The sequence below is a fragment of the Podarcis gaigeae genome (genome assembly GCF_964106915.1).
Source record: "Podarcis gaigeae genome assembly, chromosome: 1".
In the NCBI taxonomy this organism is placed as follows: domain Eukaryota; kingdom Metazoa; phylum Chordata; class Lepidosauria; order Squamata; family Lacertidae; genus Podarcis; species Podarcis gaigeae.
This window is the reverse complement of record NC_139678.1, coordinates 56,296,505-56,411,214: the sequence shown is the minus strand read 5'-3', so window position 1 is coordinate 56,411,214 and position 114,710 is coordinate 56,296,505. Positions and strand designations below refer to the sequence as shown.

The following is a 114,710-nucleotide window of genomic DNA, read 5'->3' as shown; positions in this document are numbered from 1 at the left end:
GATACCTCTTCAGGTGTTCATGGCTTCCCCCAAAGAATTCTGGGATATGTAGTTTGTGAAGGGTGCTGAGAGTTGTTAGGAAACCCCTCTTAATCTCACTGAGCTACGATTCCCAGAGTTCCCTGTGAAAAGGGATTGATTGTTAAACAGCTCTGGGAAGGGAATTGGCATTTCCTAGCAACTCTCTACACCCTTAACAAACAATGGCTCCCATCATTATTGGGGGGGGGGGATTCATGACTGTTTAAAGTGGAAGATGGCATGGTGTGAAGGTGGCCACAGTCTTTTATCAGCCTGAGGGCTGCATTCCTTATGGATATCCTTTCAGGAGCTGCATGCCAGGGCTAGACAGGGCCAGAGGCAATGGATGAGGCTCTTGCTTTTGTGCAGTGGGTTACATTCCAGCCCCACAAAAGCCAGAGGTTCTTACATGCCCCCCCCCCTTTATCTCTCCATCCATCCAAGCAAGCAAGCAAGCAAGCAAGCAAGCAAGAGAAATTAGCACAGTTGAAGGACACATTCAAGCCAGGCAAAATCACTTGAGGGCACAGAGCAGGGGCAGAAAGGGGTGTGGCCTAGAGAGAGCCCCGAGGGCCAGACAAAGAAGCTTGGAGGGCCACAGGCAGGCCTGAAGTTCCCTCTGTGTTGTTAAGTGAACCTGCAGCTTTGCCAGCAAGCCATTTAAGCGCTATCCTTTTTGGTCTACCAATTGGATGATGTTCGTCGAGAAAAGCAGGAGGTTAATGGTGCACGGAGAGGAAGCGCTGTGTTGGAAAAACACGCCACCTTTTCATGGAGGAATATTTGCACACAAACACACTCACCTTTTTTGATGATGTGGGCATTTAAGGGAGCACAGGTCTTAACAGACCTGCATCCTATGTTGCTTAGTTTAGCTCAGGAAAGCACGACCCACAGTCATTTCCCCTCTCTTTCTTCCCGCTAGGAAATGTGAAAACAGTTATGGTGTTTCTCAACTTCCTACAAATGAAGGTGACCATATATAGCCGGTCCTCTTCCTTCCTCTCAGAACCCTCTGATTATATATTATTTCCACTACAAGATGCCAATGTTGCTGTGAAGGAAACAATGTAAACTCATTAGTGTAATGCAGAATAACTTTAAATGGGTATGTGTGCAAGTTAGGCCTATGTGACACATGGGGCTAGGGGGTGTCCTCCCACCCACACGGCACGCATGAAGCTAAACATGAAATTAGCTGCCCACACCACATACCTGCAGTAGTGCCAGATTTCACAAATGCCTGTAAACTCATCTATAAACTTACAGGAAATGGCTATACAAATGTGTCACACAAGCTTTAGCCACACCCCTCCCTGGCCCTCCTTTGATGTGGCTGGAATATGTCTATGGACTGTAGTATTGCCATTTGCCTGGGTTGGGAGATATAAGTGTTGAAACCTCCAGTGTTTCTGTGGCTGGGGACTGTGGCTTGCTATGCACAGGGATGAATCCCCAACCACCATTGGCATGTAACCACTGAAATGTCAATGGGTTGCCCATGTTGGAAAGCACTGGAAAGTGTTTCCTCGCGCTGGAGATACGGCACTATCAAATTAACCTTGGGAACTGTAGTTCTGCCATGATTCCAACACCTTTGTAAAGTCCCAGAAATTTACTCTTAATTCAATTTTATTTTAGTTTTGTGCACCACTCAGTTTTTATATCATGTTTATCTTATTATTAGGATTTTTTATTGAATGTTGTTGCATTTTTATTGTTTTTTTATTTTATTTTTTCTCTTCTACATTTTTATTGTTTTTAATGAAAACCACTTAGAGACTTCTATTATCTGAAGCAGATAAATAAATAAGTAACTGACCTAATCGATCTAGAATAATGGACCAAGTGTATAATGGTATTTCAAGCAAGGTGTTTCTAAATCAATGAATGCTTTAATAATAATGGGCATTTTCTACCTTTGTTTGCCTAGTAAAATCAATGCAAAATGTCACGTAATTCCTCATTTGCAGTCATGTCGCTTCTCCCATCACGGTACTACATTGTTAAAAGAAGTCTCAGTCCGTCAAATTCCTTTCCGCACACAAATTGTCAAAGGCATGGGAGCTCTGGTGATCCACATTAATTCTGGCAACTCTGTTCTCCACAAAAGGCTCTAGTCTGCTCCATTTTCCTGACGCATGAGACAAGTGAAGTAGGAAGCAAAAAGGAAAAAAAAAGAGCCACATACAGGGAAGGGATTTAGCTCAATGGGCAGAGGACGTGTTTTGCATCCTGAAGATACCAGCTTCAGTCCTCAGCATCTCGCAGGGAAGACTATCTGTTTGAGACCCTAGAGAGTTGTTGCCAGTTTAGACAGAAGAGGGCTAGTTTAATCAATGGTCTGATTCAGTTTAAGGCAGCTTCGCATGCTCATTCTGCTCTGCATCCCAAACGTTCATTTCTGAGTTCCCCTTCATTTTTCAGATTGTGCAGAGGAATCCCAGAGAAACATTTCCCATTGTAATTCAGCTTAGAATCTGCAGCGTCTCTATGCAGGAAAGCAGGGCTAGTATGATTAACTGGAACTGAATCTATGCCCTTAGACGGAGAACAGGATACAGGATGACTATAGTACGGCCTGCGCTTCCTGGATGGAAGTCTGGTCAAAGGGGGTGGCATGCTTTCTTCCGGGGCTATTGTTCCTTCTCAGCCTTAAGCCCTAGCCTTTCTTATTTACCTATCCGGACCGACCATCTGCTTGCATATTAGATTTTGTTTGTTCCATAAACAATGGCATCTCATTGTGATGATAATATATGCACTCTAGCTATGCACTTCCTTATCTTCCTAAGTTTATCTGGCACATTGGCTTTCTTGTGCCATTGCTAGCAGAATGTGAAATATTGCGGCATTTGATTTCTTTGTGCAACAATAAATAAAGAACATTCACCCACAAGGAAAGCATTTGGATTACGCATGGACCCAACATGTCCCAGTGTTGAATTTGTACCTAAGATATTCAGGCACACAGCTCAACCATAAACCTGCTCATGGAACTTGTGGCCCCCTGTGCCAGGGCCTGCCCCATTCAAGATGGTCTGCGAATCTCAGTTGCCCCAGGGGCTGGAGGACATTGCAGGCATTCTAGGAAAATCAAGATGGTGAGCAGCCTCAGCCAGCACTTCACTTTTTTCCACCCTAGTAAATGTTAAAACGGTCCAGGAGAGTTTGCTGTGGGAACAGCTGTCAGCCCCTGTGAGGCTCCTGGGCTCCTGACCATGCCAGGTGCTGATGCTGGGTCTGCATTAGGAATGTGTGAGAGATTCGGTTTGGTTTGCCTTAAAAGGGGAACTTACCTCATTCACACTTTCTGAAATAATACATGAACTGAAACATCGCCACCCATTGAATTTTGCACATCTCCAAATTTTGCAGTGTAGTTCTTCAGCAAAGCAATGTCTACAAAAATCAATTTTTTAGAAGTTTTACAAAATATACAACACAAATAAAGACCCAGATATCAGTAGTGCAGAAGGATCTACAGCATGGGTAGGCAAACTAAGGCCCGGGGGCCAGATGCGACCCAATTGTCTTCTAAATCTGGCCTGCAGACAGTCCAGGAATCAGTGTGTTTTTACATGAGTAGAATGTGTCCTTTTATTTAAAATGCATCTCTGGGTTATTTGTGGGGCATAGGAATTTGTTCATTATTTTTCCCCACCCAAAATATAGTCCGGCCCCCAACAAGGTCTGAGGGACAGCGGACTGGCCCCCTGCTGAAAAATTTGCTGACCCCTGATCTATAGAGTCAGCTTCTGATACTGCAGAGTAATTATATAAAACTATAATAACTTTAAGTCATGTGGGGGGGGGGTCCTGCGCCCTTAGTGGGGGCCAACTTCACTAACCCCTAGGGATGCCTTTGGACCTATAGTACTTGTCCTGCATTGCATTTTGATAGCCTATAATATTCTGTTATAAAGCAAACAAACCCAGAATTTCACACAGAGCTGGCATTGTGAGAGGCACTCCCTTAAACAAGGCAAGTTCATCTGGTGAATGCAAGACCATTATGCAAGGCCAAGCGACTTAGGTAGGCTTGGGACTGGCAGGCCAAGTCTCTTTATGGAGTGAATAAAACCTTGGAGTTCAAAGGAACTATTCACTTGTTATGTGCATAATTGCTGTAGGTGAGTGTTCTTTGTGTTGTAAAGGGTAGGATAGTCCTGTCATGAACAGTGAAAGGGCATCATTTTCTCATGGGAACTCAGAGTTGTGAAGTAACAGTGACTTAGTCGAGGAAGCTAAGTTCAGAGTGAAGCACTTCTGGGGAGCACCTTGTAAAAAAAGAAAACCAGAGAGCAGCCACCAAAATTATGTTATGCAAGAGTGGCAGAAAATTCAAAATTCAGGCTCCAATCTGCTAAATGAAGCTTGCAGAAGCAAATGTTATAGGCTGTTAAGGGAATGGGGACAATCAAGCCAGTGAAGCAAATAAATTTTGAAAGGGACACAGTCTCCAAACCTGCCTACCTTTCCTAGTTTATACATGCAGAATATCAGTTTAGTTAGGTACCAAGTCTCTGCTCAATTGCAATGCTTCAGTGTCTATGTTGTCTTCACAAGGGAGAGGAAACCAGAACAACTGGGCCACACCTTTGTGACCCCACCAGCCGTACTCTCTAGCAGCCCTGCCAAGTCCAGTAACCACCAACTACCATGTTACAGAGTGTTGGATCTGGGCCTTGCACTGATTGTGCTTTGAGCCTGTAAGATTGAAACTCCTGCAAATAGAGATTCAACAGATTCTTACAAAAGTGTTTTTGAAGACATTGGCGCTCTGTTCCCTTTGACCCTGCATAGGCTGCCCTGAACTTTTCACCACTCGGGGAAGAAGGAGAAAAACAAACAATATTATCGTAAGGAAGGTGTGGGTGTTTTGACAATTAACAGGAAAGGCAGCAGTTCAGATGTTCCTAGAATTCAGCATGGATGGCTGAAACCTAGACCAGCACTTGGACTCTTGGAAAGGAGAACAAACAAACAAAAACGGGGAAGCCAACATGCGAAAGAGCAGCTACAGTGTCAACATCAGGAAGAATGAGCCATCTTTCAGCAAAGTTAAAGCAAGTGGGGAAAGAAGACATCCTATAGGGGTTCCCTCCTTTAAATACTCTGGTTAACAATGTCCTGAAAAGCTACTGCAATGCTCTTAGGCTGCGTACACACCAACGGATCATGGGAACTGTCGTTTTTAAGAGTGCTTAGAATTGTGGCTCCATGGTGCATCAGAGCTCAAGCTTCTATGCACAAGAAAAGCAAATGCCATTGCCTTCCATTTAACCTTTCATGAAAGAAATAAAAAAGAGGCAGAGGAGTTGTAGGTTTTCAATGTAACCATTTTAATGGTTTCCAAATAATTCTGTATTATCAACGAGCTGAAACACTTTACACTCATAAATACCACAGCATCTGATGACAGTCAAACTATCCTGTTCAGACCTGTGTACAAATGAGAAGAATAAAGGATACAAGGTAAATCATAAAGAGGAGCAAGGGACGCTGGGTCAGGAACAAGACTTAATAAAGGAGTCTGTGATTCAAATTCTCCTGGTTGATATTTACATATTAATCAGAAGAGTTTCATTTCTGGTGATTCACTGGTGACACTCATCCACAAAGAAAAGTACTATTGTGTCCAAGATACACTTTCTTTCTTATAAAATGAGTCAAGGCTTGCTGGCCAGCTGCTTAGACTTGATGAATGCCAAGATGTGTACCAGTGGATAAAGAGCAGTTAAGGCTGCATGTGTTTCTCTTTGTGACTGTATGATCTTTACATAGTGAGTGTATGATTTCATCTTCATAAGTGTTAGAATTAAACAACCCACCCCTGAAGTTGCTTTCAAGCATTTCCCCCAGTAAATGTTGACGGGAAGTGTGAATGCTGGGATACAGGGCTGTGTTGGCGGGGCAGGCAAAGCCCTGGGGGGCTGGCAGTGGCACAATGGAGTGGGTGGGGTGGGGAAGTGGTAAGCTCTGCCACCTGAAGCAAATGGCTTCACCTTGCCCAATAGACAGGCCGTCTCTGGGTGTCCCATTCATCTCATCCTCTGGAAAATTCTAGAACTACAGTCATACCTCAGGTTACAGACGCTTCAGGTTGTGGGTTTTCGGGTTGCGCACTGTGCCAAGCCCAGAAGTACCAGAACGGGATACTTCCGGGTTTCGGTGCTCACGCATGCGCAGAAATACGAAATTGCGCTTTGCGCATGCGCAGAAGTGCCGGATCACAACCCGCACATGCGCAGACATGGCGCTGCAGGTTGCAAACGCTGCGGGTTTCGAGTGTACCTCCTGCAAAGATCACGTTCGCAACCCGAGCGTCCACTGTATTTTAAAAGTATTTCAAATGTTCAGCTTAAAATTTCTTTTGATGATGACTTCATGAGGGCATGTGGTTACATCAGCAGTTTTTGGCAAGCTATGTTGGGTGATGACCCACTTCTCAATTAGTTCATATGTAAGCAGCTGCTTTTGAACTAGTTCTGAGGAAGAGAGCAAGATTCCAGAGTCCAGACAGTTGTACCTAGTTCTTGAGCTCTTGGAAAGTTTTCAATAACTTGGCTGACTAGGGTGCAATCTACACACATATAAATCCCTTCTGAAAATGCTTTTTTTTAAAAAAAAAAAAAGAAAAGGCGTTTTTAAAAATACATTGAATTTTCCATAAGTCTCACCATCTCCATCTAGTGTCACATTGTATATTGGACTTAAAACATTTTATTTGCAGCTGTATAGCTGAGTCCTAGTACTCTGGTAAGAGAATTTTGGTTAGATGCCTATTGCAGTTTGTAACAAAGACCTGCAGGATTACATTATGCAAAAGAATATCTTCTCTTAATACTCAGAAATCCATATCCTTTTTTTATGTGTCTGTCTCAGTTGCTGATATTTCCATAGTGACATAATCATAGCTACCAGCATATTTTGCTAACTAAGGGCAACAAGAGATGTGATTGAGAGAGAGGGTGCAAACTGATAATCTGAGCAATCTTTATTTATAAACCCACAGCTCAGTCTTATGCAAGTAAATCCCACAGAGAGTTTGTACCCAAATAAATGTGGATAGGATTGCAACCTAAAGAAGTGCAAACACATATACAATAGTCTGTGCTGCTCCGGCTTCAGATATGTTTTGCCCTTTTAAACTCCTTTCCAATTCATCCTCTTTAGATCCATTTTCTTATGTTATGTCACCCTTGAATGGTAACATGAAGCCAGTGCAAGAAGCAGAATGAAAGAACTGGGCATCCCTGCACAGATCTGCTGAGAACCGGAGGGCCCTGCTCCTGCCTCTACCCCCCCCCCCGGCCCAGGGCGGGACCTGCCAGGTTTATAAGGTCTGCTGCTGCTGCTGTCCAGCAGAGAGGGCTTCTTCTTTTAAATTGCTTTTAATATCCTTAATTTTTTTAAAAAAATTGGTGTGTGTTTTAACTGACTTTAACTGAGTTGTAAGGGCATTTTGTGGGATGTACCAGGTGGCGCTGTGGGTTAAAGCCTCAGCGCCTAGGACTTGCTGATCAAAAGGTCGGCGGTTCGAATCCCTGTGGCAGGGGGCGCTCCCGCTGCTCGGTCCCAGCGCCTGCCAACCTAGCAGTTCAAAAGCACCTCCGGGTGCAAGTAGATAAATAGGGACCGCTTACCAGCGGGAAGGTAAACGGCGTTTCCGTGTGCGGCTCTGGCTCGCCAGATGCAGCTTTGTCACGCTGGCCACGTGACCCGGAAGTGTCTCCGGACAGCGCTGGCCCCTGGCCTCTTGAGTGAGATGGGCGCACAACCCCAGAGTCTGTCAAGACTGGCCCGTACGGGCAGGGGTACCTTTACCTTTACCTTTTTACCTAGGAGGAGAGGACCGGGGGAGACCCAGTTACAGTGGTTCTGGATAGGGGGATGTATGGCATGGAAGGAGGGGCAGGCCGGGTAAGCGGCACATGGCATAGACAGTTAGTGACTGTGCCTTGTGCCAGCCCCTCATCCAACCTGGGGATCTGTGGTTGTCATATCAGCCAGCCCTCAGGTCTGCGACTGCTGCTGTTGAATGCCAGGTTGGTCCAGAATAAAATCTCCCTCATCCATGATCTGGCTGATCTGGCACATCTTGATGAAACCTGGGTGGGTGAACAGTGGGGTGGAGTTGTGCCCACCTGGGTACTCAGTGCAGCATCAGGCCAGACTCAAGGGTCGGGGAGGGGGCGTTGCTGTGGTCTATCGAGATTCACTCTATCTCCAGGCTCTCTGTCCAGTTGTGGGAGAGAATCTAGAGTATGTGTTCCTGGCATTGGGCAATCAGGACAGATTAGGGTTTATAAAAGTTGGAAGGAAAGCTTCAGGATGGAAAGGCAGAACAGTGGTTGATTTCTGTTTGAATCAAAGGCTGTGGCCATGGGGGAACAAAGACCCTTTTGGGGTTGTTCTCCTGTGAACTCTTCCATTGCAGGCTCAGGTTGTGTGTGTGTGTGTGTGTGTGTGTGATATATGATACCATATATCATAAATAAACCACAGTCTCTGCTGTGCCTCATTTCCAAAAGGAAACACTAACCTTGATCAAGTGCCAGGAACCTCTGGAATCTCATATCACTCAGAGATCAGAGTGGCATACACCTGTATTAATCTCTTTCTCTTAATACCAGATACAGTGGTCCCTCTGGTTATGTACTTAATTCATTCCAGAGGTCCATTCTTAACCTGAAACTGTTCTTAACCTGAAGCACCACTTCAGGTTAAGGACACCACCGGAGCACGATTTCTGTTCTCACCCTGAAGCAAAGTTCTTAGCCCGAGGTACTGTTTCTGGGTTAGCGGAGTCTGTAACCTGAAGTGTATGTAACCTGAAGCGTATGTAACCCAAGGTACCACTGTACTGGGAACAAATCACTGGAGAGTACTATACTGTTGTTTTCTAAGAAACATTTGGCTGATCACTGTTCATAGCGGTCAACTTTTCCCTTTTCTTGCGAGGAATCCTATTCACAATAAGGGAATTTCCCTTTAAAAAGGGAAACGTTGACAGCTATGTCACTGTTAGAAATGGAATGCTGGACGGGATGGGAGGAACTTGCTTATTTAAGACCAAAAATACAGTTTTGGGCAGAGGTGCGTGATGAGCCTCAGAACACCAAACCAATTAGTCAACCCACGTATTTACTCTTGCAAATTACCCATTTCACCAAAAACCCTTTAAATCACAGAATTGGCCTTTAAAATGTATGCAGATCTTGACTCACCTGCCTCTCATTTAATATACTGTTCTACATCCATTACCCAGATCTCATCAAATGATGTTTCTTCAATTAACCCCACACAGTGCTGATTTTCACCTGCCCAGTCCAGCCCCAAAAGAAGGTAAATAGATCTCTGTCTTTGCCTTTGCTTTCCTGCCCAGCTACTGCAGGCCAACCCAAAGAAAGGGCACCCAAGGAAAGGAGGTGCCACCATTCAGTTTCTGACAGAGCAGGTGCCTTCCTGACACCCTGCAAAGGCAGTGCAGAATCCTGGAACCTTAAATGTGCTCAATTCCATTTCACTGGAGCCATCTCTGTTGGAGCCTTGTTGATGTGAAACAAAGTTTAAAAAACAACACACACACAGCTGGAAGCACATGTGTTTGTTGCTTTTAAGTTTGCTTTTGAGTTTTTGCCCTCTTCAAGAATGGCAAACATCAGCAGCAAGCATGTAATAGGATAAGCAGCTGCTGTAAAATTGAGGCAGACACTGCAAAAGAAAATGAGAAAATAACATCTTGGTCATTTAATCTGCTATTGATTTGCTTCTCTGTGAATGGACAACACAAAGGAGGCAGAAATTTTCATTTGCTAGGGCAGGAAAAAAAAAGCTTGGTTCATCTCTAAAGGTTGCAGTTTGACTTGGGAGTAACAGCCTGAATACGAGGATGCCACTAGGTAAAGGGACCCCTGACCATTAGGTCCAGTCTTGACCGACTCTGGGGTTGCGGCGCTCATCTCGCTTTATTGGCCGAGGGAGCCGGCGTACAGCTTCCGGGTCATGTGGCCAGCATGACTAAGCTGCTTCTGGTGAACCAGAGCAGCGCATGGATACGCTGTTTACCTTCCCGCCAGAGCGGTACCTATTTATCTACTTGCACTTTGACGTGCTTTCGAACTGCTAGGTTGGCAGGAACAGGGACTAAGCAACGGGAGCTCACTCTGTGGTAGTGATTCAAATCGCTGACCTTCTGATCAGCAAGTCCTAGGCTCTGTGGTTTAACCAACAGCACCACCCGCCACTAGAATATGCATTTTCTGTGGTGGCTCCCTGCTTGTGGAATGCTCTCCCCAGGGAGGTTTGCCTGGCACCTTCACTACATATATTTAAGTACCAGGCAAAATCATTCCTCTTCTCCTGGGCCTTTGGCTGATTGAACAATCCATGGCCTCTTAAACTGTGTGTGTGTGTGTGTTACTGTTATGTTGGTTATGCTATGTTTTTTGTGTTTTTATATTGCAAGCCGCCCTGTGATGAAGGGCGGTGTGGAAATTTAAGACATAATAAGCAATACTTGGAAGCGATCTATAGTTGCACCATCGGGATGTCCTAGAATACCTGACTCTTTACCTGAGACTGCATTCCTCTACACCTGTGGGAAGGAGCCTAAGCGTGGGCGGAATTCAAGGAACACATTCTTCCTTCCAGGTAAACACGCACATCTTTGCTCCAACAGTTTCACTGAAATCAGCAGCAGGAATAACGCTGCTGGTCCACTTGCATCCACTGACCTGGGAGTACAGTATAAGGCAGCCCCATCAAATTCACGGGGGCTTACTTCTGAGTAGACCGCTGCATAGGCTAGCACTGCTAACCTCTCACGAACACCAACCGCGTTATGGCTGCTTTAAAGCTTTGGAAACAAGGGGAATCGCTCCCGGCCGATGAGTTAAAGCAAACACAGCGAGCAAGAAAAAAACCACAACCCTTGCCCTGGCAAGAAAAATGAGTGGGGGAGAAGGAAGTTTTTTCCTTCCCCCATCCAGCTATTACAGCTCCATTAGTCATTTCTTATTTCCCAGTTCGCCAAAAGTGGCGCTCGAGTTCCATTTAAAGGGGGGCGAGTGGGAAGTTCCGCTCTCTCCCGCCGCGGGTTCCGAAATGTAAAGGGGATGGGACAGAAACGGGATGGCAGCAACTTCCCCTGAAGTTGAAAGGGAGTTGGGAGGAGGTTTTTTTTGGGGGGGTGGGGGCGTTGAGCGAGACCGGAGCCGCCGCGTCTCCACAGCAACGGCAGCAGATTGATTCTCCATCAAGTTGTCAGCGCGCGTCTTGTTGGCGAGGAGATAATTGCTTTCCACGCGCGCTCTTTCGGCTGGGGTACACTGATCGCGGGCAGCTGAGTTATTTGCCCCCAAAATAAAAGGAGAGGAGATCGATGTGTTCCGCAATGCCTGATCTGGTAGGAGAGAGCGAGCGACTCCCTTCCCCCACCCATCCCTTTGTAGGTAGAAGCTTCTTGTGGCGGGAGGCGGGAGCGACGCGCACGTTGGCTTCGCCGTCAAAACAAAACGCAGGGGCAGCTTCTCCTTTGTGCGCTCCGAGCCAAGGCAGGTTTCCTCGGAAGGAAGAGGGAATTACTCTGGAGTAAATGTGCGCCAGATCCCGATCCCACTGTCCCTTACACGGAAGTAATGCCCTCTTTGCTGGGAAGGAATCCCGCCTCCTCTCTTTCGAAGTGGGTTCAAGATTCCAGCCTTAAACGCGGCAACGCGGAATTTGTAGGTGGGTTTATTTATTCAAAGCGTCTTCGAGAAGTGTCCGCCTTCGCCTCCGACAAGCACGCCTCCAGTTCTCAGTCTCTATTTTTCTTCTTCCCTCGGGAGCTACTGAATCCCGAAACCCCAGAGTGGGTGGGGACCGCGGAGAGATGATTTTCTCCCCCCCTCCTTTTTTTTTTTTTTTTTTTTGCTAAATGACTTTAATTAGAGAGCATAACCGGCTGCGCCCAGACTGCAGACTTTTCAGTGAGTAAAGGCGCCTGGCGGGCTCCCTCCCTCCTTCACTTTTATTTATTAAAAAAGAAAGAAATTCTTTTCTCAATCGCCTGAGAATTCGCTGGGCTGGCTGGTGATTTGGTGAATGAAAAGTGGAACGTTTTATTGTTAACTAATGAATCGCCTAGAGGGGGATCTCACTGCTCGGGAGAGGATGATAATTGGAGGGTTTTATCCCCTAGCAGAACCATATACATCTATATTTGTTTATTAATAAACCCTCTTCTCCTTTTGCAGTAAGTACGATCAATGATGGATCTTCTCCTGGTCCTTTTCATTTCTTCCTTTGCTTGTTGAGAACTCCCCATCGTTTGCAAGAGTTGCATCTTTTTTTTTATGCAGATTCTGTGGCTGTTACAGTTTCAACAGGCTTAGAAGGGGAAGAGTATCACAACACAGAGTGGTTACCCACCGCGCCCCGGCGCAACTCTCTAAATGACTAAACTTGTGCTGAAGTTTCAGCTTCTCTCCCATGGCTTTTTGTTTGTTAGCAACAAGTGTGGGTCGTATTTATAGACAGCTCTGCTATTTTGTGGTGTGGAAGGTTTCAATTTTGTTCAGTCGGTAGCGAGTCACATTCCCCGGCACGGCACCTCTCTAGGGCTTACATTGTGTGTACATGAATAGCAACAGGTTATGTAATGGGAAAGGCAGTGGAGAGTTGAGCTGTAGCATTTTGGCATAAATCCAAGTAGAAACTCTTTGTGCTCTTTGCTATAGGTTTCTGTGCAAAACTGAGACACATCTTGGCCTTCTGGGAAGTGTCTGTGTGTGCTGTTTTTGGGGGTCACCTTCTGGGCACCTTGATTGAAGCCAACTGTGCGGCCTGCAAACCCAGATTTCTTTATCGGTTATCACTTACAGTCATGTCATTTGGGAGAAAGGGACACATGGGTTCAAAACTCCTGATATGCTTTTGCAAGTTGGAACAGGTGGAATGACTATCAAAGATAGGTACACCAAATTAGGTGCAAGTAAAGAACCCCGAGGGGACGCAGGTGGCGCTGCGGGTTAAACCACTGAGCCTAGGGCTTGCTGATCAGAAGGTCAGTGGTTTGAATCCCCATGACGGGGTGAGCTCCTGTTCTGCGGTCCCTGCTCCTGCCCACCTAGCAGTTCAAAAGCATGAAGTGCAAGTAGATAAATAGGTACCACTCTGGCGGGAAGGTAAACGGCGTTTCCGTGCGCTGCTCTGGTTTGCCAGAAGCGGCTTAGTCATGCTGGCCACATGACCCGGAAGCTGTACGCCGGCTCCCTTGGCCAATAAAGCGAGATGAGTGCCGCAACCCCAGAGTCGGTCACAACTGGACCTAATGGTCAGGGGTCCATTTACCCTTTACCTTTAAAGAACCCCGAAGTGTCAGATGGCATCATTAGACAATATGACTGCCAACCAAGTGGTGTGTATGTGTGTGTGGAAGTAGACAATAGGACTGCCAACCGAGCGGTGTGTATGTGTGTGTGGAAGTAGCCTGATCTGTCTTTTAACAGCAGCTTGATGTGTAGGAATGAGAAAACAAAGGTTTTTGCAGCATGGAGTTGTTGTTGTTGGTTGTTGCTGTTGTTACTGGTATTTATTGAATTTATATACCACCCTATACCTGGAGATCTCAGGGCAGTTCACAGAATAAAATCAAAATATAAAACCACAAAATACATAATCAAAATAAAAAGAACAACCTAATAACCCCCACACACCCCAAAAAACACATTTTAAAAGGGCATAGGATCCTCACAATATTTAAAGTAAGACAATTAACAAATGTGGACAGGAGCCACTCTTTGGAAAGACCATGATGTCAGAAATGTCTGTGGCAATATTTGTTGGCAACCAAATTAACTGGGTGCCTTTGTGATACAAAGACAAAAATAAGAGTGGGAGGGAGGAAAATTAGCTTTGGTTGCTGAGCAGAGTTGGGCGTAATTGCCTTCTAAGGTGTTGCATTTCAAAGGCACAACAACAGTTTCCAGCTGAAAACTTGACACACCTTTTGGTTCTCTGGTATAACTGTTGCACTGCATTGTGGGTGGAAGGTGTGTAAACCAGTGGCATAGCATGGGGGATGCAGGGGGGGCCCGGCCGCACCAGGCACAACATCTGGGGGTTAGGGTTAGGGGGCGCAAATCCATGGGTTAGGGCGCGCAAATTACTTGCCTTGCCCCGGGTGCTGACAACCCACGCTACACCACTGGTGTAAACCACCCACCTCCATGCCCAGTGGTTGTTTGTTTGTTGGTGGGTGTGTATTGTGAGAATCTGATGTACAGTGGTACCTCAGGTTAAGTACTTAATTCATTTCGGAGGTTCGTACTTAACCTGAAACTGTTCTTAACCTGAAGCACCACTTTAGCTAATGGGGCCTCCTGCTGCTGCACCGCAGAAGCACGATTTCTGTTCTCATCCTGAAGCAAAGTTCTTGACCCAAGGTACTATATCTGGGTTAGCAGATTCTGTAACCTGAAGTGTATGTAACATGAAGCGTATGTAACCTGAGGTCCCACTGTATTGGGAAAGTGCATAATCAGGCTGAGAAGGCCTGTTTTGACCCACAAAGCTATTTCCCCCAGGCCATTTTCCTGTGCCCTATACCTGATGTTGTATAAGATGTCAGATGTGAGGGCAGATAAAGATACCATCTCTGCTGTCAACTGATAATCAGCACCTGCAATGCTTTGCCTTTGTGGTTTGCTTTCATACCACACAGGCAAAGGGAAATGCTTCAACTGATGTCATGGTCAACATGTGGCCCACTGGCTGGATCCAGTTTCTTATCCTTGTTCCACATTCACCAGCAGTGTGGTGATGAAGGACCTTGGCAATATATTTTGGGATGTTCTTGGTAGATTGAGTCCTCTTACTAATGTGCCCTTGATGGGTGTCAGAATGAGGACTGAATAAGCAGAGGAGAGATCTGTAATTTGGACATCATGCTAGTTGCTTAATGTTTCAGGGGCAATGAAGCGAGATCTGTGTTGCCTACATTTTGGCAGCTTCTTCAAGATTCTGATGTCACAGGCTGACCTAGTCCTGCTTGGGAATGTAAAAATGTTGTCAATCAACAACTTAACAGACAATTTCTTAGTAATCAGAGTTTTAATCACGTTGTTTAAAGATTGCCATCTTAAAATTAATTCTGAGGAATGGCAGTGGGCATATCTACTTTCTACTAGGGCTGCCATAGTAGGGCGATTATTTTTAATGCTTTAAAAATCCCCCCCCCCCCAAAAGCTCAACAACTTTGTCTGGATTTTTACTTTTGGGAATACGGCAACCCTATTTCTACTTCCCCCAACTGTGTCACCAAAATTTGTTGAGGTTCCAGAACATGCATCTTTACTTGGAAATGTAGTATTTCATTATCAAATGTATTGTTGATTTGTGAACATTTGACTGCATTTTAAAGACTTGCAGTCACCTATAAAAACTAGTTTAAAGAGATGTGTAAACAATGTGATTGGATGGTTTCAAATACTGAAGTTAGGCTGACCTAGTCTTGCTTGAGAAGGTAAAAATGTAGGGATTGTGGCAAACTTTATAAAAAGCTGGTGCGGAAGTAAACTAACCCTAGCCTGGAAAAGCTGAGCCAATTATGAGCTGATCCAAATTTTGTATGTGACTGGGTCTGGCTGTTCCAGCACTGCCATTATTTGTTTCCATATTCCTTTCTATTCAGGTAAAATTAGGAAAAGGGGGGGAAGGCCTAAGTGAAGACAGGGGGTGGTAGAACTGTAGAGTGGGAAACTGTAGAGTACTCCAAGAGTTGCAGTATCTGGCCCAACTGCATGCATTGTAGGAATCACAGTAATTAATCTTTGACAGATTACCATTCAATCTCTGTTTAAAAACCTCCAAGGAAGGTGTGTCAGAAAGTTCTTCCTTATGTTTAGTCCGAATCTCCTTTCCTGTGATCTTATTCCATTGATACCATTCATCCTGGATCAGCAGGAAACACACTTTCTCCATCCGACAACCCTTCAGATATTTGAAGATGGTAGAGGTTGACAGAAAATGCCTTTTCTAGCTTCCGTTGAACTTGCCAGATCCTTTTGAGGATTCTCCAAAGAGTTTGGAAAGACTGAGCCTATTCTACATTGAGACCGGATGGGCATTGTGTTCAAGAAGAAGTTAAAAGTTACCTCAGAATGGTTCTGACAGTGAGAGAATTGTGACTAACAAGCTGGTCAGCTGAGCCTAGGATGCTGCTGTAGTGCAAGATGTTTTGTGCATAATTTTCTCATTAGCTCTGTGCAGTCTGCTGTACATAGCTTCTGCCATTTCAAGACAGAGGAAATGTGACCTAATTAAATTTAGTATTATGGGGCTGGGGAAAGTATTTATCCACTTTCCTATGCTGACTAATACGAAGGAGGGCTCTAGGGGACGGTTACTGGCATCAGTAGCCTGATCTCATGCAGACTTAGCCACTGAAAACAATGATCTTGGGCATGCCTAACAGTGTAGTCATATGCATGTATACTTGCGAGTAAACCACAGTGAGTTCAGTTGGGCTTATTCCCAGGTAGTTGTGCGTAATACTGCAGCCAGTTTACAAAACTTCCAACTGGCCAGTAAACCAGTCAAACAATCTTAGGTTTCGGGATACTGTACGCTGAATACAGTTCAGATGCAAGATATGTGCTCTTGCTACACTGTAGTGACGCTTTGATCTTGTGTAAACTTTTTCCTAGTACCAAAAGCTGCAGATAAAAGTTCTGCATTCCCCCTGCTGTCACCTGCTAGAAAAGTGTTGAATTTACTATCAAAGGGAAGATGTGCTCCCAACTATTTTGAGATTGGTCCTGAAGCAGGGATCATTGGATCAATCGTCTTTTAGTCTGACAGTTTCTTCATGTGTTCACAAGTCTGTCTAGTCTATGTATTAATCTACATTTTTAAACATCAGCATGAACATTTGTATTTTAATATGCATCTTTCATAAAATAGACATTTGGAAACGTTTCTGATTAAGACCTGTGTCACAACATTTTGGGAAGTACCAGCGACTCTCTCTCTCTCTCTCTCTCTCTCTCTCTCTCTCTCTCTCTCTCTCTCTCTCTGTAGGCCATGAGACTCTTAACTTTAGGGTTGTGGGTTGGAGTCCCACGTTGGGCAAAAAATTCCAGCATTGCAGGGTGTTGGGCCAATGTCCCTGGTGCTACAATTCCTTGATTCTAAGTGCATTCAGAGCTGTACATTAGATCAGGTGGTGAGGATAAGTCAGTTGGTATTGGCATTTGTAAAGAATGAGTTTTTCAACCACCCCTGTTCTGAAGAGGTTGGGAAGCTTGATCTATGCCTGTGATACACAGTCCTTGCGCCTCAGGAGGCAGGTATGTCTGTTTTCTATAGTTTAATTAGAAGTTCTTGCTGTTGTTCTTTCATCTTAACAGTGCTCCAGCATCTGAGAACACGTCTTCTAATCTGTTTCCTGTATTGCTTTGATGAATGCCACCATATCATTTCAGATCATAATGAAATCTTATTTACCAGGTTGTTGTTGTTGTTGTTTTAAAAAAAATCAAACCCAAAAATGGCTGTAACAGCAGGAGAAATATTGCTGCACCCAAGACCTATTTTCTCTGAAAATTTCTAGGTGGTAAGTATAGCACTTGGTGATGAGAACAGGGCTGTGACCTGTACAGCCCAGTGCTTTGCTTGTTTACTTGATGAACCCCAGTTAATGGAACAGGAACGGCAAGCTAGCAGCCTAATGAGCTCGTGTGCCGAGACTTCTGTATTCCTCAGCTCCATGCCAGGTTTTCAACCGATCCTTGTTCCCCTGCCTTTTAAATGAGGGTTTTGATCTGCAGACATTAGGGTGTGTTTGTGTGTGTGCCACTAGATTCCATGCAGTGAATAGCACTATCTGCTGATTTTGACAGATGGAAGTTCTGTTAAAGGCACAAGAACAGATTACACTGTCTCCACCCCTCACCTGTGTCCCATTCATCATTGGCAGATCCGATGACTGGCCTGCTTGAAAATTGAGAAGATATGCGTTTTGTGAGCCATTTGAAATTGGATGGTCAAACTTACTGCTCTGACCATGATGCCATGTGCAGCCCATAAAGATACCTTAACACTTAAAAGCTTATCATAGTATCCAACTCTCCCTCCAAATGGGGTATATTTGTTTGGAATGGCTTTGTGTGATAATGGTGCTGAGAGGAATAAATTCCTTATTGCTGTTGGTAGTGATATCATAGAAGTCATATTGTAGAGTTAGAAGGGACCACGAGGATCATTTAGTTCAACCCCCTGCAATGCAGGAATATGCAATTTGTCCCATACAGGGATCGAACCTGCAACCTTGACATTATCAGCATCACACTCTAACCAACTGAGCTGTTAATTTCACTGTTTGTTAAAAAAAACCCTCCTAAGTAGAAGTTGTGCTATTCACAATGTTATATGTTCTAATAGGAAAAACAGATGAACTGTTAAAAAACAACCACCTTCTACCAGAGGTGGTTGTTTTTGCAATAAATGGCATCTGTTACTAAACCTTTCCAGGTGGTGATGAGTTGAGCAGCCACCCTGTATCTTCTTAAAACTTTTTACTAGATTTCCCCTAAGTGGCCAGAAATTTATTTATCCATCACAATCCACTCTCAGTATCAAATCAGCTCATTTCATAATTCAGCTGCAATCCTAGGTAGACTTACTTGGGAGTAAGTCCAGTTGAATTTAGTGGGGCTTGCTTCTAAGTAGACATGGATCAGATATGTTAACATGTAAATTTATGAACATTTTGGTTTTTCTACATGCCTCCTGAAACTAGTTTCAGTTCTGAAAGAGTCAAAGTGAAACCAGGATGATAAAACAGAAATTCATGTTAGGTTTCTGTATTTTTAGCTGTGGGGACAATTTTGCTGCTGCTTTCTTAGACTATAATTTCTTTTGCTGACCCTATAGTGTGTGTCTCTCTCTCTCTCCCCAAATAGAAAATATGTTCTCTTATCTGCATTTCTTTTAGGCTAGGTTTAAACTCCATATCTAATATATAAGAATTTTGAGTGGAAATTTTAGTGTTAAGGCTATATCAGAGTTTCCGAGCTGTCAAGGTTTTGTTAAAACCATTCATTAATACAGGCTTCTAAGTGCTTGGAATATTGCATTTCCCCCTAAATTCACATGGCTATCCCTAATATCAACCATGCATATTGCAGGGACGTCTCCAGGGGGTAACATCCATCCTAAATATTTCTTGCTATCTTCTCTCTCTCTCTCTCTCTCTCTCTCTCTCTCTCTCTCTCTCTCGTTCCTACTCCATTTGACAAAGTCTCATGGCTCCAAGAATTGCAGCAAATGAGTGACCAGAGATTTGCAGCTTGTTAATCTCATAAGAGTCTGCAGGTGACTTTAAATAAAAATGTTTTGCTTTTCCTCCAGCTCAGTGAAGTTATGGTCGTTACATATCTTTAGGCACCAGTTAAAAACATCTCCTAGGTCTTTGGCTAATTAAACAACTCATGGCCTTTTCAACTGTGGGGGCAGTATTGTTGTTGTTTGTTACTATATTATGTATTTTTGTGTTTTATATTGTAAACTGCCCTGTGATTCTTGGATGAAGGGCAACATAGAAATTGAATAAATAACATAAAAACAAAAAGTAGATATCTGGCAGGAATTTCCAGATTGAGGTCAGATCAGCCACCTTCAGCAAAGAGGTGATAGCATCAAAGAAAAACTCAGCATCTTAGACTTCTAGTCTCCAAGATGAAGTATTCTAGAATCAGCATGGCTAAGCGTTAAGGGCTTGCTTCCCACAGAATCCCATAAAAGAGCATTTCTACACATCAAACTCACACTGATTCTGATGTAGTGCTCATGAAGATCTGCTTTCCATGAGTCCAAGTTGATACTGGAGGCTGCTGTGTATAGATAGGCTAACTAACAGATGCAGATCTGCAGGGATATAGATGCAGAGGAGTTCATATCTACATCCAACTGTGACAGCAGAATCCTTCTACCAGATGGCTCACTCCTCTTCCAGTGTGTTGTGCTCCTATGCTTCCGACGAGTGCTGTCGGCATGAGTGGTTTTATGGCATATAGTGCTACCCTCTCCCAGTGCCTTATGAAGTTACATTTACTAAGTGGGATGAGCCAGCTGAGAGCAAGAAGAAAAGATGAAGTCACAACAGCTTGTTTGGGCTGAATCGCCCTCCCTCCCCAACCCCGGCAGGGCCAGCTACCACCAAGGGTCTTGTGGAAAGGACCCTAGGACAGCAAGAAGGGCAGGTGAGTGAATAATATGACTTCTTCTTAGAGTAGTGTTTTTCAAACTTGGGTCTCTGGCTGATGTGACTACAACTCCCATTACCCCTGTGGTGAGCCAGTGTGGTGTAGTGGTTAAGAGCGGTAGTCTCATAATCTGGGGAACCGGGTTCGTGTCTCCGCTCCTCCACATGCACCTGCTGGGTGACCTTGGGCTAGTCACACTTCTTTGAAGTCTCTCAGCCCCACTCACCTCACAGAGTGTTTGTTGTGGGGGAGGAAGGGAAAGGAGAATGTTAGCCGCTTTGAGACTCCTGAAGGGGAGTGAAAGGCAGGATATCAAATCCAAACTCTTCTTCTTCTCACCCCTGGACCTACTAGCTATGGATTTGTAATCCAACAACAGCTGGAGACCCAAGTTTGAGGAACACTGTCTTAGAGGGTTATCTACTGCCATCTGCCCTGTGGGAAGGATCCTGAGGAGTTGTTGTGCTTGATACTGCTTATTGTGGTGGTGCATCTAGATGGGATCTAAATAACCATTAGAAAGGTGTTTCTGTTGTCGTTTTAGCATTTATCTTTTAAATGAACAATTTAAAACCACTTTTATTTTGGGGTTTAAAGGCTAAATTCTGTATTCAATAAGTCACTTCGAGACATTTATTAAAAAGTGTTGGATTAAAAGAATAATAAAAAAAAAAAAATTACAGCAACATCTGAAGGCTGAAGAACACAGAAACATAGGAAACTGCCTTAGACGGAGTCAGGCCCATTTAGCTCAGGATTGCCCATACTGGCTGGTAGTGGCTGCCCCAAAATTTTGGGCAAGGATTGAACCTGGGACTTGCTGCATGCAAAGCAGATTCTCTGCCACTGATCTGTGGCTCTTCCCCATTTTGGTTCTATGCTTTAATATTTTGTGAGATGTTTTGTAAAAAGCAATGGATAAATGCTAATGATCAAATGGCAAAACAGCTGAAGGTGTTACTATTACAAGTGTGGCTTGTGATCAAGAATCCTGAATTTCCTCTAATGAGGATGGGGAAGGAAAGGAAAGGTGGAAGGAAGCTGCTGCTGCCACAGGGCTCTAATCTTGCATCATGACTAACTCACATCATGGTCCATTTGATGCCTGCTACAGTGAGGCATTGGCCAAGAGTTCCTGCCTCCCCCAGGAATTTTCTGTGTGTCTCCCTATGGACACCTGCCTCTCACTTTGATGAATATTGTCTTGAGGGAATGTTTAAAATACACAGAAGAGTATGAACCCTAAGCATGTTTACTTGGAAGGGGATTCCAGAGCAATAAATGGGACTGACTTTCCAGTAAATGTGCTCAGGACTGAAATCAGACTATCTGAAGGTTGCAGAATCTTTCCCTCCGGTTTCATTTTGTACCAACTTCCTTTTTGTATCTTGGTTTAGTTTGAGCCGAGCTACTTAAAGGAAAACTTGGTGGATGCCAATGAAATGTGATGGGCACTTTGCATGCCCAATTATGTGTATGGCTGACAGTGTGTTTTGCTGAGTTTATCATTCCGTTGAGATCAGTGAGAATTAGTTCAGTCTGATGGAGAAGGCTTTAAGATGAATAAGGCAATAGATTTAGGTATTGCCACAGACTGATGTACGCTCACTTGATTCAGTGCTGTTGTTTCGTGTCATGCTAGTCCTCTTCCGTATCAAACCAAGCATTGTTGCATCATGTTTTAATCATTGCCTTTTGTATAACTGCTGATAACGCAGAGGTGTGGCTCCTATTGGTTTTACGAGGCTATTCATTTGCACTTTTGTGCTGTTTTTCTGATCTAAATGAGCAGCCAAGATGACATCCGTATAATTAAATAATGAAACAACAAATAAAACACTGTAGCCCGTACTGCTATTAATAAAACACGTTTGCCCATAGCACAATAAAACAAACATAGACCACATGCAGCAAAACAAACCACTATATTAGCAGTGGTAATAATGAATGAAGCTGTATCAGAAGCCCAAGATCTCAGATAATACTTGCTCCCCAGTATTGGTCTGAAAGAAAGAAAGAGTGTCAAGGATTTTCTACACAGTTCCTCCCAAGTAAGTACATGACAGAGCAGCAGTAGTGAGCTCTGCCTATGACTGGCATGTCTTGTTTTAGTAATAGAGCTCACACATCTTTTAACAGGTACCCAAGAGGACATTCAACAGGTGAAGCCATTTGTAGCATGGGAATGCTTCACCTGTTGAATTTTTCCAACTGTTAAGAAATCCTGTTGTTGTTTTTCCAACAATGACATTTTGGTCTGCAACCTTTCCTGGCCCTTGTCACTTCTAACCTGAGCCTTTTCACATTCTTATTGTTGGTTGTTTGACTGTGTCTTGTCCAGGTCACAGAATGCAGAGCTTATCTTGGCTGGCTGTGCCAGCATTCTTCTTGTCTTGAAGTCCAGCCAGTCTTAACCTTCTTCTCCTCTTGGCTGCCAGCTGGCACTTTGCCTATAGTGACAAGTGAGGGGAGGAGCTGTGGACAGGGGGTGTCCTACTTCTGTCCCGTCTTGCTTGCAGTTCTTGTGTGCTGCCACAGTTCTTGTTCTGATTCCTTGAGAGACAGAAGTTTTGCTCTTTGGTAGGACCTAAAGGTAAGGGACCAGCATTAGCAGGTTTTATCAGAGTGTGTTAGGAACAAAAGGTGTTTTGGTTTATAGGATTTTTGTGTGTGCTTTTAATTTGAATCTCTTTTGAATGGCTCAACCCTTTAGCTAATGTGCAGCATTATCAGCAATGATAAATTACCAAGAACTTTCTTGCACCTGACTTTCCTTTTCTTTTTAAGAATAAAATAAAAATAAAGCAGTACTTTAGGCTGCCGTCATAACCACATTCTCAGAAATAAGTCTCATTTAATTAAATGAGGCTTACTCCCAGGTAAGTGGGGTTAGCAATTCAGCTGTAACCATTGAAAATGGTTGTACATTTTAAGAAAAGTTGTACATTGTACATTTTAAGAAAAGAATTCAGTTTTTGCATATGACTTTTGGTACTAAATCAGTCTTTTGAAGTTTATGGAAGAGTACACACTTTTCAAAGAGAACCAGTGCAGCTTTAGAGAAGACAGTGATAGTGTTTTAATAATATCCCAGTGTTTTTAATTATCATCTCATAATAATCGTAATTTTAATATCCAATAACTATTTTGGCTGTCTTAAGTGTGCTTTCTAGAGAGCAAACTCCACTGAAAAATGGGGATTTACTTAAGGGTGTGTATGCTTTAACTCTGGACTGTTAATTCTTGTAGTTTGTACTAATGCTGCTCCACTCAGCTCACTTGGGCTAACAAGTTTTGGAAGAGATTGGAAAAATAAAATGTAAAATTATAAAAGCAAATTCAGAACAAGCAGATCAGGACATCTTGGCAGAAAATTAGAAGAATGATTTCTGTAGACTTGCATGTGCAGTTGCTTCTCCAAATGTATTTTCCAGTCATGATTTTAATAAGGCTCATGTTTACATACCATGCACCTTATGAGATTCCATCATATTTTCATTAGGAAATACGTTAATCTGTTCAGATAGAAGCAATGTTTAAATTCACTGGCTGATGCATTCTTACTAATCAAATGGCAAATGTTTATTTGAATATCGTAGCTGTGGTAATACAACAACACTAGAAAATAGGATTCAATCAGATTGCGTGTGAGAATAGAACAGTATTTCTTTTTCTCCCTACAACCAGATTTTAAACACATCTAAAACTGCTTTTCAGCCTTACCAAGACATGTCTGGAATATAAACAAAACAAAGGATGTAACAAGCCAGCTTAAAATTTAAAATAACTTTTAGATTTCCAGTGTCCCTGCTACATATAGATCACCCTTCCTATTTATAGCTTGCATATATGAAGTAGAAAGAGCTGTGTATAGTCCTTCAAAAGTTGCAATTTGTGGACACATTTGTGGACTGCCTAGGGTTGCTACGTGTTTCTTATTTTACATGCCATTTCAAAATATTGTGCAGCAACAGACTTTGACTTATTTTGGGCTATGGCAACATGCTAGCACATCTAGTGAAACTTAGTGACAGGTCTGGGACAAAACAAAATAAATTTCTTCATGTAGCAATTTCCTTAGGAGATTCGGTGCCACAGTTTCTGGTGCTGGTTACTAGTTCAGGGCTACTTTTCATCATGAACCTCCTTGTGGCAAGCTGTCCTTTGTGTCCCACTTTGCTACTCAGATTGACCCACGTAGCACCGTTTGTTTGAATCCCAGTGCAATCTCTAACCAGGAATGTTTTGTAACTCTGGTCTGGATGAGGATAAGCACAGTTAATTGAGAAAGTGGAGGTGATATTAGATGCTGATTCAGGTGGAAATGGGCAACGTACTTTGGTTTTATGCTGCTTAAAGAGCCAATTGTATATTTTGAAAACCATTGTCTGTCCAGGTGATGCCTTCGGTTGGGAGTACCCTTTTCCAGCTTAATCCAGTGCACCAGCAACTGCAAGCTTGTCTTGAAAAGTACAGTAGATCTGATCTTAGTGACTTGTGCACTGGTTATATCCAGGCTGGGTAGCCAAAATTCTCTGTGGGGTTGTACTTTTAAAGATTGTTTAGCAACAGTTTCAAAATGCTGTCACCAGAATACTACTACTAATAATATTATGCATTATGTATTATGTATTATGTATTATGTATTATTATGTATTATTATGTATTATGTATTTATTATTTATTATTTATACCACGCCCATCTGGCTGAGTTTCCCCAGCCACTCTGGGCGGCTCCCAATCAAGTGTTAAAAACAATACAGCATTGTTTATTAAAACTTCCCTAAACAGGGCTGCCTTCAGATGTCTTTTAAAAATAAGATAGCTGCTTATTTCCTTGACATCTAATAGGAGGGCGTTCCACAGGACGGGCGCCACTACCAAGAAGGCCCTCTGTCTGGTTCCCTGTAACCTCTCTTCTTGGAGGGAGGGAACCGCCAGAAGGCCCTCAGCGCTGGATCTGTGTCTGGGCTGAACGATGGGGGTAGAGACGCTCCTTCAGGTATACAGGACCGAGGCCATTTAGGGCTTTAAAGGTCAACACCAAGACTTTGAATTGTGCTCCGAAACGTACTGGGAGCCAATGTAGGTCTTTCAAGACCGGTGTTATGTGGTTTCAGTGGCCGCTCCCAGTCACCAGTCTAGCTGCCGCATTCTGGATTAGTTGTAGTTTCCAGGTCACCTTCAAAGGTAGCCCCACGTAGAGCGCATTGCAGTAGTCCAAGCGGGAGATAACTAGAGCATGCACCACTCTGGCGAGACAGTCCGCAGGCAGGTAGGGTCTCAGCCTGCATACCAGGTGGAGCTGGTAGACAACCGCCCTGCACACAGAATTACCCTGAGCCTCCATGGACAACTGTGAGTCCAAATGACTCCCAGGCTGTGCACCTGGTCCTTCATGGGTGCAGTTACCCCATTCAGAACCCGCCCCCTGTCCCCCCCAAAACAGTACTCTCTTGTCAGGATTCAACCTCAATCTGTTAGCTGCCATCCATCCCCAAACCGCCTCCACACACTCAAACAGGACATTCATCGCCTTCACTGGTTCTGATTTAAAAGAGAGATAGAGCTGGGTGTCATCTGTATACAGATGAACACCCAGCCCAAACTCCCTGATGATCTGTCCCAGCAGCTTAATATAGATATTAAAAAGCATGGGGGAGAGGACGGAACCCTGAGGCACCCCACAAGTGAGAGCCCAGGGGTCTGAACACTCACCCCCCCACCACTTTCTGAACACGGCCCAGGAGGAAGGAGCGGAACCACTGTATAACAGTGCCCCCAGCTCTCAGCCCCTCTAGACGGCCCAGAAGGATGTTATGGTTGATAGTGTCAAAGGCCGCTGAGAGATCCAGCAGAACGAGGAAACAGCTCTCACCTTTGTCCCTAGCCTGCCGCAGATCATCAACCAGCGCGACCAAGGCAGTTTCAGTCCCAATGTGAGGCCTGAATCCCAATTGGAAGGGATCCAAATGGTCCACATCCTCCAGGCGTGCTTGGAGTTGTTCAGCAACCACCCGCTCAATCACCTTGTCCAAGAATGGTAGATTTGAGACTGGGTGATAGTTGGCTGTATTGGCTGGGTCTAAAGATGTGAGGTGTCCAAATGCTTAGAGAACAGTCAACCAAACAGCTTCCAAAATGGGTAGTAGGTCTTCAGTGTCTGAAAATCAGTGAGCATATATGTGCTTTATAAATATACAAGTTCGAAGTATACTTGGGTGCACATAAATGCTTTTGTATAGAAGATGCTAATAATGAAAATATTAAAGTTGCTTCTTTCTTCTGGATACACATACAGTCAAAACACACACTCACATGTTTAGGAAATGAACATGTTGTCTTGAGTTGGGACCTTATCAGTGGAAACCATATCAAGGATTTCACTAATCACAAACCTAGTTAAAGATTTACTTGATTTGAAAGGGCAAGAAGGAGCAGCAGCATAGATTCCATGCCGATTCTTTCTCTGTTGCCTGTTATAAATGGGTGGGAAGGAACTGCATGATATTTTTAAAACCCAGAGAGTTTGATTGATCTTTCTTGGACTGATACTTTTGAAAACCTCCTCCAAAATATCTAAAATATTTCAGGCACTTGCCTTTTTTTGTGGAATGGCAATCTACAAATAGAAATCTAAACACTTTAATTTATACCAGGTTTGTAAATGGGCACTTGCCCAGGGCAAGTAAGAATCAGTTGCAGGTGGCTAGGAAGCAGAATCTGCTTCATGTTAAAAATAACTAAATTAATGAAGTTTCAATACATATCCAGCTGACAAAGTCCAGAAGCCACTAAAGCTAGGTGTGGAGGAAAAATGCTTCTGGAACTGTTCCTTGGCCAGCCATATTTGAACCATTATTTGTAAGGCTGTTATAGATTTACCATTCCTACAGCGTTATTCATCATCTATGTTTCAGGATGGTTTGCTTGCTTCAATGTCAGCAGTTTCAGGAAACCTGTGTGTGTTAGAGCTGAACGAGAATTGGATGCTTTGGAAGTTCAGGTATTTTATATCCTTGGGCAGCCATTAGAAGTATAACCCAGAGCCCATCTATGAGAATGCCCAAAGGGCTTCTGCATTCCTGATGGGACTTTTGACCTCTTCCTTGCTCCCTGCTTTTAATAGCATTGCCTGTTCCTACGTTTCAACAAGTTTTTTTGAAACTTTTCCAATTTCGGAAAATGGTTTGCCATTTGAGGCTACACTTCAAAACATACTGCATGGGTGAAGCCAGTGACTCTTTAGATGGTGGCTTTAGAGCTACATATGTTCTTGCAATTGGCTGCCTCTGGGCTTCCAAGCAAACACAAAAGATCAAACACAGTCAGTTTCTTTGCTATGAATGCAGGTGATATTGACTATTAGTTAGCACCGTCTGCCTGCATGCTGAAGCATAGGAACCAAAAAGAGTACAGTAAATTGTTAACGAGAGGAGGGAGAAAGGTTCAACATCAAGATTAAAAGTAATTGTTCATGTGATACAGAAAAATGTGTACCATTGGATACATTTGCAGAATACATTTGCAGCAGCCTCGGGGAAATTCCTAGTCTCTGTGGCAAAATTCGTGAGGCTCTGTGAAATTTGATTTGGTACCTCAACGGATCTTAAAGGTCTTTTTCATCTTATTAGCACCCCTGTGCATTCCTGCCTTCGAGCTAGCTGCATTAAACCAGATAGGATTTTCTTCTAAGTTAACATATATAGGAATGGGCAATGTTTATGTTCATTTATTTGGACCTTACCAAGGACGGCAAGAAGTCTTCTATCTTTATAGTAAGCCTCAGTCCCTGCCTATACTGCTTTCTGAATAAACTGTTGTTACTTGTCCTAACATGGCAAAGGGAACAAGAAAGGACAGCTAAAATATGAAATACTTATCATCTCTGTTTTTTGCTGGGAGGGGACGCTCCCATTTGTCATGTTATCCCAAGCACCGTAATCCCCCTTCACCTCACCAGGAAGCTAGCTTGGCTATATCAGGAATTAGAAAGCTTGGGTAGCTTTTAACACTTGCTGGATCCAGGGATTAGAGGGGTCTGGCATACAGCTTAACATCCCAAACTCATAATAGTATTATAGTTTGTCAGCTCCTTAGGGACAGAGACCTATCAACCCGTTCTTCTTTGGCAATCACTCGTAGCCAAGTAAGATTGTCTTACATGAACACAGTCTTAACAGTGATTCCATAAGTGACTGTGGAGGCCAGTTCTGGATCCACATGTCCTTCCACAGTAGGGACTTAGGTTTCTGGGTGTGGGTTGATCATGGTGAGGGTTTGCCAAACATGCCTTCCTCTTAGCACGTTTTTCCCTTTCGTCCTGAGTTCAAGTGTCTTCAAAGTCCATGATACCTTTGGTAAAAGCTGTTCTCCAATTGTTGGTGTTTATACTACATTTTAAAAGATTTGCCTTGAGAGACACTTTGAACCTCTTTTGTTGACCACCGGCATTACACTTTCCATTTTTAAGTTTGGAATAGAGTAGTTGCTTTGGAAGACGATAATCAGGCATTTGAACAACCAGACCAGTCCGATGAAGTTGATGTTGAAGAATCATTGCTTCGACACCGGTGATCTTTGCTTCTTCCAGTACACTGGCATTTGTTTGCCTGTCTTCTCATGTGATATGTAATTTTTTTCAGAGTCACCCTTGATGGAATCTTTTGAGGAGCTGGCATTTATAAGTAGTCCATGTTTCACAATTGTACAGTGAGGTTGGTAGTACAACAGCTTTGTAAACAAGCATTTTGGTTTCCCTGTGAATGTCCCAGTCCGCAAACAGTCTGCACTTCAATCGGGAGCAAGCTGCACTTGCTGAGCTCAGGCAATACTGGATTTCGGCATCAATATCTGCCCTTGTGGAAAGATAATCAGAAATAAACCAGCAACGTATAATATATGATGATGCTTTATGCATAATAATGAAAAAGGTAGTCAAACCACCAACAGGACCTGAAATTTTGTGCATGTTTTTCAAAACACCCAACCCAGGAAGTGGAGCTATTTATAGTTTGGGTGGTAGTGAGGAAGAACTTTCACTCTCTCACCTAGTTCCTCAGGACTTAGATGTATTCTCAAGAAATGGCTTCCCTTGCAGTCAGGATCATCCTTGCATTGTACGGTTGCAACATGTCTGGAGGCTTTCTTACAGGCTTCTGTACTGCAGCAGGATCCTAATTTGCTGGCCAGCCCCTTTTCTCAGACTGGAGTCAGCACAAAATCGGGTGCTGGTGAAAGGAGAAGAAGGAATTCAAACAAAGAAAGCTAGGCAACACATACCACAGACATTTATTCCTGCACAATACTGGTACCTTTTAAAGTTGCATAAGGCATAAGCAGTCCTGTGAGAAGCATCTTCTCTTTCTCCCCTTCTGCTCTGGGTACTCATGCAAAAGGGGTTGTGTGGGTTCACATCCCCTCCATGCACTGGCTGCACAACCCACTGAATCCTTGTGGGCAGTGCAAAAGCTTGTGCGGTTTGAATGTACTGAATTGTACAGAGAATACTGTGCAAACCCTCATCCCATGGTTTTTGTATAATCTCTGGTGTCTGGTTGGACAACATGAGCGAATGGATTGGAAAGCTGGTCTGTTACAATTTAATTATTTCTGGTTCTTTTGCTTTAGCTGTGTCCTCCTCCTTTTCCTCCTCTTGCTGTGATGGGCTAGCTAGCTGGTCAAGGTTGCTGCTGTGGCTGCCTCTGTGACTAACATTAGGCTCCACTGCTTTCATTAGTGCTGTTGTGGTTGCAGGAAGCCGAATGAGGGAACATTTGAAAAGAGCAGTGATGGTAATCCTAAAATGTGTGTGTATTTTAAAGAATCCTGATTTATTTTTCTTTTGCCCCCCCCCCCCTTTGCAGCTAACAGTTACATGCATACTGCTCTGTGTTTTGTTTATATACTGTAAATTTCTGATAGCTGGAATCCCCAGCAGATTCCTGAAAACCCTATTCAGGATTTCCAACCCCTAGTATAATAATATATTGCAGGGCATGTGGAAATCGCATGGCCAGCAAATGACTAAGAGCTGCCTTGGTAGACAGAGCAGCATTCAGAAGGAAACCTGGGAACTTGGGATGAGAGAAACCCCATACTGTGAAGGGTGTCATTTGCGTGTGGGAAACACAGCTTTGTGGGACTTGGCCTGTGTTAGGTGCTTCCGAGTGGATCTGAAGTATTCTGCAAATGTATCCAATCTAAACATAAGCTAAACCTAGTGGATTTCAGTAGCTGGTGTGTCATCTCTGTGGTCTGAAAAAAGGTTTTTCTTTTTCTTTTATTGCCATCATGATTGAACTTTGTGAGTGCCCATAAGCAAGCACCTGTCAGCTAGCTTCTATCTGGTGCAAACTTCAATCCTGTGGCATTTTTACACATGCACCCACAAATGGTACAAGGGTGTGCATCTTTATTAACAATGGCTGGAGTGCAGAAGGCTGCAGTTTTAAAATTAGGAACTTAGGAAATTGCTGTATACTGAGTCAGAGCAGTGGTCCATCTCTGACTGGCAGCATCTTCAGGGTTTCAGAGGGCATTCCAAGTCCTGCCTGGAAATGTCACTGGGAATGAAATCTGAGACCTGCATGCAAATAGAGTTGGAAGAGCCCACAAGAATCATCTAGTCCAGCCCCATGCAATGCAGGAATCTTTTGCCCGACATGGGTCTCGAACCCATGACCTTGAGATTAAGAGTCTTGTTGTAAACGTAACTTAAATGTGAAATGATGACCCATCTTCTTTCACATGTTCAGCCTAGAGAAGCTGATCAGAAACAGACAATTTTTAGAATTCCTGGGTTGGAGCCAAAGGTTGATTGTGCACGAGAGAGGCTGTTCATGCAGCCAATCTCTCCTAGTTCCTTCTTGACTTTTTTGCTCTTTCAAAGGTTCTTTAGGGGATCGTGTGACCCTCAAAACAGCCTTGGTTACATTTGGTTACATTGCAGGGACTGCAGCGTCAGGAGAAGAGATCTCTCTCCAAACTGGGCAGACATCTCTTGTGAAACTGCAATATACTGGGAGTCGAGAGTGGATTTCATGCTCTTTATTCAGCTCATAGTGGTGAGGAGGAATGGAAGTTCTCCCAGAATGTGTGCTTTATATACATTATTTACACAATAGGCCCCACGTGACTGGCTAATTCCGGGATTCACCTGTAGGCCAATCAGGTTGTGGATTCACTTCCACCTGGAGCTGGATTGGGTGGCTCCTGTGGACCAATCAGACTGCTGCATTCTGGATCCTATTGTTCTAGGGCCAATCAGACTGCTGCATTTTGGATCCTATTCAACTCAGTACATAACAGAAAGCAATATACGAGGAATCCTTTTTTCTTTTTTTAAAGATCAAAACTGCCTTATGCTGAATCAGACCATTGTCCATCTTGTTTAGTATTGTCTACATGGACTGGCAGCTGTTCTCCAGGGTTTCAAACAGGAGTCTCTCCTAGCCCTGTGTGGAGATGCCTGGGATTGAACCTGAGACCTTCTGAATGCAAAGTAGATGCTCTGCAGCTCAGCTACAGCCTTTCTCCAAAGATTATATAGTTCTGTGTCTGGAATTTCCCATCCTCCATCCTTTTTCTATTTGTTTTTTTTATATACTATTTTTTGATAGTACATTACAAACTTCAGTTTCTGAGGGGGTTTCTGTTTTTCAGAGTACTCTGAATCCTTCAGTATTAGTGTCTAAAACCAAAACCTCTCAATAAAAGTGAAATTTCCCTGTGGAAGGGGCTGTTACTATTTCTTTTAGCATGACCCTTCATGAACTGTGCAGCTAGCACAGCGGTGCTGATACAGATTTTCTGGGGGGGTTTTCTGTTGTGCTACCAAGAGATGCTTTGGGAGCGAGTATCATTCTGTAACATTGGATCATATATGGTATGCACTTTTGTGGAATATTCTTCTGTTTCCAACCATTCCTTTTTTTTTTCTTGCTACAGGTTGAATGTTGCTTTTGAAAGGTGGGAGGAAAGGCATTATCTCTGGTATTTTCTATTGCCCCCCACCACAAACCGCTTCCTGGATCCTTTCCACCTGAACTTATGACCAAGGATTCCACCATAGCTCCAGCTCTTGCTTTCCAGTTCCAGAAGATGGGCTCATTCCGGAGGCCCCGGCCACGTTTCATGAGCTCCCCAGTACTGACTGATTTGCCACGGTTCCTGGCAGCTCGGCAATCTCTGCAGCTTAGCTCCAACTCTGCCTGGAACAGGTGAGCAGCACTCTTTTCACTCAGAAAAGCTGCCTTTGCATAGCTTAATTGAATTTAATTGAGGAAATGTGTGTACAGTATGTGGGAGAGGCTCCATTATATTCCATCATGCATCTGCAACTTGCCTACACAGGCATTCCCCCCGCCCCCGAATGTAGCAAGTGCATTAAAACTAGATGAATGAATTTGTGTAATGCCTCTATTTTTGTGTGTTTGATGGCATCTAGTTCTGTTTCCCCAATCAACCTTTTAAGCAATGGTAAGCAGTAGAAGCTATCCATACTAGGGAGTCTTCACCGGTAGGTATGGTACATATTTTCAGAGTGTATATTTGGTTTTTTACAGAAATTGTAAAAAGCATTCAGAACCATATGTAACTATCCTGCCTCTTGGTGCACCTGTAATAATAATAATAATAATAATAATAATAATAATAATAATAATAATATAATTAATAATAATTTATTATTTATACCCCACCCATCTGGCTGGGTTTCCCCAGCCACTCTGGGCGGCTTCCAACAGAATATCAAATACAATAGTCTATTAAACATTAAAAGCTTCCCTAAACAGGGCTGCCTTCAGATGTCTTCTAAAAGTCTGGTAGTTGTTTTTCTCTTTGACATCTGGTGTGAGAGTGTTCCACAGGGCAGGTGCCACTACCGAGGAGGCCCTCTGCCTGGTTCCCTGTAACTTGGCTTCTCGCAGCAAAGGAACCGCCAGAAGGCCCACAGAGCTGGACCTCAGTGTCCGGGCAGAACGATGGAGGTGGAGATGCTCCTTTAGGTATACTGGATCGAGGCTGTTTAGGGCTTTAAAGGTCAGCACCAACACTTTGAATTGTGCTCGGAAACACAATCTCAAACCATGGCTTTCAATTCTGGTTTGCAGGGCGAGTGCAAACCATACCTTGCTGATTCAAATGTTAAGATAGTGGTTTGTTCTAAACTGGAAGTTAGGAAAAGAATCCGAGCACTAGCTTGGCAGGAATGCAAGAGCCCAAGGCTCAGTTGTATAATGTCAGACAAGGTTTGATGTTGCAGCTTCTGACATTAGATCAGGAGCCAAAAGCCCATCCCTAATCTGATGCTTGCTATTTTCTGTAGAAAACACCAAAAGCAGTGACTGACTCCAGTCACATTTTACTCTCAAAACTGCGCTGTGGAATTTCTTTGCTAACAGCATTGTTCCGCATGATAGAGGGGTAACTTTGTATAAGCAGATGCCCGCACAGCTGAATTGAGTCTATTTCCAAATTCAGTGAAGACTCTTGTTCCCTTGACTATGGTGGTCTGTTTTCCCCTACCTTTCCTGGGTAATACCCTTGATGGAATAGGGGTCTTTGGTTCCTTGCTGTGATGGACCATGTAGTAACACAGGTAGGAAATCTGCAGTCTGGATCATACGCAGTACTTGACCCCTTTCCCCCCTTGTTATAGCTATACAAGCCTGTGAAACACAGTCAATTTTCTTAAATGTCTAGCCATCCATTATATTTCTACTCCCATATTTCCAGGAGTAAATTGGAATACAAGATGGCAAATTTTTTCAGTGTGTTTTTTGTTGCTGAACAAGATGATGCAGCGGTCATGAAAAATGGCACTGAAAATGACCTGTGCCACTGGCTACTTGCCATGCTGGCTATGCTTATCTCTACTGTCAGAGGCAGGGAAACACAAGTGGAAAGAGTGTTTTTGCACTCTGGTCCTGCTTGTGGGCTCCCAAAAGGCATCTTTTTGGCCACCATGAGAACAGGATGTTGGACTAAAAGGTTCTTTGGCCAGCAGAGCTCTTGTTAGGTGGCAGTAGTTTAATAGCAGTAGCTTAGTGTGGGTCTAATAACTTCTGCTTGTTGGTGAGTGAGTGGGTATTAGTCCCTTGGTGTGTATAAACTGTGTTTTCTGCTCTGTTACTTATTGGCAGCCATTGGCAAACAACTCTGATGATTCCAGGGAGATGGGGGGGGGGGAAGCAGAAGCAATTTAAGGACAATTAATCTACTTCTTTGCTTACTGATATATTTACATGGCTCCTGACTGCTGTTTCATTGCTCCGTGTAAATCATACTGATGCAAGTTATTTATGGCTGCCCTAACTGTCTTGCTTCTATTTGGCAGTGTTCAAACAGCAGTGATCAATGTGTTCAAAGGGGGAGGCTTGCAAAACAATGAACTCTACATCCTCAATGAAAATGTAAGGTATGTTGCTCTGACTCTGTTGTATAGAATTGCCTGCCTGATGCAGAACAGGTGGCGCAACTGAGACCTGTGTGAATATGACCATGGCAGTTGGTTGGTTTACGAGATTCACAGCCTGCCTTTTTTATTTTTATTGGCAGTGATGCAGTAACTGTTGCTTGAAGCTTTTCTTATATATCAACACAAAAATGCACCAAGCAGTAGCTGGCGGAGTGGTGGTGCTCTCTCCTGACAGCTGAGTTACTGTTTACCAGGAACGAGAGGGGCAAGGCACTGGGGAGGTTGACATGGTGCAAACATAGTGTTGGGAGCACAGGATTGGCTGTCTCCCTCTCCTTACTGATGACCACCAGTGACTCAGCTGTTGGGGGTTAGGTGAGCACTGCCCACCCCAACACGCCATCTTCTACTGGCACTAAGCATAAGGCTCATCATGTACAAAATGATTCTACATGGGGAAAATGAGTGCTGGATCAGACCCATAGATGACATCAGGCTCTTAATAGGCTGCTTTGATTTCCACTGTACCCCAATCACACATTCACCAAATTATTGAACTCTTTGTGGAGCTAGGAAGCTGATAGTATTGCAGATGTTCTAGCTTACTAATAGCAACTACTCTGTACATGGTCAGAGATGCTGTTATGCATAGTTATATTTGCAGGATCCAGAGCAGAGATCCCCAAAATTAGGGAATTTCCACATACCTATTATTTTTTAAGGTATGGTTGTTATTGAGTTCTATTCTCCTCCTCTTGCTGCTTCAGGAATGAGTGAATGCATGTTCTTAGTGGTTTGATTAAATAAGCTTGAACCTCGGGTTGCTGCCCATTCTTCAGTCACACTGATTTGTGGAGGTATATTTCGAAAGGTGAAATCAGATTTCTGCTTTGATGGTTGGCTTCTAGTGGCACTGGATGCTTGGTGTTCTAACTTAGGTGAAATTAATGGTTTAGCGCTGAATTGTGTGTGTGTGTATGTTATAGGCATGGCACCTGGGCAACAGCTGGATGGGGGCTCCGACCTCTTAACATCTTGACATATATTTCAATGTTCATTAATTTCTGAGTATCTCAGTCCACTGGTGAAAGCTGGGATACTCACAGTGTGAAAGGCGGACTACTTACTTGCATGCTAAGTTCATTGAAACAAAAGCCCTCATCAGACAATTATGCTAAAAGATTAATTTCCTACAGTAAGACTCTACAAAGTGAGCACGGGGTAGAGTTCGTTTCATTTCCCAGACTTGGGTTTTTCTCTTTGCAGTGCCAGCGATCATGGCTTTTAAAATACTACTTTTAACCTTGAGTAACCATAAAGAATGACCTCCTTGTCTTTTCTCGTCCTTCAATGTCCTCTCCCCACTCGCCTCTATGAACTTAGTTTGAATGTCGTCAACACAGAGGAAGCCAAGCTGTTTTGACAAAAGGTTATTAGTGTTTTGAGTGCCACTGTTTTGGGGATGAAACTGCTGAGGTTACGCAAAGTTATGTATTAAGTTAGGAACAGTTTTAACATTCTCCATGGCAGTATAAAAGCCTTTTTGTACTCGTTTTCTTTTTTTCAGTATTCTACTTGAAAACAAATCTATAAGGCATGAAATTCCTCCCACAAGGTTTGATTTAAAAATGAAGGCTCCTTAAAATTCTGTTCACTGATTTTTATATCATCGGAGTAAGACGATTGCTTCTGCATGCTTTGACAAATTACTTTATAAGTTGCCTCTGGAATCTGATTCCTCACTCCCCTGCCTCCCATCAAACTGTTTTCTTAATGCATTCTCCAAATTTAACCTTAGAAAGATAGGTTGTCCTTTAAATTGTGGGAAAAAAGTAGTACAATTGATCTTGCTTTATGGATTGACAGTATTACTATTATCCACATCTCCATCATTTATTAGAATTATATAGCCACCCCTCCATAAATGTTCTCTAGGTGGCTTACAAAAAAATAAAATCACAGTAATATATAGAAATGACAATAACTGTAAGGCAAGAAATGGCATTAAATAATTTATAGCCAGGAATTAAAATGCACTTGAAAAACCTTGGTGAATAAAGATATATTTGCCTGGCACTGAAAAGGCCATCAGGATGATGCTGAGACACCCTTTCTGGGTAGGCTATTCAATAACAGAGACACTATTTTGAAAAGGCTCCCCAATGTCATGGACTGGTTGGACGCAGAGGAATAACAAAGTAAATTGGTAGATTCTGCAATTCCCCTTGGACAATGTGTGGTTGCTTTCTGCTTTCCCTCTTCTCATAACTTTCTGTGACCTTTTTATTTATTTGTGGTCTGCAAACTGTAAATTATATTCATATTTTGGAAGTTAGGAATGGTGGTCATGCATTTTATTGAGCAGATTGGCTTGTAGCAAGAACACAAATAGTAAGTTTATTGGAGTGGAGGGGTTGGAGAGAAGGGTGGAAGATGTCAGTCAGTAACATGATGGAGAGAATGGCCTTTTTTCATCTTCATCTCACCTGCCCAGATAAGAACTCTGTTGGCAAACTAGTTTGCCCACTGATTAGGATGATTTAAAAAAAGCAGGGACCAGTGACCAGTGAGAAAATTTGCTAAGCACTATTGTAAGAGAATTTAGCACCAAAACATGTCCCTTGCATCTCTTTTGTGGATCAACTACATCAAAAGAAAACACTGTGAACCATAAAGAGAAAAGTGATTTAGGACAGCAGGCCTTCCCTCCCTCCCTCTGTGTGTGGGTGTGCACACATGCATGTGTACACATGTGATGTCACAGTAGTTGACACAGAAATGGGTTCATTAACTGGGAAGTCTTAGATAAGGGTTATCTTTGTTGCGTATCTATTTTCAGGTTAAGTTTAGTTCAGGTGGTGTATGAATTTGGCATAGTTTGCGATCCTGTAGTGGTTTAGCACTCCTTATCACCATCCTGAGCTTCATTTGGTACTAAGCAAAAGTGAGGATTGAGATGTACTTAATTCTGTTCAGGGTATTCCTAAAAGCTCCTTAGGTAGGGTTGCTATATTTCAAGAGGTAAAAATCCGGACATAAAAAGTTGTTGAGCTTTGTTAGGGCAGTTGCCCAATAGCCCCTCTGCTGCTGCTGAGTCAGAGTCTAGGGCACCTGTCCCAGAACCAGAAGAAGAAGAGTTTGGATTTGATATCCCGCCTTTCACTCCCCTTCAGGAGTCTCAAAGCGGCTAACAACCTCCTTTCCCTTCCTCCCCCACAACAAACACTCTGTGAGGTGAGTGGGGCTGAGAGACTTCACAGAAGTGTGACTGGCCCAGGTCACCCAGCAGCTGCATGTGGAGGAGCGGAGACACGAACCCAGTTCCCCAGATTATGTGACTGCCGCTCTTAACCACTGCACCACACTGCAGAACCACAAGCACACTTAAAAAAACCCCAAAAACCCCCAAAATCCAGGACATTAGCTTTAAAATGTAAAATTTCCCCCCTGATGGGCATGTAAGAGCCCCCAAAGAGGATATGCCCAGGAATTCCTAGACGTATGGCAACCCTAGTCTAGGTATTACAGGGCCCTAAACAGAATGGCAGTCCATTTATGCTGGACCACTCCCAGAGGCTTCTCTGCCAAGCTCCTTGCTTTACAAGATGCAGACCAGAAGTTTGAAATTGCCCTCTTGGGTCTAGCACTAATAGACATTAAAAAGCAAGGCAGCTATAGCCATCTGTGTTACACTGCTCAGCATATGGAAAAAATGTCGGGTCGCATGCTGCCTCCCTGTGCAGTCAAACCAAACACAATGCATTGGAACATGCGATTGGCCTAGGTCTGAAAAGAAACCCGGTCTCCCATGGCAATTGCCCATGCTACCTTGGAAAGCAGCTTGGCAGAGAAGAAGGCCGCTGATCAAATTCTCTGCCTAAATTCAGCCTAGTCGCAAATAGATCTGTTTTTCTAATCCAGATCACCATATGCTCCAATGAAATGAACTTTGCAGCGGCTGATACAAGTTGAATCCACAACATCTGGAGGGCCACGGGTTCACCAGCCCTGGTGTAAAGCAAATGGTTCCATGCGACTTTCAAAAGTCAGTTGAGCCAAGTTAGGAAGATTGCTTTAGCTCTGAGGACAATGTGTTCCTGTAAAAACTGTTCTGGGTTTAGGCAACAAACCCCCAAACCCAGTGCTGTTTCTCTGGTCAGTGGCCATATCAGAAGCATCATGGAAAACAGGAAAGAATTTAAAACAAAAAGAATGCTGCAAAATGGTTTGCAGTCCTTATTGGTACACCTGTGTTTTATAGAGTTGATTTTTTATTGAATGGGCTCTGGGAAATCTGCCTGTAAAACATTTTTTATGACATGTGATCCATTCCTTTTCAGGCGATTGTTGAAGAGTGAACTTGGATCCTTCATCACAGATTATTTCCAGGTAACATCTGTTCCTTAAGTGGACAGTTAAAGCTTTCCAAAGTTGTTTTTGTCTTATCTTTTGGCTTGTTCTTATGATGCTTGCTTTGGCTTTTCCTGTCCTATAAAGAAAACGGGATGGATTCATTTCCATGAGTAGGTTTTGCATACTGTTGTCTCTTCCAAGCAAAATCTTGGATCTTGGACAAAGGGTTGCGCAGTTTGTATGAACAACATTGCTTACATGGTAATAATCACTGAAATAAGGGTGGACAACTCTATTTCAGTTTGCCAGGAGATACACAATGGCAGAGTCACAGTTTTTATTTAATTAGCTAACAAGGAGGCCTTACGAGGGGCTGGTTGTAGTATTTTAATATCCGCAAGCAATTTCCCCCCCTTTTCTTTATGTATTTCAGGGCGAAGTCCTGGCACTAAAAATCAGTGTCTGGAGTAAAACTTTGTTTAAATTGACTGATGACCCATCCCAGTTGCTGCTAATCCACACTGGGTGTAGTACACTTAGAAAGACCAGTTGCATCAAAGCAACAATGGTAGCTCACAGGAAATGCCCCATTCCCCAAAAGAAATTACTTTGGGGTGCTCCTAATTTCCCATTCCTGGTGCTTCTTGTCGTGGCTCTAGGTGCTGCTCTAAAATTAAAGGTGCTCATTGTGGGTCTGTGCTATGATGACAACACTTACCCCTATGCAAGAGCTATGCAGTGGTGAGATGAGATGCTATTCAAGTAGAAATTGGTAGCATTTATGTGTGGGATGGAAATGAGATAGTATTCCGTTGTGTGAGCACACATTCTGTGTCTTGCTTTGACATGGTGAATGGAAATGTTAACAAAGCTTTCCAGAAATTCTGAAACTTGCCAGGCAGCAATCATTCACATGCTGGAGGGGAAATGATGCATTAGTCAAAGTGAGATACTATAGCAGGTGGATCACCTTTAAGCACAAGTTGGGGGCTTTCACCTGCAGTTCACATTGGTTCAGTCCAGGGATTCAGGGATGAACAGCTCCTAACCATAGGCTTTTGGCCCTTCTTGTGTGTAGGAGAGGAGGAGATTAGAAGCTTCTGCTTCTGGTTACCAGCAAATCATAGTTAGCCGTTAATGTCTCGATGCAACAAATTTCCCAAACTATGGTTTGATCCTGGTGAGTCATCCTGGTTTGTGGATAAGGAAAGAAGCGAGTGCATAGACCTTAGTCTCCCTGGTGCCCATTCCTGATTCTCCAAACCATGGGTTTATCATGTGAGTAACAAACCTTACAATACAGTCTTAAACACACTAGGGAATAAGCCGCACTGAAAACAGTAAGCATGCAAAGAATTTCACTGAGTTCTGTTGCCCTTTATGCAAGTGTAAAGTAATTGAATCCAAAGAGATGCTTGTTGCTCCTGGTTTCACAGTCACACACTGTGCTGCACATTATTACAATTGTTGAAGGAAATGAGGTTTCACCAATGCCATCTTCAGTAAAAATGTGATGCATGGGAGCAATATATGCATTTTTTTAAACAGCCTTGTACATGCATTAGGAAGATCTGGGCCAAGTGGATTTCTCAGAAACCCAATATGGATGTCTAAAGATGCTTGAGTATGCCTATTTTATGTTGAAATGTTTGCTGCATAGTGGTAGCACACATGCTTCCTGCAGCCATCATAATGTCACCAGTAGCTCTGTTGAGACAAGGCTTCTCATAGCAACATGATTTCATTGTGCTGTATTTCTCTCCCGGTCAAAAAGAGAGGAAAGAAAAGCTATAAAAAAATCTGAACTTGCCAAAACGGCCTGTATGTGTGCCAGCACTATAAAAATAACTGGATGTGATCGTTTCCTGTAGATATTTTATTGCATGCCATTTTGTAGTACAAATTTGCAATGGCAATCCTCAAGGCAAGCGAGCTTCATCATGGTAGATTAATCAATGAAAGCTTTAGTGGATTAATTGAAAAGGATTTGAGTTAAAAGCACTTCTGTTGACTGTTTGGTTCTGGCATGCTTCTGTGTTAGAAATGAAAATGGGAATTAAGGGAAGATACGTAAGTTTTTCTTCCAACGGTGACTAGTAGCTTTTGTTAAGTGAATAGTGATCTCAATACTTCCCTCAGCATCTCAAAAAACACCTAAAAGCATGGATTTTCTCTTGGCCTCTTTTGAAAAGCTCACTACCTTGTCAGTTCAGGATTCGAGATGGGGCATTGATTCAATGTAAAATTATAATAATAATCTCTAACTGTATGGGATTTCAACCCATTTAGGTCTCGGAATAATCAAAGTTTAAAGTTGGGAACTATTTTCAACAGAAGGGCCTCATTTATATTTTTAGCAGCATTTGGGGGCTGCGTGGCCATGGCAGGTAGGACCAGAGTCAAAAAAGGATACAGTAATAGACATGACCCTTACCTTTGTACCGTAGGCTACATTCTAGCCATGTAAACTTCAATAGGTTTTCATGGGGCCACTCCTCTCCACTGTCCATTTATGGAAAGCCAGATGGACTGAAACATCCCTCTAGGCACACAAAAGGCATCACAGTTCAAGGTCTAGTTTCAGTCAGGCAAAAGCACCTGAGGCAGAGCAGGGTCAGTGGATGGGGTTGGTTAGGGCCATGTAGGTCTTAAGGGCCACATCTGGCACCTGGAACCTGACATTCCCTTTCCTGCCATAGTTTATCTCTGAACCCCAGACAATATCTGGTTTGTGGTTGCAAGTATAAACCAACACAAACCTTGGGGTTGTGCATTCGTTACTCTCTTCCTTCCATACTCCTGGGGATCAGAATGCAAGCTTTCTGTTTTATTAGTGTCAAACTGTAGTTGGCTCACAAGTCAGGATACTATAGCTGAAGAATCCTGGCTTGTGCTCATAACAGCAAGCCATGGACTGCTATTGTGTCTGAATTGAGTTGGTCTGAAAGTCTACAGGATGCAATGTTTGATGACATGAGAAAGCACTTGAGGGATGAGCTATGGAGAGCCAGACGGATTGAAACACTATTCCTATCTGCATTGTGTGAGTGCTCTATCATCCCTGCTCTGATCTTAGAAGGAGGGAGTGCTTAATAAAAAATGTCTATGCTTCTAGATGCATTCTTCTAGTGATGGATCAGTGTCTAGGAGAATAGATTATTGCATGCTGTAGGAGGCTGCATATATTCACTGAACTCTTATTCAGACCAGACTTCCAGAGGTAGTGGAGAAGCTGGAGAATGAATTTCTGCTCAAATAATACATGTATATACCTCAACAAACTGCCACTGATTTGGGGGAATCAAGTCAGCAGGAAGCTGAAATAGGACTACCATCAACCCTGGCTATTGACCATGCCTGCTAGGGCTGATGGGAGGGTTCCTCACACCTGACCAAGACTGACACAAAGCATAAACACTGTTATCCAGGAACACTTGATCTGCAACAGATGTAACTTTTAAAAATAACAACAGAAAGAGCTATGTAATATGGGAAAAGTATGTGTGTTTGTGTTTTAAATGTCTCAGCATTTAGGAATGAGGATTGAGGAACATCTACAGCAGAAGAGGGTAGAAAAAATGTATCGTCTCTAGTACTTTTGAAAGTTCGGTTAATTGCTCAAGAATAAAATTCCTTTGTAGAAAAGCTCCAGGAAGATACTCTTGAATTCTTTTGCAATGTTGTTTCTTGAGAATTAACTGAAACCAATTAACTGAGACCAATCAACAAATCTAAAAGTCGACATTGGCAAAAGCGAGTGAAGCAATGAATGTGAATTTTACCTTTTGTACAGCACACTGGTTTTTCCATATGCTCCTTTCTAACCTCCATCCACTCACATAAAAGCCATTATCAAGTTAAAGGCAGTGCTTACCCCCCCCCAGGGGTGCTCAAGGGTACGCAGTACCAGTACCTTTTGTTTTCTAGAATGAAATAACTGGTTAAAAATGTGGCACTTACTTTAAGAGCTTCATGGTGAGTACCAGCCCCATTTTTCTAGAAGAAAGGGCACATTCTAGTCAGCAGGAAAAGCACTCAGAAGGTGTGAGCTAGGCTGCTGAGGGGTGTGGCCTAGGAAGACTGGGGGTGGTTGGGGCAGAGTCCCAGGGATCAACTAGAGAGGTGTGGAGGGTTGCATTCTGCCTTGAGTCTGACATTCTGATCTAATAGAGCACAGCACAAGCATGCATATTATTTGCCATTCTTATCACCAGTTAGACTTTTAAAAATCTCTGTATACAGTTACAGTAGAACCTCTACCTGCAACCATAATCCATTCCGGACATCTGTCTGGAGGTAAAAACGGGTTGCTGGGAGAGGCACCGTTGTGTGCGGGCAGCGATTGCCTGTGTCTGCGCATGCACAAACAGCGATCGCTGCTCCTGTGCATGCGCAAACGGTGGCAAACCCGCTGGTTACTTCTGGGTTTGCTGCAGACATTGGGCGAAATGGACGCAAGCGGAGGCGGACGTAAGAAGAGGTTTGACTGTAATCTCAAGACAATGTAAAGATAGCATACACTGAATAGAAAATCATATAAATCCAGTTCGGTTATCACATCTACAGAGTCATACCAACAGTAAATTGTTCTCCTCCTAACAAGCAGGATGTGACTTGCCAAATAAATAAACATCTTTCTCCTGACCTTGTATTTAACTACAAGCATAAACTGTGTCCACATGTGCACAACACAGCCACAGCTGCTTCCTCATGCACTTCATTTTTTTAAAAACATTTTTTATTGCTTTTTAGAAATACGGAAAAAAGAATAAAGAGTGGTTATAAGAAGATAGGGTATAAGTAACAAGTTTCCATATTCTTTTTCCATCTATTCTATAGGACTTCCCCACATCCTCCGAACCCTGCGTTCTCTGTCTTATAAAGCATCAGCAATTTGTTAACTTATTTCAAAACTTATTGTAACTTCCATTTTATCATGTTCCCTATTTTCAATTTTACTGTAGCTCAATTCTTATATGTTTTATATTAAACACAATAAAGTTATTTCATTATTTTACCTCTGAATTCTTGTGTCTTAATTTTCATTTCATTAACTTACATTTGCTGAAGCTAGAATTTCCTGAAAGGTGCATTTTTTAACATTCATACAGCTTATAATGTTTTTTCAAATAGTCCTTAAACTTTTCCCAGTCCTCCTCAGTTGTTTCTTCTCCCACGTCTCGGATTCTGCCAGTCATTTCAGCCAGCTCCATATAGTCCATCAACTGCGACTGCCATTCCTCCAGCGTGGGCAAATCTTGTGTCTTCCAATATTTTGCAATCAGGATCCTTGCTGCTGTGGTAGCATACATAAAAAAGGTTCTGTCCTTCTTAAGCACTCTCTGATCCACCATGCCCAGAAGGAAGGCCTCTGGTTTTTTAGGTAAGGTAAATCTCAGTACCTTTTTTAGTTCATTATGGATCATTTCCCAGAAGGCCTTCACTTTCGGGCAGGTCCACCAGAGATGAAAGAATGTCCCTTCCGCCTCTCCACATTTCCAACATTTATTGTCAGACAGATGATATATCTTAGCTAACTTGACTGGGGTCATGTACCACCGGTATACCATTTTCATAATATTTTCCTTCAAGGCAGTGCAAGCCGTGAATTTCAAACCGGTGTTCCATAACCTTTCCCAGTCTGCAAACATAATGTTATGCCCCACATCCTGAGCCCATTTTATCATGGCGGATTTGACTGTCTCATCCTGTGTATTCCACTTAAGCAGCAAGTTATACATTCTCGAAAGTAGCTTACTTTTTGGCTCTAACAATTCAATCTCCAGTTTCGATTTTTCCACCTGGAATCCAACTTTTTTATCTATTTTAAATACCTCTTGAATTTGCGCATAGTGCAGCCAATCTCGTACCTTAGTTTTCAATTTCTCCAAACTTAGCAGCCTCCAATTGTCTCCAGTTTTTTCAATTATTTCCCAATATTTAGGCCAATGGGCCTCCATGTTGGGTCTCTTACGTGCCTTGGCCTCCACCGGTGAGAGCCACCTCGGAGTTTTACTCTCCAATAAGTCTTTGTATTTTATCCAGACCCTCCAAATTGCTCTTCTAACAATATGGTTTTTAAACAATTTATGCACTTTAGCCTTGTCATACCACAAATATGCATGCCACCCAAACGCATTGTCAAACCCTTCCAGATCCAGGACGTCAGTGTTCTCCAATAAAATCCAATCTTTCAACCAGCAGAAGGCTGCAGATTCATAATATAGCCTCAAGTCTGGCAGGGCAAATCCCCCTCTTTCTTTCGCATCGGTTAATATCTTAAACTTTATTCGGGGCTTTTTGCCCTGCCAAACGAACTTAGAGATATCCTTCTGCCACTTTCCAAAACATTCCACCTTGTCCACGATCTGTAGGGCCTGAAACAAAAATAACATTTTCGGCAATACATTCATCTTTACAGCAGCTATTCGGCCTAACAAGGAGAGTTTCAATCTTGACCAAATTTCCAAATCTCTTTTAATTTCGGACCAACATTTCTCATAGTTATCTTTAAACAAATTCAAATTTTTGGAGGTCAAGTACACCCCTAGGTATTTTACCTTTTTAACCACATTCAGCTCCATTTCTTTGGAGAACTCATCTGTTTCTGTAACTGTCAAATTTTTTGCTAAAACCTTAGTTTTTTGCTTATTTAACTTGAACCCCGCCACCCGACCAAAATCAGAGATTAATTCTAACACTCTTTTAGTGCTGGAGACTGGTTCCTGAAGTGTTAATACCAAATCATCTGCAAATGCTTTCAATTTATATTGTTTCACTCCGACCTCGATTCCCTGAACCAACCGGTCCTTTCTAATCATATTTAGCAACACCTCCAGAACTGAAATAAACAATAGGGGGGATAGAGGGCACCCCTGTCGTGTCCCTTTTTCAATATTAAACTCCTCTGTCACCACATTGTTTACTATCAATTTAGCTTTTTGTTCTGTATAGATTGCTTCTATACCATTTTCGAACCCCCGCCCCACTCCCATCCCTTCCAAATTTTTCTTCATAAACATCCAAGAAATATTATCAAAGGCCTTCTCTGCATCAACAAAGATCAAAACCGCTCTCGTGTTCAGATTTGTTTGTAGAAGTTCTAAAATGTCAATGATGTTTCTTGTGTTATCAAACAAATGCCTACCAGGGAGAAAGCCAGCCTGGTCCTTGTGAATCACTTCATTTAGTACTTTTTTAAGTCTATTTGCCAAGATATCAGCAAAAATTTTGTAATCCACATTTAGGAGTGAAATGGGGCGGTAGTTCTTAAGTTGGGTCTTTTCAGTCTCTGATTTAGGTATCAATGTGATGAAAGCTTCTTTCCACGTTTCCGGTGCCCTCCTTCCCTCCATTATCTGGTTACAAACCTCCATCAAAGGTTGTATCAAATCGTCCTTTAAAACTTTATAGTATTTGGAGGTTAGGCCATCCGGGCCTGGAGACTTGCCAAGTTGAAGATTTTGAATGGCACTTTCAATTTCTTGCTGTGTAATGTTACAGTTCAGGTTTGTTCTCATTTCCAGGGGTATTTTTTGTAATCCATTAGTTTTAAGAAATTGATCCACCTCTGGGGCTTTTTGCGGCCCTTGTGTATAAAGTTCTTTGAAGTACCTCTGGAAGCACTTTCTGATTTCCTCGGGTTTCTGAACCATTCTCCCTTCGATCTCTAGATTTGTAACCGTGTTAAGCTTTTGTCTCTTTTTCAACTGCCAGGCTAGCAGTTTCCCACACTTATTCGCCGATTCGAAGGATCTTTGTTTCATTTGTTTAATTTTCCATTCCACCTCTTGGTTTATCAATTTTGAATATTGCGCCTGGAAAAATTTCACTTCTCTTAACACATCCTTCGACTTAGGCCTAGATCTTAATTTTTTCTCTCCTTCTCTTATTTTCTCCAATATCTTCTCCTTCTTTTCATTCCAGAGCCTTTTCTTAATTGTGTTTTGTTGTATTAGAAACCCTCTCATAACTGCCTTACTTGCGTCCCAGATTGTTCTTTTTTCCACGGTGGTATTCAAATTTATCTCAAAATAGTCCTTTAAGGTTTTTTGGGCCTTCTTCACAATCTCCTGATCTCTTAATAAGGTGTCATTCATTTTCCATCTGAAGGTACCGGTTGTGTTAAGTCTCAATTCCACTTTCAAAGCACTATGGTCGGAGCAGGTTTTTGGGCAGATTTCCACTTTTCTAGTCTTAGGTGCCAGTCCTCTAGTTGTCCAGATTTGGTCGATTCGTGTCCATGTCAGATGAGCTTCAGAAAAGAAAGTCCCTTCTTTCCCTAGAGGGTTCTTAACCCTCCAAATGTCCACTAAGTCCATATTGTCTGTCATTTCAAAAAAAGTTTTGGGTAGTCTGCCGTCTTTCGATATGTTAACACTTTGTGACTTATCCATATGTACAGACACAACCCCATTCATATCACCCAGCATAATGATGTTGCTATAGTCCAAATAATCCAGCATGGTCTCATGCAGCTTCCTGAAGAATTCCGACTTTCCCTCATTTGGAGCATATATTCCTAATATCAAAATTTTTTCTCCTTGTGTCTGTATTTCAATCGCCAAAATTCGGCCATATTCATCTTTGAATAAAAATTTCGGTGACAGGCTCTCCTTTGCATAAATCACCACTCCTCTCTTCTTAACTTTGTCCGAAGAAATAAATTCTTGGCCTAGTCTTTTGTTAATTAACACTTTTCTATGGAGCCTTGTCACATGTGTTTCCTGTAGGCAGATAACGTCCAATTGTTCCTTTTTCAAAATGTGAAAGACTTTCCTTCTTTTTTCCGGGGAGTTTCCGCCATTTATATTCCAACTAAGAAGCTGCAGAGACATCCTGAATCAGTTGACGGGTTCTACAATGGGGTATCTAAGCTTCCTCCCGATCCCGGGGGAGGTAATGCTGGTCCTGGTCCTGGTGGTATAACTCTTGGAGATGGTCCCGGTGGTGGTGGAGGCCAAGAAGCTGCGGCTCCTTTTTGCAGGTCCTCCTCGTGGTCGTGTAGGAACTTCTGCTGGTCTTCAGGTGATTTAATCTTTATTTTCCTTCCTTTGTGAGTAAATGAAAGTCCTTGTGGAAACTCCCACCTGTAAGGAATTCCGTTGTGTCTCAACAATTTGGTCAAATCTATATAGGTAGTCCTAAGTTCCAAGAGATATTTGGGTATATCTCTGTAAATTTCGGCCCTTTTACCTTCTACCTCCAAAGATTTCTTAAAATGTAGGCCTAGTATCTTATCCCTTTCTTCTCTTGATCTCAGAGCAACCAAACAGTCTCTGGGCTTATCTTTCTTTACTGATTTTCCCAGTCTAAAGGCTGTCACAATTTTAAAGTCCTTTTCTTCCTCAATTCCCCAGAATTTGGTGAACAAAAGTGTCAAAAATCCCTCTAGATTATTTTGTTCCAATTCCGGGATAGCCCTTATCCTGAGATTACTATCTTTACTCTTCAATTCAACCAATGCCAGGTAGGCTTGTTGTTCCCCTACCTGCCTTCTCAAAGGTCTTACCTCTCCTTTAATTTCATCCACCTTTAAGTTCGCCTGTTCTGCTTTTTGGTTGGCTTCCACAGCTAATTTAAAGTTTTCAGCCGTAGCTCCTTGCAATTTCTCAATTGCCTGAGTGTGCTGCGAAACCTGTTCAGTTAATTTGCCAATAGAGGATGTAGCTTGGTCAATCTTTGATGTTTGATTGTCCACTTTTTGATTTAAGACTGCCAATTGTTCCAAAATTTGTTTTAAAACTGTTTCAGATCCTCCAGTTGCCATGTCTTCTGCAGCAGGCTGCACTAGTTCCACCTCCTGTGCTGTCAGCACAGTTGGGACAGAAGATCTGCGATGATGAGTTAAAGTTGTTTGCAAAAGTTGCCCAGATTTTTTCTCTTTTTCTTTATCTTTAGCTTTAGCTGCTCTTGTTCTCCCTGTGCCGCTCATTCCACACCTGCCTCTGTTCAAGGTCAAATGGTCTTTTGTCCCATGAGAAAAACAAGTCCCAAATATAAATAAAAAAACCACAAAAGGTTTCAATAAAGCTCAGTTCCCATGCAACTATGTTTCCACAGTCCTATAGGGGGAGTATTCCAAAGCTTCGAAAAAGAAAGGAACTATTTTCCGCCATTGAAGTTCCTCAATTCCCCATATTGAGTTTAGTAATTCCCAAACACAAAAGGAAGGTTTCCAGGACTTCTAGTCTTTTAAAATCCAGCCATAAAGTATCAATACAGGTCCATGTAACAATGTTTAATATTAGTATCTCAGTCTATGCAACAATTTCGATCTCTGCAACAATGTCGTCAGTTTGACAGCAGTTTGACAGTTCTTTTTCTATGCACTGGCAGCCCGGTGACGGGGTTATCTCTTTCAGCCCCGTTTAGCCCAGAAATTGGAGGATAGTTCTAAAGAATAAAAGTCTATACAACCCACAGTTCTTTCCTTTTTGGCTTCAAAATACAGAGTCTCTCAATGCACCCTTTCTTCCACTTTAACAATCCCTTTTTAAATACTTCAGCTCGTTTCCGAGCCCTTGCTTTGATCTAATTAGCAGAGTCGGGAGGCGGACTTCCTGTTACTCGCCTCCCGCTTTCGGCCGAATTTCTTCAATTTAGTTGGAAAATTTAGGACCCTTACTCACGGGTATGTTGCTCCAATTCCGATAATTTCAAGAAGAAAGGTCAGCGCTCATCAGCAGCAGCAGCGCGGCTTTGCTTCCACGAAAAGAGCGATGAACTCACAGCGCCGCTCCCCCTTTCACGTTCCGGAGCCTCTTACGAGGCTCCTTCCCCGCTTCTGGGGGGGCTCCAGGCGCCCGCCGAGTCCCACGGCCGCAGGCTCACTCTGCCTGCGGTTTTTCTTGATGGGTCTCCGCTTTGCCGCAGCGGACGACCCTTTTTCGCGGAGCCCCTCTTCACAGCGCAAAGAGGACCGCCATTGCTGTTTCGCGCCGCCTCCGGAAGTCCCTCATGCACTTCATATATGGGACAAATGCGAAACTTTGCCATTCACTTGAATGCCGGAGGTTTGTTCCATATGCACACCTCATTCCACCATCCAAGTTAGAATGCTTTTGAGTCCGGGTCTGTAAAATTTACAAATGTAGATTCAAAAACTGCTGCATTAGTGCATCAGATTGAATGGGAACCGTTTCATGTGGGAGATGTGTTTGAGGGCAGCCGCTTGCCACGTGGAGCCTCAGAAATTTTCTGTGCTTTCACAAACCTGCAGGAGGGAAGTTTGCAGAGCTGTGGGGAAGATCTGAAATTTCAAGCGGTGATTATGGCTATGTACACATTTGTCCATTTGTGGTGAGAAAAGGTAGTTTTTTTATCAAGACACAATTGTTCATGCTTTTCCTCAGTGTGCTGCTTTTGATCAAGGTTTGGTTCCAGATCCTGCTCTCCACAAGGATGGGTGTGGTTAGTTGATATGTTTGAAAACCCATCCCTTAATTAGATTAGCCAATTACACCTTTTCCTCCCCGTGCCTGCCCTGGGTGAAGGAAGAGGGAAGTCATAATCACAATCTTGGTATATGTCCATCTGCAATGTCATTGGTCAGATGTGGATATGCCACATTGCTGGAGCTGCCTTCATTAGTTTTCAAATGGGCACACTGTTAGGTGGGCTAGGGGGTAATATAGAATCAATCTGCATTAAGCTTTTATTTTTGGAATGAAAAAGCAATTTCCAGGAGCAATTAGAGCAGTTGGGCAATTAGAGCAATTAAGGGATGGGTGCAGTGTGTGGACTAGGTAGAAAAACAACACCGACAAGATTCAGTAGGTATTGACTGTAGCATATAATGTTGCTTGTAAGCAGCATTACAGGAGTAGACTATTTTAGAAGCAGGATAGCCCAATACTCATGTTCTATTGTAGCTGAGATGACAGAAGATCAACCCCCCCCCCTCATCATTTTCCTCCTAATGCAAGGCAAATGAGCTAGTTGACCCTTGTCATCTGTAGGAGGCATATCTGTTTTTCCTTCCATCCTTTCTTCTAGGTCAGCAGGCTGAAATGTGCCACTTCTACACATCTTTACTTAATTGTTGAGGACTCTTATTGGCTACAGGATTGACAGATTGTGCAATATGCCTTTCCTGTGCCTTAATTGGACCTGTGTTACTGACCTTCTATAACTGCATATACATGCAGGTTAGATGTTCCTATACTGAGTTAAATCTGTCCTGGATTTTCCTTGGAGATGTAGGTGGTAGAATGAAAGCATATTTTCCACCATTCTGAGTTCAGAGCAGGACGTGTTATTCAGCTAGACCACTGACTGTTGTGTATATATGGCCACTGTGTATGGGGAAAGAAGTCCTGAGGAAATGGAAAGCATAATAAATGAGCATTCCTGATGTGACCTGAGTGGTGGGCAAGGTTCCCTCAGAAACTTGATTTCTAAAGAAAAGATTTGGAGAGAGTTTTGCCTAATTTTGCCATCATCCACCTTGGCCTAGCTTAAAGTGTCAGTGGGTCTCTGCCAGCTGAGACTTTTCCTGTTGCTTCACCTCAACCTTGCATTTTCATTCAAGAAACTTTCCATTACATTGAGTACCTGAGACCTTTTGGGGGTGCCAAATCATTTTTCCACGGGACATGTGAAATGGCATGAATAATGGGTATTTGTCTTCCTATTCTGGAAAACACAACAATATCTTCTTTCTTGCTGCCCTGGGCTTCTTTGAGGGGAACGGCAGGTCAAAAAACTGATTTATTTTTTTAAAAAAACAAAACTATTACAGCATTGTTTGTTACTGGCAATTTCTTAACTAATTCTAAGCCCCTATTTCTAAGGAATGCCCTGCCATTAAAAGGAGACAGAGACCTCCATGTAGCAAGAAAAACAAACAGACCCTGATTTATTTTAAGTGTATAGTGTCTCTGAGAAAGTCTTACTTTAATCCTAAATCCTTTAATTAGGGTGGCATAATCTTTCTAGTTCCACAAAATAAATATAGCACTTTTGAAAATAAGGCATTGCAAACGAATTTATGATTTGTCAAAATGAGAATATCTGCTTCCCCACCAATGCTAAACATTCCGAATGTCTCTGTGGTTTTTTTCTCACTTTCTTGGCTCCATTCCTCTCCTTTGGCTTTTTGTAAAAATACAGGGAAGTGGTTGTTTACGTAGTCAGATGTGACTGTTCCTCCTTGATTTAAAAAAAGCACAACCCAACAACTTTGGAATATTAATTGACAAATCTGTTTTGTTCACTGCCCCTCCCCCAATATGTTGGCTTGCTTATAAAGGTAAAGGGACCCATGACCATTAGGTCCAATCGTGGATGACTCTGGGGTTGCGGCGCTCATCTCGCTTTATTGGCCGAGGGGGCCAGCGACCAGCTTCTGGGTCATGTGGCCAGCATGAGTAAGCCATTTCTGGCGAACCAGAGCAGCGCACGGAAACGTCGTTTACCTTTCCACCGGAGTGGTACCTATTTATCTACTTGCACTTTGACGTGCTTTTGAAACTGCTAGGTTGGCAGGAGCAGGGACCGAGCAACGGGAGCTCACCCCGTCACGGGGATTTGAACCGCTGACCTTCTGATTGGCAAGTCCTAGGCTCTGTGATTTAACCCATAGCGCATGTCCCTGCTTGCATATAGATTACCAATTAATAATTGGAATATATGAGTAGTCATGAAACCACAATGAATGGATGCATGTACACTCTGAGCAAAGGAGTGAAGCCATTCCTGTTTGAGGGATCATTGCACTATTGCAGAACCTACACGCCCAGGTGGTTTGAGTTTGACTTCATCCGTAAAGGTACAGTCCTCCATTGTCTTCTGAGACAGATGGATGTCAACAGACTATGTATGAACCTGAAAGTTAGAAAGAAAAACCTGCCAGTAAATTTAGAAGCAGGGTGTCACATCCATTACTCACTGTGTCCTTGTTTATATGCAGTGCTAAGCAAAGTAATTGCTTAGGGTGAATGAGGAAATGGACAGGCTTCTAGAGAAGAGTATATGTCTGTTTTGTTCCTCCCCAGTCATTCTGTGTTGTGCTGACCTAAGCCATGGTTTAGATTAGCGTTATGTGCAACCATGCCAGGTTTGCATGTGCTCTGCTCCTGTTTGAGTCTGTTTTATTTTTTTTCCAAACTTGAGGAAACCAGTCCTTTGAAGCTTTATTCTTCATTCCCAACTTTAACAAAGGGTTAAATATAGATAATTAAACAACTGGCTAACTTACTCTGTTAGAAAGTAGATAAAAGAAAGTTTTTATTATCAGCTCATAACAGTAGATGATGGGGGTCACCAAGGTAAGCTGATTGTCGGATGATCAGGAAAGGCAAAAGGACAGACAATGGTTGAAATTTCTGCCACATTCATGAGATAAAAACATTTGTTCTCCTTTAATTTTTGCTTTTCTTTCCTCTCTTCACTACCCAGCTTGAGGTTGCTGGTTTTATGCAGCAGCTTATTCCATAAAGTACTACATATACACTGAAGATGTCATATGCAGAGTAAAAATTGTATTGTACTCCTAATTCCTGACATAGTGGAAGACTAGCTGGGTAGTCATAACAATGTGCTTTATTTTTAATTTTAGACAAACAGTTAATTTCCTGAGACTGCCTCTAGCCGCTCCAAAGAGATTGGCCTATTGTATTAGTTTTCTAATTGCAGAATTTGGTGGAGGCTGTTGACTTTAGCAAGAGATGCGGTTATAGTATGGGACCTTCAAGGTGTGCAAGGTGTGCTATTGATGTAAGGGATATTCTCTACTCCATATTTCTGGTGGTGGTGTGTTGATTAAATTGCAAGTAAGCTCACATCGAAAGCAGAGCATGCCCTTTCATTCATTATTCCCAGGAACTTGATAAATGCACAGAATGGATTTCTCAGTTGCGGAGTTGTGGTTATTAGCATTGCATGCACATTCTAACTCAGTTTAACTGAATTTAACTATCATGGTACTACTTATGGGTTTGTTGGCAAGTTGAAAAATAAAGCATGACTGAATTGAACTGTAATGCAGACCCTGCTTCTGAATAATCATATGAAAGAATAGGCTAAGGGCAGATTTCCTGGCTGTGGTTTTTGAGTGATAATTACTACACCATTTGGCAGCTTAGTTATATGAAATAGGTATTACTGCAAGTGTGTGCTTTGCCATTAATACAGAACTGGATGACCGAGAGCGTACTGGGTTGAAAGCATATTGCCGCCTGGTTGGGTGAATCCACTATAATAGCATTCTTAAAAATGGAAATCATCACATGTATGTTCAATCTGTTTCTCTTCTCTTTTTGGTAGAACCAGCTCCTTTCGAAGGGCTTGCTGTTCATGGAGGAGAAAGTTAAACTTTGTGAAGGCAAGTATAGAGGGGCTGCTGCACTTCAGGAAAGGGCTCTGGGTTCCCTAAAAGCCCTGTGAGTTATCTTTTCAGGCTTGGGTCACTTAGGTGGTTTTGTGGAAAAACCAACACCTGTGAGTCACATGACTAAATATTATAAGGTCCTGTTCTGTACAAGCAAGAAACTGAGCCCTGATGATAGCACAGAGTAGAAATTGAATTGGAGCACAGAGGAAGTAACTTTCTCTTCCTAAAAGAAAAAAAGCTAATACAAAGAATCACTTATAAAGTGGGAATTACTACATATAGGACTTGTTCATGGACCCACTTCTCTTTGTCCTTATTGTCTTGCTAACATCTAGCAATGTAGTATACATGGGGTTGCCTCTGAAAGTGGCTTAGGAACTTTAGCTGCTACAGAATTCAGCGGCCAGGACCTTTTCAACTGTGTGTGTTATTGTTTTTGTTTGTTACTATGTTGAGTAATTTTCTGTTTTTATATGGTAAACCATCCTGTGATCCTTGGATGAAAGGCAGTACAGAAATTCTATAAAATAGATAAGTAGTTGTAAGGTGAATCTTGTGACTTCTGGATTTCTAGCTGGCAGTACCGTGGCAAGATATTTCCCACATCTTAGCAGAACAGTTAACAGAACAATCCCTTGTGCTAGGCTGTCAGGGAGCATTTGGGTTAAGCTGAGGCTTTCTGGCTGAGCTGACTTCCCTCTGTCACAGTAAAGCAAGCATCTCTCCATTGTCACCAGCCTCCTCCTTCCATCCACTGAATGTGCAGGCAGCTGAGCAAGCTGAGGAAGAGATCCTTAAAAAGGGCATCCAGAGGGTGGGGAGGGGCTGAGCCTGACCAACATCTGCTCACATGATGTTATTGGTTCCTGGTCATTGGGCCAGTGATCTTTCCAGATCATTCTGCTCTCTCCCCCTTTGCACTGTCACTACTGTGATTTGCTGGACTGTGGAAGCGATGGCGGTCCTGCTGCTCTGCAAAGGGCTGCTAGCAGGAGGCTGTGGATTCTGGATTTCTCTGTTCATATCCTATGATTCAGATGGGCAGTGTGTGACTGTCAAAACCAGGAGGATCTGGGAAGGCTTCCAGTGGTCATGGTATATGGCTTTTTCACAGACATGCAATAAGTTCATAATTTTTTACTAGCCCACAAAAAGGTTTATTAGCTTGCCTGTACACATGTATGCCATTCCCTGATGTCCCAAAAAGAGAAAAATAAGAAGCTATTCCCTTCTAGTTTTGGTTACCAGGAGGCAATTGTGACTTGTCATAGGTAAACAAGGGAGATTCAATTATGGGCCTGCTTTATCATGTATGGCTCTCTCGTCTAGTTTCTTATCACTTGGATCTGACTGTTCCCAAACCTGCAAAAGTAAAGGAAGAAAGGAGCTCCTCAAATAACCTTTTGTAGCTCTTATGCTGAGATTCCTTCTGTTGATTTTTATTTTTTAGTGGCCTGAACCTTCTCCTAGCAAGTAATCAGCAGGCAGATTGGGTGTGATATAGCAGCTCCAGAGTTTGATATGCTGTTTGCTGCTAAAATTCAGCTTGTAAATTTAATTCCAGCTGGTCTAGTCCTGGAGAATGCTGGCTTCCTCCATGGGAAAAATTTCACAACCTGAAGTTTAATTCTGAAAGTAGTAAAACTTTATGTTGAAAAACAGTGGGCCATAGGTTGCTCAGGCTGCAACTCTAAGCACACTTATTGGGAAGCAAGCCTGAGCTATATTAGGTGGGAATTTGGCTGTAACATTGCAATATTCAGATCTACAGTACTCAATTTGAGGTCTGCAGTGTAAGTCATACAGTCCCTTTGGAAACCATGTCCATATGTGGGTTAAGCCAGGACATACATCTATCTGCTTGTACTGCCCTCTGGCCTCTGAGAACATCCAGCAGCTTAAAACTAATAGTTCCAGATTGGAAAGAAAAGCTCATTTTGGCAGCTTCTGGGTGGTAAGCTTCTGAATCACTCACATTTATGTGGAATGCAAACAGTGCCAGTTTGTGGCTGCTGAAACTTATTTTTTGGCAGGGGGAAATGAGTGACGCTTATTTTCCATGGTTATACCAAAGATCACGTAGATGCTCCTTTGCTTTGGCTTGGGCATGTGAACTGAAAAATGTTTGAAAACCTGGTGACCACAGGAGTTATGACATTGGTGGTGAAGATGAGAGCTACTTGGTTAATCAGATAGTGGGGCATTTGATCTTGCTTGCTCTGTGTGACATGAAGATGCCTTCCCTGCCCCTTTGAAATACACCATGCTGATAGGATAATAGTGAGAAGGACACATTTCTGCAGGGGAATCTCCATACATATGCTGTGCGCCAACTTGAGTTGTGGCTGAAAGTAGTATTTTTGTGAAAGCTGCTGCGCCAACATCAGAAAATAGTTGGAGATGCACATTAATGTTTACATCCCATGGAAAACAAAATCAGGTCCAGATGGGTACCAGTATCAACATTCAGTATCAACGTTCAATGAAAATTTGGATTTACACCAATGATTTTGACCCTGAGTAGATACAACCCACTATAATGGTGATATAGCTTACTATATTCCATGGGTACTGAGTGGATCTGCAGTTACAGAACATAGGACTTGGTATGATTTAGGGGAGCACCCGAATATTCATGCCCTGAAATCAACAACAAGGAGGTCAGTTCCTCAAATTAAACATTTGCCCCCTCTTTCCCATAAAGTGTTCATGGTTTTAGTTGAAAGCTAACTAGATTTTGCATGACTTTGAGCATTAGGGTCCTGCTTCTAAAGAAATTTGCAAGGTTTTTCTTTCTTTCTTTGCTTTTTACAAAAAGGATAAACCTTGCTTTAAAAGCTTCATATCACCTTTGCCAAAGGCAGTGTGGTACACTGGTTATTTTTGGACCGAGGCTAGCATTTTTCCCCTTTTTGCTTGTGAAGACCCCCAGAACCACCCCAAAATAAAGACACAATAGACACAAAATTTAGTTTAAGGTTTTTGGCATTAATTTTGGCCATAACTTTATTGATTACAGCATGTGAGTGGTTGCTTAGGCATTGGTTCCAGACTACCTGAACCTGCACAGTAGCAGGAACAGGACTGACACTGGGCACCACCATATGTCAGTAAGGGAAAGCATCCTGGGGGAGTGAGAAGCTGGCTTTGATCTCTCAGCTCCCCCCAGATGCTCCCAGGGGCTCTGGTGTGGCCCTGGCCCCTTGCCAGGGTTTGGACAAAAGCAAGGTGAACCCCTGGATTCCTGCAACAGAATTCTCTAGCAGCAGCGATGGAGGGGCAGGCACAGCCAACCACCTCCCCTCCACAAAGCATTGAACCAATGCCTAACCACCAACCTAACAAAGTTGTGACAATTTGCTACACGGTAGGCAAAAACCAAATGGCAACAGCCAATCAGCCTGTAGCAAAATTCCTACCGGGCCCCTACTCCAAAACAGACAACTCCTAGACAGGCATAGCAAGGCCAAAGAACAGCCCTAAGTATAGGGAGGGTAGGAGGGTGATTCGATGCACATTGTAGGAAAGAGAAAGCTCCCAGCAACGTGCAGCAGCTTAAATAGCCCCCCAGTAGCCAATAGATGACCCAACAAGCCAAATTTCTACCCCAGCAACCAAGGGGCAATCAATGGGGCGTTGTGGCTATCCAAACGGTCCCGCCCCACAACAGGGAGGCAGTTTAGGTGATCTCACCACAACACGTGCCCTCCATGATGGAGGACACAATATCTTGGAAGAGGTGGAAACAAAAACTGAGCTACAATTACCAACACTTGTCTGCCTTTACAGAGAATTAGTCAATAGTTGGATGGCTTGCTTTGGGTAGAGTATAGCTGAATATCAGAGACCAAGTTCTAAAACAAGGTTCTTTTTCTTCACCCCCACCCTCTGTTTGCTTAGAAGAGAATCGCATTGACATACTATCTGAGCTCTGGGATCACTTCTTCACGGAGACTCTTCCCACACTCCAGGCTATATTTTACCCTGTTCAGGTAAGTCTAGTTAAAATATAAGCTTGGCAGGGAGGAGAATACAGTTCAAACTTACCACAAACTACCTCTCTGAAAGCTGTTGAGACACCCAACAAATAGACTGTAAAGAAATAGATTTCAGGTATAAACCACAGATTTCTTTAGATGTACTGCCAAACTTAAAGATATATAGAGGAGGTCTTAGTATTCTAATAGGATACAAATTCTGTGTGACTTCAAATGTACCTTAAAACAGATTTCCTCATCCCATGTTTTGAACTGGTTTCCACCAGTTCTAGTCAGTTCAGCTGTGCGTTGCTGAGTATTTTGACCACACTTACATGGGCATACTTGCTAAAACATAGGCAGAAGAAACTTCCAAAAAACAAAGGAGGGCAGATGAGTTGTAAAGATCCTTTGACATCTTTAAATACCTTGATATGCTAATGGAGTGGAGTTGTCATGTGGGGCAAATGGTCCATTGACATCTAAACACCCAAGAGGTCAAAAAGAATGAACCTCTCTGGAGCTTCCTTAAAGGCCAAGATTTCTGCCCTTTGTAAATTTCCTTTCTGGCTTCCCTTTCAATCCCTTTATAGCAGATGTGAAGAAAGTAGATTTGAATCTATTGGTAGATCTCTCAGTGAGTTTCATTCTATCCACAATTGACTCCTAATTGGTTAACAGATAGAAAGGCCTCTCACCTCCCCCCATAAAAAACCAGATTGCTGAAAAGGAAAAGAGGGTGTGTGTGTATAACCAGGAATGGATTTTTGTGGGAAAGTTCTGGTACTGAAAACAAATTCTGAGGGTAAGCATGTACTTAGACATGCTCTCTTCTTAAATTTTGAGGGTACCCCCCTGGTCACACTTTTCCACCTGGCTCCTGTTGGTGGATCAAGTGGCTCCATTACAAAAACAAAGTAGACACCCCCCAAAAAAAAATTATAGTATACATTGTATATCATTTCCTGTCATTGTAGTTCATATCAAGACATTACAAATTGCACACACAAAATATATTTTGTAAGAAGGATAGCTGTGGAGAGAAGGGAGTGCCCACTTCCAAGGCTGGCTCTTCATTTTCAAACCATGGGTTGATTTGCGAAAAGGCACATCCAGACAGTTAAAAGGGTGTGCATTTTGCAACAGTTAGCAGTTTAATTTTTCTGCTGTTTGTGGGCTGGATTCTCCTCCCCCTTGAGCAAGGGAACAACAAAATTTTTGCTGGCCTCTTACTCAGTTGGCTTCAGCGAAGGACCAACCATTCTATGTATTGTTTGCTTGACAGACCCTAACAATCCTAACTACTAAAAAAATTCCTTCCAGTAGCACCTTAAAGACCAACTAAGTCAGTTCTTGGTATGAGCTTTCGTGTGCATGCACACTTCTTCAGATACCAGTCCATGGTATCTGAAGAAGTGTGCATGCACACGAAAGCTCATACCAAGAACTGACTTAGTTGGTCTTTAAGGTGCTACTGGAAGGAATTTTTTTTGTTTTGACTATGGCAGACCAACACGGCTACCTATCTGTAACCAATCCTAACTACTGAGTAACTTTAAAATGGGTATTTTAAAATAGCTACTTTGAGATAGGAGGGCAGAGAATACCCAGTCATTCCCTGCTATATTCATTATTCTTGAACTTGAGGGACCTAAAAGATAATATCCACACACACACACCCTATGGTACCCCCAAGGAGTTGAGTCACCTAAATGAGAGACAGCTACCTTGTGAACCAAAGAAGAAATCTTGTCTGGGCATGAGAAGCTTCTGGCAGCATAAATTTCCCACAGAATGAAATTCTTATGAAGGTCATATGCTTCTATGTCTGCCCTTGGCAATCTGGTATTGGCTGGCTTATTCCCACCCCCCACCCCATTCCAGCTCCAAAATATCTACTAGAGGCATGATACAAGCCTCCTACTCAGCCCCCAACCTGGCAATTTCCAAAAGGTCTAGAAGACTGGAAATACTTGCTTTTTGCTATGTATATACTAACTTCTCATGATGTCTGTATTAATTCTCTCTCTTCCTCCTTTCCTATCCCTCTTTATTTCCCATACTTGCAGCAGATGATAGACGGTATGTGTGAGAATGCCTGTTGTAGAAGGCTTATGGTCTCCCTCTTGCTACTTTTAAAGTGATTTATGTCCCAATCCTTACAATATTAAATGGAAATAAGTCTTTTTTCTAAAAAAAGGGAAATGTCTTTCCTTGTAGTGTATTCAGAACTGGAGTGTAAATCAGCTGAGAAGTCAATTTCACCCAATGGTACACTGCTTTTAAGGTAGACGTCACAATGTGGTTTTAAACAATAAGCATCAATTTTAAAATTCTACGACAGTTTTTTTCCTAAGTTGGATCCCCAAATGTCATAGAATCATAGTATCAGAGAACTGTAGAGTTGGAAGGGACCCCAAGGGTCATTTACTCCAACCACCTGTAATGCAGGAATCTATGTCTCTCTCTCTTTTTTAAAAAAGATATTTATTGAAGTTTTACAGACAGAAAAAGTTACAGAATAAAAAAGTAAATAAACAAAGGTACAAAGATACAAGGGAAAAATACAAAATACACGAGAAATAAAAAACAATTAAAAACAGATCAATCTTTTCATGTCTTATATTTCATTTACTTGTTTCCTGACCTCCTCACACCTCCCTTTTTTTGTATTCCAGTTCACATGGTTAATTCAGCAAATCCTTTCCCTCTTTGTTTTTATCTTAATTCTAGTAATGCAGGAATCTCAACTAAAGCATCCATGGCATGGCCATCCAACCTCTGCTTAAAAACCTCCAAAGAGGGGGAGTCCATCACCTTCCAAGGGAGTCTGTTCCACTGTTGAACAGCTCTTATTGTCAGAAAGGTCTTCCTGATGTTTAGTTGGAATCCCCTTTCTTGTAATGTGAAGCCATTGGTTCAAGTCTCCAGAGCAGGAGGACGCAAGCTTGCTCCCTCTTCCATGCGATGGCCCTTTAGATATTTGAAGGTGGCTATCACATCTCCTCTCCATCTTCTCTTTACCAGGCTAAACATATCCAACTCCCTCAACCATTCCTCATAAGGCTTGGTTTCCAGACCCTTGATCAACTTCCACCATCCCTCAACATTGGCTACACTGGCTGGTGATGCTGGCAGGTGTAGTCCAGCACCATCTGGGGACCCCAAGGTTGAAGAATGATAAAAATGTTTTATTACAGAGTCTGCCAAGCCAAACTTTTTGAAAGTCTGAGAGCTGAATGGTGGCAGCTAACCAGACAGTTCTTACTTCCTATTCATGGCAATATGGTTCTTCAGAAACCCCAGTGTTGGGGGGGAGGTATCACCTTAGGTGGAAGCTAGATACTATCAGCCCCCTTGAAACATCCCTCCAGTCTGAAGAGGATTCATTTATGAGAACACGTCTGAAAATAGTTTTCCAACCAGCTCTGAATCCACCTGACAATATTACCACTTAGGTAAAGGGACGCAGGTGGCGCTGTGGTCTAAAACCACTGAGCCTCTTGGGCTTGCCAATCAGAAGGTCGGCGGTTTGAATCCCTTGACGGTGTGAGCTCCCATTGCTCTGTCCCAGCTCCTGCCAACCTAGCAGTTTGAAAGCACGCCAGTACAAGTAGATAAATAGGGACGGCTGTGGCGGGAAGGTAAATGGCGTTTCCGTGCTCTCTGGATTCCATCACGGTGTTCTGTTGTGTCAGAAGCAGTTTAGTCATGCTGGCCACATGACCCAGAAAGCTGTCTGTGGACAAATGCCGGCCCCCTCGGCCTGAAAGCAAGATGAGTGCTGCAACCCCAGAGTCGCCTTTGACTGGACATAACTGTCCAGGGGTCCTTTACCTTTTTTACCTTTTTATTACCACTTAGTAATACCATTTACCTATTTAGTTATGGGGCAACTTGTCAAGTACTTGACTTACATAAAGTTTAAATATGTGAAAGCTTCATAGTGATTTTTCTCAAGTTATGTCATACCACTTCCCCTCTCTCCCATCTTTCCTTTGTAAAGGAATGATAGTGTAGAATCCTGCAAAACCTTTGCACCAACACTTTGCTATAAATGAGATCTTTCATCAGGATCTCCTTTCCCACAAATCATTCAATAAAAGTTTTGATTTCCTTAAAACAACATGGCCAGCCAAATATTAAATTTGGTTCAAGATTATGTAATCTATAAAATAGAATTCATTATTAATTTTAAACTTGGTTTCTGTAAATTCATGTAAAGTCCAGAGTTAAGCTTTTTGAACTCTGAACTTTTTTTGGGGGGGTGTGTGTGTGGAAGGAATACAACTGAAGTCTCTGGACTCTTCCCCCATTATTGTGTATGTGTGTTAAAGGCCATTCTGAGTTATATGTGCTTTTAAAGCAAACATAGTTCATGGCACAACTTGAAAGCCTCTTCACAAGTCTAACTTCACAATGTTTACTTGGAAATAATTGTTTCGCCAAGTTGGTTCCTGAAAATGGACTAGAGAGAATGCCAAGTGTTTGTAACATTGAATGATATGAGGAAATAGACTCTATGAGGGAAAGAGGCTCTAGGGAGATGCTTAATCCTTTTCCAAACACTGATCCTTCCTAGAAAGTTCCCCTTTCTTCAGATACATTATCCCCCATGCCCCACTTCCAGCTAGACTTCCAACACAGAAGCAGTAGAAAGGGTCTTGGACAATTGGTGCATTGCAGGTAATAATTGATGTGTGTGCATGTTTGCGTGAACCACTTATGACTTCCCCATCCTGTTCTGCAAATGGTCACATATCCCTGCATTCCTGTTATCTCAGCAATGGATTGAAGACACCCATTTGCAGAGATAACACTTAAACTTCCATCCTTGGTAAGCCCTGTCATTGATTTAATATGTGAATAAGTACATTTTCACAGCAGGTTAAATTTGCAAGATAAACTATGTGCTTGATTTAGCTTGTTTACACTCACAAAGCTAATGCTGCGACCCTGCAGAAATCTCATACTTTCTACAGCTTTATCTTGTATGCCCATAAATACCTGCTCTGATACCCAAAGGGGGCAAAGCATTTCTTTGGAGCCATTGGCTTTTGTTCCTATTTTGCATTTTGATGAAGATGTTAGCTGCATCATTAACCACGTTATGAATTGATGATTAACAAACGTGAATTCCCTTCAGCCAGAGATTTGCTTCACTGGTTGCGGAGCAGTTACCTATATAACTATTCCCATGGAGAATATAGGGCACAGTTTAACTGGGTTGTGGCATGTGGGGGTGGGGGAAGATAGATTCATCGCTGCAATGAAGCATTGGGAGTTGCTTTGAATCTCCTTATTTTCTATTTTATTGTTTTTATACTGTTTTATTGCACTACTAAGCATTGTTTTAATGTTATTGTTTGTTTTTATACTGCACAAAATTTAGATATTTTAAAAATATTCAGCAGTTCATAAATGCCATTAAACAAACAAACACTAGGAAAGCTACCACTTGTAGAATAATTTACCTGCTTGTGTAGGAAGTCTTCTGTGATGGGATGATGAGCTGCTTGTGCGTAAAAGCGTAGTCCCTCAGAGTTTGCCCAGATTAGCAAAGCTCTGTCTATAGCGGAGCCCCTTAAGCATGGCTCCCTCAGTCGCTGGCAGAATCTGACAGTGGGCATTTGCGGAATCTACTCCAGCATAAAAGCTCCTTGACGGAAACGCGTCGTCTGGAATCTCGGCACGACAGTTTCCGGCGAGGAGTGGGTGTACCTATGGGAGGTCCTGAGACTTCTCCGCTGTTATCGCTAGAAGACTCCCTGAGCCATTCCTTCGCCTCCCTCTCTCTCTGATCTCCCACTCTCCCCCTGCTGGTGCCTTCCTCTGCTGCTGAGTCTCTCCTGGCTTCTGAGAGCCCCTCCACCTCCTGCCTTTCCGATGGCAGTTCCCTGACATCCACCTCCCCTCCAGGGCCCCCTTCACCCCCTCCCGCCCCCTCCCCTACTGGCGGTGAGGATGGAAAACCCCGGAAAGAACACTCCTCATCGTCAGAGGATTCAAACACTTCTCTCCACTGCCTCCCGTCTCTTCTCCCTGAGTCCTCCTCCTCGTCGGAGTCGATTCCCTCTTCCAGCCCTGATTCGGGGAACCCTTCAAACTCCTCTTCCTTATTGGTGGTGGCGAAGTTTTCCCTCCTGAACCGTGCCACGGGCTGAGGTTTCCTTGGGAACCGTTGATGAAACGTTTCTATTAAAACCTCGTCATTGACCTCCTCTGCCGGTACCCATGTGTTTTCTGACTCCGCTTCCCCTTCCCATTCTACCAAATACTCCACCTGATTCCCTTTCCACCTGGAATCAATGATTTCTGCCACATGCATGTTGCGTTCCCTTTCTTCTATGACTGGTGTTTGAGTAACCTCCCTCTCACGTCCCCCCCACTCTCGCCCCTCTCGGTACAGCGACAGTAAGGACCTGTGAAATACTGGGTGCAGTTTCATGTGGTTGGGCAACCTGAGTTTGAACGCTACCGGGTTGACCTGTTGTATGACCTCAAAGGGTCCCAGCCGTTTGGGTCTCAATTTCTTACACCCTCCCTTGAACGGCAGTCCTTGGGTGGATAGCCACACCCGGTCCCCCACCCTTACGGTTTCACCTTCCCTTCTGCTTCTGTCTGCTTGCTTCTTGTATTCTTCCTTGGCCCTCTCTAAGTTAAGTTGGAGTTGCCGGTGGATCGCTTCCATCTCTTCAACAAAGTGTTCCGCAGCCGGGACACTCCATCTCTCCCCTCCTTCTCCTGGAAATGCCCTGGGATGACACCCATAATTAGCCAGGAAGGGACTTATCCCTGTGGACACATTCTCCGCGTTGTTGTAGGCAAATTCTGCCAGGGCCAACTTATCTACCCAATCATTTTCTCTGTCATTTACATAACATCTCAGGTATTGTTGTAAAATCCCGTTTGCCCTTTCCGCCTGCCCATTTGTTTCTGGGTGCCGGGCAGTCGAAAAATTGACTTCTACGTGCAGTAAGCTCATGAGCTTCCTCCAGAACCTGGAAGTAAATTGTTTCCCTCTGTCTGAGACCACCCTCAAGGGGGCGCCATGCAACCTGAAAATATGCTTTACAAACAACTTGGCGGTTTCTTCCACTGTGACCGCGTGTGAACAGGCTATAAAAGGGCACATCTTAGTTAATAGGTCTACCACCACCATGACAGCTGTTTTCCCTTTGGATTTTGGCAGATCCGTCATAAAATCTATGGATACTGCCTCCCATGGCCTTTCTGGTGTGGGTAAGGGTTCCAATAGCCCCGCTGGTGCCAGCCTCTCCCCTTTTGCTCGCTGGCACCGGTCGCACCCCCTAACATATTCCCGTACGTCTTCCCTCACCTGCTTGAGCACCCTGCCCCTCAGTTCCCCATCGGGTATGTACAGTGCCCCTTTGTAATACAACGCCCTGTTCTTTTCCTCAAACCCCCCTGTGTTCTCTTCTGTCCCCCTGAGTTCTCTGAGTTTCTCTTGGGCGTATTCATCGTTCTCGGTACCCTCTACCAGTTCTCTTTGCCCCACCAATGCCGCCCCACACACCCAGTGGTCCTCGGGGATGATATGCCTTTCCTCAGGCGCTCCCTCCCCCTCTAAATACTCAGGTTTTCGGGAGAGAGCGTCCGCCCTGACGTTCTCTGGTCCTGGTACGTAACGAATTTCAAAATGGAATTTGGAGAACTCCTGGGCCCATCTCACTTGTCTCTGGTTCAGTACTCGGGCAGTTCTCCAGTATTCTAGATTTTTGTGGTCGGTCCGCACTTGGACCTTGTGCTGCGCCCCAATCAGCAAGTGTCGCCATCTCCGGAACGCTTCATGAATGGCGAGTAGTTCTCGGTTGTACACGGTGTAGTTCCTCTCGGATTTGTTCAACTTCCGCGAGAAGAAGGCACACGGTCTCCATTCTGACGTATCTTTTCCCGGCTGTAGAAGCACCGCCCCCACCGCTCGGTCTGATGCGTCAGTCTCCACTCTCATTGGTTGCTGTAGGTCCACATGCAAAAGTTGTTCTTCCGACACAAACGCCTTCTTTAATCTCTCGAACGCTCGCTGCACCTCTTCCGTCCAGACAAATTTCTTCTTGCTGCTGAGACAATCAGTGATGGGCGCCGTTAAGTGGGCAAAGTTCTTGATGAACTTCCGATAGAAGTTTCCGAAGCCCAGGAACCTTTGCACGTCCTTCTTAGTTTTCGGTGTCTTCCATTCCAGTACCGCTTGAACCTTGCTGGGATCCATGGCCAATCCCTTGTCTGACAACCGGTACCCCAGGAATTCCACCTCTCTGGTATGAAACTGACACTTCTCCAGTTTCACCCACAGCTGGTTTTCTTGCAGTCTGCTCAGTACCTCTCTTACATCTCGCACATGCTGCTCCTCATTCTCTGAGTACACCAGGACGTCATCTAAGAACGCTACACAGTTCTTGTAAAGCAATGGTCCCAGGACGTGATTCATGAACGATTGAAAACAGGCCGAGCCCGCCTGTAGACCGAAGGGCATAACGAGATACTCAAAGGCCCCCAAGGGGGTGAACATAGTGGTTTTCCACTCGTCACCCTTTCTCATACGTATCAGGTTATACGCCCCCCTTAGGTCCAGCTTGGTAAAAATTTTCCCTTTCCTCACCTGGGTCAAAATGTCATCGATTCTGGGCATAGGGAAAGTCACTGGTTCTGACACTGCATTTAGGGCCCGGAAGTCCACGACCAATCTGGGTTTATTAGTGTGTTTTTTTGTCCACAAAGAACACTGGGCTGCCCCCCACCGCTCGTGACTCTCTGATGAAACCTTGCTTGAGATTCTTGTCAATGAACTCCCTTAACTCCTGCATCTCCCTGTCTGACATTGCATACAGCTTGCCCACTGGCAATTGTGCTCCTGGGAGTAAGTTAATTTGACAGTCAAAAGGTCTGTGCGGGGGCAGTTTATCTGCTTCTCTTTCGCTGAAGACGTTAACCAGGTCGGCGTATTGTCGTGGTACCTTCCCTTTATCTGTAATTTCCATCCCTGCTAGAGTAGCCTGGGTTCCTACCTGGGCTTCCCCTTCCTTGCAGTGTGCCAGGCAATGCGCTGACCCAAATGAGACTACTCTCTGGTGCCATCCCACTAGCGGATCATGCAGCGCTAGCCAGCTCATCCCCAAAATAATGGGCGCTCCTCCCAAGGTGGCCACATTAAACGCTATCAGTTCTGTGTGTCTTGCCACCCTCATTATCATTGGGACAGTCTGTTGGTTAACTTCTCCTCCCAACAGCGCCCTCCCATCAATCGTGGTCACCTGCAAAGGGTTACTTAAAGGGATAGTCTGTATCTGGTGTTCGGCTGCAAACTCCTTACTCATAAAATTACAGGAGCTGCCTGAGTCCAATAGCGCCTTTATCTTTAGTGGGTGTCCGTTTGGCAGCTCTAGCGACACCTCTATTACAAGCGCTGGTCTTGGGGGTTCCGGCGTGGGCACATTCACTGCTCTTTGGCCTGGCTGCTGTGCCCCGATGGTGGCAGCCAGGCGTTGGCTTTTACTTGCTCCTTAACCCCCTCCTCCCCCCCAACAGCTCCCGCCATCCCTTGCCATTCCTTTCTTTGCGGGCAGACTCTGGCAAAGTGACCTGGCTGTTGGCAGAGAAAACATTTATTGGCGCTCTTTCCCTCCTTCTTCCGCCCTTCACAGCGCGCGCGCTGTTCCAATTTCCATCGGCTCTACTGGCGGGGAATGCTGCTCTGGAATCTCTGGAATGCGGAAATCCCTCCAACGTTCCCCCTTCCCTTCCCGCTTCTCCAAAGCTCTCGCCTCCTGGCGTGCTCCTATGGCCAGCGCGGATTTAGTCAGCTGGTCCACAGACTCCGCCCTGGGCGCCCGGGAAGGTTCATCCTTCACCGCCGAAGATAGCCCTTCTTCGAACAGCATTTGAATCAGTTCCGCCGACAAGTCCCATCCCAATTTATGGATCAACATGGTGAACTCAGTCCAGTACTCATGGACAGATCGGCTCCCCTGTTTACACGCCATTAACTGTCTGCGCGCCACTCCCTGCTCAATCTCGCTGGAAAACATCAGATCCATGGTGCGAAAAAACTTCCTCGAGTCCTTTAGGGCGTCATTATTAGCTGCCATCAGGGGCCTCACCCAGTCTTTCGCCCCCCCCCCTTAGAGATGGCCAATCACAAACGCTACCCTCGATTCCTCATCGGGAAAGTCATCAAACTGCAGATTGAGAGCATATTGCATCTCTGTCCTAAAGGCTTGATAGTTCCTGGGATCACCCCCAAACTTCTGCACCAATCCTTGCACCTTCCTTGTGAGTGGGGTGGTTTTTCCCTTTTCTGCATCCTGAGCCCTCCTCTCCTCGAGCCTCGCCGTTTGCAGCGCTAGCTGGACCTCCAACACCCTGTACCTTTCTTCCAGGCTTGGACCCGCTCCAGCTCCTCCTGCGTCTCCGGCTCCGGTTGGGTTGCTCATGATGCCTCTCCTTGCACAAGCGGCTTTCAGAGACTGTCAGATTGCTGTAATGGGATGATGAGCTGCTTGTGCATAAAAGCGTAGTCCCTCAGAGTTTGCCCAGATTAGCAAAGCTCTGTCTATAGCGGAGCCCCTTAAGCATGGCTCCCTCAGTCGCTGGCAGAATCTGACAGTGGGCATTTGCGGAATCTACTCCAGCATAAAAGCTCCTTGACGGAAACGCGTCGTCTGGAATCTCGGCACGACAGTTTCCGGCGAGGAGTGGGTGTACCTATGGGAGGTCCTGAGACTTCTCCGCTGTTATCGCTAGAAGACTCCCTGAGCCATTCCTTCGCCTCCCTCTCTCTCTGATCTCCCACTCTCCCCCTGCTGGTGCCTTCCTCCGCTGCTGAGTCTCTCCTGGCTTCTGAGAGCCCCTCCACCTCCTGCCTTTCCGATGGCAGTTCCCTGACATCTTCCTTTCCCCAGATTCTTTAACCAGCCACTGTAAATACCTCTCCATCCACATGCCTGTAGTGGCTAGGTTTATAACTTCATGTGACCAGTCATATGCTGCATTATGTTCTTTGTCCCTCTTCATTCCCCAGTTCTTACGTGAAAGCATAAAATTAACCCTTGGCATTATTTACAGCTGCTCTGAAATTGGTGTCGGATGGAGTTAAATGTACCCCAGCACCAACAGCCACTAATTCCCCCACTGTTTTCTGAATGTGTGTACAGGGCCAAGAATTGACTATTCGCCAGATTGCATTGCTCGGCTTCCGAGATTTGGTCTTACTAAGAGTGAATTTGGATGAGATACTTCCTCGGGTCCAAACCAAGCTTCCACCTTCCATTGTCCAGATGCTGCTGATTTTACAGGTGGGGAGCAATGTGTTTCTTCTTATCATATGTGCCTTGTTTAATGACTAGTGAGTAGGTGGAACCTGTGCAGAGCAGAAAAGTGCAATTGAGCAGTTGCTATGAATGGCATAGACTAAGGCTGCTGTCCTAACCCCACTTACCTGAGAGAAAGCCCCATTCAATTAAATAGGACCTACCTTTAAGCAGACACAACTAAGATTGTGCTGTAAGTTACTAACTACAAAACCGTTTAGTAAAGGGATACCAATAAGCAGATTTTGTCTTTCATCTGAACCAACTAAGACTATACCCTCTGTTTTATCAACTATCTTCCTCCTCATTTCCCTGTCTCATGGGGGGGGGGGAGGAATCACTCTCTGGTATTTTTATGCATCTGATGATGAAGGATTTTACTCTCAAACCTTACAGTTGTTTTCATTAAGTACCATAGGATTTTTGTTTGTTTGTTTTTTGCATTTTCTCACTTTCTTTACTCTGGATAGCTTAATCATGTTCCCTGTTCTAACTTCATAGGAGGATTGTTCAACATTTATTCACTCTCTTATTTCCCAGGCTTACACCATCCATTTTGTTGCCTCTGTAGCAAGCACTTAAATCCATTTTGGTGCAGCTGCTTGAAAAGCTTGCACCACTCTACTTGTTCAGCCTTAGAGGGCTTTTATATATTTACTTTAGCAGAACAGGTCTTCCCTTGGGGCAAGTCCTATTCAACCCCATTGACCCACTGGATCCTATCCATCTTCTAGGGTGTTCTGTTAAGTTACTTTTACATACCAGATTCGGTTGACCTGGGCATTCTCAGCAGGGGGTCCTTTTTACCTCGGATAGCTTACCATAGCCTGAATCTGCAGAGTTCTAGAAAGAGGTGTACATCTGTAAAGCATTAAGTATTTTTGAACTGCTTCGAATGGTTGTCTTAAGTTTTTCAAATCCTTAACAGTACTGCATTGTAACATATATTAGGTGGCCAGACATCACCAACAGTGAACTGAGCACTAACAGTATGGGAGCCAAAATGGGGTCACTGAGAAACAAGTGGGGTGTGACTGCAATGTTGGAGGAACCCTGAGGTTTGCAGAAGTACAAATATTTCTAACCCCAGCCCTCCTTCAAAAAGATACCCAAGCCCAATGATGACTGAGCATATTCAGGAGCTGCAGAAAGCTGACTGTCCATTGGAATAGAGAAACAGAAAACCAGGATATGAGGGGAATCGAATGACTTATTTGAGCCACTTATGGAAACTTTATAGTATCCCGAAGAGGGTTGGCTAGAATGCTGAAAGCAACCTTCATTTTGTTGCAAGCTCCATGTAGGATAAATAATTATGTAACAGGCTCTTTTTTCTTCATTTTCACAACTTTTTCCTGTGCGTACAATTATATTTCTGAAAGTATTGTGAAAGAAATATATATGTTCATATGCATATCTGTTGGATACTTTTTTGTCACAGGGAGTACATGAACCTACAGGTCCCAGTAAGGCCTTCATGCAGTTGGAGGAGCTTGTTAAACTCGTGGTCTCCCCATACCTCGGTTTGTGCGAAGAACACTGCTTCCCTGGTAGTACGTGTGCTCTGGGTAAGATGCATTGTATTGCAACGCCATTCAAGTTTCTTTCCCCCCAAGATCCCTTCTTAAACCAATGTAACTTGTGAGAGCCAGTGTGGTGTAGTGGTTAAGAGCGGTAGTCTCGTAATCCTGGGGAACCAGGTTCGCGTCTCCGCTCCTCCACATGCAGCTGCTGGGTGACCTTGGGCCAGTCACACTTCCTTGAAGTCTCTCAGCCCCACTCACCTCACAGAGTGTTTGTTGTGGGGGAAGAAGGGAAAGGAGAATGTTAGTCGCTTTGAGATTCCTTAAAGGGAGTGAAAGGCGGGATATCAAATCCAAACTCTTCTTCTTCTTCTTCTTCTTCTTCTTCTTCATCTGCGTTGGTCAATAGTTTGCTTGAGGGCTGTGCAAAAAGAAAATTGGTACCCAAAATGTGTGTTCTCGTGTTAGTACTGCCTCTGCATTGTTGCAGAACACGTTTGACCAGAGACAACACAGTGCGACAAAAGAACTGTACATCAAGAGTGCTGCCTCTCACATACCGCTTGCAACTCTCTTTAAGAAAACAACAACTATTGTCTGTCAGCAGCCAGCATGGTCTAATTAATATGCAGCTTTGTGCAAGACAGAGATGGGAGAATAAAAGCTTAAATCATCCCTGAGTAGATACCAATCAACGAAGCCTTAAACATAATTAGTTTGTATGGAAACAGCCTTCATTTTTTTCCTTCTTGAGTCTTACCAAGTGATAATGAGAGTTCAGTATTCACAACCTGGTTCTGCAGGTGCTTAAAATCTGATTTTTAAAAAAATGGTAGGTGAAAAGCTTCTCGCCACATATTACAGGTTTCTAGTTTAGTTTCTTTCCCTTCCTCTATCCTGCAAGGGAACTTGCCAAACATCCATTGTAGTAGTTCTTTGCAGATCCACTTGCCCCTTGTTTCCACAGCATCATCAGACACCTGTTGCCAATGTTCTGCCTGATCACCAGGTTGTTAGTTTGACAACGTCAGCTCTCTTGGAATTGTGTTATTCAATCACAACTACTTTGTGCTGCTCTTCCCAGCGCCCAGGGCTATGTTGTAGGCAAGGAAATGGCAATAAAGTCAGATCAGCACTCCCCCTAGCACAATACTGTCTAATACCACCGCTAGCCAGTGTGTCTCTCTCCCCCCCCCCCCAATAGCTGCCATCATCCGTGACCATTGGCTATGCTAGCTGGGGCTGAGTTGCAGTCCATAACATCTGGAGGGCTGCCCCTGATCTCCATGATTTCTGGCTTTCCCAGTTCTGGCCACCACTGGACAAGGAATGTTTGAAATTGGCATCTTGTCAGGAAACGTGTGTTCCCTTTGTGTTGTGATTCCTGCAGCTGTGGGGCCACATCCTCGTCTTTGGATGTAATCTAGTGTGTGTTGTGTAGTTCAGTGGACATGACCCTTTGCCTCTCAACTCCTCCAGTTCTAACCCATATTTCCCCTTCCTTCTGACAATCATCTTTGTTTCCTCGCCTGTCTTTCTAGCCTTACATTTAAATCAGGGATTGGTAACTTGCAACTCTCCATATCTGGGTAGTCCTTCAGATTTTTCTGGCCTACAAATCCTGTCACCCCTGGCCATTGACCATGCTGACTGGGACTGATGGGAGTTGTAGTCCAGCAACATCTTGGAAAGCCACAGGTTTCCCATCTCTGTTGCAAATCAGGATTGCTATGTAAAAGAATCATAGATTCAGAGGGTTCTTAGGCAACTTAGGCACACTGTATATAAATAGCTGGCATTTTATTTGTTTGTTTAAATATATGCTGCCCTTTTAAAAGTCTAAAGGTGGCTTCTATATATGCATAATGCAATGCAGTTGCCTATCCAAAAATAGTCACCGACTTCTATTGGTAGTGGTGGGCATGTAGTCAGGGCCTCTGTTGGTCTCAAAGTGTGAGCAGCTTGGAATGGGTGGTTGTATGTAACCCACATGGCAAAGTTTCTTTGACATCCTATACATGCCGAGAACAAGAGCTTGTAGATTGGACCAAATGCCTATCTAGTCGAGCATCTTGGCCAACCTGATGACACCAGGAAGACCACAAGGGCAACATAAACAGAACAGCACTCTCCTGCTGTTGTTTCCCAGCAACCTGGCATATGACCAGTAGGCATTGGTAGCCTTATCTTCTATGAATTCATCTAATCACCGTTTAAAGTTGTCCACTCTGGGGGTTCTCCTTCATGGATCACTGCCTTGTTGTGGCGAAGGGGCTTGAATAACTCAGAGAAGCTATGAGCTCTGCCATGCAGGGCCACCCAAGATGGACAGGTCATAGTGGAGAGTTTTGACTAAACTTTCTTGGGTTCCATGATCACTGCAGATGGTGACAGCAGTCACAAAATTAAAAGACGCTTGCTTCTTGGGAGAAAAGCAATGACAAACCTAGACAGCATCTTAAAAAGACTGCTGGATCAGGCACCTGTTTTCACAGTGGCTAACCAGAGGCCTGTGGGAATCTGCAAACAGGACTTGAGTTGTCTCCCCTCCTGTGTCATCACCTTCCTTAGATTAGGGAGACCAGCAGCCTCTTCTCCACACCATGTACATTTTTGTTTATCTCTATTCTGTCTCTTCATTACTAACATTTCTCCCATAAACCCAATAACCCCAAAGATTGCAACTTTTTCTCACAGGGGAGTTGTTTTGAGCACAGTTTCACTTTTGCACTCTCAAAAGTGAGTCCAACTTTCCTCAATAAAGCTTACTCGCTAGTAAGTTTGTTTAGGGCCAGTGCTTTTTTACGCACACCCCTAAACATTTTGTGAATCTAAGTTTGGCCTCATTGAGGGGCAGTATTTCAATATGAGTAGGAAAATGAGAGTACCCCTAAACATTATTATTATTATTATTTTAGGGAAAAAAGCACTGTTTAGGGCTATTCCCAATTTTATATGGGGCCCTACAGGGCCAAGAAGATGAAATGCATGTATGGTCTGTCAGTTCCTTCAGACTGAGAGATTCTATACAGCAGCACTTATGGAGAAGAGGAGAAGGAAATAAGTTGGATTGGGAAAGTGATTGATAAGCAGCATAGCAACTTTTTTGAACATAGCATTCCCCTGAGTATTCAGTCACTGGTTTAATGTGGGAGTCATAAAGCCATGGCAGAGGCTTGTGCATCCAACTTTTGTATAGGACTCATGAGTGTGATTCCTATGTTGATTCCTATTAGTTCAAATTAGAGCTATGTTGCATCCTCCTTTGCCCATGCCAGCTGATATTCCTTCCTTGAGCCACCCTCTCCCACTTCTGGGTTTTGCCGAAATCGGTTAGGGTGGAAGAGGCATCACGTTGACTGTCTTTGGTTTAAATTGACTTACTTCTGAATGAACACTCTTTGATTCATCATTGTTACCATTTGGTTCTTCCTTAATAAATATTTGTTAAGAACAACATGCCTGAGAGACATGGGCTAATCTCTCTAGAGCAGAGCTTTCCAAACTGTGTCATGACATGTTGGTGTGTCGGCTGCAATGTCTTGGTGTGTCGCGCAAATACTCTTATAAGGGGCTAGTTTAACCTCTGGTTTACTAGCAAAACTGAATTACTGTGTCACAAAATGATTGTGTCTAAAAAGTGTGTAACCAACATGAAAAGTTCAGAAAGCTGTGCTCTAGAGTGTCTGTTTGTAGGACATGCACACCTTCTGGAGTTTGCTGCCTGATTCTATAAAAATGAAAGAGGGCGGTAAGACCATATCTGATTACAGCTGCTTAGGTTTTACACAACAAATACATGCCTTGAGGAAACCAGATGTACTTCTCCCAGTGCAAACATAATCACAGCACAGTTTGCTATTCACAAGTAATAAAATCATGACCCTTCTCCAGAAAGAAAATGATACAAAGTGCATGCAGACTTGCACGGTGCTGAAATTGTTTTGCCTGAAAGTTAGCCATGTGACTCTTGGGAAACTTCTCTGCTATCTTTTTGTCTGCCAATAAAACAAGGGATTGGTGTCATAAAGCAGTTTTATGAACTCAGTGGCCTTGAAAGGACTGTAGATTCAAACCCATCACATTTGCTTTCTGTTTAGAAGTTACGTGTGTGCTATTCACTGTGCATGTAGGTAAATATGCAAAGCACCTGTTTCCCATGTCAGGTTTGTAGGATTGGGATCATGTTTCAACCAGGATTGAGGAATACTATAATAAACGGATACAAGACTTTTATTTTAATGGGCTGTAAAACAAACACTATTGGCTACTGTATTTATTTGTAAGAATATTTATAAACCACCAATTCATATAAACATCATGGTGGTGTACAATAAAACTTTTAAAACATCTTAAAATTTTAATGTATAAAATGCAGAGCAACTGACTAACATGGAATCAAATTAATTCAACAACACTTGGTGAAATGAACAATTTCAGCAGGCAATAGCATTTCAGAATCATAAGCACCTGTCAGATTTTAACAGGAACAGCCTTTCAAATCCATGATGCTAAAAGCCTTCGTTCACTAAGAAACTAATCAAACATTAGATCACAGTGAGTGCATTAGACTTCCTCACCCCCCCAACGATCAATCTGTATGTTGCTTTGAGACACTTTTTGCGAAAAACGTGACTAAAAATTAATAATAATGATAAGGCTAAATGAGCCAGCATGAGTTTTGTACTTTTCTATTGCAATTAAAGTATGTGGGTGGAAAAGATCTGATGGGCTGAGTGAGGACTGCTTTCCTTATGTTGCCATGCTGCAATAAAAGGGACCGCAAGAGCTTAATCTAGAGACAAAGTGACAACAGAGCTAGACAAAGGCCTCAACTCCCCAACTCCCAATTACACTGGCATTTTAAGAGACTAATTAGACACTTAAATGATTTCCGCTGACCAGCATCTTCCTTCCTCTCCCATCTCCCTGGTAACAGTTTCCTCAAAGCAATGTGTGATGTGACTTCATTGTTTCCAGTATTTCCTTAACTCCCTGCAAGCAGCCAACAATTGAGTATGAGGATGACACCTCCTCGTGTTTCTTTTCCCAGGGGATGCTGGAGACATCATTAGGCCCTCAAAGCCATTGACTTCAGCATGCCAGACAGCAGAGTTAAGCAATATCTCCACCTATTGGCAGTTATGAAGGGGGAAAAATTCCACTCCACTTTTTCATGAGCACAGAATAACTCATTGCATTTTGAATGAAAGGCTCAGAAAACTGGGGGTGTTGTATGAATTTTTGAACACCTCAATCCCTGACACTCAGGCTGTTCTGACTGAGACAGCGGCTGTCAAATAAACTGTATTTGCATGAGCCTAAATGCTTGGAGGAACAAAGGAAACTGGTGCTGAAGACCAAGGTTTATTCCACTAAACTTTCGCCAATCCCTCTTAAAGGGTCACGTTGTGGAAATCTTGGGGTAGTGTTCTATGTCTGGACTCTGGAAATCTCTTCTTGTTCCTCTTTGGTTGAGCATATTCAGAGCTGACTTTTTGTTAAGCTTTTGGCAAGAGAGGATGGTATTCAACTAAGTCCTATCCAGAGGAGACCCAGGGAAATTTATGAACCCATGTTAGCCAGGCCCATTAACTTCAGTGGGTCGACTCTGAGTAGGGGTAGCATTTCTTAGTCTGTTCTCCAGCTCCAACACCAAGTTCATTTTGCTCCCCACCCCCTTTCCTTTCCCTGCATGATTGCTGGCTTCCAAATTTTACGATGAGTGGATATTTTCTTAATTTCCCCTTCCTTCCACTCAAAAGCTTTTCTGTCTCCCATTCCCTTTTATGGTTTTTCAACTGTTTTATGACTGAGTTATTCATGATCTCTTCTTTGCACAAAGCATTTTCATTTTCTCACTTTTACAGCCTCTTTTTGCTTTTTTATCTTGGTTATATAATGTTTGATGCTTCCACTGCTCTTCCTGTGATCTTGCCTGGATTCGTGGGCTTGTGTGTGAGATGATTACTTCAGTGAGAAGTGATTTGTGGAAATTAGGTGGCAGCTGAGAGTGGAAACAAAAAAGCTGAATCAGCTTCCTCCCCTCATATTGTTTTCCACCTCTGCTTCATTCTTCTAGTTTGTAGGCCTTTTGCTTGCAGCACCATCTTACTAACCCCAGTTTTAACTTAATTCTCTCAGAAACTCATTTGCATCTTAGCCTACTGTGCAGAAGCACCACTGCATTGTACTACATACTGGTTGTCTGTTGTCTGTTTCTCATGGTGCCTGATGTGGACGTGTAGTTTCCTTCATACTTGTATCTAAGTGGCCTAAGAAGAAACCTGTGGCCCTCCAAATGTTGTTGGCCATTGGAGTTGGAGTCCCAGCATCATCTGAGGGACCAGGGGTCCCTCAGCCTGGCATTAGGCAAAGTGAGGCAACCACCTCAAGAGGCAGATGGCTAGGGTGCAGCAACAGTTCCTGCCTGTTCCTTCTGAGTTCCTCATCTAAGAAGGGCCTGTCCCGTCCCCCCTCTCAAATTTGACCTACTGCCTGAGGTACAGAGAAGAATGCTATTCCACCATTGGTGTTGGAAGGAAGGTGCAACTGGCATTCCAGCTGGTTTCTGGCTGTGAAAGCTGTGTGAAGACACCATCTTACCATTTGCCTCAGGCTGCAAAATATCCTGAGCTGGCCCTGGGAACTGGATGTTCCTCAGGTGACATTAGTCCTATGCAAAAGCATAAGCAACTAACTCGGATAAAGTTAGTGTAATAATTCTGGCACTAGACAAACAGGAAGTTATTTATCTTAGCATGATTCCATGCTAATTCTCCCATCTGCCAAAACTGTGTTTCCAAGTTCCACCCTGCTTTCTATTTTTAGTTGGATCCCTTATCTGCTTAGCTGAACCTGTTGATCTCTCTCTCCTTGTTGCTTTAGTCAGCCTGCAGCAATTTGCTGAGTTGTCTGGCCGTAGCAGAAGAAGATTATGGGTAGCTTGTCATAGTAGTACAGGGCTGTGGAACAAAGCCTGCAGTGTTTTGCTTTTGGCTCGCTCAGTTGCTTCCATTTTGCCATTATTGGATTTTGGAATGCATCACCTTCAAGATACACTTTCAGCTGCTTTTTATCGCTGTTGCTCTAAGTTGGAAGGGACTGTTGGAGGCAATGAGCTGAGACCACCAAAAAATGAGATACAGGAGGAAACCATTGCAAAATCTAATTTTGAAAAGTGGAATCATATGCTGGCTAGCAGAAAGCATCTATTTGGATGCCTCGTCATCTCATATGATTTGAAAAAAATGAATCCAGAAATTTAAATGAGCTTTGGCCTAGAAAACTTGAACAGCATGGAGAGACCTGAGTTTTGTAAGCTGGAAGCTTCTCTATCAAAGTCCATAGAGTTTCTCCAACCATGTTTTTCATAAGCTTCCTGTATTTTGGCTTTACCACAGTGGTCCATTCATGGATAACTTTAAGGATGTATTACTGCAACGCATTCTATGTGACACTAACCTTGAGGCTTGTCTGAAGGCTGCAACTTGTGCATAATGTGAAGGCTAGGATGTTTGTGAAGCCAAACTGCCACCAGCATATAGTACCTTGCTAGGCCAAGTTCAACGTTTTAGTATTAACATATAAGGCCTTATATAGATCCGGACCAGGGTACTAGAGAGATTAAGTGTGGATCTAGACACAGGAAGGGAAGAACGCTGTAAATAAGTCAGAAATTAGATCATTATAACAAAAGAAAAAAAATCTGTATGGAAAATTGTGTTTTAAAATTTCCTGCTCTGTCGTGCAGGAAATGTGTGTTTTTAGCATGTTCAAATCACTGTTTCTTAATGTAGCTGACTCCTAGGTCACTGTGGTCTGCAAGAAAGCTTCTCCTGCAAGTTTCCAAAGATATTGGAAGTCTGCCCCATAGTAACTGAGGTGGGCTATCAGTGTGGCCGCCTGTGTTCTGTGAAGCAGTCAAGAAACTATCTGCAATTTCTAGAAGCAACTGAATACATTTTTCTTCAGACAAGCTTCTCCAGCTGGATAAATAGGTTTCTGCCATGGGTGTACATACTGTTTTTTTTTTTGTTTCTTAAAATTCACAGTCATATAATTCCTGCAGTGCAGGAATCTCAGCTAAATCATCCACGACAAATTCTGTTGGTATTTTGTGTTTTTAACTGTTTTCAATTCATTTCATATTGTTTTCTTTTTTCTTTTTACATTACCTTGAGGTATCTATGTGGAAGGCAGTTAATAAATAGCAACTGCAACAAGTTCCACAGCAACAAATTGCTTGATTCCATGAGCTGGTCTGCAGAGTGTCCAAATGTTCTGTGGTGCTAAGAGTCAAACTGTGCATTAGATTATTCACCATTTTAGAAAAGTGTGCTCAGGCTGACTGCTTTTATTTTGAAGGAGAAACTGTTGTGCAGGGATGCGATCTGGGCCCAGGTCTGCGTCTGTTGAAAATCACTCCCCCTTCCCTTCATAGTTGCTATTTGTCGCTGAAGGTGATTATAGCAAACTGTACCTTTGAAGAGAAAGTGCAGTGGGGAGAGGATTTCTAAGAAAAATCAGCATGGGCTCCCAGTCTGGATCAGGAGTACATACCGAACTGAGGCCCCACATGGCTGCTTTGGAATAAAAAAATATCCTTTGCTTTCACCTGCTTTCATGATACATAACATGCTTCTACTGTCATTAACAGTTGTCAACAGGTTTACCACACCTATCAGCCAATCACCCATTCCCACTGTAGCACCCTGCTTGTGGTTAACGCTTAGCTGGAATGAAATATTCAACGCAGCAATAGAGAAATTAAAATAGTAATTTATTTGTCAGACAAATAAATGAGAGGCACAGTGGTATGGTTACCAAGCTCTGGCCTGGCCTCCTGCCATTCTGGCCAGCACTTATATTTCCTTAATCCAGCCCCCTTGCTCCTCCTGTGGCTGCCTCTGTCCAATCAGCCTGGTTGAAATTCCTATTGGCTGTTTGCTAGAACCAATCACAAAAGATACACCCATTTCCTTTCGCCCTTTTATGGGACACAAAAAGCTATATATTCTTATATCTATAAATGACAAATAAGTAGTAATATATCTTACACTTGTCTCAACAAGGAACCTTAATTACCAGCTCACCTCTTGCCCTCCTTGCCCTATTGCCTTCCAAAACAGATGGTTAATCTTAACTTTTTATCTTCAAGGATCTTGAGTTCACATCATCATTGAAAGATCTCCTTCATTTGGAGGTCTCTAAACAAAAGGCCTGACAACCATATATCTAATGATGTTTCCTGCTTGGCAGGGGGGCTGGGCTGGTGGCTGACTTAATTTCAGGATAGTTACAACTCTTACAACTATATGAAATAAGAATCTAGCATTTCTTAAATCCTTTGCATAATTACATTTAAGCCAATATATTTAATACATAAATAACCTTTTAAAAGGAAAAGCAATCTTCTCAAAGTAAAAAAGGAAGGAACAGTTTCCAGCCTCAAAATAAGATAGGAAGAAACCTATCTTCTCCAGCCAAGCCAGTTGCCTTTTTCACTGCTCTTGACCTTTTAACCTTAGGAAAATATGGCTCAAGTTTAATGGGAGGCACATGGTGTTATTTTACTATTTACCCACTCTTAATTTTGACCACTCTTACAGCTTAATTGTACTCTGTAACATGCAAGGTCAGTGTCCTGCTCTCAGCCTGTAATTCCCTTTTTACGACTTTGAGAATTGTTTTCTGCTATAAATCAGGGGGCCCCCTTGTCTAGGAGGAAAAACATTGCCAAGGTTCTTAGGCAGCTGGACTTCTGCCTGGCATGAAACATTTGAAAATCTTTAAGCTCTTTTTAAGATTCAGGCCCTGATCAAAAATATAAGCTTTGATAAAAATGCAGGCTTATGATTAGATGCCTCACCACCACCCTTCTAATACCCTTCCCCACCCTCTCACTATATATAAGGGCCTGGTGACTTTTGTTTCAGTGTATCTGAAGAAGGATGCATGCACATGAAAGCTCATTCCAATAACAAACTTAGTTGGTCTATAAGGTTCTACTGGAAGGAATTTTTTATTATGCTTCTCCTGTATTACAGAGGGGGGGTGGGGACCTGTCTTTCTCAGTTGTTCAACATTCCATAGCAGTGGTGGGAACCTCTGGTGCCCTCCAGATGTTGTTGCCCTCCAGTATCCAGCAGCTCCAGCCAGCTTGGCCAATGGTCAGGCATGATGGGAGTTGAAGCTCAGTGGTGGAGCACCTGCTGTTCCAGGTTCAATCACTGGTATCTCCAGCTAAAGCTGGGAGCGATACAGATCTGAAATCTTGGAGGGGCACTACCAGTCTGTGTAGACAGTATTGCGTTGGATGGTCCTAATGGTCTGATTCAGTACCAGGCAGCTTCCTTTGTTCCTGTACAGCAACATCTGGAAGGCTACAGGTTCCCCATCTGTGCCTCACTGACTTTTGAATTTTTTGACCATCAGTAGGGCATTCCCTGGACTAGTTATGTCCGTGTGTGTGTGTGTGTGTGTGTGTGTGTTGAATTCTGGCAGCTCTCTTGGCTCCAGTCCACTTGCTAGGAATACATTCATGCTTTGGCATCAGCAGGGCAGGTTGCTAGTTTAGCATGGCAGAGGCGTACTTTGCTCATATCTCCAGGCAGTTGCTTTTTGCCGTCATGTTTCCACCCCTGCCCTCTGCCCCATTATTTCAGCCAGTGATAAGTAATTGCTGAAATGTGGCCTTTGCCATGATGCAATGCAGAAATCTGCTGCTCCAGCGGCACCCTAGAACGATTTCTTAGCGCGGACAATGAAGCAGATATTCATTTCCAGCTGAAAGGCCGGGAGGGGAAAGAGATACACGACACAGTGACAACTGGAGGAATATCTTCCCTTTGCTGCTCAGAAAGATAGACTGCATTCCAGACAATGCTGCTATCAGCCTCGCCGTGCGCAGCTTTTACCGTACCAGCGGGAGAGCCTCTGCGTGGGAGTGAATGTTCTAACCTTTTTGTGTGTGTGTGCGAAGCCAAAGTGCCGTAGACTTCTTATGATTCCACAGCATCAGTTATTGATGCTGGAAAGCAAAGTATTGCTTGTGTCTTACTTCATAACCCTTCGTGGAGAAAAGGCCAAGTTCTCCCAGGTTCGGTTTGAATTGGGACCAGCAATTACAAATGACAGCAGGGAAAAACTCAAAGTACCGTATTTTTCAGTGTATAAGACTAGGTCTTTCCCCTTAAAAAGAATGTCAAAAATTAGGGGGTGTTTTATACATGGATACATCTCCCCCCATTTTCTTAAATCCAAGTCCCCCCAAATACATGGGGGTGTCTTATAGACAGAAAAGTACAGTAGTTGCTACCACCCCCATGCTCTGCCATGAGCTCCCGAATCCCCTTATCCAGTAGTCACAGCTCTGGCCAGTACTGCACACCTGCCTTTTCTCCTGCTGCCACCCCAGAATAGGGAGGGAGGCTGGAGTCTCTCTCCTTTCTGTCCTCCACCCAGTGGGAAATACAGTTGGAAGCACTGAGAAAATGAAGGCTGTGTACACAGTAGCAGCTTAAAACTCAGCAAGTTCACGTCCCCTTGCTGCATTTCAAGTCACACGGATGGGACATTCACCACAGTGGGATAATAATAATAATAATAATAATAATAATAATAATAATAATAATAATTTTTTATTTATACTCCGCCCTCCCCAGCCAAGGCTGGGCTCAGAGCGGCTTACAAGCAATAATAAAAACAAGATGAATGGTTACAACTTAACCATTCAAAATACAACATTAAAATAATGGAACATTAAAATATTAAAATGTAGCCTCATTGCAGGAGGAGAAGGAAAAGAAAGGAAAAAAAAAGAGAGAGAGAGAGAGGGAGGGAATCAAATTGGCTCCAAGCAAAAGGCCAGGCGGAACAACTCTGTCTTACAGGCCCTGCGGAAAGAAATCAGATCCTGCAGGGCCCTGGTCTCATGAGGCAGAGCGTTCCACCAGGCCGGAGCCAGAGTTGAAAAGGCCCTGGCTCTGGTTGAAGCCAATCTAACTTCTTTAGGGCCTGGGACCACTAGGGTGTTGTTATTTATGGACCTTGAGGCTCTCCGTGGGGCATACCAGGAGAGGCGGTCCCATAGGTACGAGGGTCCTAGGCCGTGAAGGGCTTTAAAGGTCAAAAGCAGCACCTTAAATCTGACCCTGTACTCCACCGGGAGCCAGTGCAGCTTGAAAAGCACTGGGTGAATATGCTCCCATGGCAGAGACCCCGTGAGGAGCCTCGCTGCAGCATTCTGTACCCGCTGGAGTTTCTGGGACAGCTTCAAGGGCAGCCCCGCATAGAGCGAATTACAGTAGTCAAGCCTGGAGATGACCGTCGCATGGATCACTGTGGCCAGGTCGGGGTGGGAAAGGTAAGGGACCAACTGCTTGATACGGCGAAGGTGGAAAAATGTCGCCTTGGCTGTTGCTGTAACTTGCACCTCCATGGAAAGGGAGGCATCAAGGATTACACCCAAACTCTTAATGGAAGGCAATGGCACTAATTGGGCCCCCACAAGAGAAGGGAGTTGGTCCCTCATCCCCATGCCATCCCGACCTAGCCATAGGACCTCTGTCTTCGAAGGATTTAGTTTCAATCGGCTCCCACGAAACCATCCAGCCACAGCTTCCAAGCATCTGGTCAGTGTGTTCGGGGCCGAGTCAGTGTGGCCATCCATCAGCAGATAGAGCTGAGTGTCATCAGCATATTGGTGACAGCCCAGCCCAAAGCTCCGGATAATCTGGGCAAGGGGGCGCATAAAGATGTTAAAAAGCATCGGGGAGAGAATTGTGCCCTGCGGTACTCCACACACCAAGGAGTGGCGCGACGACATTTCCCTCCCTAGTGCCACCCTCTGTCCCCGACCAGAGATAAAAGAGCACAACCAGTTACGGGCTATGCCCTGTATCCCCACGTCTGCAAGGCGGTGGTCCAGAAGATCATGATCGACCATGTCAAAGGCTGCTGACAAATCTAAAAGGATCAGCAGTCCTGACCCGCCTCGATCCAGTTGTCTATGGAGATCATCTGTTAGGGCAACCAGAGCCATCTCCGTCCCAAAACCAGGACGGAAACCAGACTGAAATGGATCTAATGCCGATGTTTCCTCCAGAAACCTACCAAGCTGTTCAGCAACCGCTCTCTCAATTACCTTACCCAGGTATGGAAGATTTGAAACTGGGCGGTAATTGGATAGGTCTAAGGGATCTAATGAAGTTTTTTTTAAGAGTGGACACACCACTGCTTCCTTCAATTCCCCTGGGAATGTCCCCATGTCAAGGGACAAATTGATAATTTCAACCAGGGGGGTCCGCACAACATCTGGACACTCCCTAATCAGCCAAGACGGGCACGGATCAAGGAGGCAGGTGGTGGGCCTACCAACTTGGAGGAATCTATCCACATCAGTAGGGAGTATCCGATCGAAATGGTCCAACACTGGACCTGAAGTCAGTCGAGGGGCCTCCAGTTCAGTCACTGTATCTAAATTGGCAGGGAGGTCACGGCGGAGCAACAGGACTTTCTCCGCAAAAAAATTCGCGAATGCCTCACAGCTGTGGGTCGAATTTGTGCTTAAATTTGGTTGTCCTCCTAAGGATGTTATTGACCTAATGTTGAATTCTGCACTAAGGCTGTGATCCTAGTCGCACTAGGGACTTCTGAATAGTTTTAGTTGTATGTAATAAAGGTAAGAGATGATAGGGGAACAACTTGTTCATGATTTCCCTGAATGACTTAGGCTTCAATCCAATGGTGTCCATGGATGAGTGGAAAGGACTTCTGCTTGCACAGCAGGACTTCCCCTGCCTCTCCTCCCATGTAACTCCAGTATTTACTCTTGGTGGTTGGGGGACCATCCTCAGCAGATATAGGGGTGCTGCAGTTGAGAAGAAGGAGAATGAGGCCTACGACATGGGTGAAAGTCTGAGCAAGGCATGCTGGATTTTGCCCTACCTAAACATGTGCGTAGTCATATTCAAAAGCTATGTATTCTTCTGCCACATTACTATTGGATACCGTGCCATGTAATCTGTGTTGATCTTCGTGCAGCTTATTACTTCATCAAACTGTGTATGTGAAACACATTACGTTAACAATGAAAAGAATCAATAAGGATTTTGCTGGAAAGAACTGTGGCTGGGAGTCTATTTTAGTGCAAAACCCAACTGATGTAATGTTTTGCACAGGTAGTCATTGGTTACAGGGAAAGAAAACATTGCACAACCATGAGAGCACTTACTTAAGATAATTTAGACAAATTCATGGGGAATAAAAGGTAATGACTGCATGAAGAATACACCCTTCATGGCTATATTACCTCCAATACGGGAGACAATATTTTATTTAAATATTTTTAATTCATCATCATCATTTTTAATTTGTATACTGTCTTTCTATCTTACAATACTCAAGGTGGTTTACAAGCTGAAGAAACAAAAAATGTACATCTTATAACAATCTAATGCAATACAAAAATGTGATAATAAAACAAAACTTTAAAATAAGCAACCTACATCAAAAAAGTAACATTCAACAATCATTAGACTAGTATAAAATAATAATATCAACATATAAAAGTTAAACAGAAATCCACTCAACAGTTACACTAAATACTTTCTAAACTATAATCAATAAAACAAGAGGCCACAGTACATAAAATAATACAATACAAATTGAGAAGCAGCGACTAGAGGGTGGAGAAAGGCAGGTGGAAGGAGGCCTTGCCTGACGAAGTCTCTGTCGCGTATTCCACGCGGCGCTTTCAGCAGAAACGCTAAGAGTTCCAGGTTTTTCCAGTGCAGTCTTTTTTAATGTGAGCTATATACAGGCATTTACAAAAGAAACAGTCCATACAGAGTACTTACAAACGAATACGCACCACCACACTACAGCACAACCACCACACCCACTGTTAAACAGGCTTTCCTTTTAAAACAGGTGATAGCCAATCACACTAATCACACTCCTGCTGAGTCACTCTGACCCAGCAGAGTATTGCATCATCCTGTTGAAGCCTGCAGACTTATCCAGTATCCTGCAAATCCCAACACTCCTCCTTAAGTCAAAGGCTTGAGACCTAATAATTTTCTTAAGTCTCGAAATTTAGGAGCATCCAAACATTTTGTATACAAATCCGCCACATTACATTTTGTGTTACAGTGCTGTACCTTTAACACATTTCTTTCCAAAGCATTTTTCACATTTCCGTATCTTACAGCAATATGTTTACTCTTGCTTTTAAAGTTCTGTTGGTTAGCAAGCTGTTGTGCAGCCATGTTGTCACTTAGCACAGTAATTGGCATTTCAGAAGGTATTCCAAGCTCTTTTGTTAGGCAAGCAAACCATTCTATTTGTGATACACATTCGCTTATGGCTGAGTACTCTGCTTCACAAGTACTTGTGGCAACAAATGTTTGTTTCTGGGATTTCCACTGAACCAGGGCATTTGCAATATATATGGCATAGCCAGTGGTAGACTTTCCATTTTCTCTGTCCCCCCAGCTGGCATCAGCGTATGCATACACTTGCTGATCATATCCTGTATCCAGCACCAGTTTGTAATCTTTTGTGCCTTTCACATACCTTAAGATTCTTTTAAGTGCTACCCAATCTCTCTGAGCCGGGTCTGCACTTCTTTGGCCAGGGTAATTTTATCATTTAAGGATACTATCTGAAGTCCCCAAACTCCAGGTCTGCCTGTCCTTAAAATCTGGTGTCTTGTACAAATCAAGTTCACTTTTGTTTTTCTCCAGGGAACAATTTCTGAAGTGTCTGTGGCACAGCATGAAGAATAGTTGGCTGTGATTTTCTCTCTGTGTGCTGATTGCCTCCCATTCATGCTTGCTGGGAGTGTGCCAGAAGACTTTAATATAAAGAGCTTTATATTCTTCAACTATTTATTGCAACTTATTTCAGTAATAAAATTTTGCAATAATTATTTTGGCTTGGAGCCAGAGTTCCTGTCAGTGTTACTCTGCTTACAGAACACTGAAGGAAGAAGGGAAGAGGTGACTTTTTTTTCTTTTTTTCTTTGCTGATTCCCCTCTTCTCCCTGTACCCCCTGAAGATCTGCTCTGGAACAGTTGTGGGGAGAGTTGTGGGGAAAATCAGCAAAAAGAAAAGGCTCCTCTCTTTGTAGTATGGCAGCTCTGGATTCAATCTCTTGCCATTATAATCAGTAATAATAATAATAATAATAATGCTGTTCTTTTATAAGCATTGCAAATTCCAGCATAAAAAATACTGGCAGCCAAAAAACCAGTGTTTTCCATCTTAACTTTATGGCAACTTTTACCATCTTCTGCAGATTGAATCTGGCAAGGTGCTTGACCTGGTCCTGAGAGGACTTAGTCCCTTGAGGCTTCATTAGATAACTTAGCCATACCCATGAAGTTGATGCAATGAAGATTACTGAATTGAGTAAATTTATACTAGCTTTATGTAAATCCCTTGGGCTACTAATGCTGGTTGTTTTAAGCTTAGAGGCTGTTTGCTTATTTTGCAGTGTTAACATTCAAAGCGAAGGTAGATTATGTGGCTTTAAAAACATTGTGCAATATATCACTCTAATACACCCAAGGGTTGGAGTAACATTTCAAGAGATATACAAACAAGCCTTAGCCAGAGACCTCTTCTCCTTTGGGTGTGTGTGTGTTGTAATGGACTTCCTCTCCTTGTGTGCCCCCTAATCTGTTATGAGGGTTTCCCTAACACTATGGAACAGTTTTGAGGAGTATTGGCTGCAGCCCTCAGTTTCTCCCTAGCTGACACCTTTTGGTTGTGATTGTTGGCAGAGCTCAACTGTGTAGTATGACCAGCCAACTATCGGTCATCCCCTAGTAGGCCAGTGGATAAACAAACAAGACATCCTGCACATAAGGTCTCAGACTGGATTCCTTCCAAGAGGACACTTTCATCCTTCTAGCCCATCTCACAAGCATCTTACCATGCTTTCATGAATCATTTGGCTGATCACCATTATCTGTACCTTGTTATTAATCTCCCTTCCCCTCCATTTCATGGCAGCATTTCATGGCAGGTGGGTAAAGAAGCAGTCCTTATAGGGTTTCAGTCAACTGATGTTAATCCATTGAAATTAGTGGTCACAGCTAACTTAGATCTATTAATTTTTTAAAATAAATATTTATTAAAGATTTTCTTAGAACAATAGAAAGAACAAACAAAATAACATATACTTTTTTCCAATATCCACATTTTCATCACTTCTTTGGACTTCCTCGCATCTCTCGTTCCTGCGTTCCAAATTTTCGAACTTTACCCAGCAATTTATCACCTTGTTTCAATTCTTATATTATAATTTTCTGATATTGTATCCCTAATTTTAGATAATTTAACCCAAACCTTAAAAGCTTAATTTTATCATAATATTTATCCAAAATTTATCTTTTCTTATATTTTCATTTATCTTCATATTCCTTTTAACTAACTTATTGGTGCCATATTGTTGATAATCTTACATCTTTCTTAACATTCATACAATTTACAATATTTTTGTAAATAGTCCTTGAATTTCTTCCAGTCCTCCTCCACAACTTCTTCTCCCAGGTCTCGGATTCTGCCAGTCATTTCTGCAAGCTCCATATAGTCTATCAGTTGCATCTGCCATTCTTCCAGTGTGGGCAAATCTTGGGTTTTCCAGTATTTAGCGACAAGTATCCTTGCTGCTGTTGTTGCATACATAAAAAATGTTCGGTCCTTCTTTAACACCCTCTGGCCGACGATGCCCAAAAGAAAGGCCTCTGGTTTCTTAGGGAAGGTATACTTAAATACCTTTTTCAACTCATTATATATCATTTCCCAGAAAACCTTAACTCTAGGGCAGGTCCACCAGAGGTGAAAGAACGTTCCTTCTAACTTAGATCTATTAATTTCAGTAGGTCTACTTTGACTAAAAGTTGAATACAACACTGGGGCTCTTGGAACAGCAGTTTTGTTGTTGACAGGGAAGGCAGGCCTACAACTAGAAGAGAATTAGAGTCCCAATGAAATAAGCTACTTTTACTGCCGTGCTCCTTATTCACAGATCATGGTCCTTATTCTCCACATGTAGGGGGAACTGGGACCATGCTTTCTATCTCCATTCCTGACATTTGCACATTTGGTATGAATGTCTGAAAACAGGGATGCTGCATATGGATGGGTGTGTAGATGTGATCCTGAACCCAAGGCACAAACAGCAGTGCAGATGAAGGCTGTCATTTTTCAGATTCTTGTAAACTCAAAGATAGGATTGCATGGTTAGAAAATACAGGAATAAAAAAAAACCTGCTTCCCTGTTGCGAAATTCAACCCAATCAATTTGGTGAAACTAATTAGAAACTAATGTTATGCAAATAAGTACAACCTCTGGAGTCACTTGATGCAAATGTTTGTAAACAAATTACCAATGCTGGAGAAATAATTATATATGTACATAGAAGAACAACAATCATAATCCCTTCCCCATTCCTCCGCTGGATAACAATATTGAAGGAAGGATTAAATAGGTTTTTTTTATTCTCTCTCTTGGTGTATATATACATGCACATGTACATACATGACTATTCCTGCCTAGGCAGAATGATGAACTTTCTTACATTCCTTTGTCAAAGATATGTCACAGCCCACATTGGAAGAAAACAGCTGGGTAGGGATGGTACCCAGCCTAGGGAAGTTTTCTGAAATGTTGCACTGTCGGTTGCTCTTGGATTTGTATGCAGTCCACAATTAATCTGCATGCCTTCCTTCTTATTTTCCAGAGAGAAGGTATCATAGACCTTGTGCCAAACCCAATGGGCTGAGCTTCTCTTCTCACACTGTGGCAGACCGACAAGTCAGCGAGACTGCCTTGACGCCTCTGACTGAGCAGGAGGGCGAGGCATATCTGGAGAAGTGTGGGAACATCCGCCGCCACACTGTTGCCAATGCTCACTCTGATATCCAGCTGTTGGCCATGGCTTCCATTATGCACTCTGGGATGGTGGTGGAAGAACCAGACAGTGGCGACACATGCCTCCTCCTGCAGCCCAGCTTAAACCACAGGCAATGTTCCAGTGAGCCCACGATAGTAGATGGACCGGAAGGGCTGGGGACAGCATCCATGCAGGAACCCACGGAACTGAACTGCACATCTGTCTGCTGAAATGCCGTGTGGAGGGACGAAGGACCAAGTGTATTAGGCAAACCATTGTTTTGTCATTTGCTGAGAACAGTGGAGGAGTCAAACTCCATAAATGAGATCAACATGCCATGTCCTAACTTAATATTGGAAGACTTTTTGGAAATAATAGTTTCCAGGCCAGGTTCTAATTTTATGTGGCTTATATAGATTATTTTCAAGGTACAAAGCTGCTACGTTCAAGCATTCCAACATCCCTTCCCTTTCTGTTTCTTTGGATTTTTCAGACCTTTTCTCCTCCTGAACTGGTCTTTCACTCTTTTGTCGCATCTTATGTGTGGTGTCCTATGAAATCAGGGGAGAATGATCAATACTATTAGGCACACACTTTCCCCTAGCGACACTTTATGGCATGCAGGAGGCCAGCTATGAAGCATGCTGGTTCAAGTCTGAACCATCAGGATGGGTGAAACTGCACCCAATTTCCAGAGTTAGAACTCTATAATATACTGAATGAACATTGCTTCATTCCGCAGCAAAAGCTGGTGACTAGGTTGCACAAGCCATTTCTGAATGTTGGGGATTTTGAGGTTTTCTTTTCAGCATTGCTCTTCTCAGGGATCCCTTATGTATATTCCAAAGACAAATCTAAGCTCAACTTCCACAGTCTAGTTCCTTCCAGTTGTTGGACTCCAATTCCCATCAACCCCAGCCAGAATAGTCAATGGTCTGGTGATGGGAGTTGGAGTCCAGTGACATCTGGAAGGAACTAGGCTGGGAAAGACTCTCTAAATTTTTAGATTCCAGGAGACACAATTGGAGAAGAGGCTGTTTTTAAGGATCTCATGCTAAGGAACTTGTGGGTGGTATTTAACTAAGTTTTACTCAGAGGAGACCCGCTGAAATTAATGAACCTAATTTAGTCATGTTGGTTACTTTAAGTGGGACCACTATGGAGTGGCAATGGTGCTATGCATGTATTAACATGTAGAACTGAGAACTGTCCACCCTACCCATTGTTTCCATGAACACCAAGAATGAAAGAAACCCAGCTTTCTTACTCAACAATGGGATTCCATTACATATGGGAAACTTTAGGCTGATGGGGATCTAACCTCGTTTGGGGGCAACACTCCTCCTCTTGTAAAACAGGGCCTTTTGTTGACTAGTATGGAGAATGTGTAATGCCTTCTATACTTATGTTCTTACCTCTGACACAAAGCTCAGCACCAGGACAGACTTGCTTTCTGGAAGCTGTGTAGTGGTGTCTTTCTGGAGTCCAGGGTTCCAGTTTCTAGAAACCTGATGCTTCAGTCACAACACAGTTCTGTTACCAAATACCTTTGGTAATCCAAGTTATCATGGGGGTGGGTAGGGGTGATGTTCCTCAGGTTCTCCTTCTCCCACTGAGGGTGATTCCAAGAACCTGTTAGCAATTGAAATAGCCAGATTTTTACTTTTTTATTTTAAATCAAGCATCATAATAGTGTGTGAAAGTTGTTCTGCAACAGTTACCTCTTTATGGAAGTAGACCGCAACCCAATGAATTAAATTGTCTTGATAAAATTAAGGAGCAGGGGTGGTCACATTAGACCAATAGGTGCACAGACAAGAGACAATGCCTCTTTGATAATTTAGCTTCAGAGGCCCACAATGATGAACAAACCTTTAAGCTGTAAAAGGGCCAGCTTAATAAAATGAATGGGGTTGTGGGTGGCCAGGCCCTAATAAGGGCTCCCAATGAGATATAAACAAAGGCTAGGTAAATCCTAGTATTAAAGCCTGATTCTCAACCGCAAGTGTATAGGCTTACAGCCTTCACTCTATAAAATGTTCCAAGTAACTAATTTGGAATGAAGGATAACATTTCCCCTTTATTCTTCCACTACGTGTCCATTTCTGGTTTTGATTTGAATGTATATGTTAAAAGGCATGTATAATTTCCCAAGTATGCTTGCCCCTGTGGAATTGTGCCAAGCCACAGTGATGGTTACCACTCAAGTCCATGGCAAAGATTAACTTGGTAAGAGAGCTTTACTTTGAATATCTAATGGAAGCTCACAAAGAAGGAAAAAGTTAATGTTTGGAAATGTGGTAGGAACCGGTGTTGAGTCCTCAATTAGAAATCCTTTTATTTAAATGGAACCTTTGTTGCCTGCCTTCATTTTACATATTCACAAGAATCAGCTTTGATGAAGCCTACTAGAGCCAAACTTCACACACCATCTTCTCAGCAGGTTTTGTGTTACCAAGAGCAGGCCTAATGTATAATTACAAACATATTAATGGATCTGTTGTGGGACCACACATAGCCACAGTTTTCTCCTCTGCTAAAACCTTGCATCTACCTTCTTCCAGAACGAAAATCTTTGCTGCCTTCCAGGAAAATGTGGCACAGATCAGTAGTAGGGCACATGTTTTGCATGCTGAAAGCACTGAGCTTCAATCCCTAGCATCTCTAGTTAAAAGATCAGGTAGGTAGTTGATTGTGGGAAAGACTCCCTCTGGAGAGCTGCAACCAGTAGACAATATTGGACAGACCAGACAAACAGACTGGCCTGCTATAGAGCATCACATCAGCGAGGCCAAGAGGGGCGTCTTGTCATCTGGGCAGCCCAGGACCTCCATATGCACTACCCAGGCTTGAACCCCAGGGAGGTCACTTTGGTGCTGCTAACACAGCAGTTTGACTTCACCCCTAGAGACATGCCCCATTGTCTCTTGAGACGGATGCCCAGCAACAACACAGCAAGCAGAAGGTACATTGGACTCACACCTGGAATACTGTCAACCATATTTGCAACTGTCCTTTAGACCCGTGTAGCAATAACCTGGACACCCACTTGCCTGTCCACTTGTGGCAGCCCCTCTGGCTTCAGCTTAATCCATGGCCAGTGCTTTCTCAAGACACTGCCATGGAGCTCCAAGAGATTTCTTTAAAAGGGGCCTCCCACTGCATGCCGTTCTTTTTAGTGAAAATTCCCCTCTCTCCCTCCTAAGCAGTATGAATTATTTTATTGAAAACAAATGCCGCCTCCCAAAATTGAATGAGGCCAGTTTCTATATTAATTTTTAATCTGGGCACAGCTCATAAATCCCTCCCTAATAATGCTCTGTCATTGCTAGCAGCAGGTGCCTCGCAGCAGGGGGAATCATGTGGAGTCATCATTTGAAAAGGAGCTGCTGCCTCCCTCCTTTGGGTTTTCATCTACCCTGGTCTGAATAAAGAAAGAAATCAGATTTGGACACCCCTAATAAACGAATCACCTTGATCTTACAGACAGAGGGCTTGTGAAAATTTTATGGAGTTTTCTTTGGGGACAAAAAAAGAAAAAGAAAAGAATCACATTGTTTTATACTCGTTGCTTGCATCCAAATTCTAAATTTATATAAGATTCTGTTAGTCTGTGTTTTTGTAACACAGAGACATCTGGTACATTGTTATAGAAGATTTCATTAGCTTGCTCATCTCAGTTCAGCATTAAAATATCTTACGCCTGTTCATGCCAGGCCCTCTCAGTGTCCCTATTTTCCAGGGACAGTCCTGGATTTATAGAAGCTATCCCAGTTTCTGATTTGATCCTAGAATGTCTCACTTTTCCTTAGGATGTCCCTATTTTCATTGGAGAAATGTTGGATGGTATGCCATGCCAATCACCCCCACCCTGCTTTTTTTTGCACTTTGGGATGGTGGTGTTGAAATTTCCAGAACAGCAAACCACTTGCATAATTGGCTCACAATAGAGAGACACTACCCGTGGGATATCTTCATTGTGTGCTGGGCCAGAACATCCCTAGATTTGCTTCAAGGCATCTCTAAAACTGGGCCAATGCAAGCTTCTTAGTAGATGATCACACTGTTTGATCCTCTGAACAGAGACTCAGAAGACCAAGCCCATTGCAAGGAACCAAAAGTTATACGTCAAATGAGCTGTGATCGTCCAAACAGTTGACATAGGTCCAGGCAAACTCCTGCTGAAGCTCCTGTGTGGAAACTTTCTCTGTGCATCCCTTTTCAATTCCCTCCTGGTTCTGGGAGACAGTAGTGGAGGAGAGGAACACAGTCCTCCTCTTGCCCAACCTACTTCTTTCTCCTCCTCTTCTTACCCATCCTGTGCTCCACCTTCCAACTCTGAAGTTTCCCCTGCCTCTCATTCTTGCCTCCTGGCTGGGACAGCTTCCCACAAACCACGGCTACCCTCTCCAGAGTCAGACTCCAGCCCCCTTGTTCCCCACGCACACTCTTCAGCTGCCTGGCAGTCCCCAATATGGCTTGATCTCCGTCTTCACAACTCTTCTCAAGGGGAAAGGATAGAATTCAGCAAAGGGGTCAAGGCCCTGGGCTGGACCTAGCGCCCAGGCTGTAAGTTTCCGACCCTTGCTTTAAAGCCAGCTGGGGGAGTGGTGGTGGTAAAAGGGAGCGAAATACTTGAGAACCAGAGACTTCGCCACACTAGATTTTCTCCAGTAGCAAAGTTCAGAACCCGCTTTGCATTATTTTTCCGTCTCAAATTGGGATACATACATTGGAAGATGAGAGGGGCTTGCTTACGCTGAAGGGGATTGAGGCTTGCTGCCAAGTCCTTGCCTCAGATGTGCCAGGAGCAGAATCTGGGTTGCATCAGGCAGCTGCTGCATTCACAACTTCTGTGGCATTTCTGTTCCCGTGCTGCTAGGTTTTAACCACTATATATATATATATATATATATATATATATATATATATATGTAGATGTACAAACAAACCACCATCTGCTCTAGTTTAAGTGCCCGTTAACAAGGTGAAGAGGTGGTGTTACTGAAGGGTTTCCTGCAGTGTTCACAGAGTGTGTTTAAAGATCTCGTGCTGTAATGCTTACGTATCTCCTCACTAGCTAGCTTTCTATTTACTATCTACCATTAAGTTAAAACATACAGTCTTAATGCAAAAGGAAAACATTAAAATTCTAACTACTTACCACCTCTTTGCCAAGTGCTGCAGGGGGGAATTTCATGGTTTTCAGCGAGAGCACATGTTTAGTTAAACAGGGTTGCAGTTAACTTACTGAACACACACACACACATATATATTAAAAAAAACCTTTCTTTCAAGCTGCCAGATCAGCATCACCCAAAACTGCAGCAAAGCTCTCTAATTTGCAGGAACAGCTGCTCCAGATTTAATAGAGTAACACTGCCCCCTAGCGTTACAGTAAGGACCCAGCTTCAAGTATATTGATAAACTCCGTTTAAACAAAGTGTCTAGTAATATGCTGACTACTACCAAAATATTGTTATGCCCAGGGCTTTTCCCCCCAGCTGGAACTCATTGGAACTCAGTTCCGGCACCTCTCAGATGGGTGCCATTGCCATTCTAAGAGAAAGACTGAGGCTTTACATGGTTAGTTCCGGCACCTCTTTTTCTAGAAAAATAGCACTCTTAAAACTGGTAATCGCCCTTTTTCAGAGCAAATAAGAGTGAAGTCTGAGCTGAGGCACTGATGAAGACTTGCTCTACTCTCACAACAACAAGGGATCAGATGTGTTCTTCAAGCTGTTTACCTTGGAATATTTAACTTAGGTGTGCAGAACATCTGGTCCTCCAGATGTTGCTGAACTACAACTTCCATCGTACCCAACAAGCATGAGCAATGGCCAAGGGTAATGTGAGTGGTGGCTCAGAAACATCTGGAGGACCAACAGTTCCCCACAGCTGATTTAACACAAGGTCTAATAATATGCTGTCTCCGTTGTTTCCCTAACATTTTAACTTTTAGCCCTGTTTATATGTTCATCCGTGAAGCTGAGGGGTGAAAGCTCTCTCTCTCTCTCTCTCTCTCTCTCTCTCTCTCTCACACACACACACACACAGAGAGAGAGAGAGAGAGAGCGCTTTCACCCCTCAGCTTCACGGATGAACATATAAACAGAGACCACTTCTATGTAGTATGCATATAGGTTCAATTTTTGGAGACTGGGGCGTGAGCAGTGGTTGCAATCTTAAGCCACATTCACACCATATGTTGAAAGCACTAGGATACCATTTTAAACAGCCATTATTCCCTCCAAAGAATTCTGGGAGATGTAGTTAAGGGCACTGAGAGTTGCGCGTCAAGACCCTGGTGCAACCTCAAGGATAAATAAATACACACTGACACAGAATTTTAGTTTAAGGTTAATGGGCAAAAGTTTAGGCCACAACTTTATTGATTACAGCAGTGTGAGTAGTATTGGCTTAGGCATTGGCAATAACTATATCTGACTCCTACCCACCTTGCAGGAATTCTGGAAGGGTAAACAACCAAACGAGGGAGCTCCGTCGATGGCAACCAACTGAAGCTCACCCTGGGGTTCCCGCTGGGTCCTGGCATGGCCCTAGCCCCTCAAGCGGACTTCGGACAAGATCCAGACCCACGGATTCCTCTAACGGAATACCCTTGTACCTGGAGGGGCAGGTGATGGCTGCACCTCCCCTCCCCCACATCACAATAAGCCAATGCCTAGCTGCCAAACCTTACAAACCCTGCTAAGGGGGTAGGCGAAAACCAAATGGCCAGTGCCAATTTGCCAAATGGAAAAAATTCCTACCCAGCCCTCAGCGTCACCGCCTTGTATATGCCCCCACGATCACACCACCGATCTCTGATTGGCCAATAGGCCATGCTGTGATCATGGGGCCATCGCGTGGGCCCGGCTCAAATCCCCCCCCCCCCCAGGATAGGGAGGGCATCTTGGGCCCGTGTGCAATGTGGACCCTCAATTAGGAGGATCCAATTTGTTAGGCAATCCCTGTTTCTCTCTGAGAGGTAAAATTCTCTATTTGTGGAGAGAGAGAGAGAGAGAGAGAGAGAGAGAGAGAGAGAGAGAGAGTTAAACCACTCTGGGAAAGACCTTATTCTGCAGGCGGTGGATCCAAGCCACTGAGGGCATGTCATTTGCAAACTGTTTCCCTTTGTATGTGGGAAACTCTGTGTTTGGCATATGAGTCAGGGGGGAGTACCAAATATTTTATGAACAAAGTTCCTCTTTAACATCAAATAACTTTTCTTCCTCCTCTTCTACAAATGAAGTGAAAGGAGTCAACCACATTTAAAGACAGCTTTGGCAAGAGAAACAGTAATTTGGGGCTGTATAGCAGGCTATGTTCCTTGATCTGATCTTATACCCACAGATTTGAGCTATTCGAATAATTCTTCTACACATGCTATCTTTTAGTGCAGTTGGATGGATGTATTGGAGTGGACAAAACCTCATGCACCACTCTATACTTGGTAAGGTAAAGGTAAACTTGGTACACAATATAGACAGTATATATTGCCAAACAATGACTTTGAATTGCACAGTAGCAGGTTATTACCAAATAACTGAAAAGAGCCTCTACTTTTAGGCTTTAGACTGCTAAATTCACAGCAGCAGTCAGGCAGGGTGAAATATTGGAGTGTTGCTTTTCAGTTAAGGGAAAATAGGAAGCTTACATTCGAGATTAAATTAGTCAGCGCAAGTCCACAGCCCTGCATCTAGAAGGAAGCAGACTTCATTTTGAACCTCAAGAGGAACTTGCTGAATGTGTTTACTTTTTTTTCAATGGAATAGGGACTATGACTCAGGAGCTTGCTATTGAAGAAGTGGAAAAACAAAGCAGTTGAGAACTATTTCTGACCTTACAAATATCTGGTTTATAATGCAGCTCAAGTAGCTGTTGGACCACATTTGCTCTAACAGAAACCCAAGTTCCAGTTGCAAAAGCCACACTGTAACTTATGCTTCATTCATAATGTATATGGAGACATTCAAGTGCCAAATTTAATTAGCAGAGATTGGTTTATTATTCTTTAACTCAGCCTTTCTCAACCTCCGATCTCAGTTGTTGTTGGACTACAACTCCCATCATTCCTAGCTAGCAGGGATGATGGGAATTGTAGTCCAATGAGATCTAGGGACCCAAGGTTGAGAAAGGCTGCTTTAACTGATATAGGCAAGCTTTATTTTATTTATTATTATTTTAAGAGTACTAGTAAACAAAACTGGTTTATAATGCTACAACCTATACAGTGGTACCTTGGGTTATGTACGCTTCAGGTTACACACGCTTCAGGTTACAGACTTCTCTAACACAGAAATAGTACCTCAGGTTAAGAACTTTGCTTCAGGATGAGAACAGAAATCGTGCTCCGGCAGCGCGGTGGCAGCAGGAGGCCCCATTAGCTAAAGTGGTGTTTCAGGTTAAGAACAGTTTCAGGTTAAGAACGGACCTCTGGAACGAATTAAGTACTTAACCCGAGGTACCACTGTACTAGAATGAAGGTTGCATATAGGAAGCACCTGATTCTCTGTACAGCCCTGACTTCCAGGGTTTAGGACTAGGGTATCTGTCCTCCTATTATGATTATTGTACGTCTGCATGCTCCAACATCCTTTAATATATGCTTAGATGGACCAAAGAGAGGGTCCTTTCAGTGGCAACAGGACAGGTACCATTTTGAGCAAAGCAAACATTTGAAGGAAGAAAACACTTGCCATGCCTCCAGGATCTCACATCCATTATTTAAAAACTGATCAATTAATCTTTTGCAAGGATAGTTTCTAATGGAAACCAGGAGCTAGCATACTGTCAGCATGTAACAATCAATTCTAAAAGAGAAAACAACAGCAGCCCACATGGAGAGAACGGTGTAGTGTTAGACACCCAAGGAAATTAACTGGAAGAAGCCAACTTTGACTTCTCTTACGATCTGTTGACTATAAATTCTTGCAAAGTAGCTAGGGAAACAAGGCTTTCCAGACAGGCAGCTTGGAGTTTTCCTGCCTAAGATTTACAGTTACCATTCCCCTGATACATGTAGCTTTATTTAAAAGACAGGAACTTCAGCTTTAACTTTTATATGTTTACGCAGGAAATATGTGGCAGAGACACCGGTGAAATGAATGTTCCCATCCTAACAGCTGCACAACCTTGATCTGTATGTGCCCAGACCTTACATTACATGGTAAATCCTCTAATCCTAGGGGTATTGGAAGCTTCAACTGAAGTCAATGTGCAAAGTTGTATCTGTAGTGGCTATGAGGAAAAAAAGAGAGATCAGATTACACTTTAGAGCTGGGATTCAAATACAGTTACTTTGCTCAGTGCCAGCATGCTGGTCTGTGTTTGTAGCTGCTGTTTGCCATTTACTCTGAGCTTCCTTTTTGGATCTGGATGCTTGGTTCATGAATAGTTTTGAATAGATGCAGGTTTTATAGGGTTTTATTTCCCCCCCAAAATAATTTAATTTTGATATTATCTTCTGCTTATTGGTTTGAGAGGCTCAAACTTCACCATTCCAATTTTTAGAAGGATGTGATTCAGGACTTAGTAATCCACTCTCTCATATTTTATTCATCTATTCTTTTGACTCTTATATTTCAGTTATTGCAGAGTTTGTATATTTTCATCATTTCTGTGTTTTGATTTAAATGTATTATATTCTTGGTCTGATTCTGATCCCTTTTGGATTACAACCAGTAGTTCACCAAAGCAAAATTTTATTTTCATCTCCCACTCTTGCTGTCCTGCCGTTTATTAATAAAACCCAATGGTTGGGAACTTTAGGTTAGATTACTGCAATGCGTTATACATAGGGCTGCCTCTGAAGACGGTTCAGAAACTTCAGCTGGTGCAGAATTCAGCGGCCAGGTTGCTCACCGGAGCAAGACGCTTTGAGCATATTGCACTGATCCTGGTCCAACTGCACTGGCTACCAATTACCATATTTTTCAGTGTATAAGACGCCCCCATGTATAAGACGCCCCCTATTTTTGGGGACTCCAAATTAAGAAAACACTCCTCAGTACTACCTGTGTATAAGACAAGCCCCAATTTTAAACCTATTTTTTTGTAAGAAAACCTAGTCTTATAAATGGAAAAATATGGTAGTTTCCAGGCCCAATTCAAAGGGCTGGTTTTGACCTATAAAGCCTTAGGACCGCAATACCCCAAGGACTGCCTCTTTCCATATGAACCCACCTGGACCCTGAGTTCATATTCTGAGGCCCTTCCTTATGTGCCGCCTCCTTGAAACGTGGCAACAAGAGAACGGGCCTTCTCTGTAGTGGCTCCTTATCTGTGGAATGCTCTCCCCAGGAAAGTTTGCCTGGCACCTTCATTATGCACCTTTAGGCACCAGGCAAAAACATTGCTTTTCAACCAGGCCTTTGGTTGAGCTGATTTACATACTATGCCCCTTTAAAATGTTTTTTTTTTGGGGGGGGGACTATTGGGTTGTTGGTGTTATTTTTATTAGGCATTTTGTGATTTTATATCTTGATTTTATTCTGTAAACCACCTTCCGATCACCGGGTATAGGGTAGTATATAAATTCAATTAATAATAATAATAACTTCTCCTTGCTGATGTAATGCATTATTCCACCATGACAGCTAATGTTGCTCTTTAGGAGGATCAACAAATGAGCATTTTAAAAGCTGAAGTTGGAGGAGTCATAAACCTGTTCAAGCCCCTCTAAAAGTATGTCACTATATCCATGTATGGTCCCAAAGCTGGACCATAAAGAAGGCTGATAGCCGAAGAATTGATGCTTTTGAATTATGGTGCTGGAGGAGACTCTTGAGAGTCCCATGGACTGCAAGGAGATCAAACCTATCCATTCTTAAGGAAATCAGCCCTGAGTGCTCACTGGAAGGACAGATCGTGAAGCTGAGGCTCTAATACTTTGGCCACCTCATGAGAAGAGAAGACTCCCTGGAAAAGACCCTGAAGTTGGGAAAGATTGAGGGCACAAGGAGAAGGGGACGACAAAGGATGAGATGGTTGGATAGTGTTCTTGAAGCTACCAGCATGAGTTTGACCAAACTGTGGGAGGCAGTGGAACACAGGAGTGCCTGGCGTGCTCTGGTCCATGGGGTCACGAAGAGTCGGACATGACAAAACAAATAAACAACAACATATCCATGTTAGTCATTATTCCTTTTATTAGTTGCGGTTGCTCTTTCCTTGTTAGTGTCACCTCAGTGGATAGCAATGTGACCCTCCCCACCTGTTCCAAGAACTCCCCCTTCATAACACCACTAATTAATCACCCCATCAGGTGCAATGTCTACCAGCCATCACTTGTGTTTTGGGACAGTCTAGGAAACCAGAGAATTTTTTCTGCATGCTCTGTGTAGTAATATTGTAGAATCAGCCCCCTATATTGCTTCATGCCCACAGCACTGTTCCTGTGTTGCTTTTACTGGAGATTGTCTGCAATAAAACCCGTGAGAATGAGAGAGTGCGATGTTCTCAACCAAAGGCAATAAATCAGGAACAAACATTAGGAGTGAACTGGAGGACATAAAGTACAGAAAAGATGGAAAACTCAGGTGTCTCTTGTTAAGAAAAAAGCAAAGAGGAAGAGTTATTCTTTCCAAGCACTTCCTTGAGACAACAGTATTGATATTTCTGAACCCAAGTAACACCAGCCAATAGCAGCAATTACTTGCTAGCATGAGATTCCGAAGGGGGAAGAGAAGGTTAATGTTCAAACAGAAAAATGTTCAGACAGCAATAATCACTTTGTAAAACCATAATTGTAGCTTCAGTTACGGTGCTACATAGGAGTTTCCTGAACAAGCAGTTCCTGTTTTATTTTAAATGGTGGCAATCTTGTCTCCATGATTAATTCTATTCAGTATTTTGAAGAAGTTGGAAAGTCCCATGGTTGCACAGACACAGTTTTCCCGTTGATAATGCCCTGATTATCTCAGAGCCGCACCTTTCATTTTATCAGATAAATCAAGTTCTGTGATCTGAAACTTAGCACAAGAACTGCAAAGACTTTCTACTGCTTTTGTATTTATTTTCATTTATTAAATTTGTATGTCGCCCTTCACCCACAGATCTCAGGATGGTTCACAACATAAAAATACAAGATAAAAAACACTAAATATATAATAAAAGCAAGAACAAAAACAAACCAATAACCACCCCTCCCACAAACAGATTTAAAAGGGTTATTTTTAAGATACGGTCTTCAGTTCAGAAAAATTATATGAGGCCCTCTATGTTTACTATATGTGGTAGTCAACTATGTTTTACTCAAGAGTAGGTGCATTGAAATTAATGGACCTAACTTGGTCATATGCACAATTAGTTGAATACAAGTAAGAGTGCATTTATCCTTTTCACAAACAATTGTCACCTATGCCTTCATAACCTTGAGGCTTAGCCTGAAATACATTATAGTGCTTCTGATAACCACTCTGATATTGACCTTGGAGTTTGCTTAGAAGCTGTAGCCTGTACTTTTGTGAGTAATGTAGTATACTATTACTTTCTGACATTTCAGGAACACGTTATACTGGGCTCCAGCATCCAAACTGCTTTCTTGAAAGCCCTAGGGGCAATCTGAGAATGCTGATGACAAACTAAATTCTAGACACAAATCAAAGGTACCATCTATGCCTTTTTCAGATCTGAAAGACTTAGCAGGTATGTTCTCCATTAAGTCATTTTTGAAAAGCAGTTGCAGTCTGCTCTGTACCTCCTTGGTCTCCCAGAAACAGATCCTTGACATCTTTCAGGAACAACAGTTTAGTCCTAATACTGTTGATTTTAATTATCATATATTATTTTAAATAATATTTTGTTTGTAAGCCATCCAGGGGATATTTATTGAAGACACCTCTCTCTCTCTCTCTCTCTCTCTCTCTCTCTCTCTCTCTCATTGTTATTTAAGGTGCCTCAAGAATGGAGTAGACAGAGAAACAGCAATTCTATAAGCCGATAATGCCATCTTCTGGCACTTCCCTTGAAAAACACTGTAAATACTTGGCAAAGTTTAACATAATAATAAATTGTAAAGGTAAGGGGGAAAGCATTACTAATCAATAGAAATTTCTCTCTGGTAGTACTTGGATATGGAAGATAAATAAGAGAGGAAGATAAGGGACATTGCACATTTGTAATATTATTAATAGGGCTGCACTCCTGCTTGCTTCTCATGCCAGCTCCCTACACATTAACCCCCTCGAGCTTCTCCTTCCTATCCCAAGCAACAACTAAGTTCACTTTTCACCTTCCCAGCCCCACTTCTGAAGCACCTTCCCTGTTGTATTTTGCACCACTGCCTTGCACTCATTTTCACTTTCACACCCATGCCTCCTCCTTTTGTAAAGCTACCATTGCGCACAAACTACCCCCATGGTAAACTTCTGCACCTTCCTCCTCCCATGCATTGCAACTACTAAGCACCTTTGCCACCTTCCATTCAATTATGAAGCCACATTCCCCTCCTATTCTGATTTTATCATCATCATCAATTAAATTTGTATACCACCCTATGCCTGCAGGTCTCAGGCACTTCACGACATAAAATCACAGTATAAAAAATAAAAACAAGAACAACCCAATAATCCCTCCATTCTCCCCAACACATTTTAAAAGGGCATCAGATGTCAATCAGCCATAGGCTTGGATCAAGAGGAATGTCTTTGTCTGGGGCCTAAAAGTGTATAATGAAGATGGCAGGTGAACCTTCCTGGGGAGAGCATTCCACAAATAGGGAGCCACTACAGAAAAATCCCATCCGCATGTTGCTACCCTCTAGACCTCTCGTGGAGGAGGCATACAAAGAAGGGCCTCATTTGATGACCTCAGGGTCCAGGTAGCTTCATATGGAGAGAGGTAGTCCTTGAGGTACTGAGGTACTGAGCCGTTTAAGGTTTTATATTTCAAAACCATCACTCTGAATTGGGCCCAGAAACTAATTGGTAGCCAGTGCAGTCAGACCACTATTGATGTCATATGCTCAAACCATTTTGCCCTGGTGAACAACCTGGCCACTGAATTCTGCACTAGTTGAAACTTCTGGTAGGTAACACATTGCTGTAATCTAACCCTGAGGTTAGCAGAGCATAGGCAACAGTAATTATTAATCTATCCCTGTTCAGATAAGGGTGCAGCTGGGCCACCAGCTGAAGCTAATAGAAGGCACTCTGTGCCACTGAGACCATCTGAGCCTCAAGTGACAGCAAAGGATCCAGGAGTAATCCCCAAGCTACGGACCTACTCCTTCAGAGAAAGTGTAACCCCATCAAGAGCAGCCTTCTGGTCTAGGGAACCAGCCACTCAGTCTTATCTGGATTGAGATTCAGTTTATTTGCTCTCATCCAGTCTATTATCGAGGCAAAACACCAGTTCAGCCCTTCCACTGCCTTACCTGCAGATGTAAATGAGAAGTTGAGCTGATTGTCACCAGCATATTGCTGACAACGTACTCCAAACCTCCAGATAACCTCTCTCAGTGGTTCCATGTAGATGTTGAACAGCACAGAGGATAGGATTGGGCCCTGTGGAACCCCACACTTGGGCTGAAAAGCATCCCCCAAGCAACACCTTCTGGAAACAACCATATAAGTAGGTCTGGAACCACCGCAAAATGGTGCCACCCATCCCTAACTTGGACAGTCACTCCTGAAGGATACCATGATCCATCAAAAGCCACTGAGTATTAGGAATAATAGGAAATGAAATTAATAAAAAAGAATGGAAGTTGTTTTTATACACAGTAACAGCAGCAAGAATTTTGTTGGTCCAAAAATGGAAACAAGAAGAATTACGTACGATTGAAGAATGGAGAATGGAATTAATGGATTATGCAGAACTTGATAAACTAACAGGGAGGATCTGGAACCGACGAGACCAGAAATTCACTGAAGACTGGAATAAATTTACAGATTACCGGTATATGAAAAGTTTATGTGATGATCAGATAACGTTTGTAAGTTTTCAGGAAGCTCTGTGAAAATGTATAGTAGAAATATTGTTTAAAAAACAAGGTAAAATAAGATATTAATGTAGTGCAATATTAAATTAAGAAATGTGGAAGAAGTGAGCAAAACGGAGAACTATCAGACATGCTGATGGAAGTCCAAAAAGAGGATGTTGGTGATAAATTGTATGTTTTGTTTTGTATAATTTTATATTGGAAAATTAATAAAAAAATATTTAAAACAAAAAACAAAAGCCACTGAGAGGTTGAGGAGAATTAACCAGGACACATTTCCCCCCTCTCCCAACAAAGGTCATCATACAGGGTAACCAAAGCAGTTTCTGTGCCAAAAGTGGGCTTAAACTTTTTAACATCTACATGAAGCCGCTGGGAGAGATCATCAGGGGGTTTAGACTGGGTGTCCATCAATATGCAGATGATACTCAGCTCTACCTCTCGTTTAAATCAGAATCAGTGAAGGCGGTGAAGGTGGGAGGATGGATGGTGGCTAATGGATTGAGGTTAAATCATGACAAGACAGAAGTACTGTTCTTGGGGGACAGGGGGCGGGCAGGTGTGGAGGACTCCTTGGTCTTGAATGGGGTAACTGTGCCCCTGAAGGACCAGGTGCGCAGCCTGGGAGTCATTTTGGACTCACAGCTGTCCATGGAGGCACAGGTCAATTCCGTCTACCAGCTCCATCTGGTACGCAGGCTGAGACCCTACCTGCCTGTGGACTGTCTCACCAGAGTGGTGCATGCTCTAGCTATCTCCCACTTGGACTACTGCAATGCGCTCTACGTGGGGCTACCTTTGAAGGTGACCCGGAAACTACAACTAATCCAGAATGCGGCAGCTAGACTGGTGACTGGGGGTGGTCACCAAGACCACATAACACCGGTCTTGAAAGACCTACATTGGCTCCCAGTACATTTCTGAGCACAATTCAAAGTGTTGGTGCTGACCTTTAAAGCCCTAAACGGCCTCGGTCCAGTATACCTGAAGGAGCGTCTCCACTCCCATCATTCTGTCCAGACGCTGAGGTCCAGCACCAAGGGTTTTCTGGCAGTATCCTCACTGTGAGAAGCAACGCTACAGGGAACCAGGCAGAGGGTCTTCTCGGTAGTGGCGCCCACCCTGTGGAATGCCTTCCCACCAGATGTAAAAGAGAAGAACAACTACCAGACTTTTAGAAGACATCTGAAGGCAGCCCTGTTTAGGAAAGTTTTAATGTGTGACATTTTAATGTATTTTTAATCTTTGTTGGAAGCTGCCCAGAGTGGCTGGGGAAACCCCACCAGATGGGCTGGGGACAAATAAATAATAATAATAATAATAATAATAATAATAATAATAATAATAATAATAATAACAACAACAACAATAATTAAACTCCAATTGAAATAGGTCTAGAAAATCACTTTCCTCCAAGAGCGCCTGGATCTGGTCTGCAAACACCTGTTCCAATATGCTTGGCAGTAGCTTGGCTGTGGGAGTTGTGGAAGGAAACATACAAGGTGCCTTCCAACCATCTTAAGGGCTCCACTGAGGATTTATATAGGGTTTATTCCTTAGCCTTTTTTGGTTTTGTCTGCTCAATTCACTGGAGCCTGCTTATGCATGCAGGGAAAGTTCCTATCTCACTAAGGGTTTGAGACCCACTGGCTACCCTCACCTGGTTTAGCTGGTCAGTCAAAGCTGTTGCTGGGGTGTGGCTCCTGTCGTATGCTGACAGCTTCTAGGAGCCACAGATGAGAGCTGAGTGCAGGGTGGGAACCAAAGGTGGACGAACTACCCCAGAAGGAGCACAACATGTCCCCTACCAAAGGTACTCCTCCTCCCCTAACACTTCACACATCCCAAATAAATAGGTAGCCCATATATTAAGAGAAGTGTTGATTGATTGATTGATTGATTGATTGATTGATTGATTGATAAATTTATTGTCATTGTCCGTATATACACAGTATACACAACAACGAAAATCAAACACCCAAGACCGGATTCACATACACATTCGCACGTATCTCCAACACTCTCATCCTATTCAGACATAATCTATTAGAACATAACATAATCCAGAATATAACATAACCTATTGAAAGCATAGCATAACCTAAAACCTATCTCATTCCTTACTACTCACTGCTTGCTATTTCTTACAACTGGCCCTGAGATCATTATTTAGTGCAATCAGAGCTCTTGGATAGAAACTATTCAGAAGGCGTGTGGTTCGTGTTTTCATTGTCCTGTATCTTCTGCCCGAAGGCAACAGTTCAAAGAGGTTGTGAGCAGGATGGGTGGGATCTCTCAGGATATTGTGTGACTTCTTCAAGCTGCGAGACGTGAAGATCTCATCCAGGGTTGGTAGTTGAAGCCCAATAACATTCTGGGCAATTTTAATTATTCTCTGTAAAGCTTTTTTATCCATTTCAGAGCTGCTCCCATACCACGATAATATACTATAGGTTAAGACACTCTCAATGGTACTGTGATAATAGGACAGAAGTAGGTGCTGAGATAGATTCAATCCCCTGAGCATTCTCAGGAAATACAACCTCCCCTGCACCTTCCTCACAACCATATTAATATTTGCAGTCCATGAGAGGTCCTCAGAGATGTAAATGCCCAGGTATTTAAAACTACCAACCCTCTCCACCTCCTCGCCATTTATGTGCAATGGTAAAAATACACTTTTCTTTCTCCTAAAATCAATTATGAGTTCTTTGGTTTTTTTGGTGTTAAGCATAAGATTATTTTCTTTACACCATTGAATTAACCCCTGTACTTCTTTCCTATAAGCAGCCTCATCATTCTCACTAATGAGCCCCACCACTGTTGTATCATCCGCAAATTTGATGATTGTGTTGGACTTATACAGTGGGGTGCAATCAAATGTGTACAGGGAATAGAGAAAGGGGCTTAACACACACCCCTGAGGGGCTCCTGTGCTTAATACTAGAGTAGAAGAATAGTAAGGTCCCATTCTCACTGTCTGCGGCCTATCGGTCAGGAAATTCCTTACCCAGTTGTATACCCCAGTTGATGAGCCCTAGATAGGTCTCTGGCAGCTTCATTTTGGATCAATACTTTGAAAGGCAGGCCCACATAGAATGCACTGCAGTAGACCAGCATACAGGTATGAGTGACTGGTGTCAGGTCCGACTCCTCTTAGAAAGGTTGCAACTAGCAGACCAGACACACCAGAACAAGCAAACGTTATTCTCTGACTTGAAAATGGAATGCAATTTCATTCAGCTATCTATATATCCAGACTACAATTTGGAGATTTTCACACTGAGCAGCAATTTACAAGCGCACTACTACATACTGAGAGCTCCACACTAAGCAGATGGTTGGCGTGATCACCTTTAGAAACACTGATTACCAACTGGTGTGAAGCTGGTGTGGGGTTGCTTGGAATCATTCCTACAAGAAGTGATTGGTGAGTTGTCAGAGCTGGCAGGACAAACCATCTGTTTGGTGCTGAACTCAGGCCTAGAGCTGGAACTCTTTCCCTCTATAACATGCCTTGCAGAAGATCTCATCAGGAAGTGGGATCTGTGTTTCCTGAATGAAGATCCTTTTTGGGTTTGGGTCACCGCTTATTAAGTCTAATCCACAGGGACAGGAAAGTGGATTTTTAAAAAAATTATCTTGCTGGAAAGCAACAGATCTTGTACAGTGGTACCTTGGGTTACATACGCTTCAGGTTACATATGCTTCAGGTTACAGACTCCATTAACCCAGAAATATTACCTCGGGTTAAGAACTTTGCTTCAGGATGAGAACAGAAATCGTGCAGCGGCGGTGCAGCGGCAGCAGGAGGCCCCATTAGCTAAAGTGGTGCTTCAGGTTAAGAACAGTTTCAGGTTAAGAATGGACCTCCGGAATGAATTAAGTACTTAACCCAAGGTACCACTGTAGTTCTTCAGGGTTTTCTTGGACTTTGTCAATGCCCTTGTTCTACAGTTATGGGGGTCAAGCCACCAAGAATGCCTTTGAGCATATTCAAGATATTTTTACTTGCTGTATGGAGAGATAAGCACAGAGATAACTTTTAGGTGTGCTTAAAGCTTGTCTAAACCACAGAGCCTAGAGCTTGCTGATCAGAAGGTCAGCAGTTTGAATCCCTTCAACGGGATGAGCTTCCGTTGTTCTGTCCCAGCTCCTGCCAAACTAGCAGTTTGAAAGCATGTCAAAGTGCAAGTAGATAAATAGGTACCACAATAGGTAAATGGCATTTCCGTGCGCTGCTCTGGTTTCGCCAGAAGCAGCTTAGTCATGCTGGCCACATGACCCGGAAAAACTGTCTGTGGACAAACGTTGGCTCCCTTGGCCAGTAAAGCAAGATGAGCGCCGCAACCCCAGAGTTGTTCACGACTGGACCTAACGGTCAGGGGTCCCTTTACCTTTACTTTTAAAGCATGTAAAGGAACATGATAAAAGGATAGAACTTTTCATTAAAAACAATTTAAATTAAAAATTAACAGCAACAATATTTCATCATCAACATGAAGCACGTGAACGTAAGCAGGTACTTGCTTGGTGTTAAATAAGGATCAGGCAGACTCAGCAGTGGAGAATAAGAAGGTGAAGTTTATTGCCAGGCAATAAGGACCCAGTTTGGAATCTCTTCCAAAAGGAACTGGGACCCCGATTGACAGAAATCCAGAGGTCTTTATACCTGAGCAGATCACAGCAAATCATAGATCATGAGACAACCATGAGACAGTCACGATATTGTCAGCAAAAGTTAGCCAATTAGCAAGCTTCTTGCTATGCTACCAACTCCTGGTCAAGCACTGGTCAAGCACGAAGTTCTAGTTCTGCTTTCCGATGCTTGCAGTGAAGCTCTGTCTAACCTCTCCCCTAGTTATGACAGGACAGGGAGTTTGGAGATTTTGCGGTTTTGCTCTTCCTGTTCTGTGGATTAATTTAGCCGTATCTGAGGGGATTTTGTACCAGAATCTCTGATTCACGTCTTCCCCTTGTCCAGGGTACATGGATGTTTGTAGGGGAAGGGTCGGCTCCTAATTTTGCTGTTTCAAGCAGTATGCAGTTAGGTAAGGCACAGCTTCCCTTTGATTCAAAATGGATTATAAAATACTGTAAGCCCTGATTATATGTGAGCATATATGAATATATTGATTCCTGATAACTGATTATATGGATAGTGTTGAATAATTGGCGTAGCTAATTGGATTGGACCCCAATTAGGCGCAGCTGCTTGAATGGAAGCCCGGCACACTTCCGTCTGGCGCCTCTGCTCCCGGTCCTCCGTCCTCCAGCAGCCACAAATGCAGAGCTTTTACCCGCAGCGTGCTGTTGCTCCCCGGTGTTAAGCAGATCAAACACACCTAGGCGTCAGTGTGTTTATAACTCAGTTTTTATTCAAGCAGTTAAGCAATTACAGAGCTTTCCTGGACTCAGCTCACACATTTTGCTTCTGTCTCTTTCGGACGCAGAGACAAACAGGCAGTGAGATAAAGCCACTCCCTCAGTCACGCCTCAGGAATGGAGAGACGTCACTCAGAACTCCTTAACCCTGTGAGTTCTGAAACCAGTCACACCCCCTCTTCTGTCCAGTCCTGAGGTGACTTGGGTGTTTACCTTTACAGACCTCTGTGAGATCAATCCCTTTTCCAATGCCTTACGCACCTTCCTGGCGTTCTTGTCAGGCAACTGTGGAACCTCCTCACAACTCCCAGGTTCACACTGTGCGAAGCCAACCCACACACCTGTGGACTGATACCTCTCAGGTGGAATGCCCTTCGTGGCTCGAGAGGACCGCCTGGGTACAAACTCAGGTACTTTCTCTGACTCACTGTGGTCAGCTAGTGTGTCCTCTGCATCACGGGATTCCCCCTCTGACTTAAAGCGTCTTCGAATTCTCTGCATTATGCTAACAGGAGACGCAGGCTCACTCTTGGGCTCTCTTTTAGCAACCTGTGGAGATGCCCCACCCTGTTCTTGACCCTGGTCATCGACCTGGTCTTCATTAATAGGTTCAGCCCCTGGCTCTCCCTCATCCTCATCCTCAGACAGACATTCTAAAAGAACATCAGGACTAGCATTGCGCTTTGACATACCATCTTGTTCACAGAACTCAGCATGTCTGCTGACCAGAAGCTTGGTCTGGTCACCTTCTGGATATGCAAACCTCCATCCCTTTGTTGCAGGCTCATATCCACAGAAGATCATCTTCTGGAACTTAGGTCCACCTGGCTTTTGTAGTGCTTTTGGTATCGGCACCAAGGCTCGTGACCCAAACACATGGAAGAAATGAATCTGAGGTTTCCTTCCGTGAAGCATGAAGAACAGGGTGTCACCTACCACTGAATTGTAGGACCGGTTCAAGGTGAAATTCACAGCCCGCACTCCCTCCCCCCAAAAGCTTGGAGGTAACCCAGAGTCTGACAGCAAGACCTCTGTAGCTTTAATCAGAGCTTCACTTCTGAGCTCTGCCACCCCCCTCTCTTGAGGAGAAGTTACCTTGTGATGTATCCCTTTCTGGCGAAAGAACGTCTGCAGAGCAGACCCAATAAACTGTGCATATCGGTCACACTTGACCCCCTGCACCTTGGTGGAGAACCTTAGTTCCACCTCCGCAACCCAATCTTTAATCAGTTGTGCTGCATCTTCCTTGCATTGCAATGCATAAGTCCAGGAATTCTGCGTATGGTCATCTGAAATTGTCAGCAGAAACCTGGCTCCTCCCAGACTTGGCTTTGCCATGGGACCAAACAGGTCTATGTGCACAAGCTCAAAGGGTTTTGTGGTTACCCGCTCCACCCTGGGATAACTGCACCCTTTTACCTTTGCCCTTTCACATGCCCCACAATTTAGGGATTTACCACACTTTTCTATCTTGCAACCCTTAGTGCACTCTGGTAACATCTGGATTTCTTCAAGAGAACCATGTGCTATCTTCTTGTGCCACGCACACGCACATGAAACATGAGTGGGAACTGTAGCACGCATAGCTTGTGCCCTCTCAGCATTCCCCTCACCCTTCAGAGGCATTTCCAGAACAAAGAGATTATTCTGCCCCCATTGCAACACTGACCAGTTGCTTTCCTCCCTTGTAAATTGTGCATACATTGTTTTCAAAGCACACCTTATACCCTTCCTGTAACAGACAAGGAACAGATAAAAGACAATGTTTCATCCCAGGCACCACGTAAACTTCCAGCTGCGCCTGTAAAACAGAAACATAAACATTTGCTATGTTAGAAACCGGCATTTGTCTCCCATCAGCTAACACAACATTTTTCCCATCTGAAATAGATCTGCAGTTCCACATCTCGACAGCAGGTGTCTCTGTTATCAGATGCCTGCTGGCTGCTGAGTCAATTATAAAGCGTAGCACTCTCTCCTCCCTGGAGCTGTCCTTCAACATCACCATAGCAACAAACGTCTCGCTGCCCCCGCCCTTGGGGCCTCTGCAGCTGTTCTCTCTGGTTGTCACGGCAACAAACTCCCCCTTGCAGGAAGACTTGCTCAAGACCTTGGCAGCTTCCGTAGATGCAACTGCCTCCGTTGCCTTGGAGACCGGACTGGTCTCTGCGTTCCCACACAGCTCTGTAGGCCTTATCTGCACTTTGTGCAGGTGGCCGGCCTTAAAGCGTCTAGCTCTCTGCAGCTTCCCAGGCTCCGAGTCACGACAAAAACAACTCTTGGCTGCCTTTGGAAAACAAGCCGTTTCTGAGCTTCCACCACTCACTGCCCCCCCCCCACTGCTCTCAGGGCTCCCAGGACGTTTTCCTGCACCCCCTCTGGTGGGTAAAGGGCTCCCAACGCTTGGCCTCTCTCCTGGCTCCTCACACAGGTACGGTGCAGCATTCATACAGCTGCCTGCAACAGTCCCTTCGTCCCCCCGTGGGGGCTCACAGCTCCCCTCAGCTGTGTGTCGGTTCTCAAGAATGTGCCCAGCACCATCTTGCCTCTCCCCTTCGGATGCAGCCACATCTTGGCCCTTGCTTCCCACTCCCGCTTCACAAGCCTCACGGAGTGCCAGCCAAGCAGCCTCAGTCCTTTTAGCATCCAGGATAACATGCATCAGATCAGCACTCACATTCTCTGCCAGAAAAGCAAGCACACGCTTCTCAGCTTCTCTTAGCTTTGCAGCTTCAGCTTTCCCAACCGCCTTCTGTGTTGGCTGAACTGCTTCCCAAAGCTTTGTCCCAACGAGAAGATATTCCACGTGAAAGCTCCACTCCAACCAGCTTTCGCAAGTCAGCTTCTCACATGGCAGCTTAAGCTCAAAGCCATGCTTCTGGGACTGAGCCATCTCTCCCCCGGTGCCCAGCGTACTCACGTTTCCAGCAGCTTTCTGGCACCCGGCTCAGCAGATTAGCTCCTTTCCCAGCGAGTTCCTCTGCCCCAGACACAGGCAGGACTCCAACTGGCCCCAGCGTCTTCTCAGCTGACTTCAAACACACACCGGCACACCGTCGCAACAGCTTCAAAGCAGTAATTAGCGACCCATAACCTGTTGAATAATTGGCGTAGCTAATTGGATTGGACCCCAATTAGGCGCAGCTGCTTGAATGGAAGCCCGGCACACTTCTGTCTGGCGCCTCTGCTCCCGGTCCTCCGTCCTCCAGCAGCCACAAATGCAGAGCTTTTACCCGCAGCGTGCTGTTGCTCCCTGGTGTTAAGCAGATCAAACACACCTAGGCGTCAGTGTGTTTATAACTCAGTTTTTATTCAAGCAGTTAAGCAATTACAGAGCTTTCCTGGACTCAGCTCGCACATTTTGCTTCTGTCTCTTTCGGACGCAGAGACAAACAGGCAGTGAGATAAAGCCACTCCCTCAGTCACGCCACAGGAATGGAGAGACGTCACTCAGAACTCCTTAACCCTGTGAGTTCTGAAACCAGTCACAGATAGCATAGGGGTAGCCCTTCTTCCTTGCCTCAAACATATTGATCAGGCCCAGTGTCACCCCCCAGTATAGATGGCAGCCACTGGTGATGACACCAATATTTCATTTTATATTTTACTTTAATGGCCCAATGCTGAAAGGTTTTAGAAAACTAGGTTAAAAATTATTACAAACAAATAAACAGAATGTTATGTTACCCTATAGGACAATTCTTAGTAAACAGAGTAACAATCTCCCACCATCAGCACTGCAAGCTGCCTGCTAGGTTGAAATGGATCACTGTAATATGATACCCCTCACCTCCCAACCCAGCCGTACAGTCCCAAATGATACCATGGCTAATAATACTGAAAGCTACCAAAATGGTCTGGTTAATCAACAAAGTCACAGTCACTGGAGGCTGCCTATTGGGGCAAATGTGGCACTGCCCCACCAACCTCAGACTGCCCTCAGCTGCTGTCAGGTGTGGAGAGTCCCCCTCTCCCATTGGTAACATCACAGATAAGAATTAATGAGCAGCTGATAGATTTATAGTCCTTTTATTACAGATTAATGTTGCAAGCACAAATATGCAGCTTTCCGCAAGGAGGGCAGTTGGCTACTCTAAATTCTGCTTCTGACTTCTGCAGCAGTTAAAGTGCCAATGGGAAGTTCCCCCCCTTCTGCCTCCTTTGCTCTCTGATATGTTCAGACCTCTGAGTCCATGGTGGTGGTGGGGGTCCCCACACTCTCAAGTAACTAGCTGCCCCTCCCTTCTGGCTCCCTTGTCAT

At 43.4% G+C, this 114,710-nt stretch overlaps 1 protein-coding gene across 5 annotated transcripts; it reads left to right on the top strand.

The window, feature by feature from the left end:
- The first annotated feature begins 11,071 nt into the window (after nt 1–11,071).
- On the top strand, nt 11,072–92,468 carry PRR5L (proline rich 5 like). 5 transcript variants are annotated; one of them, XM_083752234.1, is made up of 9 exons: nt 11,072–11,333; nt 32,226–32,497; nt 34,615–34,695; nt 39,036–39,084; nt 54,316–54,373; nt 58,283–58,374; nt 69,531–69,671; nt 71,128–71,254; nt 89,965–91,783. In XM_083752234.1, the coding sequence occupies exons 2-9, from the start codon at nt 32,328–32,330 to the stop codon at nt 90,345–90,347; spliced, it is 1,101 nt and encodes a 366-aa protein (XP_083608360.1). In that variant the 5' UTR covers nt 11,072–11,333; nt 32,226–32,327; the 3' UTR covers nt 90,348–91,783. The 5 variants fall into 5 exon arrangements, with proteins under 5 accessions (XP_083608360.1, XP_083608356.1, XP_083608359.1 ...); XM_083752230.1 differs by having other exon boundaries at nt 11,276–11,434; XM_083752233.1 differs by lacking the exon at nt 11,072–11,333 and adding an exon at nt 11,737–11,757.
- Nucleotides 92,469–114,710: the final 22,242 nt, after the last annotated feature.

Coding starts and splice junctions, on each gene's coding strand:
- PRR5L (XM_083752232.1), top strand. CDS start 32,328: ATGACCAAGGATTCCACCATAGCTCCAGCTCTTGCTTTCCAGTTCCAG. Junction 32,498..34,614: donor TCCAACTCTGCCTGGAACAG/GTGAGCAGCACT, acceptor TCTATTTGGCAG/TGTTCAAACAGCAGTGATCA. Junction 69,672..71,127: donor AGATGCTGCTGATTTTACAG/GTGGGGAGCAAT, acceptor TTTTTGTCACAG/GGAGTACATGAACCTACAGG.